Genomic DNA, 141,946 nt, shown 5'->3' on the forward strand with positions numbered 1-141,946 from the left:
TTCGAATTAAGTACATACAGTAATGGCTTGGTAATTTACCTGGGCATGCATGTAGCTTTTCCTTGACAGCAAATTCTCTCTGACATTGACATTGTTCCAGCGGCAGAGGCTTATTTAACACGCCATTAATCTCTAACGACAGAAGACCGCGCCGCAGCAGATGTTTGTTAACAAACTTCTGCTCGGTCCTCTGGTGTTGTTCTTCACCCTCATTGACATGTATTACTGCAACAAGAGGAGGGTCATGAGGCAAACAGTCGAGAACTGCGAGAGTTACCTGATATTTTTTGTGCGTTTTTGTGCGACGGGAAATTGATTTTGTCAAGATGCAGAATTGTTTGATCCAAAGCTAACCCTCGATATTTGCAGTAGACAGATTCATTTGTCAAATTATGCCAAAATCACTGATACTGCACCACGTCTGAGTGCATGGTCATCAGTATGCTAATGTTTAACTAAGCAGTGAAACAATCCAATAATTGAATGATGGCCACTGTACATCAGCTCTCTTTTTGACTATGTGTGCAATTAATGAGTGCAGAGCAACCACAACAATGAGTAAATGAACACTTTGGTAAACTTAGACAAAAACAGGATTGTCAACTGGACAACTGAAAAGATGAGCACATGTCAGAAGATTATTGTACTATATGTCTTATCATTTTTCTTTCTCTTCTAAAGCAGCAGGACAATGTGGAAAGACATAATACAGAACACTGCATGGCCTTAGCTATTGAAATAGAATAGCCTTTTGTACTTGATGCTGGTGAGTGGTGTGAGGGCAACAAACTGCAAAAATGAAAGTAAAGGGAGAAGAAACAGGCGGAGTTTAGCCTTAGGGCTCATAAGGTAAGGACACTTAACTTATCGCATGCATTGCCATAGTCAACATGATTTTTCAGCTCTATGCTTTAAAAACAAAATGAATAAATCATCTCTTTTTCACAAATATAAATATATTTTATGTTTAGTATATACAATAATGATTTGCCATCATCAACAACATTAGTATCGAAGGGAGAGAAAAAGCATGTCAGTAAACTCTTGCTAATGGATACAGACACTGCAAAGACAGCCATGATTGATTGGCGCGCTCAAGCACTCTCTCTGAAGACAAAGCGAGACAATAGTAGTTTTATTGAAGAAGGCTGGTGGTGTGGCTGCGCTGTGCCATGCCGCAGTCTGCTAGTCCTGAGAGCTACGAGATTCATTGTTCCCCTCCAGCTCCCATTCAAAGTTCTGGCCAGTCATTTGGTAGAACATCATGTTAAAGGGTTTGTAGAACTTGTGCAGCCGCCGAATCACGTCCGGGTCAATTTTAGGGTGAGTTCTCCCTTTAGACTTGCCGAGGCATCTGGGAGTGCTGCTGTCCTCTGGCTTCTTCAGACACGGAAATCCTTTAGTTTTATTGAAGTAAAAGTGTTTGTCTGTGACGATCCGTTTTAGTCCCAAGAAGTCCTGCACTTTGGCCATCTCGCCCGCGGGATCCACAATGAGCCTTTCCCCGCTGACAAAATGCATTTGGGAGAGAGGGAAATACTGCATCCAGCTCTCCAAGTGGAGCGCATATATTCCTATACGCAACGCACTCCATGAAGCGTCTATAAGACCCAGCGTCCGATTCTTAAAAGCCAGGATCTCAAAGGTGGGGATCTCAGGTTTCTTGGACAAAGTTTGCGTGTAGTCTGAAATGGCTCTAGTGACAGGATTACGCACCACTATAATAAGCTTAATGTCCCTGGCCATGGAGTGGATCCGCTTTGGGGCATGGTTGGTCACAAAGTAGCTGGGCGTCTTCTCCATGGTGATCTGCCCTTCCAGCGTTGAAGGCATCAGGTCTCTGGGAACACAAACAGGGGAAGAGAGAAAAAAAAAAGCAGCTTAGCACAGTATTATCCTCAACACCTCTTACAGTGCAAATAAAATACCCAAGGACACAGCGCGAGCAAATTTGTTAAGCAGTACATTATGTGAAATTACAAGTGAAAATAACTGTTATTATCACCGGACATTATCTTGTGAAGAGAAACATACAGCTAATTACATACATGGAGTAATATGCAAGAGATAAAAGAAAGAAGATGAAACGGCAGGCAAGCAAGTATGCTCATTGCTTAATTGACTCCATCTGTGTTACTCCAGGAGCTGTTTTGGAACTTTAATAATGAGTTTGCCGCATATCATTAATACTGGGGTGCCTGGGGTATTGTTTTGTCATACATTTATTATGCATGCAAGGCTCATGCTCTGTGCAGGCAGTTTTATTTCTTATGCACATGCACTTCCCCTGCAATGGGTGCAGGCTTTTCTTCTCTGTGCTACGTTTAAGGTTATGGGCTGTTCATTGAAGGCAGCAGTGATTAATTATCAGATTCAAGGTGATAATTTGTAGTACAATAGATTAGTCCCCGACTTAAGAAATGAACCTCCGGAACAATGGAAAGCCATTTGCCAACGCCGCAAATATTATGTTTAATTTTTGTTTGTTAGGATGAGTTTTAGGATACGACAGTGCAGAGTATATCATACACACAGGAGCAAGTCTTGTTTCTACCCTTTCTATTTTAGTATCAATAATAAAGCATAGCATTTGCCTCAAGCAATTCCTCATCAAATGTTTACGCTGATGTTCATTCCAATCCGTGCTCTTTTCTTTGTTTGTAGGCTATGTGATTCAGTGCTAATTTGGTACATTAAATCCTCTGTGAGACACACTGTTTATTTTACTACTAACAAACACAAGCACAGGAGCTCCACATTATAATATAAAGTGAAAGAAAATCTGAGCATGAACACAGTTTTTCCTTCCCCAAATTAAGTCATGTTTGCTTGGAAATTAATGTATAAAAAGCCTACCCCAAAATCCAAATGATTTCTAATCTGGAGATTAACAGAGTCAGTGCAGAAGAATTCTCTATAATTCTGGGATAAAAACTATTTCCTCCTCCCTGCAATATTTTCTCCATTAGGCTGCCCTGCACCACAAACCTACAGTTGTAACGATATACTCACATCAATCATTTGCATCTTGGACATATTCTAAATTAACTGTTCTCCAGCAAAGAATCCAATTTACTCTGCAAAACATAAGAGCTGTTATGCACATATCGACCACCCTCTCACACACACACACACACACACACACACACACACACACACACACACACACACACACACACACACACACACACTCTCACATGGATACTGGGCTGAAAGTATCACAAGTGGCCTGGTAATTGCATCTCAGTAAGAGTATTGCCTTCCTGATGGGTAATTTCCCTCAGGATTATGTTTGTCTCTTGACAGCACAGAACTGTGGTTACTTCTGGGCCTGTAATGGGATATTTAACATATCTATTGATAGCATAGTGACCAGAAAGAGTATTAGTTTTCATTATATTCCATCACTTTCCACACTTCCTCTCTTACAGTAATGAATGGCTAAAGATTTTTGTAACCTTTCAAGGACTTCAACTCTGTCTACCATCTAACTCAACTCCAGAGTAGACCAGGTGGTCCAAGGGTGCAACATGCCATGTATGGCAATAAAAAAAGCTCAGATATACCACAGCAAATCACCTTGAAACAACCGATATCCTACTGTATGGACCTGAGCTGCAGTGTCTCACACTGGTTATGTGCTTTGCATCTATGGAGCATATCCAATTGACAGGACGTATGTACAATGTTCAAGGTTACCTTTTTGAAGGCGTGCACATAACAAGCTATTGTCCTCATGGGCTTAACGCTAATCATCATGCATTTAATTATACAACAATGGAAACTGCTCAAGCCAAAACGTTACGTTATATGTTACAGAGGCTCCACTTTGATCGGGAATCAGTCATGGATCATGTACATCTAAAATGTCAGTGGGACCACGAGGCGGGACGGAAATCAAAATGCTGATAAACAAGCTAATTTCTCGGTGTGCATGGCAAATGACTCCTCTGGCCTTGCAGTCTAGTGGAACTGGAGTAAACAACAGCAAACTGTTAACTCCTGCTTCTTCTTTCTCCGCATCAGCTGCTCAGCTCAACACAGGTCATTCAGATAGGTAGGTAAATAAAATCCATAGCGCTATAGAGGCCCTGCGAACCATCTGCTGTTTACTGCCTTAGACCGATGACATACCACATAACATTTATTTTCCTGCATTTCAAAACAAGCCCATAGCTTTATTTACATAGGAAACATAAGTGTGAAGATAAAGGCGCCTCTACTTAGAGCATGGAGTAACTTTTAATGATCTCTACAGTGAGAGGCATGCAGGAGAATTACTTGGTTGTGTTGAGAGATAAAGTGGATGCAAGTAAATAATACAGACAGACTAATAGCAGCTCATGCAGAATATGACTCTGATACTACAAAATACAGAACATAGTTGAGAGTCATTCAATTTCCTTGGAAAACAGCTGAATGCAGTCTCATTACTGCATTCTCTAAAAAAAATAAAATAAAAATAATAATCCCTTGCAACCAGATCCATTAAATGTCACTAAAACATTATCCAAGTCAGACAAATAAATAATAAAGCAGAACATCAACCTTTAAAACTACACTTCTCTAGTTATTTTGAGATCCTGTACTATAGCTTCGGAAAGAAATCCGTTTTACACCCATTCCACATGAAATTCAGATCCGGAAGATGCCCAGTCGTCTCTCTCGTGCAGTTCATCAAATCACAGCAAATCTTTGTATTTGTTAGGACAGAAACTAATCTTCGCAGATAATCACAGCTCTTCATGCCTTAACGCCCACTGCAAAAGTGCTCTGGAACATGGCCCAGCATTTAACTCAATGTTTCATTATGTTTAGTCAAACTAGTGTACGGGGAATATTTCAATGCATGATGAGGTGAGGGATCACGCTAATTTAAATTCCCAGATACTAATAGGTCCAAGCTGTTTCTGGAGGACGAGAGTTTCTCCAGAGAAGCTGAGTTGTTTCTAATAAACTCTGGCAGAGAAATAAAAGCTCCCCCAGTCTCTCATTTGGATTGATCAGGGCTTTGCTGCAGAGTATCAATCCGCCAAGCTTTCTCCATGTCATGTCAAATACAATCAATTATTCTAAAGGAGTCCACTCATAATAAGCTCCTGAGTCTTTGGAGAGCACATTTTGGAGACGGTGCCAGTGATGTGGGCAGACTACTCTGATCCACTAAATAATTCCTACAAATAATTATATTGAGGTGTGAATTATACAGCAGAAATGTCTTTTTTTTGTTTTCTGTAAATATTGAGACAGAAAATAATCCCTCTGTTAGGACGGTAATTTGCCCTGTGCACAAGAAACATATTTTAATCACGTTTTATAAAAGAAATGATGAAAGATAAAAGCTAACAGTCTCTGTAGAAATATTTTCTCAGTGAACCAGCACCCTAACTGTCAGCGCAGGCAGACAATAAAAAAGGATAACAAAAGGCATTTGTACTGAGGTGTTACTCCGAGTCTGATTTCAAATATCAATCGAGGGTGTAAGCGGCTATTCATCAACGACAGTCAGTCAGGACATTTGCAGTGAGTGATACTGTGGTCAGTTTGCAATGAATAATACCATTATTACACCCTGAGTGACATGTTAGTGATTACAGCAATACAAAAAACAGAGACATTGGTTTAGTGAGAGGTGGAGAAAAAAAAAGAAAATGGTTGGTCGGTCAAATGAGTCATTCTTCACTCGGCTCTCGACAAGTGGATGCGTACATGTTTGGCACACATGAAAAATAAGCCTACAGGCCAGAGCAGAAGATCTTAGTGGGTCTGTTGGAGTGGGAGGCATTGTTTTGTCAAGGTTAAGGTGCAGTTTTAAGGAGGAAAACAAATACAGAGTATGCTGCCATTCTCTGTGATCAGATCAGGCTCAAGTAATGGTGGAGAGTTTGGTTTGTTTTTGTTTTTCTCAACCCAAATCTGACTTTTTCACCTGAGTGTAGTGGAAGGATCCTTTGCTTGCCTTAAAGCTATTCACTGGATCTAGTTATGTAATAATATACATACTGTAGATACTCCATGCATTTGCAGTACCATATGACTATAATCTTTATAGTAGATTCTTAACGGGGCAACATATTTCATCATATCTTTTCTTGTATTCACATTCTTTAATTTAAACATTGGATCTGAATGAAGCTCTGGTGGAAACTACAAATGCAGCCTCACCCCGACGCTCCTTATTCACGCCTATTACTTGTCCATATTCTTTAACCAATACTTCTTTTTATTCTTAACAAATGTTTTCCCAAACCAATCTGTTTCTTTGCTTTGCACTGTTGCTTCTGTGCACCGATCAGGATTTAGCATAATCTCAATCTAATGCCATGTTGGCGGGTTGTTTGATCACTCTCAATCAAATCAGATAAAACCATGTCAAAACAGTCCTAATGAAGCTGATTAGCTGAGTTTAATTCTTAATAAATAGTGTGTTTGCTTATTTAGTCAATACAATTGATTGTTATAAAGAAATACTTCAGATTTGAAACCAAATGTTTAGCTTTAATTGAATCAACACAGTTATTCATTTGCCACGGACAGGCTCTTCTAAAATCATTGAAGCAATCTCCCCTAACTGTTCAACACACGTGATTAAAGCCTACAGTATATGGTGATCACCACCTCAAGTGCCCGGGACCTTGATGGATCACAAACTACATGGATTTAAGGCAAATTATGTTGTCATAATTAAATAAATCTACATAATTGATGTTGCTGTCTATAAGTAAAGTTAGTTTAAGTGACAAGTAAACCATGTCTGTTGAATGACAAGAACAATAAAACAGGGTGACTTATTAAAACACAACACAACCTCCCCACTCTAAATAAGCCAATTATACTTGTACTTCTGCAGGACTGTGGGCTTCAACAGAATAGTTGAGGACAGAAGTGACAGCTGGTCCTGATCAAAACCTTATTCCCAGCTCTCTTCCTAAGATTCCCTAAAGACCGTCCCACTTCCAACAGTGGGCAAGCCAGGTACTTCTCTCCCCACATCACCAGACTGCAGCGCTGAGATCTGAAGCTGTGTTCAGATGCCCTTTGGACATAAAACATCATGAAATAAAGAGTGGCGACAAGGGAAAATATAGGGATGTTTGGGATGCTGTAGCACCCTGCATCATTTGTCCATAACAGTGTATATGAGCTGGAAAATTAGTTTATTTTTAACTGTCTTAAAGTCGTGGGAGAAAATGGAAGCAATCTTATCTCACATCACAAACTCAGAGGATATTGCTTTTTTTTCAACGTCCGTGTCTAGTTTTAACATTACTGGCTATAAAAAGGCACTGATGTCTCCTTAAAAGCCTAGAAATAAATGTATAGTACAAACCCTAAACCAAAAATAAAATTCTTACATAATGGCTCATCTGTGCTGGCTCAACAACAATCTGCCACTCGTCTGAAAGATGATTTTCTTTTTTGAATGTTCTTTGTTTGTTTATTTTTCTTTGGATGAGCTAATAAGAGCTCATTCAATTTGATCACAACTGCCCTCAATATTCAATGTTATTGATGTTGCCACTACAAAAACAAGCAGTCGTGATGTGCTGGTCCCCATTTTGCAGTGGCAGCAAACACACCCATGGAAGAAATGTCAGTGTCATTTATTGATTTACTCTATTTGGAACACAGAGAGAAAACTACTGCCTGAAACAGAACATATATACTAGTATGTTCAATATATGCACAGGTTAACAATATCAACAGGCCATTTAATAGAAAACAACAGTTACCTTTTCTTCAACTTTTTTTTAAAATTACAGTTAAGACTTTTTCTATATTAAATACATTATGTTTCATTCATCCCTACATCTTCCATACAGCATAAACCCTCTCAAAATGTGTATTAGCACAAAGAAAAGCATAAAACGGCCAACAGTAATTGGAAGTCACACCTGAATACGTCAGAGTCAAAGGCTAACATTTACATCCTGGAAATGTTGCAGATCCAGCTCAGTTAAGCAGAACCAATTAATATGACAGTTTGAATATGATAAATTTCCTTGTCTGAGAAAAATAGCTGGCACTTTAGGATGCAATCATTTCACTGAAGCTGACCGCAGAGAAAACTCTGCACTGCCTAGCCGCATAGTTTTTACATGTTTTTCCCTGAAATGGTCATTCTTGCTCATTCAGTACATGACATTCCCACGAGACTTTATAAAACACTATTGCGATGCCCGTTTGGAGCGTGTGCCTGTTCGGAGGCCAATGGCTTGGTTCCCAGTATTTTGTTTTCCACAGCTTTACTGTGTAAATTCTCACATACAACGTGTCACAAAATGCAGTTATAAAACCCTATTTCCCAGTATTGCTGCTTGCAGCGATGTCGGGTGGCGTGCCTGTTCAAAGCATTCTCGAGAACAGCTGATCCGATGGTAAATGGTAAATGGACTGGCAATGGAGATGGAATTTATATAGCACCTTTCTACCTTACCGGACAAAGCGCTTTACAGTTTGGCTCATATTCACCCAATTCCCATACACCGATGGTGGAGGAGCTGCCAAGCAATTGAGGCTGGCCCTCTACATGGCGTGCCCGTAGGCTCGTCACTTCTCCTCAGTCAGAAGTGAGTGACAGAGAGAGGTGAATGTTGCGGCTGCAAGGGCGAAATACCTTGCACCTACTGGCGTATCTCTTCTACAGAAAGCAGCTAGATTTGTCGCTAGTCGCTTTTTTTAAACCCGCCCCCGCTGCTGTACAGAGGCTCGTAGCCTCTCCGTTTGTAGCAGAGCCGCTGACCTGCAATCAGCCGCCTAGGGATGTAGCGCATGCCGGAGACACAGACACAGACACGCACACGCACACACACACACACACACACACACACACACACACACACACACACACACACACACACACACACACACACACAGAGAGGTTCCTCTATTTATGGTTAGATATTTGTATTAAGTGGGTTCATATGAGATGATTGTCCAACAGTATATGTAAAATTATGAAATGTACCTCGAAATGAGAGAATTTCTGGCTATTTCCGATCAACCCTGTGCACCAAGCTTTCAGTGATACTACATCTGATAAGATGACAAGATTGAAAGGGCATCAATAATTACTGTGGATAAACAAGTGACTACAGAAGATAAAAACAGTTTCCATCAGAGCTAGGCCATATGGCTGAAGCCATCATCAGAAACAAATGGAATAAAACCGGTTATTAAATACATCAAATTAAACAGCATCTGTGTCTGATTTCGTTTAATAGAGAGCACAAATGATTTCTGTTTGATTTTGAATACTGTTGGATACATGACTATAGCTGGATGTTGCCCTAAGGTATGTTGAACTTAGTGTAGAGAAATCTTAAAGGAAAGAGGGGTTGTCTGTCTTTCCTCCCCTCACCTTTTTTCATATCCAATAGGTTATTTTTTGGCAGCACTATCAGTTCAACACCTGGACATGAACTTTTCCAGGAAATTACCTATCACAGTCATTTCTTTCTCCATTTTTTCCAATTCATTATGGAGCTGTAGGTCAGTGTGACACCACGAAGGAGGAGGCTGCACAAACTCTTTCCATTCTCTGTGCGAGATATTAGAGCATATATCCAGTAATACAGACATAACTTGATTCTGAGAATTCTGCAGTTTTCTCCTTTTATAGAAATTTAAGGTAACTCACAAAATGTCAGGAGGAATATCAGGGAATAATTATGGCAGGCAAACTTGTTACTTTTGCCATTTCTGAAATTGCAAAAATTGGTACTGTGTGCCATAAAACAGGTTTTATGGCACACAGTACCAATTTTTGCACATTGGAGAATGTCAGCCTCAGTGTCTGCCCAGAGAACAGCAATACATGTATTACCGCTGGTCTACATATTTTATCAACCTTTAAAGGAACACGCCCACTTATTGGGACGTTGAATGGGTATTGATCCTAATATTTAAATGAGTAAAAAAATGTAATTTCTAAATGTATATGCAAAGTGTCAGCATTTTCCAGCTGCAACTGGTCAGCAACTATATGTGTTAAACGGAAATGACCTTCTCTTGAGGAGAGACTGTTCTAGTGGGTGAGTGTGGCAGCCTGCTGCTGTGTGTGATTTTAGATCACCATAATATTTATGATCCTATGCTGCTTTGTAAACACTGTATATCATTTTAAACATGGTGTGAATCGTGTGTGATAAGTTACTGTATAGCATGGTGATACTGGCAGTAAATTGTCAGACTGTTTTTCCTGTAATGGCATCCTCACTAATCACAGTAGGTGATTGTTAAGCCTTTCAAATCTAGGCTCCAGATACATATGTAATATATAGGTATATGTTTATACTCCCACATATGTGTGCTTGAGAATGTGTCCTACTTTAGTCTACACATGGAAAGCCTCTAAGATTTTGCTTCCAACAGACAAGAAGAGAGAGGAGCCATGAAGTACATCTATAACTTTAGTATGTGAGATTTACCAGGTCCCTGTCTGTATTTCTGTGTCCAAACCTATCTCACATAGTTTAATACACACAAAATGGACAGTGGTATGTTGTGTCCCGCAGTCACCTCTTAAATACCAATCAAACACTGTGGTACAAGTTAAATTCTTTCTAGCTGCTGTGGCAGGTTGGCCCACCTGGGTACTCGCTGTAAAATACTGATGTTGGCTGTAGCGATTATAGAAAGAATGGATGGGATGGAAATTGGTCATCAGTTGATATGGAGGAAGGCTAAATTGTGGTCAAGCTAACATTGGATGGTTATCAGTGCCAATTTTAAAATCCCTATGAGCTTCTTGAATTCAGGATTTGTTAGTTTGTAAACACCAGGACATAAACTGATCTTTCACTGCATGTATTTTCGCCTTGTTTTATATTCAAAAGATCTTTAAATGAAAGTCATCTGACAAGACACTTAACATTTCTCCTTCCCAAACAACGAGAACAACAAATCTGATCAGCTAAGTAGTTAGCATAGCTCCCACCTTTTAAAAACAACATAAATCTATGTTTTTTTGTTTCAAAAACTGCACAGAAACAACCACAGATTATTCCCATTAACTGGTGCAGGATAGCCCCAGTCTTCTGAGGACAAAAACCCTTTGGACAAAAAATCCTTTTGGATGTTGTGCATCCAAAAGCACAATATTTATCTTATTGCCTCCTGGATGTTCTGCATTCATAAAGCTGTGGGCAATCTGCTAGAAAAGTGTTGCTGCCTACACATGCCACTCATAAGATTTCACTTTAATTTTAAAGCACGGAACTCATAGTAAAAGTACTTTTACTGAGAACTCAATCCATAAAAGAAAGGTTTGTTGATGTATTGACTAATTTGAAGGATGGGGGCGTTAATGAAAATACTGTAATGCACAGTGAAGTGTTTGCATTGTAAATGATAAAGTAAAAGTAAAAAAAAACAAAGGTCCAAGGCACTCTTCTTGCAAAAAAGTTCAAAAGCCTTAATTTAGATGTCTATGTTATATTGAAATTGTTAGTACATTAAAAATAGAGCTGGGTAGCAACCCCCCGGTAACGGCACAAACAGCCTTCTTCAGGGTGTAATAAAGTAAAAGTCCTTAGATGTGTGATCAGAAGAACCTGCAAGCCAGACTGCACTTGAAAATGACTAAACCACCCAGCAGTTCACATACTGACAGACATTTACTAAAAAAACTATAGCTCTTTCTGGTAATCTCCGTTTCAACTACTTCCCATCATTAACCACCACTTATAAACCTTTTGTTGTGGCTGTTTCTCTATTGCGCTGAGAATCCTGAGCATCACTATGTATTATTATTAATAATATAATTAACAATATTAACACCCTTGAATCCTTGGTGTGGGTGAGTGCACTGAGCTTTACACACACACACACACACACACACACACACACACACACACACACACACACACAGACACTAGTAGGTGTGACATGAGTGATAATTCATTTTATTATCAGTGTTTCATCAGAACAGCTGGAACAGCTGTTGAAAATGAATTACAAGTGAAAGGTTTGAAAAATATAGTTTCTGAACAAGGATTTATGGCAATTTAGTTGTTTAGTGAACTGAGCTGCTAAATGTCAATTTACTGCAGTAGTGAAAAATGTTGCTAAAGCTGTCATAATGTTGCTTTGATTCAGCAAAGTCATGTCTGAGATGATAACGTGTACAATAAATGAAATGTGAATAAATGATTATTGCTTGAATTCTTTTACAGCTTCAACGTCTGATTTTAGACATTCATTAGAAAGTGCAGTGCAGTAACAATTAGGTCTCTTACCAAAACATATATAGATATTTTAAAAGTTATTTTATGTCACTGTGATCTAAATTTGTGTCAGGCTTAAAGGGAGGCAGAGCTGTTCATACTGTAACATCTGGATGCATGAAAATAGGCTGCTAAGAATGTTATAATCATGCAGACAAGGCCTAAGCTGCTCCATTACGGGCTAAGCTGACCTATCAGTGGGGCTTTTGCTAATCCAAATTGTGCTTTAGCTGGCAGAGATTGCTCAATTCAGACGGTCTGCTGGGAGAAAAAAAGAAGCTAAAATAGTTCACCTGCCATGTGAACTGCTATCATTTATAAGATCTTTATCTCTCAGTATCATATGTGCACAAACTCTCAGCTATTGAAAAGCTCATTTTCAATAGCTCCGGTGGATTTTCTATTTGCTTACCAAATAAATGCCAGCTATGACCAGTCCGGTATGCCTTAAGCGTGCTTTCATTCGACACAAGCTTAACAGCCCCAGCTGCCATACTTACATCATGCTCAAATGTCCTGAGTGACAGTTATATTTACAACTTGCAGACGGGGGCAAGCACAGAAAAAAAGATTTACTGTGTTTACTTGTAGAACAAGAGTGTTTTCTCTATCTGACGAAAAGCTCTTCATTTTTGGGAATGCACAGTTTGGCATCCTTGAATAATTTTGGTTTTATATTTTTACTGTGACTTTTGTACTGAGGCCAGACACTAGGTTAGCTGTTTTATTCAGAAGCTGGTATGACTACAGCTAATACCAGCAGCTCACAGTTGGCTCCATAGATACACTGTGTTAGCCAGGCTGACATGACACAGGGGAAATTAATTTGCTACAGCCATATAATGGTTGGTTATTTAATCACTGTAAGATTTAATTTAACACCTTAACGGCAACGGGCTGCTTCTCCGCCTGGAGTTTCTTACCTGCAAAAGACTTAAGGGATTAGAGACAGTATAAAAAGGACCGAACTGTCAGGAAAAATACATGAAAATAGTGACTAAACAACCACTCAATTAAGTGCTTCTCAGGATCAAAGCATAGAAAGCACCTTCCTACTTCCACTAACTCAAAGACTTGCGACCATAAGATTGGGCAAACGCCAACCATCTCAAATGACTGCACAGGAAGCCTCTGCAGGACCTCTAACCTGTTTATTACATCTGTTCCGCATTATTTCTGCTGGTTACAGCCTCAAACCAACAGAAAAGATATTATTTATCTTTGGGAAAATGGACAGACAAACACCTCGACTGTGAAATGGCTGTTGCAAGCCACTGAACATCACCCATGGTTTTCAATACTCGAGATGGAAGGAGACATGAGGATGTAATCCTTGAAAGAATCTCAGTGTAGTCCTCAGCCCTTTATTTGGGCACTTCCCGTAACACCGCCCCCCCCACCACCACCACCACCACCGTACAAACCCTTAATCTCCTAAACAGAGGTAGTTTAACACGTGAAGCAAATCTGCCATAAACACAATCACAAATGCAGGATAATGTTTTAGAGATACACAGATTAACTTGTGTAATCCAGGCTGCCAAAGGGAGAGTTTAAAGAGAAATGTGTCAAATGTTTATAGATAGAATATAACCAAATTGTAAACTTTAATCTCTAAAGACTTTTATCTATTGTTATCCTCACATGTTCTGCTATATTCTGGGAGTATAGGGATGATCAGTTACAATTCAATTACATAGCAATGAAGTAAGTAACCTGAATAAAATGTATTTTTACAAAATGAAACAATTTAATACTACTACTTTTTATTCATCTTTAAACTGCAGAAATGTAAATGGTTTTAAGTATATTATAGTTTCAATCAGCACAAAATACAAAATACTTATTTGAATAAATGTCAATGATAAAAGAAAATCCAGAAAGCTAAAACTAAATTCAGTAAATTAGGTCATCTTCATCCAAATGTTTTTTTCAAGCAATTTCATGTTAAAGCTTCATTGTCACACAGCAATTTGCAATTAATTCAAAAGACAAGTGTGTTAAACACAAAAATATGTCTGCTGCCCTAAAAACAGAAAATAGAAGTTATTCTGTTGGGAGTTGTGCAGCCACTTACATGCTGCTGTATTAAATGCAAAGTGATAAAAACTGCAGCTTCAATTATCATGTAGTCGGAGCACAGACTAACCTGTTGTTACAGACATTTTAAATATCCTCTGATGTTGGTTTCATTTTCTGTGCTATTTTTAAATGAAAAACAATGTCCATTATTTAAATGTTTAATGTGCGGCCGTGGGATTTACATAATGACATGGTTTTGTGAGTATGACAATTTATGTTTTGGTATTCTGCATAGAGCATTTGGGAGAGGGCATGGAGGGAGAAAAGAATGAATTTCAAAACATATCCAGTAATTAACTCCTTAGCTGGAGCAGTCACACTTGATTGCTCCGACAAACTGCTTTGAGCATCATGAGGTCACATTTTCTCTGACAGCAAGTGAGCAAAATAAAACTAAAACAACAGCTGTGTTTCTTGAGATGTTTTGTCTGAAGGCAGCACTGATAGATGAGACCAGACACAATTCTGGTCCAAATGATAGCCTGTTGTGCCACATGATACAATTTATTGGCTCATAAATGGCATGTGGGCCATCACCCTGTATGTTTCACCATTCCTTTATAGTCAGAGGCAGCCCAAATAAAACTAACGGCTACGGTTTGCTTATAGCATCATGGAAACCATTAGCTTTCCGTGTAACATATGTTTCATTCTTAGAAAAACCACGCAGCATGCTGCAGCTGCACCACATGTGGCAATCCATACTGCACCTCACCCTGCTCAACAATGCCACTGGTTGCCTCTAAGCACATACACCTAAACAGTATATCTTAGCAGTTTCCTCTGGTTGGAGGATGACATTTAATTCTGAAAAAAAAGGTATAAGCCATGTTAGTTATTCCCAACTTATGGTAATGGTATACATCATTCTTCACCAAATCTGTGCCATAGCTTGGCTTTTATTTTATCCCCCAAAGAAAACTTGCTGAATGGATAATGCAGTGAGAGACATACTGTGTTCCACACCATCCCCATACACATACTTTTACTGATAAATGCATATTTGTTGAGCCCAAGTTTCTGTTTCCCTTGTACCATGTTTGCCAGTATTTACTGTGTTAAAATGTAAATGAATACAGTAGTTTGTTCCTGCACAAACAAACAAATTCCTGTACATTTATTGCATCTGAGTCCTTACTGAAGAGGGGTATGGCTCTGATTTCATTTTCTGATGGAGTACATCTCAGAAGTCTACCTGATTAAAACCTGGTAAATTATAAAGCTATAATAAACTTCATTACTGCATAGTTTTATATGTTGACAGATGTGCATTCATTTTCTGCAAACATATTGCTGACCATGAAAATCCATTATCAATAACCAACACTCAAAGCAGGAATGCTTCCACTATCATTGGATAAATGAGTTAAAGCAAATTACCCATATGGGCGGAGTAGCATATTTAATTACTTGTGGAACCTGCTCTGCTATCTCTAGCTGTCTGCATTTCACATCAGTATTCAATTAAGCACAGTGATCAGATGATTTGGGAGAGCAAACTGCATTGCGGCTTTTTTAGTGCTTCTCCCGCTGTAACACGAGAATCTTACACTGCAGGTATGTTACTAAGACAAGCATTTTTTCGATTGAATGTGGTCCTATGGCTACTTGTACCCACGTGTAAAAATGGCATTTTCAATAGCACATGGCAATGTCAGTGTTATTGTGACTTTCTACAGAGGCAAACTTTAAACTGTTTTATCTTTGTCAGTGCCCACATTTCCTAGTGAGGCAGTGAGTTCTGTGGTACAATACATCATTAACCACTGTGAGCCCTTTACTGATTTAGCATCCACGAAAAACAAGTCTTTTGTGGGAACACCAGTGCAGCTGACCAATTCTTGAACTCTCCATGTTGCTCTGCAGTGGACCCTCTCCTCATATAAAAGAAATGCTCCGGTCATTTGAAGAATATAATTTCACTATCAATCCACTTTCATAAATTGAATCGGACAACGGGTGTGTTATACAATAAATTAATTGCCTAATGACTTTTGCACATACAAGCAATATATTCTCATGATAGCAGTGATAGAATAGAGGGCTTCTGAAAGGCTTATGTTTTACTCGAGAGCTTACAAAAGGAGTCAACAAGAGCACTTTGTAGCTCCCTGTTAACAGACGTGTCTTGTAATCTTGTAATGGAAGTTTAGATATAATTCACAAAACTGTGAATTTATATTTTCTACGATAAGGCTTTCTTTAGGCAATAAATGTGCAAGGACGTAGTGTAAATGGGGCTCTGGTGTGCAGGTGAGGGCAGGAAATACAGCTGCTATTTTATTTAGTGTGCATGTTTTCTCAGGAAACGGTTGCCTGTAAGATGGTTGTTTGTGTTATTTTCATAATTTTTAGAATCAGAATCAGAAAAAAATACCGGTATTTCCATCTTATTTCCTGAACCACAGGATATGACAATAATGTTTTCCAGTAAATGATGTGTGTTAGATTTTCTAAACATAAATACAGTTACAGTAAGTTGAGCAAAATCCAACCTATTCACACTGCCTGCACAGTTCAAGGCCAATACCTTCTGCTTAGGAAGTTTGGTATTTTATATACTATGTATATTGCTTCATGAAAATGTTGGACTTTACCCTCCACCCACTTCTAAAATCCTTTGGCAAAGTGTATCTGCACACTGTTATTTGTATTTGGTCTGGGGTGTTTTTTTTATGGTTTAGGCTTGGCTACTTAGTTCCAATTAAGAAAACATGTAATGGTACAGCATACAAATGTTCCATGAATAAATGATTTTTGGAGTTTTGGTGTGAAAGAACTTGACTGGCCCATTCAACACCTTTGGGATGAACTCAAACACCAACTGTGAGTCAGACCCATCACCCAACAACAGTGGTGGACCTGAAATCCCTGCAGCAGAACCTTGTAGAAAGATATCCAGAAGAGCAGGGGCTGTTGTAGCAGCAGATAAATGCCTGTGATTTTGGAATGAAAGGTTCAACAATCACATAGCCTACAGGTGTAATATTTTCATACTTTTGGCCTTGCATCTTTAAAATATAAAAAGCAACAGGCAGTATTTTGAAATATATTCCAATATGTTCTTCATGGCGCCCAGGGGCGTAGCACAATATTCTGGGACCTTAGAGAGTGGCCCCTCCCCGTATCCACAGCTATTCATTCTAGCATCTTTTAAGGCCCTCACATTAGGGCCCTGGGTACTCAGTCCCCTTCCCCCCCAGCCTGACACCCCTGATGGAAATATCAAACTGTTGGCCTCTCCCAGCACTTGTATCTTGAAGAAATGATGAAACTAAGAGTGGTTTAAACAGGGATAATCTCAGATGAGCTGGAATGGGTATAGAGTTATTAATGTTTTTAATGGACAGTTTTTATATGTGAGCATAACGGTTAAAAGCCTGATGGAAATAATTTTCTCCTCAATTAATCCTCTGCTTGGTTGTTCCCATGATCACATTTCAAATGTACGTTTTGAAGTCAACAGGCACTACTAATCTTTACAAACCCGGCTGAAAGTTGTGTGCAAAACCTTTCAGCGATTTGCATGATTCATGTTAACATTCACACACACACTCGGAAGTATGTCTAATGTGCTGTTGGTTTTTCCACTTGTAACAAGCTCAGGAAGCGTTGCTGCTGCTTGTCTGGGGGGGACATCTGTGAGCCAGGAGAATTTCAGGGCATATTATGAGAAACAATATTATCACGAGGTTCACCTGATGATTGCCTCATTATAAATGGTCTCCACATTGACTTTTACCTCAGCGAGACAGAAGGCTATTAAAAGATGCTTTATTCTCTGTCTGGATGTTCATTATTTCTCACAGCTAAGGATGCTGACATCTCAAACAAAAACCTTGAAGTGACCAGCCTCAGGCCTGTCAGGGGGAGTTAAGATAAGCCTCATATGCATTCATTTAAATGACTAAGAATCATGAGGTACCATCATGATAATGCCATTTTTCATAAAAATGTTTTTTACACATTGCGTCTGTTAAACTTCGTCCAACCTGATAGCAAAGAGGAAGAAACAAAGGTCTTTACAGCTGCTTCAGGCATTTCTGGGACAGAGTGATGGAGTCTGAGAAAAAAAAAATATATAATTTATATATAATAAATATATTATTGATAAAGATATGGTACCAGTCCCATTTGGACAGCTCCATATTCATGATGACTTCATGTGCAGCTTGTGACAAGCACAACCAATGTCATGACCACGTTGTTAGACATTCCCAATAAAGCCTGTAATTATTCATGTTGCTTAAGTGCTCCAAAGTAGAGAAAGTCTTTGGTTTGACTCACTTACTAAGAGAAGAAAGAAATTGAGCTTGCTTTCTTCTCAGTGCAGTTTGAATCCCTATTTAGCACTGGCAAACACAAAAGGTCTTTAAAGGGATGAGGTGTTAACGTGGGGAAAAGACTTCTTGCTTTATGACGTTCTGTAATTGCTTGTAGGTAATTAAAATGTTTAAGTAGTGTATTTGTATACCTTAAAGGTTAATTCTGTGATCCTGCTCTGTTTTGTTAATGTCCCTGACATGCTGGTAATCAAACTAGACACTTATGTTGATTTGATTAATATTTAGCAATATAGTGCACCCATGATATTTCACAGAGCAGATGTTCAGTGCACCACGGGCAAGTTAAAAAGAAGCTGTTAAAACAAATATGAAGGAGCTAATCTATATACACTGCATATTTACAGATTTAATATTCAGATACATTGGATATCATGAATTATCCACCTTTGAAGAAGTAATAGTCATAATAGCAGTTTCTACATGCAGTCTGTTAAACTACAGTATCATCCCAAAGAGGAGGGCAACAATATTAGTAAATAAAAAGCTCATATGCACTTGATGGTTACTGAGGAACTGAAGCGGCAGACGATGGCAGCTGAGCGGACAGTTGAGTAAGGTAAGGATACCACTGGCGACACCCATGCAGCTGGGAAGGGGACCTCTTTGGCGGGCACGAGTCTGCTGACTCAGTCCCCGAAGACGGTTCCCTTGCCGGCCCTCCCTCCTGCCCGTTGGGCGGACTGGAGCTCGTAACGGCGGAGAACTATGGAGCCCTGCTACGGCGATTGTCCAGTGGCTTTCTCCTCTTTCTCTCCTCCGCAGCGGGCGGGCTCCCTGCCCACCGCTAAGGTTCTTGTTCTCGACCTGTGTGAATGCCGAGGAGCATTCCCCTAACCCGGGAGATGGATGGCGCAGTTTTTATTCCCGTTACTTCTGTCTGAATGAGACCCTTCTCGACCTGTCTCAATTTGACCGGTGCATTATGAAGCTCCCATTCCACATGCTGACGATCAGACACGTGTTGGAATGTGTGCGCCACCACTAATGGTTCACTTCCGTGGATCTGAGTGACGCGTATTTTCCACCTTCTCCAAATGCGTGGAGACAGCGTTACAGCCGTTACGCACAAAAGGGATCAAAGTCCTTTTTTATTGGACGATTTAATCATTATGGCTCCTTCCCAGGAGAGGGCTGCGCTCCACACAATGGAGTTCGCGCAGTACCTACAGTCACTGAGCCTTGCCATAAACTGGCAAAAGAGCCCGCTGGTCCCCTCACAGACAACCACTATGGGAGCCAAACTGTCAGCGCCAAGGATGGACGCACTAAGCTCTCTGTTGTCACGCATCACGCCTCACACGACAGTGTCGGCACTGGCTGTGATGCGTCTCCCAGGCATGATGTCTGCGAGTCACGTGGTGGTTCCTCTGGGTCTCCTCCACATGGGAAAGATTCAGAGATGGTCCGGTTGAATGCACTTAGACCCGATACGGCACAAGCGGCTTATGCTGTCCATCCCTCTCTACAGTTGGACCTGGCATATTGGGGAAACCTCCGGACTCTGTCATCCGGTTTTCCCCTGGGGAGAGTGACGTCATACACATTACGGTGTACACAGACGCGTCTCTCACCGGCTAGAGAGGCATGTGCGAATCGCAGGTGGTAGGGGGGGAAATGACCAGTTTCCCCTCTTCCCCACATAAACTGCCTGGAGCTGTCCACGGTGCTGAAAGTGTTGCAACATTCGCCCAAGTGGTGGCAGAGAGGTGTGTAATTGTCAGAACAGACAACATGACTGAGACGATGTAGATAAACCGTCAAGGTGGCGTGCGCTCGGCTCGGCTGTTGCAGATAGCCATGAGCCTTCTATTGTGGGCAAACAGTCACCTGCTGTCACACAGGACGCTGTCACTGACAACAGCGCTCCTCCTCGGCTTCGACGTCGGCTAAGAGGGGGAAGGATTTATGCGCGCTGGCGGTTTCATCATCCTGCCTCTCCTTTCGAGGGGACGGGAGTGTGGCCACTTTACAGGCCAAATCCATCATTACACCAACATTTTTAACATGCCTTTTCGGGCGAGGGAGTTTTTCCCTCCGCTTCATAACAACGACGTGGAGGAGGCGTCTCACTGACTTGCCCGGTGCCCACATTATTCCAGAATGTTTTACGCACGGCAGACATCAGACGAACACAGCGGCTGTTAGCTCCCTACAGAGAATGCCCACAGGGTGCGGCTCTTTCAGAGCAGCGTCTGTCTCATTGACTGGGTGAAGCTATCACCCAGGTCTATAGCGCGGACAATTAGTCTATGTTCTGCTTGTGGACCTTGTGTCACGGGTGGCATTGACTACATCAGCTTTGCCCTAACCCAATAGCGACAGCCCTTAGAGGGCGAAGCCTATACGAAATAGAACGATTGTTACATATTGTAACTCCAGATTCTATGAGTATAGGCGTAGCCCTCTAAGGTTCGGGCCACTTGCCCCACTAACATTGGCTGAAGAAAAATGGTGAAGTTGGGAGCAGATCTCTGGTCGCGCCACTGTAATATACAGTATCTGCGGACGTAAGAGAGGCCCGTGCGGGGCACAGCGCGCGAAAGAAATCTTTTGCGCATGCGCGAAGGGATTAACCCAGTAGTGACAGCCCTTAGAGGGCAAAGCCTAAACTCAAATAATCTGCAGTTACAATACGTAACTATCGTTACAATGCATTTTAACCATAATCATTTTATTTTAACCTGGAAATAAGTGGTGTTTTCTTTTTTTAAGAATTCAGAAGAAGATGATATGGCTTTATTTATCCGGCAAGAGAAATTCACATTTTCACTATGTTGGTACAGTTTTTACACACATTACACATAGGCCTGAAATACACAAACATGCTCAGGACCTTTACATGCACTAACTGAGAGATGTCAGAGTAAGGGGGCTGCCCATGGATGAGCACCCAGAGCTGTTGGGGGTTCTGTGCTCAAGGCACCTTGGCAGTGCCCAGGAGGTGAATTGGCACCGTCCTTTGGTCCATATAAGGACTTGAACCGTCGACCCTCCAGTTCCCAACCCAACTCCTATAAGGACTGAGCTACTGCCACCCACAATGTGAAACATTTCGGCACCAGAGAAAAAAAAATCTGTGAGTAAAAGAGTAACGTTATTTCCTGTTGCTGGAATTCGATGGTTGAGATGACTGCAGAGACTGATTCTACATTTGCGAGATGGACATACTCCCATTATTTTCAGGAGTTATTACGCTGTGTTGAAGCGAGGTACTGTCCCGTCACTGTTCCCGTGGTGGGAGCCAGAACCAGAGACAGTACGTCAGCGGGACAGCGGTCTGTACAGCAATTGACAGATATTAACATGTTGAGAATTAACATTTAGGCTTGCTACACATAATAGCATTAGGCCTACATTGTATCAGCAGTGGAAAGTAACTTTACCGTACTTACTACTAAAAGTTGAATCCTTTCCTAGCACTTTTGCGCTTGCATTTTTACGTTTTGCAAAAAACAAAATCCATATCCCAAAAAATACAAAGCTTGACAGACCTGCCAAGCCTAGTTATGGTTGCTGAACTATGATTGGATGATCACTATTTGAGGGTGGGGTTTAGCAAATTATCAACTATTAGATAAGTTACTTTCTTATCCCTGATAACTTCATTATTTGACACATAGCATTGCCTTCCTCCCTTGTAACTAGACGTTTTAATTTCCCCACAAGGCTTATTTCACTTGCAGCGAGATGTTTTTGTGATGTTATGACACCTTTTCTTGCCGTGTTTTTGAGAGCGGGGTTCTTGGCTGCAGCAACCTCCACCTCGTGCTGCGAGCTGAGTGACAGAGTGTCCCGTCTGGCTGTCATTTGGCCTGACCATGACAGAGAAACATATGGCTGTGGGCTGCATACCCATTCCTCTGCGTATAATCTGCCTATGACATTGACAGTCTATCTCAGCTGGAATGAACCATGTTCAGACCCTGAAAGCCAACGCTACTGTGTGTAACAGAAGTAGCTTTAAGGTGGCTCTGAATACCTGTCAAAACACATCATTGTTTTTCCTTTTTGCAATTTTACCAAGCTACAGCACAAGAAACACAATGAAAGCCCCTGCCCACAATCCCAAACATCCCAAGATATAGTGATTGGGAAAACCTTCAAAGCATATCTAATTAAATAATGTGTCATTTTACAACGTTAAAGTTTATTATTTTACATTTGCATTAACTTTCATTAGACTTCATTGTGAGTGCAATAAACAGTTTGCTTTAGTGTTACCGAACCAGACTTTGCCAAGTGAATGTTACTATTAATTAAGTTGTTTTAGTGACCTCTAAATTTGATTTGAATTCAATACATCACTTGCCAAGACACTAACAGTTGTTGGCACGAAAGTAGCAACAAGCTAGTTGTCATTGTTTTGTTTCAATTAACATAAAGCAGTTCTAAATATGCTGAACGCTAGTCTTCTTCAATCCCACCCCAGGGGCAATGCCTTAGAGAACAAAATAATTAACAGCTGTGCTGACACTGAAATCTGTGGCGTTTTACTGTTTTCATTATCTGTGTCAAAATCATTTAGCTGTGTCATCTCCGCGGAGAACAAACAGTAAACATTTAACCATTTCGAAATGGCATACGTCATAGATGAATGCCTTGATTGAACAATGACATCACAGCATGAATATATGGTTGGACCATGTTTTGTCTCGGGTCACACCCATGAAGACACATGCATGATGCAGTTTTTCTGTCAAATCTGTCACAAATAATAAGTAAGATGGTGAAAAGATGAATTCCTTTTTTTTTAATTACACTTAATTTGCGTTCATGTCAGGAGTTAGATGAGAAGATTGGCCAATATCATGTCTGTATGGGAAGTAGCTTAGCATAGCATAACGATTGGAATCAAGGGGAAATGTTCTCCAGTTTGTTTTCCAGTCTTTATGCTAAGCTTCAGAATGATGCAAGACTGTAGCTTCACATTTACTGTGCAGACATGAGAGTGTTAATCCTCTGATTTAACATTTGACAAGGAAGCGTATTTCCCAAAACCTTAAATCATTCCTTTAAACGCTATTCATTTTTGGTTAAGGTTGAATTGAAGAAAACCATGGCTCACAAAACAAAAACTGTTAAAACCACTGGAAACGATTACAATCACTCTAATGGTTACACACACTGTACAGTATTTTAGTGTTAGAGCTACTGGCTGTGGCCTTCATCCTTTGTCAAATGTGCATCATTTGTCCATTTCACCACACAAACCACCTGCCAGACCAAGGCCATTGCTGTTCTATGAACAAACTGCCTCTCACAGAGTATAAGAGTATCTTCTCTCTTTAACAGCATAGGGGAAGCTTGCTGTGCCAAAGCTAAGAACTGTGCACAATATTTCCTTCTTATATCTAGTTATTCCAGTGGATTGACTGCACATTTTACAGAGTCTCATAGTCATTAGAGCAAGGGTCAGCAGAAACTGATCAACAATCTCAGGATTTCTATAGGGAATAGCACTCATTCACATTAAGAGATAAAATAGGTGTCTCGTTCTGCATAACAATCACACTCCAAGAGTATTTTTAAATCTGTCAAGACATGGTAAGAAAAAAAGACGCTTACGCTTTTGTTTTATAACCATGTTTTTAGCATATTGTCATTCTGCCTATCCTGTATATCCGAGGACCACAGAGGAAATAGGTCTGCCTTTGTTGTCTATATTTTGATGAAGATTATCATGTACTTCTGTTCTTCCTTAGACTCGCATGAACTACTTGTTGTACTTTAACATGAGAAAAAAAATTGTGTTTAAACGGCTGTCATTCCACCAGAGTAGAGTTATTTCAAAGGTTGCACAAAGGCTATTACCCGCATAGGCAGAAGTGTTTTGATAGCTGTCTTGATAGGATGGTCTTGTGCAATCTTGAGATTAAAAATATGAAGAAAATGTCAGTCAAAGCACTTAAATGCCATCTAATATATAGGACAGATCAAGGCTTAAAACTTCATTGCAGACAATTAAAGATAAAAATGCCACGGAGTGATACGAGAGACGTTAGGTTATCAGGTCACTTCCATTTCATAGCAATTAGTATGCTGTAGAGTCAAAGTTCTTGTAAAGGCTGAGCTGCTCAGCACAGTGTGAGGAGCTCCGCAGACCTGGCACACAACATCAGTTAGCTCGTATCAAAGCCTCTGACCTTTGCGGCCTCAAAGATTGTCGAGTTTTCTGTACAGTGCTCGCTACGTTTGTAGCATGTACATATCATAGAGAGGGCAGATCCTGCGACCTCGAGGCCACTTTTCACCCCTCGCTTGTTGATGCCCTTCATGTTTACAACACAGGGTCTTTATAAGGTTGAAAAATAAAGAAATACCTTTGATGACCTTTTGAGTGTTCTACCATTGCCATGAAAATCGACCTGTGGTTCCAGATATTTGCCTCCCTTGTCTTCCAGCACACAAACAACTGGAAAAATAAAGGGCATTAAACACAAGACAGTGTAGTGCAACTTCAGTTCACACAGATGAATTAGTTCACAGTCCCGTAAAATGAACTAGTTTGTGTTTATTTATGTTCATGTACATTTCTTCAGTTTTATTTTTAAATGAGCTGCTCCGAGCTGTTTGTTTTAATGTAGAACCTCCTACTACCCATACATCCCCAGCACCAATCATTGCTCATTTCCCAAACTAAATGAATTACGGATTCTGTACTAATTTGTTCATAAAACTTCTTCAAATATTCATTTGAACTGGCTTCAGCAGTACTGGTAGCTGTGTTGTCTGAATTTCCAGTTGCACTAGCCATGCCAGTGTTCCGGGTTAACGAGTGACTGTGTTAAGTAGAGACTCAGTCGAATTGCTTGTAGTGATGGTAGCTGTTGAAAACACGCACAGAACATGAAGGTGTCCTCATGAAAGCATTTAATTACTGTACTTTAATATTACTGTAGTCAACTATACATACTCATCTGTGTTTAATATTATCATTATTATTTTATTATCTACGCCAAGCATTTATGTAATTTACTACAACAAATGCATTCGGCTGAAAGTCACCAGCTAACAGGGTCCCTTGTTAAACCGAAACCGGGTGCCCTAAAGCCAGGTTGATCCTCAGTTAACCGATCAATGAAAACATGAGCACGTTCATGAATGTGCATGAATGCGCTTTTTTAACACGTTCATGCACAACTGTGCATGAACGGGGGATATTGTGTCAAATAATGCACAATAACAGCAGCAGCATGGTTGATCACTTGTAAAAATAAAACAACCTTTTCTTCAATATACCTATTTATTGGCCTTAGCAGAGATGAACCTTGTCATCAGGGATCAACATTCGAGTCATGCAGCACATTCAGTTTCACAATGTGCTTGTTCTTTCCTCTGCACTCGATTAACCTTTGCTCAGGTTTAAAATGTAATGCTAACATCGTTAATATAGACATAGCAAGGATGAATGAAATTTGTACAATTTGCACAGAGTGGAAAGGCCAATGTAATGTGAACCTTCTGTTCCTGTTCTGCACTGTTCTGAAATATTGAATGCCATAGAAGTGATCACATACAGTATTTACACTTCTGTGACATTATTAAATTACTGGTAAGGAGCATTTGCTAATTTCATCAGGAGAGACTAGTTGAAAAGGCTTTTTTGAATCAAACTATTCAAAACTTTGCAGAGACTGCACTTGAAGCGATTGCTGTTGGGGAGAAGAACGAAAAGCAACAACTGGAGTGGCAGCGACAAACAGATTAACAGCCATTAATTCCCCAACGATCATGAAAGAAGATAAGCTGACTGATGATGATTTAAACTGAGGGAATGCTGCCTTTTTGAGATTTGAACTGATTAGATATTAAGTAGCAAATGCATGGTGCATAAAATAAGTCAACCTTGATTGATTATATAGAAGGTGACATATTTAAATGAAACAATCTTATTGATTGAACCGGTGTTAGGATTCATTTGACATTTCTGCTGAATTGCACTGACCTACACATATTGAACACTGTTACTGCGCCTAAGTGCTTTACTCTCTGTGAGTACTAAAATCTAAACAATATTGTTGAATATTATGTTTGTCTTAACATGTTTCTTATGATTGTTTTTGCATTGGCTCCTGCAAAAAAAAAAAGCATACTTTTGGGGACCTTGATGCTCGAGGCTATTTTGTCAATAAACCTGAGGTCCCCAGTGCAATATCAGACTTTATGGACTGTAGTAGCTACAACTGATGATGCAACAATAATATCCAGCCTAGCATTCAGCACACCAGATGTTGAATTATTGATGCCTTTTGTCAGTTTTTGTGAGGCAGTCATCCCACTCTGCCTGGAGTTTAGCAGGTTAATCACTCAGCTACATTAAAGCCCAGATTTCAACAGGTGGACGCAATAGAAAAAAACCACATTTAAATTTGGATGATCTGATGCTAGACATACAGTACACCAGCCGGGATGGCCCTCTGGAGAAAAAGAGTTGGAAACAAACAATATCATTAAATATGGATGTTTGTCTTCTCTTCTAAAACCGCGTATTTGACCAAGTAATGGATTTTTCACATAGCGATTGAGACACAAAGGCTATTCAAGCAAAACAATACGGCCCGTTGAGAGGATATGATCACGGGGAAAAATAGTGCATATCTTAAACATTACTGCTCAGCAGTAGGGAGATAGTGTAGTGGACATGCTTGGGAAAACTGCACACACACTCACAGGATTATGGTAGTCTGACAATCTGTCCACAGTTGTTACATTTTAACTTGTAATTTCTTTGATGTTTAATTCTGACGTCCAATGTTCATCAAGTCTGCTATTTAAAATCATCTTTCACAGTCCTTGAGCTGTACTCTGTTAGATATGCGGTTGTCTGAAGGGCCTCTTCCATTTTCCTCTCCGTCAACTAATTGGCATAAGTGAATAATCCACTGCACCAATGACACTAATAGATGTGAATGTATCGATTTTTCACTTACTGTGATGACAGTAACATGTTTAAATATCTGAATATCGAAAATAAGGCGTATTTCAGGTGTAAAATGAAACTAACCATATTGAATATGTGCCTGTAACTAATAAGGTATCCTCTGCATCAGTGTCACAACTCAGCCTTTCTGCGGTTCACTTTAGGTGAGCTAGTGGAAGTATGACACCACCAGGGTCAAATGTCAGTGTTATCAATATTGATTTATCTGCTGTATCAGTATCAGTTAGTGCCTCTATCTTTCTTGATTATGAGGTGTGATATTTGTCTTCCATATTGCAATATAATATACATTAAAAATTCAACCATCAATACCATCTATAAATATCCCTCCTTTTATTGAATCTCTTAACATCAAGGTATAAAATCCTTTTTTGCATTTATGAATGTCATGGTCAACAATATAGTTTTATGCAACATCTCCGGTGGAAGATATAACCTCTTTTCAGTTTTACTTTGAGACTCTGTCTGAGCGGGGCTTACTCACGCCTGTCGTCCATCATCTACATGTCAAAAACACTTTTACTCGTATAACTTCATCTGAGGAGGGAGAAATGAAATGGCACGCCAAAATTAAATGTGGCTGATAATGACAGCCATGACAGCCACGATAAAATGCACGGAACGGACGCATTATACTGATGCAAACAAAGAAAAAAAGGTGTGGCTAATGTTTAAAAAAGAGCAATACTGTGTATGTACCATATCCTGTAAACATTTCATATCCAAACCTGGGTGAGAGATAAGTTTACACCTGCACTGTGTGGTTACCATGGTAACAATAAGACAGGATCATACCAGGGCCATCTGTTTATTGGAGAAAAAAATAACATGTAGAGAAAGATAGATAATAGATAATTTCTTTGAAAACTAAATGAGCATGTGTTAAAAAGATAATGAATAATTTAATTGTTAAATGTGTAAACTTAAAAATGTGCATATATATATTTAGCAATTCATTTTTTTATAGGAGTAGCACACTTCTACTGCATTAATATGTTAATGTTATGCGTACATATGAAAGACATATTTACAAAATAAATAACAATCTCTTAGTTTATTCTCTACTACTTTAAGCTCATGAGACTGTCAGCTGTTGCTCATTTTGGAGGTACTTTGCAATTGTTAAATTCTCAGTTCTGTGCTTTGCTGCTAATACTCAAAACAATGGAAATCAGAGAGAAAACAATTACTTCATTAATTATACAAATATACAACAAATTATATCAGTAAAATGAGAGAATATTACAGCTGTTTTGGGAAAACAACCGCTTTTTCATACGCTTTAATAAAGATGGCAGAAATGTCCCACTGGACCTGAGAAACAGCACACACTAATAACTCTCAAACTATAACATGTAGTACGAAACAATGCCTCCCCTTTGGTATAAAGTTATCTAAAGTCAACAGATGTTTTGAACCTGTTTGACACATTGCAATCACAATACAGTATCCAGTTATTTCTCTTAATGAGAAGCCCTGGGCAATATGAGAAATGATGTGTTCGTTTTTATAGGAACACAAACAGAATATGCATTGATTAAACTGAAGCCACATATCATAGCATTCATAGTCTCAAGCTAATTTCCAGTGCCTGTCCCGACATTGCCTTAATTGCTAACGGCTGCTTAAATGCTAACACTATGAATTTTTCAGCAACCGCTTAGAGAATGGATCACTGTTGAATTATAAACCTTCATGAGTTTATTTATGACTGTGGCTGTGAAGGATAATGCACATTTAGTTAATGAAATGTATTTACATTTTCTTAGGGAATGGTTTTATGTCATTGGCCAAGGGGGGAAACGCTATAATTTTCACCAAAGTTGAATTATTATGGAAACAATCTTGTCTCACTATAAAGGTAGTTACACACCAACCAGACAGCCGACCGTCGGCAGAAAAGGCAGTCGGACTGATCAGTCGGGTCCCCGAGGTCCAAAAAGTGCCTCAGAACATACCAAAGAGACGCCGACTTGAGCATACGCTCTGCGCGTGCGCGAAACATAATACGTTTCCATAGCAGCAGGCGGCGCTGCTCTGTATTGTTTCCCAGAAAATGAAAACCGGCAGCTGATTGGACAAACGCGTCACGTGGTTCTTTTTTCCCCGGAAATTCACAGCCAGACTGTCATGGCGGCTTGTTCAGAATACGATCTCGCATTGTACTAAAATAGTTCACCAGAACGTGTTTCTGGAAAACATTTTATTTTTGAAATAGGCCGTGCAGTTGCTGAATCTGTCTTCATTTCAGATCGACAAAGGTCAGTTTAAAAGATTTTCGTCAGATTTTGAGAGGCTCATCCGCTCGCCATTTCCGGGTGAGCCCCGACTGCCCTGTCTCCGACTGAACATGTCGGGTCGGCCCAAATGAAGGCCGACAGCTCCTCCAATGGACGATAGCACGGAACACACCGAACAAACTCGAGTCACCGACCTCGCCAGACGGTCCGACGGACGATAATTGGCTCTGTGTGTCAGCACCTTAAAAGAAATGAGTTTGTCATGCAGCTGAGTCATGAAATGAGGGCTTACCCTTTTCAGACAAAATCACCTATGTGTGAGTGTTTTATCAATCTTATATATATATATTTTTTGTAGACAGATTGCAAAAGAAATATTACAAAGATTAATTTCCCTTTTACAGGTAGATTTATTTGACAATCACATTTTATTTTCAGGGCACCGCTACACAGGTTTGGGATTGAGGGTTTGTCCCTGATGCATAACTTGTATGATTAACATAAATTAAAAAGCAGCTACAGATTTAAAAAGGCTGTAAATATCAACCATTACAAATAATTCAAAATCTGGAAATTGTAGAGCAGCACTGAGCTGTGTGCTCCCTGTTAATCCTTTAAAACCCAACAAATTCAGGGAATTTGGGAAACTAATGCCATGCTTGACCGCTCTGATATGCCTATGTTGCTTTAGCACAGCAGCGTAGTGAACAGATGCCTTTTTTACATCTAAATCACTGTTTGTCAGCCTGTGAGTGGGGAGACAGTCAGTTGTAAGGTGCAGCCACACAGTCTATTGGAATATATCCCACTTGATCATTGGTGTAAGGCATTATTTCATTCAAGAATGAAGCAGACAATGATCATTATTAAAATGAATGGCAGCAAAAACAGACCAACTCATTGAGCATGTTAAGTGTCCACAGACCAAATGAGGTATGACTAAATGCATCCTTGGGATATTAGGTTTTGGAATACAAAGAGGCATTGCATTCTTTACCAAATACCGCAGCATGCAGAGGCATGAGGTATATGGTTTCGTGCCAGAGACGTAAAATCAGCAATCAGCAGAAAACTGCGTGCCAAAGAACAACCCCATGATTTCTAAATGTGCTGTGACTATGATAGAAATCCTGAATAAGCTTTGTGCTGTCTTTGCCTGTCTTTTTCATTACACTGTGATGTGATGCCATTGAGCGTGCTGAAGGCAGTCAGACACAAGAAAATATAAATGAAAATTCTATCACTAATTTACAGAACTGATGTCAAACATCTGAGCATGAGATACACTTTTTCCTCCTCCCCAGATTTCCATACCGCAAAATACTGGTCGTTATATGTGTTCTATTCATTTTACTTCTTGGTGACAATGAAAGACTGTAAAAAAAAAAAATAGTCAGAGTGATCAAAGGCACATCTGGGACTGGTAAGAAGAAAAAGAATTAATCAGCAGTCAGAGGAAGTGGGTCTGCTGCTCACTTCTGTCTAAAAGCAAAGTAGAAACTACGGAGGCGCTCCGCGCACGTCTCCTCTGAGAGCCAGGTGCTCAAAATCACCCGAGGTCACCAACTCTCCTCCCACGTGGGCCTCCATGCCCTCTGCAGGCGCTATCAATGTTTAAAAGCTTTATAAGCAGGGAGAGACTGAGAGGCAGAGAAGGGGGGCTTGCATAATAAACTAAAAGCAAGAGAAAAAAAAACATTAGAGAGAGGATCAGGGAAAGGAAAAGCAGGGTTTGGGAATTAAAAGTGGATAGAGAAGAGGTGTTCACTTTCCCACCTAAAGTCTCTAAAACCTCTCATTTGCGGAACCTTAAATTAATCATTTTGGACAGTTTGTGGGACGCTGAATTTACAATTTGGATGAATCCCCTCCCTATTAAAAGTAGACTAGGACACAAAAACAAAAGGGATTGATGGGAAACATAAGATAGAAAAATAACAGTCTGCACAGTCTGCTAAACACCGGACAATAAGGTCTAATTTTATTTAAACATCAACACAGCCAGAAGGAGCAGTGCCTCGTAGTGTACAACTGATATAATTAAATACTCCGTCGCTACATAAGCAGCGGGTTTAATTACGCCCCAAAGCTGTTGATGATGAGAGCATCATTTTTTTTTTCTGGTGATGTAGCACTTTAGAGGATGACGCTCAGTTTTGGTATTAGGCCCAGTCACTGTGTAACACAGTGCAGTGTTATGTATTTGCTTCATACAGAGAGTTACTTTTAGGATTAACTGAGATCCAGAAACCTGCAGTGTAGATTACAACAACCACAGCCGTCAGCTAGAAGTTGGTTGGGTGAGAAAGCCATTGGAGATGTTACAAGTCATTACTAAGTGCGAGGGTATTCTTGGTAGTGAGCAGCACGTGTGTAAATAAGCGCTTCAGGTTTGAAAAAAGCAATATGGAGACATGCAATGAGAGGGCTGAAGCTTGCTGTATGTGTTCTTTGACGGAGTCTGAATCACACCCTTTGCCTTGACAAAATACCTTTCGCCTCTGGTGTCCATCCGTCAGATGAAAATATCATGGAAATATTTGACAATATTTTGATTCAGCATGAAGTTGGATTGTCAAACAGTCGGTGAGATTTGGAGCTGACTAACTTTTGTCCTGCCGTGTGATGTTACAATCCACTCCCCCGTACATATGACACAGCAGCCAGATCATTGAACGCTGTGTCAAGTGTGAATTTGAAATTATTCAAGGATCTCATGCCCTCCTGAAACCCGTGTTAGATTCAAAGGATTGATTCACCCAAAATATCCGTCTTTGAAATGTTTGCCTTCACCCAAATACAAGGCAAAGTACCTCAATGTGAATAGTCCTTCAGTAGAAAGTAGTTCAATTAAAAATGGACGTTGACCATGAGATCTGTGGATTGTTGACTCATTGCTCTTGAACGTCATTTTCTCAATGCTCTGAGAACCCTAAATGAAATTCCATTCACTTCCATTTTATTGTGTTGGCTATCTATTGATATTAGTGATGAACGCACCCTTTTTATCACCTATTTCATCACCTATTTCCATACCGGCTCTCTCCATATATCGTGTGAATGTATCTGTCGTCTGTATGCAGTTCTCATATTCAGTGGACGTTAAATAGCATGTGATCAAACTCTGCCTCATCAACAGCAGCATCATTAGGCTGAAATGGGAGCAATACTCAGCCATGTGACAACATTGTCAGAAATGTGAGGTGTCACTAAAAAAAAACACACTAAAAACAATTGCGTCTCATAACGAATCTTTCTCTACTGGGTGGGCTCATGCTGCGTTTTATGTACATTTCAAGTTGTCAGTGAAAGCAACCCACTGTGCTGTAAACGAGATGCAATGAGTCCTGTTGAGAGGTGGCAGCACAATCTGTCTCTTTGTGTGTGCCTCTGACCTTCTAATGATCGAGTCACGGGCCCAGGATGGCAACCTTGTCTAAAACTGCAACGCAAGCCAGACTCTGAGGAGGGAGACATGAACGGTTAAGACTATGGCGCACAGAGACTCATTTCATAGCACCTTGCAAAGTTGATAACAAAATCCCTCTGACATTAGGGAGGTAGCTGCCCTCCCATTTTAATTACCAGGGAAACTGCAAGCCAAACAGTATTACTATAGTCTCCAGATTCTTTGATGGAATTTGTCATTTTAGAGAGATAGGAAAAACTGTCAAGTAGGGCTAACCCCTGTCTAAACTGGCACATAGATTTCCAGCTAATCTGGGTGGGAGAGGCAGACAAAATGGATAAACACTGAATAGAACTGAGCAAGCAAACAATTTTAGCTGCTGTTCAAATCATGTTTAAAGTAAAGAACCCGACAACGAGATGTTCTTAAATTGTTATACCTCGAAACAGTGGTTTTACTTCAGACCAGGGAGTAAACTGCAAACCAGGATGTGCTTTTATTTATTTATTGTACTGCTTTAGTTGTTATAGGACATTTTTTACAGAGGACTCTTCCTCTCAGAATGGCTGAAAATATCCCATGAATAAGACAGGGACTTTAAAAAAAATACTGTGTTCTGCCATTGTAAGCAATAAGCCCGGGGTGAAAAGGCGCTAAAAGCTAAGGTCTGCTCAAAGCTCCACTCTGATCCACAGTATGTTTAATAGCATGGAAACACTTAAGGGCAGAACTGGTGTTTTGCTTTATGTTTGTGTTGGTAATGGTGGAGTATCTCTACCGGTTATGTATTTAAGTAATAATGAGGTCACAGGATCAAAGTGCTTTTTTAACTTTTAACTTCATTTTTAAAAAAAATGTAAGATCTCAAAATAAATGAACATTTGTGTCAGCTGAAACACACGTATTTTGGCTTTCATGTTAACAGGTTAGAGCTTACACACTGCCTGCGTGACACGCGCGTCTCAGGAAAACGCGTGCATGCTAGAAATAGAACCGACGCCTAATTTTCACACGATTGGAAGCGTTTCCAGGCAAAATAGAATAGGAAAATATGTTTATATGTCATTGTGACACGAATACATATTAATAAATGACATGTTGATGTTTGAAAGTCTCTAGGTTTTGATATAAATGCAGATATAAATGTAATTTCAAAAATAAAATAGATTTTTTAATATTGCACCTGTCAACGCTGTCGACGTTGTCTTTGCTGTAATCAACTAAATCAGCTGTTATGTTTAACATGGTATTTCATTTTATCAATGGGAAACATACATGTGTACAGACAAGGTAGAGACTGTTCCAACAATAGAGACTGGAGATGTTACATTGTAACAAACTCAAACCTTTCAAGCATCAGCGATGTAACTTTCAGAATTAATGCTTTTGTTTCCAAAAATAGCCAAATAGCTGTTAGCAAATGACATACTTTAGCATTGCTAGAGGACGCCACTGCAGGTGTATTGCTCGGGATGCAAGGAAGCAAAGTGTTGAGTGTGAAGTTGTTTGGATGAGCGCTTCTCCAGAAAGCTGCAAGCAGCAGCAGAGGCCAGGCAATCAGTCCGTTCCAAACACGTTTTGAACAGGCACTGCATTAGTTGATTTAAAGAAATAAAATGGTTTACTTTTTAAAAAATACTTCCTGTGTAGATATTAAGTCACATATTTTGAGCTTTCACGTTAGTTTGAGACTTCACAAAATGCCTAAACCTCGCTTTGATGTACATTGTACGCTCTGCATTGTGATACATCAGGACCATTCTCAACACAATTGTATCTCCGTTATTCTGGTTATTTTAGTGGCAGTAATGAAGAAATGAAAGCTATTTTAAGACAAACAGATCAATTAATTGTTCTGGTTTCATAGAGAAATCAGTATGTAATCTGTAATCAGTGTTACGTATCCTTTGGAGCTGGACTTTAGCACAGCGAGGTGATGATGACTGAGTCTGAATCAGGATCCTATTTTTCTTCTTGATCAATGTCATCTCTCCTTTTTCTGCTATGTTTTTTGCTCTTTGTTCTTGTCCACTTGCAGTAAGTCTCACTTGAGATAGTGTCAGCGGAAGGGTATGCTGAGCTCTTTAACATTCCCTCTGTTCTTGAGACACTCTTTGTCTTCCATTAAGTGTCCAACCAGACACGGAGAAGCACGCTGAAGGGTTATCGGTTGTCATCACGTACCACCATTAACGATCACAACCTGAGCACACTGCACAATTCAAACATTGGTAGCTGAGTGAGATGGTGGCATTTTTACAAAATAAAAAGCAAAATATAAACCAATTTAGTTTAAAAATTCAGTTTGTGTTTCATTACAAGGTTTCTCCCAAACAATGTTCTACTGCAGTAAACAACACTCTCAAACCCTGACTAAACTGTGTGATTTTCAGAAAACTGAAACAAAATATGTCTCAGGAGAGGAGTAAAAGAGAGGTGTGCTCATTTGATTTACTGCAGAGACTGCAAAAAAGAAAACTTGAAAGAAAGGTTTACTAGAGTGAAGCAAGGCTTCCCCCGGCACACAGTAAATTATCTTTTTCACTTTGAAAGTTAGAAGCAGAACTAGAAATAAGAAAACAGCCTTTGGGGGGTAGATGGACATCTGTTAAGAGTGATATAGCAACACGGTCTCACGGCAGTTCGTGAAATGGTCACGTTATTTTTAATCTATTGATTCGTGTACACGGACACATTTATGTTGTTTTTTTTGTGGTCGTCAGCACGTAATGGGAAGCATCTATATGAAGGTTGGATTTAGGAAAAGAAGAAAGGGGAAAGGACACGTCACACGCCGGGACACGATCCGCGATCTCTGGGGGACGCGGGACAACAACGGGACGGTTGGGTTTAGGAAAAGAACAACGGGGAAATGAAACGTCACACACGGGACATGATCCCCGGTCTCCGGGGTGAAAGTCCTGTGTTGTTTGACCCATCCACCACACAGATTTTTTTGGCATTTCATACTACTCGATACCGTAGTCGTGCTGTGATCACGAAAGATGCTTCCCATTGAAATACGTTGAAAAAACGTGCTGACCACCATGAAAAAAAAACGAGATAAACGTGTCCGTGTACACGAATCAATAGATTAAATAACGTGACCATTTCACGGACTGCCGTGAGACTAGGTTGGATATAGCTATGTCTTACATATATGTTTCCATGGGAAATTCTTCAGCACATCAAAAAGATCATTGCACTCTCACAGTTGTCATTGTTGACCTTATTTTTAATTCATCCAATTACTTTTTATCAATACGACTCTGTACCTTATGCTGCTACTCAAATATATTGTCAATATTTTTAAATACATTTTCCAAAGTGTGTTGCTTTACTTGATGTGACATTTAGTGAGTTTAAAAGCTCATTGCTACATCCCACAGGTATGTCATTAGATGCAGTGAGAAACCATTGAGACAGGGGTCAGGAACTATAAAGTGTGCACCCAGTTCCATTTGTGTGCGTGGGGTATTTAAATTGCCTGGTTTCTAATTAGGCCTGAACAGCACAAATGCAGGGGACAGTGAACAATGTCTGAGACTTTTTCTTGTCCAAGAATTATCTTAACATTAATGTAACATTTACTATATAAGAAAAGATTTATATTCTCCTTAAATTTCTTGTCATAAAGTACCAGTTCTGTAATATACCTTCAGCGGCTGATATAGAGGTAAAAAGGCCTTTGTGATAAATTAAGATTTCTCTCTCTGCTCCTGACATGTGGTGATGTGGCAAATGTTCTCTATATTTAACACTTTACATGGACTGTGGTTTCCAATACCTTGGCAAAGGGGTAAGGCATTTAAAAAGGGAAAACCAGCCATGCACATTTAATTGGTAGAGCAAATGTCTTTATCCCTTACGACAGCAGTGAATGTATGTATACAGCACTGCCGGTGTTTAGCCTGCTATATTAGGGTGGGCAGGTAGAAATAATAGGTGGGCAACTTGGCCGGTTGGTAGCTGGCACAACGATTTGGTCTAAATACAGCTGGCCTGGCAACCCAAAGGCATAGGTCTCAATTCAACATTCATGGGAACACATATGAAGTAATGGGTCTGGGGGTCCTCCCCCAAAACATAATTGTTCATAATGCAGTAAGGCTCTCAGACATTCTGTATTGCTTTCAAATATTAATTCTCCTGTAGATTAGTCTTTGCCAGACCCTCCTCCAAAGCTTGCTGAAGGAGAGTCTGGCTACTCCACATAGCATTCGGGGATGGGAGGAAAACGTGCTCTGGTTTATTGTGATTTTTTTTAAATCAATCACAACTGTCTTTGGCGGTGCTAAGCACTGGAAAAAAGCCACGGTGCCACTGCAAAATAGGCTTGGAAGAAACCTTTTTTGGTGGAACATGTACGTTTAAAGTTGTTTTAGTCGTGCAACAGAAAACTCAGATTGGACAGATAGACTAGCTAGCTGTCTGGATTTACCCTGCAGAGATCTGAGAAAGGTTAACCATAGTCCTCATAAATCGACCGGAGTTTAAAATACCAACACAAAGGAAGCCCAAGGCAACGGATATCTGGCCTAAATGAGTGAAATCCGGCATATTTTCCGCCGGCAACAGAGCAATCTCGGAAATGGAACGTCAAGGATATAGACTACCTGTAGATCAACTTCTCTCATTTAAAGTTATCTCTGCTGAGTCAACACGTGTACAGTAGGCATGATTTACCCTTCCTCCACTTTTGTGTATTTTGTTTGGGGAAGTAACTTCTTTGAATGTATAATGATACATACATTCATTCATTTTAATGAATTAATTAATACCAAACATATGGTAAGCTTTAGCCTTTATTCTCTAATTCATTATTTTTATTTTCATTTAATAATGCATCAATTTGTCTTTATTTAGTCTAAGAAAAAAACATGTTTTTATGCTCTTTTCCAGTGGTGGAATAATGTATAAGTACAGTAGGTGACTTTAAAGTTACCTGTACTTGTACTAAATGTTATATTTTATACGTCAACCTAATTTCAGAGAAAAATATTGTACTTTTTACTCAACTACATTTAAATGGTTATTTGACAGCTATACTTATAAGTTACTATTAAGATTAAGATTTTACATAAAAAAACTAGGGCTGTCAGCGTTAACGCGTTAATCGCGATGCGATTAAGGGCCGACGCAATGCGATTCATGTTTTTTAATCGCATTAATCGCATGCTGGCATGCGATTAATTTATTTTACACTTCACTCGGCTTTGCATCGTGCCTAACGGCTACTATTTTGACCATATTTTGGAGAGTGCTACTTGCCGACCTGTGGATGAAACCAAATCCAAAAAAATTACTACAGCTCTTGCAAAATGGGTGGCAACTAACTGCAGCCCTGTCAGCATCGTAGAGGACTCGGGTCTTAAAGAAGTGCTACGGTTGGCATGTTCTGACCCGTCTTATACACTGCCATCGAGGGGGGCAGTAGTTTCACCATACAAAGCCTGTATGACACGGAGAAAGCAGCTAAACTGGAACTGCTGCCAAGTGCAAACGCTGTCTCATTAACCGGTGATCACTGGACGTCAGTGAGTAATCACAATTATTTAGGAGTTACTAAACACTATATTGACTCTGGCTGGACTTTGCACTCGTTTGCCTTAACAGTTGATGTGTTACATCTCAGTCAATTGTTCTCAATCCTTGTTAAAAATGTAAAGGTTAAATGTCCTGCTGTGGCATCTGGTTTTTGGACCATTTTGTTTGTACTGTATAAGCAAAGTGTTAGTGTTACATCTCAGTTAGGTTAGGTACTTGTAGGAATTGTGCAATAATGACAGATTCACACATTTGTTTACAGTAAATAAATAATAGTCAAGTTCATAAAGTCACTTTCTTTGCATTCATTTAATTCCCAATCAAGATACACTGGTAAGAATTGCTTTCCATTGTTATTATGTACTTAAAAACAGTTCTGAAATGCAAAATAATAGAATTTTAATTGTGATAAAACATGCGATTAATCGCAATTAACTATAGAACTTTAACGATTAATCGCGATTAAAGAATTTTAATCGTTTGACAGCCCTAAAAAAACACACAGTAAATTGATAAAATATAACATATTGTTAAAGATTAAACCAGTGGTTTCCCATGTTTTTGACTTGTGACTTCTTACAATAAAACAATGTCTAGTCATGTTTCAGATGTTTATGAGTTAATAGCAGTTCCAACAATGAAAGACTTTAAACTTACATGTGCATATAATTAGTCTAATTGGTATGACATTTTGGAAAGATTTAATTGGATGCAATTCAATAGAAATATTCAGTAAATGTAAATTTACTGTAATAACTGCAGTGGGTTACTGTATATTAGGTACAAATTACGGTTCACTGCTGTTAAAATCCGGCACACACAGATGACGAACAAGGTTGCTAAACAGAGAATGAATGCTTGGGGTCCACTTTTATAGAGAATAAAGTAGTTTACTTTTGACCAGAAAGAAATCAAAGTATTAATTTCTGTTTGCAAGTAAATGGCTATCCTGAGCACCTGCCTACTTCACCATATTATTTGGGGGGAAAAGCAGGGATTAATTTTTAACATATCTCTTCATTTATTTATTTTGCTGCATGCGCTGTCCCTTTGTGTCGTCCATCCCAAGCTTGAAAGGAGCTTTCTTGTGCACTGCTATAGCGAGCCAGTCATGCAGTGTAATTGTTAGAGCATCCAGCAAGAGCATGTTCAGGCAAAAGAGACTGCACAGTATCCACGGTGAGACACAGGATTTCTGGCTTAACAAATTTAAACAATCTCTTTTATTTTTTCACCACACAACAGATGCCCACAACTATTAAACCATTAGTTGAAGTATGCTAAAAGGCAATACACAGCCATATTCCCTCCATAGTGTATGTTTGTGAAATGTACCTGGTTAGTTAATCATAATCCATTTAAATGACAGCAAAATGCATTTGAAGGCAGTCTGACAGGGATGGAAAAGGGTGGTAATTGTGATATGGCAACTTGTCACATAATAATGAAAAGATAATATTCCATAGATATAAATAAGCCACCAAATAATTGTGAGGTACAAAAATAACAGTCTCACCTTACACTGTGATTGCAACTTAATTATTTTTCTTGTCATCAGTCACCTTTACATTTGGCATTTTATCCAACTTGTTAAAATGTGACACCTGAAGAAATCATGTCATTCTAGGTTACAGTAATTGCAGCCGCATTACGGCCATTCAAAGTAGGAAATGTATCAAAACCAGCTCATCTTATGAAGCATTATACTAGACTGCATGTTGAGTAACAGTGTAATGAATTGTCACAGAATACCAACTTGTGTGCCTTCTACACAGGATGAGAACAAAAGACAAAGGGATAACAGAGGTAGTTGTCTCTGATATTGGATATTACACAGTATGCCCGCAGAATCGCTAATGAACTTCATCCACTTTCATGCTAATAGTTTTCAGGGTGCTTTCATTACCCCAGCCTTTGTGTGTAATAATCGATTGTCCCAAAAAAGGTGGGGTGTACAAAGCCCAGTAAACAGCAGATAATTAGTATTTTTGGACCTTTGGCAGGATAATGTCCTGTGCTGCTTTTGTTAGTATGCATGAAAGCAAAGTAAGAATTCTTTTCACACACAATGATAACTGGGACTTGACTCATAAGCTGCTACCTGTAGCTTCATTTTATCTTCCCTCTTAAACATGCTAAGAATTAGAAATTACAATAGGAAAATACTCAAGTTTTCAATTGAAGCCAGTAAGATACATAATCAGCTAAGATTCAGTTTTCCATGATAATGGGAGTAGATGCATTGAAGAAATCTTCGTTTAATTTTTGCCTGAAAGCCTGAAAAGGAATACTATAACATAGTATTCCAATATGCCAACATTATTCTCATTATCATGATTTATCTGAAGGTCTTGACGAGGACATGGAGAATGTGAAAAAAACAGCTTGGTGCTTCCTTGGCACCCCATTTTCTAAGAGTCATAACTCAGTCAAATGTGAAAACACAGACTGATACACATACTGCTGGAATCAGCCTACAATTTACAGACAAAGTGGTATAAATATCCATTAATCCACTTAGACACAGAAAAAAGACACTTCCTATAACTTCAGCTCTTGCCTTATAATCATCATGATTATATGTTTTCTTCAGTCTGGTGCTCTGCTGAAAATTTTTGTAATTGATCAGTCTGCCAGGGGATAAAAAGTAAAAAGAAGCCTACACGTCTTGTTTTGTTTGACCAAAAGTCCAATACCCAAAGATATTCCGTTGATTACTTGAAATCTGAAAAAGCAGCAAATCTTTAGGTTTGAGACATGACTGAAACTATTAAGCGATTATCAAAATAGTTGTTGATTGATTTTCTTTCACAGAATAAATTGATGGCACTAGTTGTCTGTGCAGCAATGGATACAGTTTAAACAGAAACTGCTAATAGCTAATGCAGCATGACTTTCCACAGTGCAAATTCGCCAAACTGTAAACAAATAGTCTTTTTAGCAAAGGTCCACATGTGGTCCTGGTGCTATTAAACCTGACACATGTAAAGGCCCATATATATTGTGCAGCTACAGCAATATTGCCATTCATTGTATGTCACATCTCATTTTGCCAAACACAACTTGCATTTGGAAAAAGGGGCCTTTTTTACAACTTTAAAATATTTCATTGCAGTCACAAATTGTTAGATTATATCCACATTAACTGTCCTTTTCTTTAGGGACAGAGAGAGCAGAATAACGTCTGGTTTAAACTCCATTTAATAGCTCCCCTTCCCCCAGTCCTAAGCACTGATTACCAAACACTCTGCAGGTGGGATACACAGTGTAGACTTTGCACCAGCAGAGCATTAATTCAGCATCATGACAATGTGAGACTATTACCATGTGTGTTGCTCATGGAAATGAAAGTATTACTTTCCATCATGGGAAGCCTCCACTTATCAACCGGAAACCATTTTTTAAAATATCGTTCATGCAGAGTGAAATGGAAAGCTCATTTGTGCAGCTTGGTGAAGCATCGCCTCTGCTGGCATGTCGGGGGTGACCTGTGTTGAGCTGGAAGAATACAACAGACTTGCATGAAACACAACACACCATTAATGGACATTTGTTGTGGATCACTCACTCCAAAATGTCAACATGGTTACAGGCTGCCACTTTTCTTCTCTTTGCAGTCCTGGGAGCGAGGCGACGCAGGGTCACTATTAGAAAGCCCCTGCAGCTCTACATGTGCATGCATCATTCATGGGCTGGCAACAACATCCACACACCAAATATGATTCTAGGAAAACAAGAACATCATTGAAGTTTGTGAAAAGATGACTGTATGTTTGAAATTTAAGGAGCTTCCTATCCTTTATTAGTTTTCTGAAAAATTAGTATTATTTTGTTTCCTTAGCCTTGTGTTACAGTCTGCCCTGGTTCCTAAATCCAAGAAAACTTTGGATGTCTAGTTTCAAAAGAACTATGTGCAAACACCCACATGAGTCAAACCTTTTTTTGTCAACACAGGTGGTCGAAATACATGCAGGATTCATACTTTAAAGGAATTTCTGACTTTCTCCATTAAAAACCTTAATACTTAATGCATGAGGATAAGCACTGGTATACATAATAATAATAATAATAATAATAATAATAATAATAATAATAATAATAATAATAAATGTATATATGAAGAAGAAGAAGAAGAAGAAGAAGAAGAAGAAGAAGAAATGTGAAATGTATTTTTGGCCATAAAATAAATGTTAAAACTCTGACTATTAATGGATTTTAGTTGTTTAGTTGTAAATCCGTGTATCTGAAGAAACAGACATAGCCAAAACAAATGAGAATATATGTAAATTCTAGTGTGTCCTTTCAGTTTTGGAAAGACAACATTTCTTGAATGTATTCCAATGTGTCAGGGATACAGAGTCTGATAGCATAAAAAAAACTGATATTTTTTATTGCCAGTGTTTACTTTCACAGCTGCATCTACAAGATGTATGTGTGTTTATTTTAATAACAGACAAAATCAAGAGGAAATTTTTATGCATTTAGTTGCATGGACTTGCTGTTGGGTAGGTTCATAACAAACACCACCTGCAATGGCATATGTTGCCTCCGTCCTCCTTCTAGAATAAATCAAGTGCAATGATTTCAAAATAAATCCAAAATGAGGACAGAACTTTTACTGCACATTCTATGCACTGTTAAATGTCTATGACAAAAATAAGTCAATTTAAAAATTGCTGGATAATTGTAGCTTTGTGGGACTTCAAATGACTAATCATTAGAAAGATTTTGTTATTATCTTCGAATTGTTTTGCTGAGTTTTATACTCAATATCCCCCTAGTGAGGCTCTTTAGCACCCCTACCAAGCAGAACCCCCTTTATAAACTGTGAACTACTACAACTGGTGTCTGCATGAGTTTCCTGTGAAGTAGGCTAAAAAAGCTTCAGAGTAAACTGTTAAATCTTTCAGCGATATTTGCAAATTCTCTGAGTGGGAACACAAAAACCTACTCTTCTCTGTGTACCTGATGCATTATTTAACCACCTTGTAATGACACTAAACCGTCTGAAAATTGAATAAACTTCAAGGAGGCACCAGCTAATTAAAACAACCTTTGTTTGGAGGCAGTGCAGGTATAGTTCTGTGGCCTGCAATGGCTGCCACGCTCCCTGATGGACAGACGGCCTGGGCTCGGCTGTCTCCCCCTGGCACCAGATGACCTGATTGATTACAGCTACTGCCAGTCTTCCTGAGAACTGCCAATGTCTTGCCAAAATAAAGGCATCAAGTGTTTATCTCCAACTACAAAGCTAAGACACTCTGCAACTGGACTGCAGACTCATCCCCATGTGATGCCTGAAATTTCATATGCTCCAGGCTGCATCTTTCGCTTGGATTTGGGCCTCATTTTTATGGAAGATTAAAGTCATTAACTGCTTGATGCTGCTTTTGGTAAAGTTAAAAGAGAGTAAGATAAGCTGAAAACTTGATGATAAGGAGCCATCCATAAAATGCAAAAAAGAAAAACATATTTTCAGCTTTACAAGGTATAGGATAATTACTCCAGTTTTTCTCCCCCTCCTTTCATCCACTGTGGTGTTAGATGTTGCCTTTGACAGGATATGGAGTCCAATACATCATAAAAGGGAAGTTATACCTGTGCCCCTAAAGAACTTTCTGAGTGTTATATAAAGACGAAAAACACACATTATTAAAAAAGACAAATGTGAGGAGTGGTGAGATGTGAACAAAGAACAGGGGTGTGTATCAAGACAACACACCTCTTTCTTTACTGTAATTAATTCTGTCCCACAGCTCTCACTATAGCATCTAAGATTACAGAAAGCAAATTGCTATGTAATTACATGCTAAAAGTAAGACAATTACAGTTATCCTCTATTTTCTACAGTAACAGCTGCATAATCACATGCAAATTAGTTTTGGGGGCCTTATATCACTTACCTATGTCAATGGCATGCTGAAATCACTGATGGGCAATTTAACTGTCAAATCACATATTCTGCTATTAGGAATAACAGAGACTTATGTACTGAGAATGATAAAGAGTTTGGTTTTTAATGCACCAAACACTTCTTAAGGTTAAAACACATCTAGGTTGTGATGGTTATATCCTGTTCTCTAAATAATGCAAATGTAATAATAACATTATTTTCGTTATTTGAGAAGTTTACTTCCCTATATGTTTTAGTGTTAAGAGTATGAAATGAGGCAGAGGTTCATATTCTTTAAGTGAAGGGAGACAGAGAGCTGCTCTAGCAAATGCAGGGAGGAATTCTTTTCAGTTTCTCCACTGCAGTGCCTCCTGGCGATCACTTATCAGCAGGCAAATCAGCCCAGTCATTGACCTTGTGCCCTCTGGTACTCATTAGTGCAGCGTGTGACAATGATGGAAGGGTGGGCTTGTCCTGGAGTACACTGCTCACATGGGAAATACATGGGTCACAGCTAGTGGGTGGCCAGATTAGTGTGTACCACAGAGAGCTCTCTGGTGTGCATTGCCACGGGCAAGCTTTTGCCTGTTTTCGCCCACCTGCCAAAAAACCCTCATTCCACCTATTATGTTCTTGTGGACCTGGATATCAGAAGAAACTAGAATTGGAGAGTGGCCGGGCTGAGTGATGTCATGTTGCTCATGCAAGCACTCAAGGCATTATGGGCCCAATGTGCTGAGTGAACCAAAATAAGAAAGGATCAGCTGCAGCTTTCTATAGCATCCTGGTCCATGCATAGTATGGCATCTTTGGAGAACCCCCTGGGGTGACTGTGGCACCAGTGCATATATGGTGTGGATGTTATTGACTAAGGCTGGCGAAAAGGACAGTGTACCTTTAAAAGTATTCAGGGGTGGACACAGTCACAGCAGTAGCTTTAAATATAACAATAGTTACGTTATTGTAACTCCAGATTCTATGAGTATATGCATAGCCCTCTAAGAGCTGTTGCTATTGCTACAGTCGTGAAGATTTCTTTCGCACCTTTGTGCCCTGCATGGGCCTCTCTTACATCCGCAGTTACTGTATATTACAGCTGCGAGACCAGAGATCTGCTCCCAACATCAGCATTTTTCTTCAGCCAACGTTGGTGAAGCAGGTGGCTTGAATCTTAGAGGGCTATGCCTATACTCATAGAATCTGGAGTTACAATAACGTAACTATATATTTCGTATAGGCTTCGCCCTTTAAGAGCTGTTGCTATTGGGTCAAGGGCGAAGCTGATGTAGTCAATGCCACCTGTGACACAAGGTCCACAAGTAGAACATGAACTAATTCCTCTTCCTATTCACACTGAGTAAAGTTTAAGTTAAAGTTTGAATGTATCAAACAACATATTATTTTGATAAAAAACCTGTCATGATCATGAATTGGCCTATTACTGATCGTAAGGCCCATGTCATATAGAGTGTGAAGTGCTTTGAAAAAATTAATATCACAATTAATAACTGCAAAAAACTGCATTCCTAACAGCCACTCAAGTGCAGGAGGATGGAGACAGCAGCAAACCAAATCCACCAGTGCATAATTTGCCGTCAAGTGTGGATAAGACCGAGTGAGTCATGGAGGACTCGGACACATCACGCAGATAAAAACGGATGAACGGGCATGGGGATGCCCAGGAAGCCACTGCACAGTTGTCAGCCACCGTCTGCCTCTGAGTAGGGCCACGGACACTGATATCGCTCTCGTGGAGTGTGCCCGGATGCCCTGAGGGGGTTCCACTCCCTCTGTGCTATAGGCTTGGGTGATAGCTTCACACAGCCAGTGAGACAGCCGCTGTTTCGAAAGAGCCGCACCCCCCGCACGTCCCCTCTAATAGAAAGGCAGGACGGTGAAACCGACAGCGCGCACAAATCACTCACCCTCTTAGCCGATGTCAAGGCGAGGAGGAGCGCTGTTTTCAGTGACAGCATCCTGAGAGAGACTTGTGCTAGAGGCTCGAAAGGAGGATTCCCCAGAGCTCGGAGCACCAGGGTTAAATCCCATTGAGGTGTGAGAGAACGAACAACAGGTTTCTGTCGTCTGACCCCCTTCAAAAAAATGCTTCACCAGGGGGTGCGCAAAACTGACCTCTCCCCATAGCCCTCATGGCAGGATGAAATGGCCGCCACATAGGCTTTAACTGTAGACGGAGCCAAATAATTATCAACCAATGTCTGGAGGTAGGTTAACACGAGGTGCAGAGGACACAATGTGGGTTCTGCACCTTTCTCCACACTCCAGCGCTGGAAAGCGGACCATCGTCCAGCATAACACGCCATAGTAGAGGGGGCTCTCGCGCCCTGGATTGTGCACAATGGCAGGGTGCAAACCTAGCCTCTCCAATCGTTCCCGCTCAGCGACCAGGCCCATAGCCGCTGGCTTATTACAGGGGGGGGGTGGTATGTCGCACCGTCCAGCTGCGACAGTGCGTCCCTGTGCCACGGCAGTTGCCATGGGGACCCCGCTAGTAGTTGAACCAGGGTTGGGAACCAGGATGCATGCGCTCCGGTGCCACCAGAATGACCGACAGGCTCTCCTCCTGAATGCGTGCCAGGAGGTGAGGAATCAGAGGAACAGGGGGAAAAATGTATAGAAGGGCTCTGGGCCATGGTCAGTGAGAAAAGGCATTGACCAAGAGAGGCGGATTGTCCCGTGTGTTCATAGAGAACCACAGATCCAGTGTCGCTCTCCCGAACCTGTTCCACAGGATCTGAATGATGCCCCCCACGACATCACATCTGCTGCGCAGTTCAAAACCCCCGGAATGTACACTGCTCTGATTGAACAGCAGGCTTCAGGTATTTCCAACAACCGGGCTGAGCGCACGCCACCTTGATGGTTGATGTACGCTGCTGCTGTCATGTTGTCTACATGTCTGCATGTCACCATCCATGCAAAGTGTTTCAGCACTTTCAGCACCGTGGACAGCTGCAGGCAATTTATGTGAGGAGGTGGAGAATCTGACCATCTACCTCCCACAACCTGCGATTCGTACATGCCCCCCCAGCCAATGAGACACTGTTATGTGTGACGTCACTCTCCCCAAGGGAACCCCAGATGACAGGGTCCGGGTTTTTTTCCAATAGGCCAGGTCCGACTGCAGGGAAGGAGGGACGATTACCATACACCTCTTGTGCCGTATTGCGTCGAGGTGCAAGTGGCCAAACCATCTCTGAATTTTCCATATGTGGAGGAGTCCCAGAGGGACCACCACATGACTCGCGGACATCATGCCCAGCAGACGCATCACTAACGTGATGCGCGATAGCAGAGAGCTTAGTGCGTCCAGCCTCGGCGCTGACAGTTTGGCTCTCATAATGGCTGAGTTTATGTCCACGCCCAGATAAACAACTGCCTGTGCAGGGACCAGCGAGCTCTTTTGCCAGTTTATGGCAAAACACAGTGTCTGTAGATGCTGCACAACCGCCACTGTGTGGAGTGCAGCCCTCTCCTGGGAGGGTGCCATAATGATCAAATCGTCCAAGTAAAACAGGACTTTGATCCCTTTCCTGCGTAGCGGCTGTAAGGCCGTCTCCATGCATTTGGAGAACGTGCAGGGGGCTATAGAGTAGCCGAATGGCAGCCGATTGTACTGGTATTGAGCTCCCTGGAGGGAGAAGCACAGGAATTTCCTGTGTTTGGGAATGATATAGATGTGGAAATATGCATCTCTCAAATCCACGGAGGTGAACCACTCGCGGGGACACATACATTCCAGCAAATGTCTGATAGTCAGCATGTGGAATGGACACTGCACCGGTTGAATTGAGACAGGTCCAGAATGGGTCCCATCCCGCCCGTCTTTTTAGGTGTGAGAGAATAACGGGGGTAAAAACTGTCGTTCTCCTCCCCTGTAGGGATGCGGGAAATAGCATCCTTTTCCAGCAGCTCTGCCAGCTCTGACGTCAGAGAAGCTATCTCCACCTGAGATGACATGGCTGTTTCCAACACGCCAGCAAAATGAGGTGGAGGGCTGGCAAACTGGAGCATAGAGCCCTTTGTGATCAGCTTTGACATCCATGCATTCATGGGTAACATGCTTTTCCACAGTGCTCCGAGAGCGGGCGCGCACATCTGTGTGTTGTCTGTTGACATAGCCAACAGTGAGCGCTGAGCCCTTCCCGCCGCTGTGTGAAGCGGGTGGTCGTTTCTCACAGCCCATGGTAGGGCATAGTCAAAAGCGTGGCTGCCGGACACCGCTATGCTGGGGAAGCATGATGGGGCAGTCACAGAGTCAGAGCTCTCCCCGTCCCCCTCACACGGCCAGGGGGTGAAGAGTGAGTGTGTGGTGCCGCGCCTTCTGAGTGGGTACTCGCTCCCGCTGTTTACACAGTGAGGGAGTGACCGGGCTCCGCCTGCAGCACCACTTGTGTGTGAGGCGGCGAGCCCGTGAATGTGTATTCGGATCAGAGTATCGATAACAAGGCCCGCTAAGGAGGGAGGGGCTCAGGACTCTCATCAATCCGCGTAATCAGCTGGAAGGTGGAGCATAACTGAGTAGGCTATCAACACGCACTTTGCATGGGTGTTTGCTCCTGTTAATTCTGACACAGTGTGGCTGGGCTTCGCCTGCATTACTGAATTTGAGCATGGCGGCGAGCCAGTCTGTGTGTGTGAGGGGAACGTGTGTCTCAGTGGCCGTAAATAAGAACCTGTAAAAATAAAGGTGAAAAAATAAAAAATAAATAAACAGCTGCAGTAATCCTCCATAATCCTCTTCTGTTTCGAGCTCCAGTTCTCCCAACAGGGAGGAGGGAGAGCCAGTGCCGGCTAGAGAACCATCTCTGGGGGCGATCCAAGTCAGCGGACTCTTGCCCGCCAAAGGATCCCCTTCCGGGATGTCTGGATGTCGCCGCTGGTGGTATCCTTACCTTGCCATTGCCTGCCACTTCAGTTCCTCCGTCGGTAAGCGGGCGCAGAACTGCTGCCGGCCGGCAAGGTGCCAGCCCGGCGAACGGGGCCGAGGCACGTCTCGCAGCTTGGGTGGAGATCTGGCGGCAGGATGTAGCCGGTCCGTCACTAGGTACACAGGTGGACATCGCTGTTCTTCGAAGTCTTCAAACTTCTTGTCGCTGAAGAAAAACAGGGAGCAGATCTCTGGTCTCGCAGCTGTAATATACAGTAACTGCGGACGTAAGAGAGGCCTGTGCAGGGCACAAGGGCACAAAAGAAATCTTCACGACTGCCCATGCGCGAACGGGCGAAGCCTATACGAAATAGAACATAAGTTTGACAGCAAAAGTTAAAAAAAATAGCATTCACTGCAGAATTATTGAGTTGTAGTACAAACAATCTAATAGCAAGTAAAAAGAGCTTTCATTCACTGCTATGATGCAATGTATTGGTTATAGAGCAGCCTTTTCATTTGCTTTAAATATCAAATAATAATAAAAAATCATTTTGTGACACATTGTAAAAGGCACATTGTAAAAGCCCTTCACATTTGTTCAGTCTGGTTTTTGTTTTTTTATTCATCGGGAGGTTTATTTTCAGATCCCTCTCCCACTTCCTGAGTTCCACCTGGAGACTGTATTTTCAGTGCTAATACTACATTATGTAGCAGCAAGCGTGGACACATTACAATTCTTGTAGCTTTAGGTGTCTGTTAGCTGCACTTCCTCAAATGACACAAACTACAATGTCAACACATTAAGCTTTCCAGAATTGATATAATTACTGTGTAGAAAAATACATACAGAAATTGCAGAGAAAGAAAAGACTTGAATGTGTGGGATGTGTGGCTAATTTCATTCTTTAGTATAGGCGGGTGTGAACACTATGGAATGGTGTTCACCCACATACTGTATTGTCCAGATTAAGCTGGTTGGACAGAAACTCCCATGGTATTTAATCAGCTTCTGCAGACCATTGCTCCACTATGGGGGAGTGCAAACACCCAGTATTGTCTTTTCTCTAATTCTATGCTATCTCTTATTAAACCAGCATAACAAGAGAAGACGTGGGAGTGGCGGTTGTGGTGGTGGTGTGTTAGTGAGTGAGTGTGTGTGTGCGTGCGTGCGTGCGTGCGTGCGTGCGTGCGTGTGCGTGTGCGTGTGTGTGTGCCCAGAGGTTTTTTCTTGCATGGCTTTAAGGACTGACAAGAGCAAAGAAGGTCCACAGAGAGAAGATAAATAAAGGAATATCTCAACCTCTAACAAGGATTTTAATTGGCTATTCAACGATATAATTATACATACTTTGAGTAACAATTACTCCAAATATATGACCTTCAATGCTTTAAACAGTAACCAAATTGGCATCGCAACTCCGTAGAAAGAAATCATCCATTAATTAAATTATACTTTATTTGAAATGATAGAGGAAAGTGTGAAGATGAGGGGAGATTAATTTTTCCCCATTCAATTTGCACCTCTTTGACTTTGCTTCTAATTGCTGGTACCCTACCTCGGTGGACTGGTTTACTCAGACAAAGCGTTTATGTTTTCTTTATTGTATCTTACCTTGAAATGAGGTAAACTTACAAATTCAAAAAAGACAGAAAAATATACAATATTATGTATATTATCCTTATAATATATGTTTGTGATGTTTTAGTACAGACTGACCTGCCTTTTTTGCAATGGAACTACTTGGCACAGTCTCTTACTGAAAAGGCATGAACATCATTACATGCCACTTTAGGAACAAATGTAAATTGAGACGCACAATTTTGTACAAAAGTTCAAGTGTTAGAATTGTAGTTTTAAGTACAGTTGAAAGTGACAACACAGCTGGAATGAAGTGTTCACCTCCAAATACCTCACACTATGAATCATTATTCAACTGAGCTAAATGTTTGTTTTTTACCTTCACTAATGAATCTAATAGATGTTAATCTAGGCATAACATGATTGAATGTACATCAGTTATAATAGTGATGAACATTAGCTGCTTTTCACAGTGGCAGTCTTTTTTGCGCTTTTTTAGTGCACTTGTTCCTTTCAAAACACATCTGAGCTGAGAACTCACAGATCAAAGTATGAGGCTTTGTCCAGTGGAAGATCAGCCTGTGGAAATGGAACAGGGGACTGGCCGACTCAGCTCTTTCCTTCAGTATTGGGTTAATGCAGTTGTGCCACTAAACCTGTCAGAGCAGGGCAGATGTACAGCTGCAAGCTCTAAAATGCTATTACTGGTGCTACAGTCAACAACCATATAGAGATAGCTACGGATGCAGAGTCATAAACCTGGTTGTTAAAAACAATCCAATTAACATTAAACAATTTTTCATTGTGGACCATTTCACCAGTTGACAGAAGGTTTTTATATCAGAACATTTTCAATTATGTCAATGTTTACTTCATAAGTTAATATAATCAATAAATGAATGTTAAAATTTTAAACCTTGTCGAGTTTCAAAACAATGGCGTGATAATCATGTGTGTAAAGTTTGGACAGAACAAGCTGCTGTTACCTATAAAGACCACAGACTGTAGACTTGTGTGTTGCAGTATGATGTGTCTTTGTTCTAAAGATAAGACGATTTAAAAGCTATATCCCGCTTTCATTTCAGACTGACTTGACTTCACAGGCTGGTCTCCACAAATACAGCTACAATTTAAAAGAAGTGTTTAGTGTGTGGATCCATCCCCAAGTCCAAAACAAGGACACACTAACATTATAATGCAGACAGAAGCTGGCCTACAGCAATAGGACACCATACCCAAGAGCATTTTCTTCCCTCCCAAATCATTTCTTTTTGTATCCATTATGTTTCTGATTCAGAGGCTCTCAGATGGGAAGACAAAGAAGATTTACTTTGTGCAGTGCAATGTAGGCCATAAGCCTTAAAGCAAGGGTCAAGCCCCACAGGATATTCTCTGACCAACTATGGAAGTGAATCAGAGAAAACCACCAAACCCAGACTTGTCTGGTGGTTTTTTTACTCTCTGCTCAGTTATTACATACAGTAGTAAAACAAACAAATCCATGCGTGAACACAAATAATTACATTTGATCTTATGTAAGTAAAGCTTTCCCTTTTTGGTGCCTCTCTCCACTATGATCTGGAATTAGTATTTCCCCTGAATAAAACTAACTACTTTCATTTTGCCTTCTTCTTGACAGTAGCCCTGGGCTGTAAAGAATTTAGAGTGTGCAACTTTATTGTAAAAAAAAAAAAGCTTGATTAAACCATCTTACGGTTTAATAATACATTATTAGAAGCTAATTATGCTCACAAAACCAGGATTTATACAGGATATCATGCCTTTTAAAGCACAAATAGTAATTCTAAAGACAGAAAAAGCTAATAATAAACAAATAAACAAAGTTGTACAATCACACAAGGTCATTGGGTTTTGGGTTTTGCTTTAAGATTGAAAGTAATACACTTTAAAACCACATGCTTTGATCAGTTGCTGTCTTTCTAATAACTATACTCTATGGTAACATGTTAATCCTACATGGATTAATGTATAATGACTAATTTTATCAGCCATTGTTTACTTAGATATTAGTGAAAACATTGTTTGAAACTTGCAAAAGAAAGCCTGTGAAAGCTGCATTAAATAAATTGAGCATGACCTGGAAATGAACTTAAGCACCAGTCAGTTACTGTTGAAAGATAACAGTCTTGCAGTCTTGATTCAATTTGTTATACTGTTGGTAAAGAGAAACATTTAGTTTTATGTTGCTATAAAACTAAAAAGTAAATGCAAGCCAATTGGTATGTCTCCGAGACGAGATTAGACAAACGTGACTTTATTGCTCACATTATCTCCAGGAAATGTTGACTTTCACAAGTGTGCTGTACATCTGTAAACATCTTGTCTACACATTTAGCAGCACTCACTGCCTAAACGAAAGAAGCTGTTACTATTGTATTACACGTGTTAGATGGAAGCAAATAAAAAAATGTGTTTAGTTTCTAGATTATTGTGCAATACATTTTAAAATAAAAATCTATTGGATCAGTTTGGGCATTGGTATTAGTTTTTCTCGATTGCTAAGACACATTTCTTGAAACCCTCACCCATTTTTTTCAAAGCTGTAAACACGAAACAAAATTCTCAAACTATGTTTACAAAACACCTGACTCTGCCTGCAAAAATCAAACAATGCTTTCAGATCATACACACAGCCAGTCAATACAGTTTTTCTCGATTGCTGAGACACACTTCTTGAAACCCTCACCCGTAAACACAAAACCAAATTCTCAAACTCTATTCACAAAACATCTGACTCTGCTGGCAAAATCAAACAATGCGTTCAGATCATATGCACAGCCAATCAATAACTAAACACTACGAAATTATCTCAACAATTCAAGAACACAGTGTACAGGGCATGTAATCACAGGTTTTCTTTTCTTTTTTTTCTTTTTGTTTTTACAGTATTTCATACAGTGAACACATTTTGCAATGACAACAAAAAGTATATCACACTTGTACAATGAATATCTTGTACACTGCAAGTAGCGCAAGTACTACAATGTTAAATGTCTGTATATTAGACACTTATAGAACAATACAGTAGTCCAACTGCAAAAGGCCAAAGAACAAAGAAAACAAGATAAATAACACATGACAGCACACTAAAAAATATAGTGAAACAGCAAAATCAGACATCAACATTCAATGCTCCTTTGCCACCTGTGCACTCTGAACTGTCTAGAAACGTGTACAATTTATACAAATACAATACAAAAAGTAATTGTGTGTAAACAATGATAGTTGTGTTTTTCTGCCTGTGTTAACCATTTTGCAACACAAGTGTATTACAGAAATGTGTTTTAACGAGTGAGAATGTGTTTAGAGTTGTGCTAGATGAGTGATTGATTTGACAAATGGGTTTAGGCCGCTGAGCATTTGGTTCAGAGAATGGGGTTTAGTACATACACAACTGTTCATGCTGATTCCTCTTCTTTTCACATCATGTCAGTACTCAGTTAAAGGAATACTTTATACTTTACCAAAATGATCATTTGTATATTGTCACCCTGTGTTCCCTGCCTCTACATGAACGAAGAATCCAAATCCTTAATGAATTGAATAGGGGGGCGCTTTAACAACTGCAAACTATATTAAAACATCTGTTTACAAACTCCCACACAACTTGTGCAGTATAATCCAAGTCTCATTTACCCAGTCATATGCTCAGTACTTTTCTTGCATTCTCCCTAAAACCTTACTAACGCCTCACGCTTGCCCAGACACACTACTCTTCCATGCGCATTTGTTTAGGAAGTGCTGAGCATAAGACTGATTGGTTTGGTTAGCTGGCACTACAGACACAAACACATTCCTCAAAGCCTGACAAGATTGATTTTTGTGTGATATGTGATCCTGCAATTCTTGAGTGATCTTGTAATATTGCGAGAATTCAGGTGACGTGAAAGGTAACACTGCTTCAATTAATCTTTTAAAATGTTTGGATTCTTGGTTGACCATGGAGACATGGGCCAAAAAAACAAAACATTTTTGTCAAGAAGTCAAGGTAACAGCGGGTGAGTAACTGATATACACCTCATCATTTTTGGGGTGAAGCATTCCTTTAAGAGATACACCAGAATAGATTCCTGGGATTTTCAACACATTTTGCATTCATATGCAGCCCTATTTACCCGCCATCACAGAGTGGCAAATTACATGAACGTTCTTCAGCTGAATAATGTCACAAGCTGCAAGACTCATTACTTTCCTTGATTCAAGGGTAGTTCTTTGGCTAATCTGTTGTGCAGTGTCAAGAGCTGATTTTGATTAGATAGCTAGCTGAGTGAAAAAGGTTTACTGTTGCCATGGAAAACTGTGTTTCACACATTGATCATCTCACCATTTCAAGAGCATTTTGCTCCAGTAAAGTTCAAACAATATTGCATCAAAGTAATCACAATGATCAAAACATTTATAACCCAGATACCCAGTGCAAATAGAAACACGTGTGCTAACACTTGCATTTGTTACTATTGGTGCTACTGTGTTCATTAAGATTTAAAAGACAAACAGTACATGATATTTCAGTATCATTTCATGAAGCACTGTGATCTAAGTGGTCTTCACACTCCAAAGTAATATTTTTAAAAATTAATCAGCAATTCTTCTTCATTTACAGCCAACTGTTAACATGAATATGAGGTTTGCTCTTTGCATTGCAAGTGTTACACAGAAAAGGGTTAAAATGAAGAAAATTAATACACTTTTGCATTTGGAAGTGAAGATGCACCTTAATTTCCTCTAATATTACAGATATACTGCCATAGATTACCATATAAGGGTACTTTGTGCTGGGTTGCGTTTAAGTGACTTATTGACTAGATAGTCCCATAATGAGTGAATGAATGATTGCACACAGATATGTGGTATTGCACTCTTACTTTAACAGGGAAGTGGAAGCCAATCAGGTCTGTGAAAGGGTTAGGTGCATCCCGTCTCTGGCTTTGCCCTGACAGCGCTACAGTTACCAGTGATCGGACATGCTGGCCTCTATCAGGAGGGATGCAGTGGGCATTACCATGGACAGGTATCACTACAGCCACGATGAATGAGGTCAAGAGTAAAGGTGGCTATTACATGTAAAATATCCTCTCATTACCATATTAACAGTTTGCATGAAAATGGGGCCCAAGCACTTACCTCAATTAAACCACAGTTGAATTCCAAGGTCACTGCTACATTAACTCTGATCCTTCAAAAAGTCTCAACAGTTTTTCAAAACACAATATATTCCCTCTAAAAAAGGAGGTTCAACAATGTGAGGATGTTATTTTTTCAGTTAAGTAAGGTAGTGTTTTTTTTTTGTGAGTGTGAGGGAGTTTGTTGATTTTCATAATTATTTGCTCATGCTTTTTGCTTGTGCAAAAGAGCAGAGATCACTAGATGGTGGGTATCTTATACTGAAACTCTTCTAAAGTATTCATCAAAATTCAACAATATCTTCAAAATGATGAAGGTGTGATTACATGATACATGTTGAGAGAGGATACCATATTAATAGGGATGTAACAATTAAGTTGACAGTTTTGTTTTGCTCCACACTCAGTGTCACAGACAGATTTGTCCCCTTCACTGTTTTGAACAGTGGAGTTTAACAGATGGGGAGGACTGAGCCGAGCGTAGGTTAACATACGCTAAGGCAGGATGGTAATTCCCATATCGGTACAGAGGCACACTGTTTACATAATATTCTAAGGGGAGTTGTGAACCACATACTGCATACTTCTGAATATCATACACTCCATAATTACTGGGCATGCAAACAGCTAATTTTAATCAGTGAGTCATACAGTGGCATTGTTAGGCCTAGAAGTCTGAGGCTACACCCCCGAATGTTTTATGAATAGCCCCGGAATCTAAATATATTATATATTATATACACACACACACACACACACACACACACACACACACACACACACGCACACACACACACACACACACACACACACACACACACACACACATTGGTGTGCACGCATATTGTATAAGAAATGCAGTCTGAAAATATGTCTTTAAACTAACCTGTGTGTGTGTGTGTGTGTGTGTGTGTGTGTGTGTGTGTGTGTGTGTGTGTGTGTGTGTGTGTGAGAGCCTTTTAATATTCGAATAAACACATGTTAACATGCAGGGGTGGAAGAAGTACTTATATGTATATTTTATTGTATACTACAAAAAACTGAAATATAGATCATTTTCTTGGCGTATCACATGAAAGTATTAAAGCTCAAATTGCAAGGATACATATATGTGTTACTGAGAAAGAGGGGAAGAAAGCAATCATAAGACTACCATTTTCATTGTTGTATACAGAAAAACCCTTGCAACGCATCTTATTTGTTTGAAATATTCTGTAAAATTGCACATTTGTCGACCTGTTGAAACGTCAGGCTGTCAGTTTTAGGAACGGCTTGTCATAGTCATGCCCATGGGCAGGGTGAATTGAGTTGCACAGCTGGAGTTATGTTCAATGTAAGGCTAAGTGACAGAAATGCTAATCAAGTATCAAAACTGACACCGCATTCCCATCGATGCACATCAGACCTTCACTGATTTATTAGTCAAAGTGAAAGCTTGTGTCACCATGTTGAGTGCTCATGAGTAAACACGGCTTCAGCCAAGGTGGACCACTTAGCAGCTCCCCCCTCCGCTTCCCCTTGAACATGAACAGCACTCTCCACAAGGGCCGCTTACAGCGCAGTTGAAGAGTAACTTTCAAAACAGGTAAGCCACACACAATATATCTAAGGAAGTCACTTAAGAGTGTACTAAAGGGCTATTATAAGAGCAGAAGGTAGAAGGGGGATGCGTGTCCCTACTTCAAATGGGTTCTTCTGCTGAGTAAGCCCTGGCGCCCCTGTCCCCAGATCAGAAAGAGGACAGAGAGCTGCAGCAGACCCCAATTATCAGACCGTCATTCACAATCCTTCCTTTACCTCCTGCTCACTACTGCATTAATTTTAGTCAGGATATTCCTGCCAGAGCCTTAGGGAACCGGGGGTAGAGAGGTTAAAGACTCCACAGTGCAACTGAGTTTTGGCATAAGAACCAAGGGGATGAGACATAAAAGAGAGCGGGCTCTGCTTTTTCCCATTTTGGATATTATTTGCATCATGGACAGAGGAAGAAAGTTGTCTGTTTGCTGTGTCTTCACTTTGGTGTTGCCAATTAATTCTGGATTTCTGTGTGAGTGGATCGCTGGAACAGGGCCTGGTTTTATGGATAAACAATGCTCCAGTGCATAATTTAGTGGAGCATGGGAGTGAAAACACAAGATCCATTCACTCTCACTCTCCCAGTTGTATTCTTGGCATCCACTTACGCTGACTGCAGGGTTGTAATGAGATTATTGTGATTGAACAACTGAAAAACTGATAATTGGACACTTTTCTTTTGTCACTAAAATGTTGCAACATCAGCTACGAATAATTGGGAAATTTAAATATATGACGTGTAATCACGCCTGCTTCTTCCTATGTGATAAAAATATCACATATAGTGATAAATATTGGAATAGCTGCTTTTTGCATAATTTATACTTCTTAACATCTGAGAGAATGCCTGCCCGCACCAACACATTTCATTGGCTTGAAAATCAAGACAAAGTTCCTGATGTCTATTTTTTATGCTATAGTGGGTTTGTTCATTTTTAATAGCAAAGGGAGAAAAAACAGAAAGGCATGTTGATCATTCAGTTGGGCAGACCAACATGTTTGTTTTCCTTGAGAAAAAATGGATTCATTACAGAATTATGGACTTATAGAAGATGCTGTCCTCGTGCCAGAACACACACACACACACACACACACACACACACACACAAACAAACACACCAGAAGAAAAGAGGTTGAAATTAATATCTACTCTAGGCAAAATGTATTTCTACAACAGCATAATTATGAATAATGAAATCTCTCCAACCATGAGCAGTGATGTCCTATGTATTTTTTTCTTCTCCTAGACTGATTCTTTTACTCTTGGGGAGCAGTTGTGTGAATATGCTTTCCTCTGTTACAGTATGGACAATATGAGCCGTTGTTGCATGACAGTAGCCCGGAGCAATTCATACTTTCATGTGAAAACTGAAGGGGAGACTGATGTGGGAGATTAATGGTACACAAACAATGTAGATGACTGTGTAAGCATAGAACCGGTGTCCTGTGCATGTTTTCTTTTTTTATCTTTATGCATTTATTTATTTAGTCTCATGCAATTCTGTAAAGCATAAGCCCAGATGGAAACATTGCCCAGAGGTTAAGATCTACAATGTAACTATAGGACTGAAATATGCAACATATCTCGCGCTTGCACATGTAGACCTTAACCTCAGTGATTAAACATTTGCTATAAATTTCGACCTAAAAAAAAAATGACTTCCAGGAGGAAGAGTTGGGTTTTTATAACCACAGCCAGCACTGGCTTTCTGGCTTAATATGAGTCACTCAGATGTAAGTTTGGAAAATGGTGAACATCTTGCATCATTAAGCCAATTCTCATTCAGTTGTGTGGTGGCCCATAATTAGTAATTTCAGTCATTTAAAGATACAGTGGAACACACATCTGTGCTACAAACAATCAGTTTGTTAAGGGCAACAAGACAAGATGTTTGGCATTATCCAAAGTCTAATCTCAAAAGAAACATGATGGTTTTGATAGCACATTTGCGTTTGAATAAAACGAAAAGTTGCTTGCTGGGTAACGTTAATTATGCAGGGCCTATTTGAGATAAACACATGCTGACAACAATAAAACTTCTTCTCTCTGTCTACATCCGTATCATTGAATGATGAAACAAAATCTGATATGTACACGTGCAGAAAACAGGTTGCTGCAAAGGTAAATCTCTGGCAACGTACTGCTCGCTGAGAAGGCTGACTCATTTAACCCTTTGTTTCATTTTAAGCAGGTTAGTTACAAATACTGGGCTCCAAATGAGCAAATTAACTTCATCACGTTAGTTTATGCTACAAACTATACATCAAAGCCTTGATATGATGTGTATGTTCATCTATTTTTTTCATGAAGTCACCTAAAACAAAGAAAAAGTGAGAATAATTTGTTGAAGATTTTACAGTGAGTGAACAATATATGGTGTTATGAATCTTCCACAAATACATGTGAGGCCCCCTGAGAGTTTCTAATGGAATGCAAATGTAAGCATCCCACAGGGAGTAGTACCTTTAATTAATTTGGACATGGACCACACGTTTTGGACTTGGGATTGAGGTGTAAACAGATCAGTGTTCTGCAATTTACCTCCTTGATGCAATAAAGATGTCCCCATAGCACTTACAAATAGCTTCAATATGCAAGTGAGGAAATTCACAATGTGCCCTGATTTATTTGCTGTTATTAATGGGGCGGTGTTGAAGGAAGTGGGCTGTGGCTGCCAGCACAATATCTGACCTCTGAGAATGCATTAAATCAAGGCATTAGGGAATGCAGTAATAAAGAGGCCAGCTAAGGCACTGAACCTGCTCTAAAACATACAAACCACAACACTAGCGGAAAGGAGGGTGAAATCACACCCAGAAGCTTCTCTCATACAGAGGAAGCCAACACATAAGCCCACCATGATATTTCAGTCAACGGTAACAGATGCTACCTGTGCATTCTCGATGTTAAAGGTTAGGCATCGTTTAACACAAAAAATCTTTTGTTTCCCTTCTGAGTGCTAAGATAAATTAAAACTGCCTTAATAACAAAACCGTAGCCATAACGTGAGATACAAGGTAATGGAGCCGTTTATACATTGTCGTGTTTCTTTAGAAATCAACAATGGACAAAGAGAGTCTTTAAACGTTTCAGATGTAAAGTTATTCGCTGTCAAAGTGACACCAAAATGAATGTCAGTCAATGGAATGCTAACGGTAGGTGATGGCTTATTAGCAACAAAATGGCTCCGTAGGAGGTACGCTTTGCAGAGGCTCGCTTACACCCTTGCGTAGTATAAGAGGACCAGAGTCTGCAGTAAGAGGAAGTTCGGGGTGGTATATGAGTCAAACAAACATAGAACTTTCACCAAGGAGACTGGTGTTTGTGTCCTGTGTGAAACTCAGAAAACTCAGATTTAACAGATACTCTAGCTAGCTGTGTGGATTTAGCCTGCAGAGATCTGAGGAGCAGTTAACCATAGTCCTCATAAATCCACCGGAGTTTAGAATGCCAACACGAAGAAAGCGGAAGGTGAGAATCAGAATCAGAATAAGAATTAGAAAAGCTTTATTGCCAAGTACGATTTTTACACATACAAGGAATTTGTTTTGGTGTTGTAGGTGCATGTCACACATTCTCTAAAATAAGTTAAACAAACAGGTTAAACAGAACAAACAATATAAGTATAAATATATGTATATATATATATACACACACAAAATGTATTAAAAAATAAGAGAGTAAGAATTAAAGGAGAATTCCGGCCAATTTTTACGTTAATCTTGATTGCTATAGCTACGCGAGTACTTTTGACAGGAAAAAACCCCGACCCAAATCAGTGCAGGTAACACGGAGAAGCTGCAGCTACGTACTACAAGCGTCCCCTGAGCTAAAACGGCAGTGGTCGGGGCAAGTTTTATAGTGCCTTTGTGCCTCTTAACAGACACAAAATGCAATTTACTATGTCTGTGCCACGTGAACAGGGCCCGTATGTGTCAACAAGATGCGTTTTCAACTCAGACATTGTTTAAATTCACCTACCCTGGTCCCTGTCTCGATCCTGTCGGTAGCTAGCTTGCCCTGCTAGCTGATAGCCGTTAGCCATTAGCTGCTAGCTGCCGTCCGGTGAGTGTATTCAGACAGGTGTTGAAAGAAAATTTAAAAAGACGTGATCGTTTGATTTCTGAGGACGAAGGAGAGGTTTTGTCCAATAAAAAGTTAAGCAAAAGGTTTAATAAACAAACATGATGAAAATGACATGACAAAAAGCAAATGTTACACTGCAGCTGACAGTGGACTGATCTACGTTTCTCCATGATGGAGTCACATAAAAACGTCTTGTGACATGACAGAACAATACACTGCAAGCAGCGGACATACTTCCTTGTGGGGTCACAGTCTTGCAGTCCTGAAATCACCTCAGTCACACAAATTTATTCCTTAGAAGTTGAGGGTGGTACCTCAAATGAAAACCTTTGTTATTGGTCAGATGTCTCTCAAAAGAAAAGGTGTTACCTCTGAATTGTCAGGTTACTCCAGGTCAAGACAAAGGTCATTTATCATGGTAGTGCCAATTCTATTCAAGTTTAAAGAGATATGCATTTCCTTTGTTCTAATCAAGTCTGGCCCAGCAGGGAGTGGCTCCCCAAAAGGCAGAGACAAAAGTTTCCTTTTCTGTGAGGACCAGTCTCCTCTAGTATGCAAATTGACAGTCATGACTTAATCATTTCTTTAGAAGCTAGGGTTGGGGTGAGGCAGTCAGAATGCTGATTAGTGTAGTTATTTGATTATATCTAGCTGCAGGCTACATAAAAACCACAAGTACATTGTTTTCATAACGTTAAGCATGGTTTTAACTTTTTTATCTTCAACACAGGCTTCTGTGATAATCATCCCAATTACAATCCACGGAGGGGCGTGGTGTGGATATGTCCTCCAGAGGACAGGTGATGTCACGTCTTGAAGTTTATTCCCCCCTAAAAAAAACAGTAGTGCGGTAGTAGCCATTAGCTGCTAGCTGCCCTCCGGTGAGTGTGTACAGACAGGCTTCTGTGATAATCATCCCAATAACAATCGACTGAGCGGCGGTGGTGTGGCTATGTCCTCCAGACAACAGGTCATGTCACGTCTTGAAGTGTATTCCCCCCTAAAAAAAAACAGTAGTGCAGTAGTAGCTGTTAGCTGCCCTCCAGTGAGTGTGTACAGCCAGATAGCCGTTAGCCGCTAGCTGCCATCCGGTGAGTGTATTTAGCCAGGCTTTTGTGCTAATCATCCCAATAACAATCCACGGAGCAGTGATGGTGTTGCTATGTCCTCCAGTTACTGAAGGCTAGCTTTAGCTTGCGCTTGGAGCAGCAAGTTCATCTGCTTGTTTCCCCTCTGTCTGTCTTGTTCTTTCCAACTCTTGTGAGGTTAGTTCTTCGTCTGTATACTCGGGTTCGAATAAATAAGGATGACCATCACACTCAAAAGGCTCTTCCATGTGTTGTACATCTGCTATATTCTCCATAGTTACGTTACTCCAAGCTTTTTCCCTTGTAAACAACTCCACTCTTCACTCTTCACACACTACGCTCCGATCTGCACACTACTGTTTACCTTTTCCTGCTACAACTGAATTCCCAGGAGACAGCGCGATGCTACAGCTAAGCTTCAGTAACGCTATTACTGTGCAAGTCACAGACATCGTTTATCCCGTTTCCATGTAGTTACATAGTCACTGATATGGTCATAACCACTACAGTGCTCAATTACCTATTTTGAGGGGGGAATAATCTAAACCTTTCGCTGCGAAGGCATGATCTGTCCTATGCAGGACATCCGCCAGACCACCGGGCGCTCCGTGGATTGGGATGATTATCACAGAATACTGGCTGATTACACTCACCGGACGGCAGCTAGCAGCTAACGGCTATCAGCTAGCAGAGCAAGCTAGCTACCTGCAGGATCGAGACAGGGACCAGGGTAGGTGAATTTAAACAATGTCTGAGTTGAAAACGCATCTTGTTGACACGTAAGGGCCTTGTTCATGTGGCACAGACATATTAATTGCATTTTGTGTCTGTTAAGAGGCACAAAGGCACTATAATCAAAAGTACTCACGTAACTATAGCGATCAAGATTAACGTAAAAATTGGCCGGAATTCTCCTTTAACATAAAAAGAGCAGATTAAGTACAGTGGCATGTAGAGCCAGATGTGGGGTGTGGAGAGAGTCAGGGTGGTTTCCAGGCCTTGTTAATAAGGCTAGTGGGAAGAGGGGAAAAAACTGTCCTTGTGACGTGAGGTTTTGGTCCTGATGGACCTCAGCCTCCTGCCAGAGGGGAGTGTCTCAAAGAGTTTGTTGCCGGGGTGGGAGGGATCCGCCACAATCTTTTCAGCACACTTCAGAGTCCTGGTGGCATAAAGGTTCGGGAGCGGTGGCAGATTGCAGCCAATCACCTTCTCAGCTGACCGAATGACGAGAAGAGCAGAGGAGAAAGAACACAGCCCTGAGGGTATCCGGTGCTGATGGTCTGTGAGTCGGAGATGTCTTTCCCCAGCTTCACATGCTGCTTCCTGTCAGACAGGAAGTCAGTGATCCACCTGCAGGTGGAGTCAGGCACACCAAGCTGGGAGAGTTTCTCCTGAAGCAGAGCTGGGATGATGGTGTTAAAGGCAGAGCTGAAGTCCACAAACAGGATCCTGGCGTAGGTTCCTGCGGATTCCAGGTGCCGGAGGATGAAGTGTAGGGCCAGGTTGACTGCATCGTCTACAGACCTATTGGCTCTGTAGGCAAACTGCAGGGGGTCCAGGAGGGGGTCAGTGATGGCTTTGAGGTGAGAAAGCACAAGGCGCTCAAAGGACTTCATAACCACAGAGGTCAGGGCGACGGGTCTGAAGTCATTAAGTCCTGTGACTTGGCTTCTTGGGAACAGGGATGATTGTTGAGGACTTGAAGCAGGCTGGCACGTGGCATGTCTCCAGTGAGGTGTTGAAAATGTCTGTGAACACTGGAGACAGCTGGTCAGCGCAGTGCTTCAAGCTGGATGGGGAGACAGCATCCGGTCCAGCAGCTTTCCTGGGGTTCTGTCTCCTGAACAGTCTGTTGACGTCTTCCTCATTGATGGAGAGAGTCGTCACTGAGGTGGGTGGGGAGGTGGAGGGGAGGACCTTTAAGGTGGGGGAGGTGGAGGTGATGCACTGTAGCTGGAGCTGTTGGGAGGTGTCGCAGGGGATGGTATCAGGGAAGACCCTTTGTTGGGAGGTTTTGAGGGGGATGGTTACAGGACTGACCCATTGTCCATCAAAGCGACAGTAGAACTCGTTAAGGTCGTTGGCTAGGCGTCGGTCGTTGGTGGAGTGGGAGACTTTGGGCTTAAAGCTGGTGATCTGTTTGAGCCCTCTCCAGACAGAAGCAGAGTTGTTCGCTGAGAACTGGTTTTGGAGTTTCTCAGAGTACCGTTGTTTAGCCTCTTTCACCGCCTTGCTAAACTTGTACTTTGCTTCTTTAAGTCTGTCTTTGTCCCCACTCCTGAACGCCTCTGCCTTATCCAACCTTAACCTTCTGAGTTTGGCTGTGAACCAGGGTTTGTCATTGTTGAAACTCACCCTGGTGCATGATGGAACACAGCAGTCCTCACAGAAGCTGATGTATGACGTCACAGCCTCTGTATACTCATCCAGACTGTTGGTAGCAGTCCTGAACACATCCCAGTCAGTAGAGTCCAAACACGTCTGGAGATGCTCCACAGCTACACTGGTCCACTTCCTTGATGTCCTCACTACAGGTTTGCAGAGCTTAAGTTTCTGCCTGTAGGCGGGGATCAGGTGGACCATGACGTGGTCAGATAGTCCCAGTGCAGCACGGGGGACGGCGTGATGAGCATCCCTGACTGTGGTGTAACAGTGATCCAGAATGTTCTCCTCTCTGGTCGGGCATTTAATATGCTGTCTATATTTAGGTAGTATATGAGTGAGGTTTCCTTTGTTAAAGTCTCCAAGGACAATAACTAGGGATTCCGGGTTGGTCCGCTCCACACACAGTATCTGGTTGGCGAGCATGCGCTGTGCGACCTGCACGTTGGCCTGCGGCGGGATGTAAACACCGACCAGAATGAATGAATGGAACTCACAGGGTAAATAAAAAGGCTTACAGTTTATGATGAAAGATTCCAGGTCAAGAGAACAATGCTGCTGGATCACTGTCACGTCGTTGCATCAACCGCTGTTGATGTAGAAACAGATTCCTCCACCCTTAGTTTTGCCGGAGAGGTCCATGTCTCTGTCCGCTCTGTAGAGTTGGAAGCCTGCCAGCTGCAGCGCAGAGTCCGGTATTAATCCACAGAGCCACGTCTCCGTGAAGCACAAAACAGTAGATGAAGAAAAGTCCCGGTTTCCCCCCAACAGCAGTTGGTTGTTCTTCCAGTTTGTTGGGCAGTGAACGCACGTTAGAGAGAAATATGCCCGATAACAGTGTGCGTAATCCTCGCTGGCGGAGACGCACCAGTGCACCAGCCCGTTTCCCTCTCCTCCGACGTTTCGCTGCGTGAGCAAAGGTGAGCGCACCTTTAAATAAATCCTCTGGCGTTGTTCCCCTGATGTTCAAGAGCTCTTCTCTGGAAAAAGAGATCCGGGTACCATCGCAAAAAACAAAGTTAAAACACAAAACAAAACAACGTGCACAGACACACCGAGTCGACCGTCTGCGGCGCCATCTTAGATCTTTAAGAGGGACATCCTGCAGATCTTCCAGCGGCACCGGAGCAATCCCGTAAATTAATCAACGTCAAAATAGACTATTCTAACTCTAAGCAAGTGGTTTTCTTGCCTAAACCTAACCAAGCAGTTCCATTTCAAACATTAACCATGTGTTTAAAACCGCGCATGCTTCACAATGTTAAGTAGAACGATAATATGTAGTTTTGGGAGTCATTGGCAAACAACCTAGTCTGTTGTTTAGGTATGAGGGCATGTTGATAGAATTCTGTGCCAGCCAGTCCATATATGTTGTGATATTTCATTGAAAAGGTGAACATTTTGAGATTATTTCAGCACTAGGTTAAGGCAAATTACGGATGAGATGTCTGTAGTGTAGGCTGGTTAATAGAAGAACGTCGGAATGTTCAACAAGTGCCTTTACTTCAACAGGAAGCATTTACATTATTACAACAGTTCTTAATAGCAAGCATGGTAGCAAAGCACTGTAGTTGCTATTCAGTAGTCGCCATCTTTTCTCTCTGTACTCAGGGTCTCAAATAATACCTGCTTTACAACAGTGCCGCCTAGACTGCAGCAGACATATAAAGATAGAACACAACGTCCTTTCCACTGAAGCGTTTCGTGAATTCGTCAGCTGCATGGGCGGAGTTAGCAACAGCTTTCAGCTGCACGGCTTCCTGGAAGGCTGCTCTCGCGTATCCTCGCTCATAGCTCCTTAGAGATCCCGCCCCGATCTTCTGAGCAGGAATAAGAGCATTGAGATGGCCTTCACAAAGGAGGGCCAAAACACCTTCCGGTTCAAGTGAGGAGTTATCAAATAAGAGACTTATTTTTTGCTCTGAATATAGAACTGAGCCATAGTGTAGAGGATCTCAGTCTAAAATTTCTCAGAGGTCAAATCGGCATTAACTAACAAGGAAGAAAACTCTTCAGAGTATCCTAACATTTTATTGAAAACATCATGATAACAGAGATCCACACATTTGTCAAAAACTGGCAAATCTATTGAGTTAAATATTGCCATTTCTCATCAAATTTCCCCAAAGATCACACAAATGCCCCAAAATTAATTATTCAGTTGTTAACACTTCACAGTGACGTTGTGATAACTTGGTCAAATGCCAGCAGTAGTGCGCACACACCTGGCAACCATCTGCTCCACAACTTCTTCCTCTCATAGATTTAATAGTCATTATCGCCAAGACCATGCGTCACCTCACTTAGTTCCCCAGGGCTGTCGCTATACACAAACAGCAGCGTTTAGATGGAGCCTCAACATAGCCAAACAGCTTCTTGACTTCTACTCATATCTATTCGATCTGTCTGTAAACTCACTCAATCAATGATTGCAGAAGCCTATATACTTTGATTGACTCACACACTCTGCCAGTAACTCTATAAAGCTCATGTATATATGCTCGGTATATTTGAGATTTCATCCAACAGTCATTGTCTAATATGCAAAATTCATTGCCACCGTGACACCCAATTGGCTTTTTGAATTTCCTTGGGTAAACGGGGAAATTGTGTTGCTCTACGGTTTGCCTGTCAACAATCTTCAAACTTCATCGGGGCCAAAAATGTACAAATCAAAACTGTGTGTAAGGCATGTTATAGGAAATTCATATTCATATTGTAAACTTCAGTGAAGATACATTTCTAGAATAATTAAATGCAACTGTATTGGCTTGAGGGAGGAGCTGCGGAACATGACAAAATGTGGTCTTAAGTACTTCACGGTCCATGCTAAATATGCACATGAAATTGTTCTACCATTTAGGAAGAAATTATACATTATATGTTTGAAGGATGTCCGACATTTGTAGTTAATGATGGTCGACTTTAGAAAAGGTGCGCTGTGTTTAACATTTCATAGAGATTCCATTATTTTGCTCGAAAAATGAAGAGAAACTAGTTTTGTGTAGATGCTAGATACAATTATTTATTTTTTATCACGTTTCCACATATACCACACTTTGTTCATAAAGATAAGAAAATGGCAAACTCTCACTCCTTTTAAATCAATTATTCCACAAACTCCCTCTAGTCACAGATATTCTACCACATACAGTAATTGGTGGTAAGGGATATTTTTCTGTTTTATATGCTCATACCTGCTCCAAGACCTGACATTCTTTTTCTTTTTTTGTAATTGCGTCAAAACAACAGGAAGCTGCATGATTACATTAATTTCCTCCGTAAGATTTCTCTGCCAACTATCAAAAATTGACAGAACATGCAGTGGACATTGTTGTGCTTTTCACATTTTGAGCTTTCACAAGTCACAGTCAACTTGGGAAACAAAAAGCAATGAAGTCATGGAGAAAAATAGGTATAGCTGACTCTGTGGGTTAGCACTTACACAGGGCAGGGGGCATTGCCTCTCAAAGTGTGCAACCCACTGTCTCATTATATGTCAGAATAATTTCCCAGCACACCTATGCAGATATTCCTCTGTGAACGAGAGTAGATTTTTTGTTGACATTGTTCTGGCTGCATTTATGAAGAAATGTAATCCTAAATGAGTTTTTTTTAAAGAAAACATTTTCTGAATTGCTGGAGAGCAATTAGAGTAGACAGGTTTGGAAGTAGACTAGTGTTTAAGGCACCAGTTCTCAATCCAAGCCCTTCTGGACCTAAAGGCCTGCTGGTTTTCACTCTGAGCATGTAATCAGGAAGTGGTTTACACCTGGGATGCCAGGTGAAGGCAATTACCTGCAATCAACTACCTGGCAGGTGCTCTGTGTCCTCAAGACCAGAGTAGCAAATAGGTTTGAAATTAAAATAATCGTGCATTGAACGTCTTGTTACAAGATGTTTGCTGTTAAGGTGGTTGAGAATGCCATACTGTATCTTCATATTTTAAGTTGTTTTTGAGGAATTCGCAGAAAGCATTAATGCTCTCTGGTTTACTGATGTTTTTTTGAAAATGTGTAAACCAAGGCATTTTTGCATTGAGTGACAAAAGAATACTCTACACTCTTCAAACAACATACAATTAAAGTATTAAAGTACAATCAGTGCAAACATCCTATACATACTATACTATGAGAAATTTATACAAACATGTTACAGGTTGACCATATCCTCACAAATAAAGATGTTTCGAAATAAGTAGCTGCCATTGTGCCAATATGTGATGATCCATCTGTTCAGATGTGACAATACAGCACCAGGACCAAGAAACATGCACATTACAACCGAGGCAAATTACACTGTATATATTATTAAAATCAAGGTGTGAAATTCCCTCTTGCATTGCTCCGTTGCTTAACTAATTGTCATGGCAATATTCATTTTCTAAACCCTGAGGCCTTTGTTGAGTTTACCCAATGTGCAGAGCGTACTTGTTGATTCCTGTAAAAATGAGGTGTATTACAAAACAAATTTAAGAGAAAGAAATTTGCTCTGAGCTGAGACAACAGAGCCAGCAGCTGCTGGGACACCTTCATTTGTATTCTACAGATTGCATCAGAAATTTAGAAAATGTTAATTGGAGACAATGTGTGAAGAGGCAGATATGGTCTGACATGTAGCCAACATAATAGTATTAAGGATGAATTAATTATTACAATATGCGGAGGGGGAAAAGAGAATGCCATCCTCAATCCATAGAAGTACATAATAGATGGTAAAGATAGCAGTGAATGCTAAACATTTGCTTGGAAAAATATGCCTTTCGGCTGACACATTGAAATCAAAAGACATCCAACAGTGGACATGTTGACAAAGCCCTCATTTATTACAGATTCACAGCCCGGCGAGCACAGCCACAGCGTGACGCTGATTAGAAGGCTTGTACGTAATAAGCTTGAGAGCACCATTTTACCACAAACCTATATTCATTTAGTTCTGCAGATTTATACATCCAACTATCTAGGCACGAAAATCCAGCATGACATGAGAGTGTATTCTGGCCTTTTGAAAAGAGGGTTAATCTCTCTTTCTTTCATGAACAAACCTCAATCTTACAGTGACCAGCATGTCTCATATGATGCAGCGGCTGAAGCAATAAATTGAATTAAATAAACCCATTAGTTACAGCAGCTACCTTCTCACCTTGGCCCAAATACATTTTCATGGTGAGTTGGTCCTATAAAGACCAGAGGACACAGCTTAACACTGTGATGGCAAAGTCACCTTGAGTCAAAAGACAGAAAGCATGTCCTTGTTCATTACTCAAATCAATTAAGATAGCCTGTTTGTGGCGCAGCACAGCCCCAGTTTGTTCTGCAGGTGTTTAAAAGTAAATGTATGCTCATTCAAAAATCAATTCATACTTAGGATTCTGCCTCCCCCTGTCTTGTAGACATGAAACAAACTAGAGGTCGATTATAACAGAGAGCGACTATTGGGAGATTCGCCATGGACGTACTTAAAATGCATGGAATGAATAACCAAGTGCAGTTCACATACCAAATGAAAAAATACCCAAAGAAGTCAAGGATCCTAATCCTGCAACAGCCTGAAAACAGACAGGTATGTTTTTTTTATTTTTTTTTTTTACAGTTTTGACACATCAAATAAAACATATACTGACATTTTGCCTATGTTTTTATGTATATAGAGATGTGTCTTTAAAGTAAATAATAAAAATGCTCTTCTGACTGGCTAGTTGAGTTGGGAGGCAGTTATAGACAGAAATTAATAAAATCTTGGTGATTTTGGTAATGTTACTTCATAGGTGCTAGCTACATATGTGGTTTTGGCATAATATTTTCAAACAGGTCAAATACATCAAGTGAAATGTCTGTTGGTATCCCTTAACTTCCAACAGAATAATATAAAATAAATAAAGGAACATATCAATAAAGCCCCCTGTGTATAGGATTTCCAACTTCTGCGACTTCTAGTGGTAGCACCAAAAGACTGAATGGGCTGAAAGCAACACGTGGACTACAATTTTCACATATCAACAAACACTTTGACAATCAGCATAATTAGAAATATGAAAAAACAATTGTACATATGGCACTTTCTAGTAGAAGTAGGCTAGTATCTTTGCTACTTGATATAGAAGTAGAATGCTATATTGGTGCAGTACCCTTTTTTAAGGTGTGGGGAAGTTTAAACTTGGTTAAGATTCGGAAAAGATCACCCTGAAGGTTGGGGTTAGAGTTACAGGTGTGATCCACACTGACCTTGGTCCCTTGTCTGCAAAATGTGAACATTTAAAGCATTTGAGAAAACAATGTTTCTCTGGTGAGTCATGGGGCTTTGGTCCCTTGACTCTTTGTTGTTCCGTTTTTCTTCATTTTGGGCTTATGGCATAGTCACTACATTTTGCCTCCTCGGCATGTCACTTACAGCTATCTTCAGAATAAGAAATGAGAAATGCCACTATGCCTAATGCCGCATAGTCAGCCAGTAAGCTGTGGGCTTCACCTGAGCCCTTTTTATTTATTTTTTTTACCTCCTAAACTTGTTTACATTTTGGTGAATCTGCAGTCTCTAACAGTCAACTACCAGTCACATTCTGATTCAGAAAAAAAGACGATATAAAATTTGATATTATATGGGTTTTAAACAGATTTCTAGACATATATCCTACATGAATATTGAATAACATGTATTAATGGAAAGAGAGAATATAGCAGTATGTTAACACTTAAAGGAAGGAGTTTGATTTCTGAAGCAAAATATGTCCATTGGGTGCATGCAAAAGGCCCTGTGTTGGCATCAAATAAAGATGCTAGCATGAAAAAAATACCATCAATGTTTAATATAAGAAGTTTCAATTTGTGATTTCTTTGTAAAACATTTCTTCACACTTCACAGTTACTACAAAGAATACTGCAGTGCAGGTCATATATATTAGCGACTGTTACTTTGGCCAACAAGGTTTGTGAATGTTGGTATTACAACAACAGAATGAAAAGAGGATGTGAAGGCAAACTAAACACTCTTCATTAGCCCTTGAGCAGCACTAACAACGTATTATGAGCACTATTTTGAAAATTGAATTGAATTGAATTTCAACTGTTGTGAAAGTGTTAATATTTTCTCTATTTGAATTACAATTCATTGCTGATTTTATTGTGTGTTTGTGTAGTGCATTATGCGTATAGGAGACATTACACATATCAAAGGCCTCACAAGGGAAGAGTTGGCTTCAGAATCAGAATCAGAATCAGAATAGCTATATTGCCAAGTAAGTTTTTTACACATGAAAGGAATTTGTTTTGGTGTTGTAGGTGCATGTCACACAATCTCTAAATATAAGCAGGTTAAGAAAATTGTATTAGAATATAAACAATATGAGTATAAATATATATACATTCATGTACATACATATTCATGGTCGAAAGCAGGTAACAATCTTATTGGAAAGGCAGAGCACATCAACTCTCTCCTTAATCTGTAATGCCAATATTCCAATTTGTCCAGGAAAAGCAATCACTTCCTCATACAGCCATTATTAATTAGGATAATCCCTAAAAGCATCCTTTTGCAATTCATTGTCTTAATCCAAGTCTCAGGGGAGTTTGGCAAATGCCACAGCCTGTGTTAATGACTTCCAACATACCCAACGCTCCGAGAGTCCTGGTGGCGAAGATGTTGGCAATGTGTTTCATCACAGAGTTATGGAATCAGGATTTTACTGATCGAAGTGTCTGTCAATGCATCTGTATGTACAAAAGTGTGTTGAGTGCAGTTTACAAATCTAATACTTAGCTCATACATTGTTTCACACTGTGCTAAAATTATTCAAACAGAATACCCCATGGTGATTTGAGGGAAAGAAAGAGCATGAATAAGTAAACAACATAAAGCGATGAGAAGCTTCAAAGGCGATGGGACAATCACAGCAAACAAGATCCTGGAAGCCAATGAATGTGTTTGTCTTTGTTTGTGACAGTGACTCAGGGGTGTAAACAGAGGAATTAGCTCACACCTCCAGAGTCTCAATACATCACACAGCCATAATTGAATTAAGTCTGTCAGGTTGTTGCTGAACTGTAGATGCGACGAATAGCGCAAGATGCATTTGGCCCCAAAGATCACCTTTATTAATGCTCCTAACTTTTCATTTTATCAAATCCTTAAATGGTAATTGCCTGAAAAATGGGCTGAAATGGCATTGATGTTTAGCGGCTAGCGTTAGATGCTAATTTCTGTGCTTTCTCAAAATGGCCATGGCTTTCTTGATGGAAAAAAGCCATATGCTGCATATATTGCTGCATATCTTGACTGCATAATGGTCATATGATAATGCTGCCTATTCATACTAGTGGGAAAAGCCAACATTTCCATTCCCCATCATCTCTCAGCATAACACACTATAGAGGCACCTATCAACTCGTGGACACACATTTGAAACACACTCCCAGCAGTCTCTGTATCTTGGCTCCATGACCATTCCTGTCAGGGTTTTCTCTTTGACTGAACAAATGCATCAGTTTGTGTCATGAGACCACATCCCTCGCAGCCAATAAGAAGCAGGAGCAGCGCAAGTGCTCCAGGAGATGTGTAAGGAAAATTGGAATCTTGACAAGTGTGATTGACATGCGTATTTGTCCCAAGGTAGTCTTATTTGCAGAGATTTAAAGACGTCTGTAAACCAGAATTCTGCCGAACAGAATCATTGTTCCTCCAGACTAGAAAGCACATCACAGCAATTCTGTTGCATGCAAATATTCTTTTGGGAGAGCTGAATCCCTTTGAGCATACAATTATTTAGCTTATACTTTATTTTGGGTCCAAAATAAATCATTTAACAGATGAAGCTATGTCTTTCATTTTCAGACAATCTGTCCATGTCATGGAGCAAAAACACAAGCTTAAGTCCTCCTTCTATGCCCTGCGACAATGGAGGAGAAGGCTGCTCTGAATCTATCTGGCTCTTTTGATAGACACAAAAATAAAGTGGATATGAGGCTTGATGGTGAACCATAACCCACGGCCACTTCATAGCAATGGAAGGGGAAAAAACTGTGAATTAAAATTCTAACCATAAGTAAAATAGACTTCCACTTGAAAGCATCGGAGTGTAGCTACAGCAGGGCAGGAGAAAGAGATGTGTGTGTGTGTGTGTGTGTGTGTGTGTGTGTGTGTGTGTGTGTGTGTGTGTGTGAGGAGGAATGCACATGAATTCTGAACAGGACCAAAGGCAGGATGAAATTGGCTATACCCATTAACTTCTCAAGAGGTTTTTTTCTCTCCATATGCAAAAAGGACGGAGCGGTATTACTTCTTCCATAATTCCCATGTTACAATACAGATCGCTATAATAAGATCAGACCAATCTGTAATCCTGGAATGGAATGAAAAAAAGGAGTGTCTATTCAGCCAAAACAAAACCACTGAAAGGAAAAACCTCCTGAAAGGTAATTCAGAACTGTGCTCTATGCTGATCCACCATATTAGGATATTTGCTGCAGAACATATGAAACCTGGAGAATAATCTTGTTGTACTAGGGCTGTACTAATTAGCTGTGCTGAAATTGATGTTGTTGTGATTTCACTTGTTTTTGTATGGATTAAAACAAGACACCCCTTATATAGCCCTTGGACGCAGACAGGCTAGCTGTTTCCCTCTGTTTCCAGTCTTTATGCTAAGCTAAGCTAACCAGCTGCTGGCTGTAGCTTTAAAATTACCTCACAGACATGACATTGTCATCAAACTCGGCAGAAAAGCGAATAAGCTTATTTCTTTAAATGTTGACCTATTTCTTTAATGCAGGCCTAAAGTGTAGCACACTGTCAAAAATAAAATTGTGTAAAATGTTTGGATCATTAAATGTGGTGGACAGCCATAAGACAGTCTGTACAGGAATGACAGAGACTGTCAGGGATGTTGAGCAGTCAAAGACACTCCTGCACAGACCTTGAGAAGTCAGGTTAATGTTTATCATATTGACAGGTTTCTTACATGTTACATTGAAACCAGGATAGACTTGTGTGTGCATGTAAATATACTTCTTGACAGACTATTGGTTAATGGCATTGCACTGACATTTAAAATAAAATATTCTAAAATGACCATCATTTAAAAAAATTAAATATAATATATATATATATATATATATATATATCCAAGAGAAATTGAAAGTCCAAAGAGAAAACAAAGTGAGATCAAATTAAAAATATTATTATTTTTTAAAATTTTCCATTTGGCTTTTCCATTTGGATTTAATATTTGGCTTTTCAATTTCAATTTAACATTGGCTTTTCCATTTTGATTTAATATTTGGCTTTTCAATTTCAATTTAACATTGGCTTTTCCATTTGGATTTAATATTTGGCTTTTCAATTTAAATTTAACATTGGCTTATAATTTGGATTTAATATTTGGCTTTTGATCGAAGGGGTGCAGAGGCACCTTATAAACAGCAGGGGGAGCTGACTGCTGGGGAGCACACTGTTGAGCATCTGTCTGCAGCTTCACCACCAGGCTGCCTTAGCCTCTTATTTCACATGATAGAAACTGATGATGTAGGCTAAACACAAACGTGAACAGTGAAGTTTTCATGTAGTTACTATAATTGGGCCCGTGTTAGTGAGGACTAGATTAGGACTGTATTTAAAGCTGATTCTGGATTCCAACTTTGCCCCAGGTGTGTCTGTTTAAAACACGGACGGAGACAACTTCTCTCTTTTGATGTTTTATTTAATTAAGCAACAGTACAAACATGGGTGTGGGTAGCTCTGCTACGTGTGTTTGTGTGTTGTCAGATCTCGAGGACACACACACACACACACACACACACACACACACACAATCTCAACTGGGTAGTCATCGTCCGAACTGCAACCCCTCCTTTTTCTTTCTCTCACTTTTTTCTCCGGGTGGTGCGCGCGGTGTGAGGTGCGTGTCCGCGCTATTCGCCGACATGTACTCACAACAATCACTCCTGATTGACGGCCTTTTGTACAGCCCATGTAGGCTACTTTTTCGTTCATTTGATTTCCAATTTTGAAACAATATCCAAATTTGATATCCAAACTTCACTGTTGTTGCATGAAATGTCGTTTGTGTTTAGCCTACATCATCAGTTTCTATTATGTGAAATAAGAGGCCAAGCCAGCCTGGTGGCGAAGATGCAGACAGATGCTCCTCAACAGTGTGCTCCCCAGCAGTCAGCTCCCCCTGCTGTTTATAAGGTGCCTCTGCACCCCTTTCATTTCAGATCCTCCCACCAGCCTTTGGGCCACGCCTCCTCATTTACATTGACATGTGTCAAGTCCAAATGAAAAGCCAATGTTAAATGGAAATTCAAAAGCAAAATATTAAATCCAAATGAAAATCCAATGTTAAATTTAAATTCAAAAGCCAAATATTAAATCCAAATGGAAAAGCCAAATGGAAAATTTTGTTTTCTCTTTGGACTTTCAATTTGAATTATGAATAAATATTTCCTCCATACCATACATGCAGTGCATACCAATAATGATTCACTTAACCCGATACAATCATATACAATTTTTTATATACAAAAGACCATTAACATTATAACTAGAATTACATCAAGAGTAAAATCTGTGGATATGCAGTTTTACCTTCGAGACTGAACAGGCACTCACTGCTGGTACTCCACCATTACCCTTAACAATCAGCTGCATGTTTGATAATCACTGAGGAGTACCTCTTTACAATAAGAAGTCACATATTTGCTCATGGAGAAGATGACTCCATCATATTGTTGATTCAACAGGGTGGACAGTAATAACATAAACGTATAGGCTTAAAACAACAAGAGGCTGATTATTCCACTGGTATGGTGTGTTTGGTTGTGATTTATATGGTGGCCTACTGTGTGTGAGGTAAAACAGGCTGCTCTTTCAGACTGAAAGAGTAGGATATTATGAGTAATTTTCTTCTGCTATGCTGCATCTAAAGGGATCCTCAAACAGAGAAACAAGAAATAAACATGATTGCTCCTGTGGTAACTGGAACCTCAAAGCTCCATGATGCTTGGGAGTTTAATCAAGTGGAAAGAGAGAAGCCAATGAGAAAGACTGTACTGAAGCAGTCCACTCTCTTGACAGTGCTGGGGTATGCTGCTAATTAAAAAGTTTAATTCCACAACTGCAGCACTGGCATCAGAGCACTCAGAGGTGCGTCCTTGTGAGTCTTGGCGACGTCTTATCAGGCGTAGGCAGATTCTGCCATGTTGGGAAGGCGCAGGACAGGGAGGCACTGCAGCAGCGCGCGGGCCCAGCTGGACTGGATGGCATCCTGCCTTCTCGGGGATCTGGCCCACCTTGCTCTTTCCCATCTCCCCACTGAACGGAGTCACAGGTTCCCAGTCATGTGGCAAGAGTCAGGGGCTAAGCTGCCCATGGAGCAGCTGAGAGAGGGAAAGAAGGGCTAAACAAAGGATAAACACTGGATTTAGACTTTCTGCTGCTGGCTCGGCAGTGGGTACATGTCTCCATTACACACCTCCTATCACCGGGTCCTTTCTTACGGTACACTAAAGCCTGCAGTACAAATTGTTCCTTCAAAGTCCCACAGCAGCTTAATCACACATGATACACTGACAATGTCTACATGAATAGACTATAATATTAAAAAAAGTAGGTGCATTTTTCACAGGACAAAGAAAGGATCAGTTTCTTTGCTGAGGTGAGGAGGGAATGCACTCTATTGTATGAACTTGAGCTGTGTAGGATCTATTGATGAGACCACATTACAACTCGCACAATGAGAAAAGTCCATTGAAGTGACAAGGCTAATTCTGTGACATGCATAAAAAAAATAAAAATAAAAAAAACGTCTTACGAAGCATCAAGAAAAAGATTATTAAAAAAAAGTCAGCAACAGAAGTAAAATAGTTGAGTATGCTGGAATAAAAACATAATCTACTGGGACTAATCACCACGGAGCTGGAAACTACTGCTGACTTGTTTCTCAGCACAGGGACGCAGTCCTGAAAGGAAAAGAACACTGCTCTAAAGATTTATAAGCCCATCCCCTCAGCTTTTATTGCATAGGGGGTTAAAGTGTCATTTTAATAACACAGAAATATTAGAGCTTGCAAACCTCAGTAAAGTGTTAGTTGTTGGGAATTGGTAGGGGTACAGATTAAATTATTTATCAAAGATGTTTTATCAATATTAATAAAGTTATGAATTTGAGTATTAATAACTTTACCAAATTGACAAACAATCAAAACGGGGCACCACCCTGGAATTAGGAACCAATAACTGAACTGTGAAACAGTCTCATAGGTGGTGTTCCCTTTAAAATACAGATCTTAATTAATTTGATTAATTTATCTGATATCTTTTAAAGGAACAAAAGAAGGGTGACATTTGAGCACAGACCTGTTCCACAAGCTGTTATTACCACAAATAATCACAACCAACTGCTATTTACAGTATAATAGAATTAATTTAACTTCCAAATTATTGTCAATCAATAGTACTTCAATCAATAAACCTATATACTTGTTACAAACTACAACAAAGCAAAACAAACAGACATGTAGCAGACATGTCTATGTGTGTGTGTGTGTGTGTGTGTGTGTGTGTGTGTGTGTGTGTGTGTGCGGGAGTGTGTGAGGAGGAGGGGGGAGGTGACAAGACCGCGGGGGTAGCTAAACCACATGATCAAGAGGGCGGATGAAGCACTGCTAGGTGTGAGACACTTTGTAGTTCAGTACAAAACATAAAAAATGGCTGCTCGTTTGAGCCAGCTGTTCAAATGGCACGTGTATGAGGCTTTGTTACACACCACGTGACTAGAGGTTAGCCATTAGCTCATGTGTACGGTTAGCTAACGTGTTACAGACAAAAAGAGATACACAAAACAGACTACTTAAACCCCAGATGGCGGGTCGTGGAGCTGGTTGCAGCCCCATGTGGCTATGGCTAGCTGTTTAGCTGTTCAACGAACGTGTATGCGTGTGTGTACATGTGTTCGGTTAGTGTGTAAGAAGAAACAAAGCACTTGGAGTCTTGATCTTCGAGATTCTGACAATAATCACTCCTCTCGTTTGGTACAGTAACTAACTTCTCCACGGCAGGAGATAGCAATTGTAGCATTTACAAAATGGAGCTATTTAAAGCAAATGTTTGCATGTGTGTCAACCTTTTAGCAACTCACGTTGCGGGGGAAGACTGGGAGGAGCGAGGGTTCAGCGTATTTATTCCGCAGAGCACCGGACATGGACTCATGCGGCGTTCAAAGTCCGCTGACCAATGGGAATTCAGGACTTCCTGCTCCCCGGACATTTTGTGAACTTTTCTCTTTCTAGTAGTTTGACGCACAGGCTGTCAGGATTACATGCTGATTTAACTTATGTATAAATACTTTGCAGAGAAGACAAAGGATACACAGGAAATGTTATGCAGACTAAACCTGTTTGAATCGTGACTCACTCGGATCTTTAACCCGACTCTTTAAATGAACTCACGAGTCGCGAGTCTGTAGTATCATTAACTCGGATCAGTTGAGTCCTACTACAATTCAATCTAAAATGATAACAGAGCCACACACAAACCTCTTGCAACATTAGCTAATACTTGTCCTAGCCATCTTAGCTGCCAAAAGCTTTATAACTTACAATTTCGTAGGCAACAACAACTCCACAAGTTAACTCAAGCGACTTCCGGAAACTTTGCAAACTCGAGAACTCACGAGCCCTCGATGACCCACGAGCCCTCGACGACCCACGAGTTCCCAATGAGTCAGTCAGTCGCGCGAATCAGCCGGCTACGTTGTCATGAGTGGATCATTCTGTAGCAGACGAGCAAGTGAAGTCTCCTTGAGCTCAGGGTAAAGCAAATCAACAACAAAAGTCATTCTTTCACTTCTGTAATAACATACAATGTTCTGCACATAGCCTAGCTAGGCCTACTGTAGGTTTGTAGTATGTTAAAATGCAATTAGGTCGAGCAGACAGTCCGAAACATTGCAAGCTTGCCTCGGCTCGCCTATAGATCAATACTGACTCAAGTGACTCAAGTGACTCGCACAACCCGGATCAGTTTAGTGAGTGACTCAGAATAACCCGAATCCTTAAAAGGAATTGAGTTTGCCAGGCCTAATGCAGACCTGTGCGGTGATTTTCTCACATGTTGACCAGAAATATAAATTTCAAGTAGCTACTGTATAATATTATGTATTAATACTGGTAAATCAGGTTCAGGACTTTGTGCAGTGCGATGAAAGTCATGAAACTACCTCAAACTAAAGTTCTTTAGATTATGACCTGCTGCTCCTTTGTCTTTTTCTCCCTAAAATATGCTCTTAATTTAGTGCTGCCAGCACCAATTGTGGGGCTATGATTTTGATAAATCATGTGTTCACCCCATAAACAGGTGAGCTTTGCAATAAATCTTTTACACTGGATCAAATCTATAGAGTCAGTGTGTTAGCAGCAGGTTGACAGAAGGATAAGCTATTTGTGGTCTGATGCAGGATCTACACTCCTGTTAAAGAAAGGAACAAATGTTACTTCATACATTCTGTGTTGTCTTTCTTCTGGCTGCTGTTATGCTCTTAGTGACAGTTATTTGATGAAGAACAGTTTGTAAATCAAGTTTGTGTCCTGTTAAGTCTTATACTGCAGAATTTTATGAGAGAAGTATAATTTATAGCTTTTGGACAATTATTGCGGTACATGAAGTGAGTGTAAAACTATAAACAGGCTTGTTCAGATTAAATGGACAACTCATTTCATTGTGATTCAAAAGGATCATATCAGGTAATTCTGAGCACCATATTATTCTATATTTTGACACCTTTTAAATTAGTGACAAAGTAAATTCCACTAGTATATTTTACATTATCGTGGCACATTTTGCACAACACAGTTGTGTAGTTGAGATTTCAGCGAGTTTGACTTTCTTCCATGTACAGTAGGACTGTTTTAAGGAAGTGGATGCTTTATAGTGGGTACTGTGTGTCACATGGGATTGTACTGTAGCACACACACACAAACACACACACACACACACACACACACACACATACACACATACACACACACACCAAAAGCACAAGGACACAGAGACAGTTACTTGAAATTTTAACATATTGATTTTTGATGAACTTCACGCAGAATTTGATTTGGATCTGTGGCTCTTTGTCAATGTAGTGGTGTCTCAGACTCTTGTAATGATTTTTTTGATAGGTATCAGTCCAACCTTTGCACATCTGGCAGATATAGATATTGATAAAGCCTAAAGTAAGAGTACTAATACATAGTGGGCCCTATTTTAACAATCTAAGCGCACGGCGTGAAGCGCATGGCGCAGGTGCGTTTAGGGCGTGTCCAAATCCACTTTTGCTAGTTTGACGGCGGAAAAAAGGGTCTATGCGCCGGGCGCATGGTTCAAAAGGGTTGTACTTAGTGTCTTCAATAATTCATAGGTGTGTTTTGGACGTAACATGCAATAAACCAATCAGACTGTCATCTCCCATTCCCTTTAAAAGCCAGGCGCTTTTGTACCTTGGTGCATTGCTATTATGATGGTGAATTTGCTCCGTAATATTTTTATTTGTAATCCTTTGCATGTTTGTGTGCTGCTGCGCTTCCCTGTGTGTGTGTGTAACAAGCATAGTGTGTGCGCGCGCTGTGGATAAGCCTAGGCGCATTTTACTAATTAGCTGTTAAAATAACAATGAAATTATGCGCTATTGACTTTAGACCAGGTTTTTGTTGGTCACTGGCGCAATCACGTCCCGCTGCCTCAAGATAGCAATACGCCAAGAATGCACCTGAACACACCTCCCTGTAAGACCAGCACGCCCATGGCCGCAAAGATGGTCGCAGGTGCATTTAAACAAGGTGGGCGCTGGATGGGAAATTGACAACTGCATCGGTCTTAAACTAGCAAAGACACTTGCGTCTGGCTTTGTGCTGCGCTGCACCGGGTGCAAGATAGGGCCCAGAGTGTAAAATGCACTTTTGAATCTTAGCTTTTGCTCATTAATCACTGAGATGTTTGATGACACATTCATACTTCAACATTCAATATTACTTAATTACATATTTATTTCAATAATTCCATTATTACACAGCATACTATTACACAATTGCTCCATACCAGGTTCTTTGAGTGTGAAGAAAGCCATTCTTGCTCCTTGTGAAAAGACTGATATAACTGCTCCTACTTTGCTGACTGTCCAGTTCACCCATCAATGCAGAGCAGAATTCCATTGAGCCTCATTAGATGGGAAACCTCATTCTCTCTGAATTATTTAATCTGGTCTCACAGACTTTTCAACTGGAATTAATCTAAATCTGACACTTTTCAAAATGGTGTTATTTTTTAACAATGTGGTATAGTGATATTACCAGTTAATCTGCCAGTTAAATCAAATGTTAAAATTAGGGCTGTCAAAATAACGCGTTAATTTCGATTAATTAATCTGAGAACAAATAACGCGTTAAAAAAAATAACGCAGATTAATCCATTCCATATTGACGTTTGACCCGGAGCCGTTCTAGCCACCATTGGACTGTAAAATGAAGGAGGGAGACGAGAATGTTCTGCCTGGATCATTAATTGGAACATTTACTTATAAAAATCTTCTTCCTGCCAACCCTGGCTACCGAAATCTGGTGCTACTGATATGTCTGCGCTTCTCTCTGATGCTCTGAAACACAAACACTGCTGCACATGACACTAGTTAACACTATACTCGACAGCAGCTAACGTTAGCCTACCGCTAGCTAGTAGCTGGATTACACACGGTTAAAATGCTGACAGCTAACGCTAAACGGTGTAAATTTTGACTGTGTTTTACTGTAGAGGATTCAACACCGGTATGTAACAATCTGCAGCTGCCGTCGGAGAAACAACACAGACAGTTCAATGAAACTGGTAAACTACAGCCTCGTGGTGCATTTGAAGTTATTGTAAATGTCCTTTTCCCATCTGATGGTTCAACAGCAATTTACTACTGAAATAAGTTATTGTTATTGTTATTGTTATACATTATTAGTAAATCATTTAATTTTGACCATATGGCCTTAGCAATAAACAAGCCGTTCTTTAATGCCACCAACTGTTGTTTAGTACCCTTTTTTTTTCTTTTCTTAAAAAGCATCGGTTCAGGCACCGTTAATTATGTATGCGATTAATTTCGATTAATCAATCACAGAGTATGTAATTAATTAGATTAAATTTTTTAATCGATTGACAGCCCTAGTTAAAATGCTTTAAAATATGTACTTTCTAATTTGGTAATGTAATTAAAAAAGTTTTGTTATTGGCCATGTTTTCCTACCTGTCTTAAATAATTATGGCAAAGGTTTACAGACAGCAGTTATTATTTTTTGTTCTTTATAACTTCTTGCTCTGGCAGTTGCTCCAATCAAACCCTATTTGTTAGCACTAATGTAAACACAATTTTTTGTAATTTTTCAAAAATGCCAAAAATACCAAGCAGTCAACCTAACTAACAAGCCCTCGTCCATTGCAGGCATTTCCTGCAGCAACGTGCTCAACTCCCCGTCTTTGATCCTGTTGTCATTGAGCTGCAACGCACACCACTTTCTTGCTTTGTACGTTTTTCTTGTTTATGTAATTGTGCTTAGTACAACAGACAAAGCAGCTCTTCGTCTTCTTTCAAGGATGTAGCCATTCTGATTTGATTTGCATGAAGAAACATCTTCCTGTAGATGGCGAACTACTGCGCATGTGTGGAACGCATCCTCCAAGTGGACTCTAGACACAGAACTAATTGCATCTGTGGTGTCCACAGCTGTCTCAGCTGTACGTGTACTGTACGTGGCCGTTTGGGAGTATAATTCAGGCTTCAGGCCGGTCCCTAACTATTGTGAAATCCTGGTGAGAATGCTTACCCACAGCAGGTATAAATCTTCATGTATGATCGATAATCAATGACATTCTTTAACACAATTTATGAGACACATTATCTTTCCACTAAAGTATTTAAATGCTGGCAAACATTTGTTGTATTGATCATCACGCATTAAACTTTTCCTATTCCAGGATGGGCGTTTGCACCAGGTTGAGCCATGCTCAGCAGAACAGATAAGTTAAATCTTTGCGGTGGTGGCCGATACTTGTTATTCAGAAATAGAGGCAACATTATAAACGCCAATTGGCTGATGAAAGTCCTCTGTGTATGATGATGATGGCACTACATTGCTAATTGCTTGTTCAAGTATGCCCAAAACACACTGGAGAAACTGTCCAACAGTTCTAAAAACAGGAAAGCAGCACCAATCACCAATTTGGGCTCGCCTCTGGAGGCTCATACCAGACCCACAATAAAGTTGGAATCCTGATGTGAATATAGATGTGTGCTGTATTTGTGCAGACATTTTTATGGACATGGAAGTCTGTGTTTTCACAGAAGGCTAAAATCATCACTGTAAGAAATACTTTACAGACTAAATTTAAATTTCAAAGCAAACTCTCCAAAAAAATACAAAAGTTCTGAAAGGATTGTTTTCCTCATTCTCTTCAGGAATGGGGTAACTTTAAAAGTGTACTCTGATATATATTATGGATTACCTACTTTGTATTTTATGCTGAATAGTTTGAGTTACTTTTGCTAATTTTCCTAAATCCCCCCCAGCTGCTGACAGAGTCAGTAGTGGGCCAGTTTTCCAGTATGGAATACAGCACAACAACACAACTGTAAAAACAAACGTGTGCTATTTTTTAAGCACAATCGTATGCAAATGAAGTCATGCAAAAGTATATATGTTCATTTCTTTTAAAGTGTAAGTAAAATTGTGATTTAGTCTGCGATTCACTGTGCATTGTCTCATAAAATAACAACAACACAGAGATTCTAACCTCCCGGAAAATGTTTCAGGTGCAGTTTTCTCAAAATTGAAGAGCAATTACCTTTCTTTTTTCTTTGTTCTCGAATAATTGAAACTTTATATAAGTGCAGTTATTAAGATTACTACTATATATAAAGCCGTATAAACTGCCTGTATTTACTTCAGCGAGAGCCTGGCATCTTCTTTACTCCCAACACAGCGGCTGTGGAATTAGAGGGGGTGTGTGCTGCTACCTACATAAAAGAGCACATATTTCCTTTTTTCCTGTTGTTTGATCCCTTCAGACATTTGCCAGGATAATCACAACATCTTTGGATGTGTCTTTGTCTAACCTATAGAAAAGTGACAACAAAAAGCATTTACTATACTACTCCTGGACAGAGGGTTGGCAACTAAATCTTCAAGTTTCAGCTGAAAAGTAGCATGTACACATGTATACAATCTGTTTTAGAGTATTATTCAAGTGCACTAACACTACTACCCATACTACCTCCACTGTACTACATACAGTACCTTCAGCGGCAAAGGATGCAGGCAAGCCTGAATGAATCCACGCTGTATATTTTCAATTAATGGCTTCAAGGTTCTTTAATTCAAAGCACAAAACTCAATGGAACTTTTCTTCATGTTGCGTTCTGTCCTCCGGAGCATAATACAAAGTAAGATAGTAACAGAAAATGAATAAGTAATAACAACAACAACACAAACACAGACACACAATCTCAATTATTTTTTGAAGTTCACTAACCTGAATATGTGAATGGACAAATATCATCAGTCAACACAAGCTTTGAGTGTGAAACACAGAGACATCATTGTATTCACTGTGTTGAGAACAGACTGAACGTATTTGAGTACATATGCGCTTACAAGTTGCCTTTGGGTTACATTCCCCATAGTATATCATATCCATCAAAATGTGGAGCAGGTGTTACTGCGACAAGCCCAAATTTATGAATCACATTTTGTGAGATTGCTGGTCTCATTCAACTACACCAATGTCAAATGGTTTCAAACATCTGTAACTGATCATAATTTCACTTCCATTAAGTCTACATTAGCCAGAGCCTCACAGAGGAGAGATATGCAGTATAATGCATCATTTAGAAGCAAACAAACAAACGTGGTCTGAATGGATTTTAATATCAGTGTCTGGTATCTGAAAAAGTGTCTCAACCCGTGATTAGTTTTAACAATTTCACCATCAAATTTGACAACATGTATGTTTCTTTCACCTGAGCGTATCATTCTGAGGTAAGTGGTCTACACAGGACAATGGCAGATATTAAAATGAAAGCTCCATTAGGGGTTTGTTTTGCCCAGGGGCCCTAAAACACACGAGCACACTTATTATTATTTATGTAAGCATGTCATCCTCCTGTCTAATGAGCCTTTCACCGTGAGCGTAATGAAACAGCTTGCAATAACACAGGCTAAATGAACAGCCGAGAGCTCCCATGTCTATGCAGCAAGATGAAAGCAGATGCTCTGCAACCCAAACACCAGCGTAACAGACCCACGGAGAAACAGAGGGGACTTTGAGTCAGCGTCATTCTCATCAGCTCATTGACTTCATTAAAAAAATCTTAAATTCCCCTTGGTCAAACATCATTATGTGAGAACGTCTAACTGAGCCATGACCAACTGACCATGAATAAACCCTCAAATTGATTTTTTTCCCCCCTCCCATAAACACAGCGATGATAAACAAGTTCTTTTCTGGCATATAAACCTGGACTCAAAATGAATGTCAACTATCACTAAACGGTAGTGTAAACAAATTCACGCTTATTTGAGAACCCGCTGCACAGCAAAGTTAAAAGGTCTTTCAGAAAATACAGCACTTATAACATGTTAGATTATATGCAATTTGGCCTAATAATTGATGGGTGAAATGTTCTGTTCAGATGAGAAGGAGAGAATACTGGCTGACTTGTAAGAACAAAACAGAGTAAACGCCAGAAAAAGACTTTGTATTTTGTACTTTGTAAAAATCTATATTTTTATCTATCTATATTATCTATATTTATCTATCTATATATCTATAATCTATATTTTTTTATCATATATATATATATATATATATATATATATATATATATATATATACTGTATATAAAAATATATATAGAAAGAGAGTTCTAAGGGAAACTAAAACCGAGGAATAATTAACTAAAACATAAGACAATTTCTCAGATAAATGGCATCTATAAAGGACCAACATTATATCCATTATTTAATATGGATATAACATTTTATATTAATGACATCATAAGATTATTCTCTGCGATTTGTGTTGTGTATTTTACTTTTACCGGTGGACACAGGAACCAACCTGAAGCACACAATGGCTCGGTTCAAAATACTCATGTACCATGTAAAACAAAATGTGATTTTGGTTTAGAGACTAAACAACTTAGAATCAGACATTTAAAAAAAGCTTAAAACAAACCATAAAACAATATATTGACACTCCTGTGTGTGTATTTGTGTCACTACGTGTGTGACAATATTGTGTAACACTCTAAACTTCAGCTAACTTGATATGTGATGGACAGACCTGTTCAGCATATTCAGTTTGGTATATAATAATACACCTTATGATTCATGAACGAGGTAAAAACTGAACTACTAGGTTCATATGCACATGTATTCTCTCAGACTCACACAATAATATAGAACTTACTTCAGTTACTGTGACAGTGCCTTAAAGGACTCATTTCTACAAATGATATGTGAATTACTAGCCACTTTCCAAAACTGCTGTTCAATATTTTTAATGGATTTTCCTACAATTCCAGGCAGCCATCATGCATGTCACTATATGCTAAATACAAATGAACTTGCAATAGTTGAAACTTCCTGGACTGAGTTAAACCATCATACATACTCCAGTTCACAGTGAACAAAAAAGAGTTGAGTTTATTTTTCATCAGAACCAAAAATTATCTTACAATAATGCAAAGCGGCTGAAAGTACAGAGAGTAAAAAGTTTGCATCACCACCCAACAATGTTAAGTTTGAGTTTTAACATTGTGATTACCTATCAAATTGATTTCCTTACCTCTAAGAAAATGCAGACCTGTGTCTATGTGCAAAGCATTAAAAAAGCATTTAGAAATATATAAACGCACAGGCATTCTTTGGAAAATGGTAAACACCAGCTTTAAGTATGCATTCATTTGTAATAAATCGGGCATAAACAAAACACTGGCGCTAGATAAGACTGAAATAGTAACTCACCGGTACCAGTCCAGCCCCTTCTCGTAGTTCCTGTCAAAGAAATGTGGCTCATTTCCAACGGCTCTGACGTCCGGGTGCACCCTGAGAGCCTCCAGCAGGGCTCTAGTCCCCCCTTTCTTCACCCCGATGATGATGGCTTGGGGAAGTTTCTTCTCTCCGTAATCCATGGTGCAGTTCACCCTGAGTTCGCTGTCCGTGGTGCTGAATTCCTGATGCTCCTTCTCCACCGCGGTGTTGTGATACCCCGCCGCCGATTTAGTTGGAGACGCCTGACTCCTAATCCATTCCACTGTCCTTTGTTCGGCCTCAGCATGATCCTTTACGGTGGAAACCGCGGTGGTTCTTTCGGCCTCGGTGAACTCTGTTAAGCCCTGGGAAGCGGAGTAAAGTTTTTCCCTCAATGTCACAAAAGTTGTCTCCTCCGTCACCAGCCTCCCTTGATACGCGTAGTTCTCTTGTAGGGGGAACTGCAGCGAGTTGTAGCAGCTCATCAAGCTATAGAACAAGTAGGTGACAGATAGGGAGAGGGTGAACATGAATAAGATTTTCCGGGGCACTTTAGAGGTGAAAATCGAAGTGCTGGACCAAAATGCCATCTCTGATAGCAGTGATCCTCTCAAAGTGGCCAGACATGTTTCCACCCCGAGTCTTGCATGGACAAAATCAACAGCAATAATCAGTCACTATCAGCGCTGCTCCAGCCAAAAAAGCGTGAAGCTGGACCAAACTAACCTAATCCAACCAAATCGCATATTTATAAGGATAGCGGGGAAATGGGTCGTTAAAATTCCGGAAGAATATCGAGCCGCTTTTCTTGAGTATTGGTTTTATAAATCCAAGGATGAAAGACAATGTCACAATTTATTGGACTGAACTTGCAGATTTGAGAGGCTGGAGGTCTGGCGTCCTTCCAAATGAGCAGCCTGGCTTGAACTGGACAGAGTATGATGGACGGAATCCTGACATTGTATAGAAGGGGGGAAAGAAAAAAGAAAATGAACAGCAGAGTGTTTAAGTGGGCTTCTTCTCCTCAGCCGCTCAGTCCGAAGTCCAGTCTAGTCTGCGATACAAGAGTGGTTCACATCCATCCAGGCAACCTTAAATCCATTGTATCTTTCCAAGAAGAGACGAATGCTTTCTCTGTTCTCTTACTTAGTGTAGCAGAAAGTCCGCAGCCTTTGCACAAAAGCATCCACTCTTTCCACTGACTACCAGGCTGCTGCTTGCGGTCCTTGCGTCTTCTCAGATTGGTAGAATCCTACGATGTGCGCATCGGCTGAGTGAGCTCATCTGAACTAAAGCACCGTGGAGCCACACAGCACAACTAGTGTGTACACCCACTTTTTCCTCTATCCGTGAACAAGTAGGGCTGTAAACGTCAGATTTCTTCATCTGAAATAGTTGCGTGGAAAGCGGCTTCTCCTCATTCATGTGACTGCTTGCAGTGATGGGAATCACAGTGCTGGGATATGCGAGATCTTATTACATTGTGAATTGTTTCATACTGTATAAAGTTCACTATAAAACTCAATCTCAGAAAGATTATTGTAATAGCTATTACATTTTACAGAAAGCTCATGTCTGCACCCTGCTGGTTTTCTGTGGAGCAATGCATAAGGTAATTTGCCAACAAAATACAGAAAAATAAGTTGATTCTGATAAATATAAAAGCATTTCATTAATCAAGATGGATAATAAACAACACTGCATTTTAAATTAAAAACAATGAGTCATGGGGGGCATAGTTCTGTACATATTTCTAAATGCAAGAGAGCACATGCAGAAAACATTATGCTGAGAATGGGTATGCTGCTTAGGCGTATTATACACTGAATTTATTATACATGGGTGCAGACTATAATTACTGATGAGAATGTTCACTAGACCTTAACTCGTACACTTTGTTGCTGCAATATGAGGATTTAAAATTGCATGCCACTGTCTCCCTGTATTAAAGAATCTCATTCATCACACACCTCCAACACACCAGGAGAGCCAACGTCACACTAAGAACTGGGTCTCAAATAATTTGCAATCCCTGCATCTCAGAACAGCACACTGTTATATTTTAAGGTCAGTGTTAGGAATGTAGAACATAATTAGATGTATATGTTGCTTGACCAAATTTGTCTATTCTAAATGTCTGCAGTCGGTTCGGCATGCAAACCAGGGGTGACACAAAGTCATTTGATTATGTGAGTGTTGCAGTCTTACTAAAGGACAACTCTTTTGCATTCAGCCAGTGCCTTTCCACCGAATCAGAAAATCTATGTCATCCAATGAGAGCTACCAGTGCAGAGAGAAAATATATATTCTCATTGCTGACTTAGCTAACATAAAGTACAGTCAACATTTTTTGCAGGTGTTGTCCAAACTTAAAGCGGCTATTTATATTTTTGAAAACAATGTGGTGACAATGTGAAAGGGGTCACTTAAACTGAATCTTCCCTCGGCATTACAGAGCTCTATGACAAATTTCAGCTCATTGTGTAGCTTTCTGGCCAGCAACTTAACGGTTTTCTGACTGCTCTCATAGTGTCGTTTACAGGTGCAGCACGCAGCTGTTTTTAGCGCAAAAACTCTAAAAACCAACTGGTGAACACAGTGGAGCATTTTGCAGCTAAAGATCCTCATATTTCCCTCACGAGTTGATAGAGACCAAAACAGAGCTAAAATAGAGTGAATATCAGTCACTTGCATTCATCAGGGGGCCAGAAACACGACTCCAAATGGATGATAATGTTGCTCCATAACTGCTGGATGTGTAAATAAACAACTAACAAGTTTGCCATTTCAACTCAGAAGGTGTTGATATGTCAACGGTATGTTTATAACTAGTTTTGCTGTCACATTCACATATTGCAGGTTAAAAGAAATACTGACATGTTTGTCAAATAATCCTGCATGATACTCTCATGGCTTTTAGCAGAAGAAGAACCTGACATACTTTATTAATCCCGAGGGGAAATTCAGTTTTTTCTGCTGCCCATGGAATTGGGGATTCGGTGCTTTGCTCAAGGGCACCTTGGCAGTGCCAAGAAGGTGAACTGGCACCTCTCATGCCAGTCCGTACGGGGACTTAAAGTGGCGTTCCCAAGCCAATTCCCTATGGACTGAGCTACTGCTGCCCCTAACATGAAGACACTTGTAGACAGTTATGGTTATTTGTAGACAGTTACTGTTATTTAAAAAGGTATAATCGTTTATAGTCTCTAAATTAACAAACACAAGTCAGTAATTTAGATTTTTATGGCCAAATATAATTGTTATTAGTGTGAGATGCAGATGTCTTATAAATAGGCCTGTCAGCATTAACACGTTAATCACGATGCGATTAAGGGCCGAGCATAACGCGTTCATTTTGTTTAATCGCATTAATCGCATGCCGCCATTTATTAATTTATTTTACACTTCACTCAGCTTCGCGTCGTGCCAACAACGCCCCTTAGCTGTTCTAAAATCACTAGATCTAGCTAGGCTACTATTTTGACCCTTTGCTGCACCTTTAATTATCATCAAGCTGCCATACTTCCTTGTAACACATCCTGCTGCTGCAGGCTGCAGGCATGATGGAGAAAGACAGCAGCAACACAATTCTGAATGGCACTTTTTTATTTTCCAAAACTCCTGGACGGCTCAGTAGACAAGTCGAAAGCCATATGCACATTGTGTAAAGCCGAATTAAAATATCACCAAAGCACATCAAGCTTGAGCTACCACCTACGAGCTAAGCATAGTAGTACAGTTAACGTGACTCAGGTTGATGCTAGCAGGCTCAGGCAGGGCACTATTTTGGCGAGTGCTACTTGCTGACCTGTGGATGAAACCAAATCCCAAAAAATTACTACAGCTCTCGCAAAATGGGTGGCAGCTAACTGCAGACCTGTCAACATTGTAGAAGACTCGGGTCTTAAAGACATACTACGGTTGGCATGTTCTGAATTGTGCAATAATGACAGATTCACACATTTTTCTTTTGTTTACAGTAAATACATAATAAACAAATACAAATCTTAAAGTCAAGTTCATAAAGTAACTTTATTTGCATTCATTTGATTCCCAATCAAGATACACTGGTAATAATTGCTTTCCATTGTTAATATGTACTTAAAAATAGTTCTGAAATGCAAAATAATAGAATTTTAATCATGTGATAAAACTTAAAAAATTAACTATAGAAATTCAGCGATTAATCGCAATTAAGAAAAAAATTATCCTTTGACAGCCCTACTTATAAATACTATTTTCTAGTGAAAACCTGATCCAGAACACTACTGCATGATTGAATTAATAATATTTTGTAAGGATTTGTCAATTCTGATAGTATTTCCAATGTTATGTCCCAACCAATATGTAATATAATGTTATTGGCAAACTCAACTTGTTTACAAGCAATGCAGGTGATTGGGTGAGGGGGAGAAAAGCATGGACAAGTGTTTGGAGCACAATGCTTACTGGGTGTTTGGCATTCAAGAGAGCGTAGGAGAGCTCAATGGGTTTGTTGAAATTGTTGTATTCGTAAAATGCCACTCAGAGAAGTGGAGAGCTCTCTAACAGTGAATTGCCACATTTGTAAATGCTCACTGTTATCAGACTTCCTACCTGTCTAAGAGTCACCCTGACAGTGATTTCTGAGCATGCTCAGACACTGGCTGTGGAGCAGTTGCAGAAGAACGTGTCAGTGTTAACAACACACAAAAGTGAAGTGGCATTAAGATGGCTGGCGCTATTTAGTGCTGATAATAAGTTATTATCAGAGCACAAGAGGAAATACATTGACCCGTTTTATCTTCCCTTTGTTGTGTTTGTTATCTGGCCCATTCATAAATCGCTCAGACATTGTCTGGTCCCGCAGAAACTAAGTGCTCAGATTGTGTCTATTTACATTTACAAACAAGAAGTCACTCAGCAAGAATTGAGTTAATTAAAGTTTAGTTTAAGTCATGGCAGCTGCTTTGTGAAGAAAATAATGTACTGGTTGTGTGAAAAGGCCCATAGCAAATTGAACAACAGGTTTAAAAGTTTTAACAGAATTTAAGATAAAGGAAGTTAGAAATGACTCTCCTATGTCATTGTTTCAGTAAACGTGACACAAGCTAACCACTGCAGTCACAATCTACCAGCACACACTCCGTGTTCAGGACGAAGCTGTGAGCCACACAAGCACAGGGGCCTCTTTGAATCCCGCATTAACATTCGCCTTGTGTCTAGATTGTATTCAGGTATGAATTATCCATATTACATTTATACCCAGAACTAAAAATGTGTCTCAGCTACACAACATTATCTGCAGTTCCACTTCAATTATGATTTTCAATCTTAACTCACAGTTAAGGCAATTATTCATCTAATTTGTAAAAAATATCATCTCACAAGCCTTAGAGTAGACTGCAGCACTGAGTCTACTTTATCTTGGTAACTTATAATTACCGTCACTAATGAATGGTAAATTGATAGTTAATTAAACGTAATAGTTTATTTACTGTTAACAAACAATACAATTGTAATTAAGTTGTTGACTTATTAGCAATGCTATCATTTTTATTATTATATGTTAATGATTACCAAATGATTTGTAAACCTTTAAGAAATAGTAATAATGACTAAATTATAATACCTTGTTAATGGTTAATGCATATTTTCAAAAGCATCTATAACCATTATTTAGATAGCTATTATCAGTGCACAAATAATCAAATAATCATCTCTTTTATAGTTCACAAATTAAAGATTTAATGTGGCCCATTTAATGTTCCATGATGCTTTATAAACAAATAATTATTAACTAATTATTATAAACATTAGTTGCAACTTTATAATAGTCATCCAAATAATGTTTATGAATAGTTTACAAAACAATTATTAACCATTGACATATATAATAATAAAACAACTTGTTTTTAATATAGAAATCATAGGTATCTTACATAACTTGCACTCCTTTTGGGGGGCTGTGGTAGGGATGCAGCCTGGACGCAGTTAGCACAGATGAGGCTAATGACTAAACTGCATCTCATGCAACACCTGCCATTGCTTCTGTGGTAAACTAATGCGGTGACAGAACACCTTCAGTATCTGATTCATCATCACAATGTTTAACACACCCTAGAGGACTGTTTTACGCTTAAAAAAAAAACAACCTAAAGACTTTAAAGCAATTCCTGTCCACATTTCGAAGAACGCACCACACATGAAGTTCCTGTACTGTCAATGCAAAATACATCAGGCCCCTGGCACTTTCTCAATATAGTTACAGCTCAGTAGTTGCTGCACCACCTTGAGATTAGGGTTGTCTAATATTGTCCTGATTGTGAACACTGCCACATTCTGAGCCTTTCTGGTGGAGCTGAGATGAACAGGCCAATGTGGGGAGATTTTGGCAGGTGCAGCCGTCTGGACTGTTACAGTGCTCAGAGTAATTTAAGTCAGTGCACTTCCCTGTCGTTCCCCTGGGGTTGACAGCAGAGATGGTTTACCAGACTACAATTAGACAGAGGATGTGACTGTCCCTCTATCAGTTAAATTCCACTACTGAGGGACCCCAAACAACGACGAAAGGGACAGTACAAAAACTCAGGAAAGGAGCAAATTTGAAATGTAGTTAAATCTAAACACTAAGTAATACTGAATTAATATTTACATGACCTGATAATTTATTGCACAAATGTCAACCTCTGAAAGAGTCATGTACTATAAAGTTACAATAATTTTACATTCTTATGAAGAATTATATAAAGTAGTAAAGAAGCATGCATGAACCTGGGCTCTCAACACTGTTTAGTGTTGGATAAGGTTCAGTAAGAGCCTACAGTCTTGTTGTCTGCATTTAATGAAGATAACAAAATTCATGAGGAAAATGCCTCGAGTGATACTTGAAGGCATTTTCCTCATGAATGTCTTTGAAGAATTTCTCAGCAGGAAGATTGGATAAACAAAGATTTCTTATACAGTATTGGGCTATTAGTATGATTGTTAAGATATGTTGTTGTTTTAGTTACATATTTTAATGTAGAACAACAGTGTATACAATACAATACTTTATGCTTTGTGTGGACAAATTATCTAGAGCAAAAGATAATACAATTCATGTAACTTTTCAGACTCCAACAGGTGTGTCTTCTCTTGATAGATTTTTAACAGATGTCTAGTAAAGGTTTCACTATGATGGTCAGGTCAGTTTTGAATTGATTTTATTAGGATCCCCATTAGCTAATGCAGAACATCAGCTCTTCCTGGGGTCCACACAAAACATAAAACATTACAACAGATAAGACATTTTCAGACAAAACAGCCAAAATAGCCAGATGATATAAAAATAAGAGCAGTATAACTAGTATTATTCTTTCTTGCAAATATAAATATACATATTCCTCTTCATGTACTCTTATAACTATTACAGTAAATACATAAGCACTGAATATTGAAAAGTGAAATCTTACAATCATACATCTTAACATCTTTGTATACATATAAATATTCCTATACATAAAAAGTACAAAAGTAGTTACAAAATATGGTTACAGTCTAAGGGCCCTTAGATGTTGCTTTACTAGTTTTTTAAAGCTTTATTTATTGTCCGCTTTGGCAATCTCAGCAGGAAGTGAGTTCCATGCAACCATAGCTCGATCCAATACTGTATGTTGCATTGATTGTGTTCGGGCTGTAGGAACTTTGAAAAGACCTCTGGTGGCATGTCTGGTGGGGTATTTATGTGTGTTAGAGCTAAATTTAAGTTGACTATACAAACAATTAGGAATTTTCAATTCATTAATGTTTCTAACAAAAGCCAGGAGTGATGCTGATAGTCTCTCCTCAACTTTCAACCAGGAGAGATTGACATGCATGTTGTGTACATTCGACCTAATTGGACATTGAAGGGCAAGACGAGCTGCTCTGTCAGTTGCAGTTTTCTCTTTCGTTGCAGCATCTAACCATATCATTGGGCAATATTCTAGATGTGATAAAACTAGAGTCTGCAGGACTTGTTTGTGTGGTGTTAGAAAAGCAGAGCATATTTTTTATAACAGATATATCCCTCCCCATCTTTACAACAAGATTATCTATATGCCTTGTCCACAACAGTTTACAATCTAAAATAACACCAAGAAGCTTTGTTTCCTCTACTTGTTCAACAGCTACATTATTCAGCATCAGATTCAGCTGAGGTCTAGAGATCAACAAATGATTTGTACCAAATACAATGCTTTTAGTCTTTGACATGTTTAAGAATAAGTTATTGCTAGTAACCCATTCTAGTGCTATCTGCAACTCTTTGTTGAGGGTTGCAGTTATTTAATTAATAGTAGGTGCATACATGTATATTGTTGTATCATCTGCATACATGGACATGGATTTTTGTAAAAGCAAGTGGATGATCATTAAAGGGATATTTCACCGTTGGAAAGATGAATATATCTTTAAATTGAGTCACTTATGTAGTAGAAATGTGAATCTTTTTTAGAAATTGGTGGCTTCTAGGGTGAGAAAAGCCAAAAAATGTGTTTTTGGCTCATGTGGATGAAAGACACCAAATCCCAGAATGCACTTGCTTCACTGCTTTAGAGTCCACTCCCAAGCCACGCCTACTGTTTACAGACAGACAGACAGACAGTGAGACAATCAACTCAAGTGTGTTTTATTGTCATTTCAACCATATACCTGAAACAATGGTTCACCATGGCTCAAGTGGTGTTACACATTTAAAATATATAAAAACGACGTTATATAAAAACGACATACGGAACAGGCTACATTTAGTGCAAGCACATTATAGGCTCCGTAAAGTGCAGCTAACGCATACTAGCATTAGAGCTTGGTGGGCTGTAAACACCGAGTATAAACACAGCCCACCTCCACTAGTGTTACTCGGCAACAGAGCAGCAGGCCTGGTAGCTGGATAGTTTGGTACACTGTTGTTCAGCCATGTTTCCACAACAACAAAAACACAGCAGTCTTTGAACTCGCGTTGGGAGTTTCGTTGAAGTTGGATGTAGTCCAGTTTGTTGTCTAATGAGCGGACACTTGCAAGCAGGATTGATGGAACAGGTGGCCGGCTAGCGTTAGCTTTCCACTTAGCTGCTTTCCACTCCTGCACACCGCTGACGAGGTCCCTTTCCCCGGCTGGCGGCATCAGGTGACACCGCAGGTTGAGGTGCTGGTCTCCGTAGCAGGCGAAGCTTGCGTAGTGTGTCGAGTATTCCGTCTGTAATAAAGTGACCTGCATATTCTCCGATCTGTACCAATGTATCCCTGGTGGTACACATGTGCAATAGTTTGAATGCACATAATTGTTGTAAAAGTTTTCTGCTGAAAAGACGGAGCACCCTGTTAGCGAAGCTTCAAGATGGCTGACACTCGTTTTGCTTCGGCAACCTTCGGGTAAAGACGACAGTCCAACCCCCTATGGGCGGGTTGAAAACATGCGGAAGTAGCTCCTAATACAGGCTGTAGTCTATTGCATCTGGGCAAAAAATCTTCTGATGACGCAAAAATCGCCGTTTTCTGTCATTGGAAGATTTTTTCCGGACCCACAATACAGAGATCTCTCGTCTCAGGGGGGCATGAGGGAGGGAAGCACGGTCATTCGAAAATACTACTGTGTTTCTACTGATACAAAGCTTAATGCGAAATCGGTGAAGAATCCCTTTAATAAAAATAAAAAATAGTAAAGGGCCAAGCGAACTTCCTTGTGGAATCCCACACACTAAATGTTTTGTATCAGAAAAGCTTCCATTAAAGAAAACTCCTTGTGTTCTATAGGATAGATAATTGTCTATCCATGATAAAGCAGATGGACCATAACATACAAGTTTTTTCAATAATAATTTGTGATCAATGACATGAAAGGCAGCACTGAAGTCTAGCAGTACTGCTCCCACAATATTCCTCTGATCAATTTCTTTCAACCAATCATCCGTCATTTATGTAAGTGCAGTGCATGTTGAGTGACCTACCCTATCAGCATGCTGATACTCGCTTGTCAAGTAGAAGTAGCACTGTATCTGGTCAAATACAATTTTTTCCAAGAGTTTGCTAAGAACGGGTGACAGACTAATTGGTCGGCTGTTAGTGCCGGTGAAGGCAGCCCTAGCTTGCTTGGGTAGAAGAAAAACGTTAGCTTCTTTCTAAATTTGAAGAAAACGTTACTTGCAAGGCTTAAATTGAAAATGTGGCAAATAGGAGTGGCAGTTTGGTCAGCAACCATGCTCAGTAGCTTTCCATCCGAGTTGTCAATACCAGGTGGTTTCTCATTATTGATGGACAATATTTTTTTCACCTTTTCTATACTCCTTTACACAATTAAAAAGTACAGTTCTTGTCTTTCATTGTTTGGTCTTCTATACATAAATATGATGGATTAAAACTTGTTGGCATTCCCTGCCTTAGTTTACACACTTCAATAAAATGATCATTAAAATGATTAGCAATTTCCATGGGTTTAGTAATGAAAGACCCGTCTGACTCAATGAAAGATGGAGTTGAGGTACTCTTTCTGCCCATGATATCATTTAAGGTACTCCAGAGTTTTGTTTCCATCATACGTTATTTATTTTACTTTCATAATACAATTTATTCTTCATTTTGTTCATTTTAGTCACATAGTTCCGTATTTTACAGTATGTCTGCCAATCAGATGTATATCCAGACCTTTTTGTCACTCGTTTGGCTTCATTATTGTTATTGTTATTGTTCCAAACCATGTAGTGAGCAGTGAGTAATGGCAGTGAGGGAATGGGAATAAAATGGAGGCAGACTAGAGTCACTGTACATTCAGTGTTTTGAGCCCATAACTCCAGGCTACAACCTTGGATTTAGCAGTATGCTTGGGTCATCACCTAGTCTGGCCATCACCAGACCAAGCTCAATCTTTTAAGATTGAACATTAGTCTGGGGAGTCTGCTCTGTATTTTCTACTGCACAAGAGGTGTGATCAACGGGCATAGTTGAAATGACTCTGTACGCAATTGGATAGTCCTTCAACCAATCAGACCAACGATCCGTTTTCAGAGACAAGTTGCCTTTGAAATCTTTTAAACAGCAGCGACAGCGGCATCAACGGGTTGCTGCGCTTCGGTGGCCGCCATGTTGAATGTAAACAAAAAGCTGCTTGCCGTCATCAGCGTGTTAAAGCCACCAATAGCGCGCCAGGTAGATAAGCCAGTTTGTGATTGGTCCATGCAAATTTGTAACAGAAGCAGGATAGAACAGGTACAGGTTTCCAGCCTGAGCTGCAGGGCGAAATCAAATCACCGGCAGGTCGGGCTGGGTTTAACCAGTCAAGTCATCACCCTGTTGGAACCCGAAATGACGGCCCGATCTAAAGGTTTCTGACACATGAAGATATCTTTTTTTTCATCTGTCATGTCCCATAGGACATTAGGAAATTGGATGCACCTTAATTCAATCAAGAGAGTCAAGTGCTATTGACTGATTTTTGGTGCGGTCACCAAAAAAGAAATTAGTACAAAAATCAAGGGAGATGAGTAACACAAATCTCCCAAATGAGTAATACATTTTGACCAATTGGCTTTAGAGTTGTAACATTTGTTACTGCACTGAAATAACTTATAAGTAAAAAGATGCAATGCCTGCTTTGGTACTCTTAAACAATGGCAGAGTTTGGTAGGAAAGTGGATTCAGACATAATGCTGATTTTTTAAATTTTTTTTTATTATTGTCTTGATTTAACAGATTTAATATTGCAGCTTTTGACAAAAATACTTTGCCTTGACAAATTTGAGACATATTTGAGCAAATTAATATGTTAAAAAAAAATCTCTTTTGTGAGGATCCAAATCTAACCCATTTATGATATGCTGTTGAATGCGGATGCAGTGGAATCCGGTTACAGAGAAACGGAGAGCCAAACAGGGAGAAAGAGAGGCATTTGAAGTAATAACAAATTATGGCTAATTGTTGGAGCAGACAGCTATTGATTTAATAAGCGATTAAGCTTGTTGCTGTGCAATGTACAATTTCACATTATTGTGATTTATAGTGATGGTCATTTGCATTGATGAGATCATTTTGTAAATGAAAAAAAGTGTGTGAATGTTTGCCCCTGATGTGCGAACTGGTCTTTATTGGTCATTCTTCACAAACACTCTTACCCTGATGAATGCTCTGATCATGCAATAGATAAACCTGTTTGGGAGCACAGTTTTGCAGAACATGCACATACCATACCTCCAACACTCACACTGAATAGTTACACTGTACACTGTCCTCTTGTTGTAATTGTTGCATAGCTGCAATAACTCCTGAATTACTAAGTGGGCTGTTTGAACCTAGATAAGTTATCTGTCACTTTAGCCTATTATTATTGCTAGAATGCTGTTTTTGAATTGCTGAATTTGCTAGCGTGGCTCAGCAGGGTCAACTGTCTGGGTGACTAATTGATGCTGGGATTGACTGTATTGATTTGTTTGTTCTAACATTACAGATCTCAGTGGAGATGGTTGTAGCCGTGTCCCAATTAGGAGCTGCCTCCATCAAGATTCGCATTTGCAAAACCAAATACATCAAAACAGGTCTACAAAGCCTGTCCCATTTCAAAGGCTACTCCAAATGTGGTTAAGAATGGCAGCCTTTTTTGGCTGAATTTGGAGGACACATCATTTGTGCCCTTCGGCATGTATCAATCCTTTGCACCTCCGCCAATTATTTACTAGATAGAGGAGGTCAAGTTAGGATATAGCACACAGACAGATCATATTCATCAGGCATTTCTGTGGCCATTGTGTCGACATATGAGAACTACCAAATGCTAGGTATAATATTGTTAGTGTCTGTGATGCTGAACCATCTTATTTGTAAAAGAGATGCAGTTTCAGCCACAAACCTTAAGTCCTCTAAATACCTGTTGGACCTTTGAATTGGTTGGCAGCTTTGCATGTCACGCCCTCTATAGAGAAAGCAGTTATGGAATTTTCTGTCTATTGTTAAGGAGGAAGCATTGTTACAATGCACGGCAGCTGGATTTTCGCGATATCACAAAATTACGCGATTGGCCTTCTTCTTTAGGAAAATATTGACAGCTGCAGATTGACTTTAACTGACCTTTAGTTCAGTCTTTGGTTCCCTCAAATTAAAAACTGATGAGTAGTGAAAGATAAAATCTACTATCTAAAAACTTCTTCAAGGGTTTTTTCCAGATGTTACACTTAGACTGTGTAAATAATTAATTACAAATATCAACAGGCCTTTCAATGTTATATGATCTGTATGTCAATTGTGAGTTGGCCCATAAAGGAATCCATAAATTGATATATTTCTAGTACTTACAGTGCACTCCAGCTTTCAGACATCCTGTAATTATCAAAAACTACAGTATTATATTTCACATTATTAAATGCAGATTGCTTATATTCCTCCAGTTGTGGTGTTTATTATCCCAGTAGTCACAATGCAAGATCACCACGTCTACTAAGAAAACAAACAAATGGCCTCTGTTTCGAATGGCAATCATGATTTCATCTCACTTTGATGCGGCTATATTGTCTTATCTGTGTTCAAATGGCTGGAGTGTCAATGCTGAGGTGAAATGATAGATACTATCCTTTACATGATCAATAATTCTGCTTCCCTGCAATGTTGACCAGGCTGCCACACAAAGGACTAATTAGATGATGAAAAGTGATGGATGGAATGTGTATTAAATTCAGCTGGCCCTTAAGAGAACTCCTTTGGGCTTTGTCCCATTTCCAGCTGACCTTTTGGATCCCAACTTTATTGTAGGTGAATGCAGTTATATCCATTTGTTGGATGTTCCTGATGCAGCAATTGTTGCATTGATTCACTGAACAAAAAACAACAAAATATATATATATATATATAAGAATTTTGAAAAAAGGCACAATGAGTCAATTTTCACATCCCACCTATATGAATAAAACAAAGCATAAATACCTATTGATCCTTACTTCAAAGCACAAGAGAAAGAGATTTCACAAATTTGCTCCCAGATAAGTCACAGTGGCTTTGCTACAAGAAAAGGGAGAAAGTATCCCTACTGCAGATTGTTGTGCCAGATAATCCAATAACCTCTATGAACAGGTCTAGTATGTCCAATAGCATCCAATGAGGACGTGAGGACCAGTTGACCATTACTGGAGGGAAAACAAAAAAGGCATAAATCAAGGTGGCTTGGAGTTGACATGGATCATCTATTCCCAGCACGATCAGTGAGAGGCCACTACAGTAGAATGCCCTTACACATTAACTCTAGACTATTTTAATATGGCCTATTTTACCATCAAAGTACGGTACATTTAGAATATTTTAAGCATATTTAGTAGATTTAAAAATGAATGCCTTGAAGCAAAATACTTAATATCTCCCAGGGGGAAAAAGCAAGATTTTTTTCCAACAGCACGAAATGACCAATACTCTGTTTTGGAGCAAAAACCCATTTCAAGACTCACCCAATCTCATCTACTCCCCACACTTTCTCAGCTGCTCAGTGACAACAATTTAACCACCTTGTTCTCAAGCCAAAAAGGCAAACGTGAAACAAGTTTGTTATCAGTGTATTTTGAAAAAAATATCCAAAATGTAATGCACTCTATCAGTGGCTTTTGCCTTTTAAATATAAAGATACCAACTGATTTGATATGACTTTGAATGCTCCCTAAAAGATGATGCATTTTTGTCATTGTTTTGGAGGATGGTGTTTCTCTGCGTAACGTCTGATCAAACAGTTTGCAGAGGATTTAGTGCTTTCTTTTTCCACATATTGTTTACTCATGCATTTTGACTCCATGTTCTGTTTTTACTCATCCTTCCATTGTGCCAGTGTGCTATCTCTAGGGTGTTAATGTTAGAATGATGCAACACTTTGCCTGCTCTGATTTCTTTTTCTTTACACATGTCAGAGCACAGCCAAGTAATGGGGTACAATTAGAACAGTGGTGAAATTGTTCTGTTTGAAGCATCATCACAGAAAAAAACAGCATCTTGAATTAGTTTCTTTTGGAGCTAAAAATCCCTTTCCTCTAATGACCTATTAGTGGAAAATGTCTTGAATTGATGATATCCATTTGCCCTTTCCATAACTTGCTTTGGAAGTCAGGCCCAGTAATAATTTCCTCCACGGAGTTACTGTAAAGGCTTACTTTTCCCAAGGCGTTACAGTGGCACTGAGACTGGAGCAAACTGCCTGTGGACTGCAGGCCATCTCCTGGGTCGTTGTTCCTGAGTTAGCAAGACGTCCCCCAGTGCCTCCCAGGTGTGGCTCCCTCAGCATAATTAAGGTGGGATCTGCCAGGGCTTCTGGGCCAGGGTCATTCATCAACTGGATCACCCGCAAGATTAATGTGCACTTGCTGCAGCGCTCCAATGGATTGCTGCCACTTGCTGAGATCATTAGCGTTGGCCTCCGTATGACTGCAGAGGGCTCCGCTCAGTGGATGGGGAGATTTGCAGCTTTGCATACTAAATGAATAGTCCATCATTGCCTAATTAAGGGATTATTGGAGACACTTGTGTCCAGTCCCCCGGACAGTAAACCATAACTGAAGGGCAAACTAGATAGATTAGCTCCACCTGCTTATTAGCAAAGTGCAAACTACTGAAACTGCTGACAAAAGTAAGCTCAAAGGAGAACGAGGGGGGAGTGCGTCATTACACAGCATGTAAATCCCAAAGGGACTCATATACACTGTTTGATAAGTCACTGTTTGATAAGTCACAGTTTTTACAGCGTAAGGAGTCAAGATTGCAACATTTCACCATCCAAGCAGTTTGGCTAACATTGATTCTGTTGATAATCATGCACTTACACTTTAAAGAAGACAGAGTTTGAAATGTGTTTCATGTGAGTGTTATCTAATCAGTGTTACCTAATTAATCACACAGTAGTACTCTTTGTAGAGTGTTAATATATCTACTAATCTGATGATTGCAAAGCAAAAACATTGTGGCCACTTTATTACCTGACAGACCATTCAGACTGCTAACAGATAACAGCAAGCAGTTGATAAATGTCTGATATTTACTCTCTTTTAGCTCTGTTTTTTGGTCTCCACCAAGTCCTGAGTGAATTATCTGGCTCTCTAGCTGCTAAAAGTTCCACATTGTTCACCAGCTAGTGTCTGAACTGTGTTTGTCTGCTGATTGGTGCAGAGCAGGTCGTGTACAGTGGGTTTTTAAGAGCTTTTTCATTGAAAACAGCTTTAGCCGAAAAGGATGCTATGAGAGTGGTGAAAGTGAACTAAAACAGTTGTGGGCCAGACAGCTAAACAATGAGCTGAAACTCCCTATAAAGCTATGTTAAGCTGAGGGGAACTGCAGATTTTAGTGATAACGCTACTGTATGTAGCGTTATCACTAAAAGTGACCCCTTTCACATTGTCATACATTGTTTTTATATTGTCATTTGATAAATTAAATTTTAATACATTTGTTACATAATATTAAGCCTTACCCTCACTGAAATAATTGCAGGTGGCGAGTGACCACACTGCGGTGTGAATGGCCTTTTAGCTATGATTTGATCTTGCTTGCTGGAAATAGCTGCCCATGGCTTTATTTTGAGGGGGGTAAAGAGAGTGTGGAGACTAAATCATACTATCTTTATGCAGCTTGGGACACCAACACATAAAACAGCTACAGCCCATATAGTGCTGCAGAGTTGGGTTTATATTGCTTGAAGGGTTAAATTGCATTACATGCATTATTTATTTAGCTAGATGCTTTTATTCAAAGACACTTCAACGTTTATAGCACAACAGCTAGATGTCATCAAAAATATTGATTATTATTTTCTGCATGCAAAACAATACTGTCATACAAAATCCAACGCAAATTTCAAAATGACCAAAAACGAGAGGAACCTCCACTTGTTGTGTATACCAAGTTTCACACCGAGAGGAGAGGGGAGGCTGAGCACGGCTTTCCTGGCTGTAAGCCTCCCTGTATATGAGGCTTGTTTTTCATTGACTGTGTCAGGAATCAAGAGGGCTAATCCCTCAGAGACTTCAGATGAAAGTTTCAAAAGAAATAATGAAAGGCATACTGCCTGAGGGTGCATATCAGGGTGAACATACAGCAAGCTGGAGAGAACAGCAGCGGCGCACGACAAGCAGCAAAGGAAGAACATAACAGCTTCCCTTGCTGCCACCCCCACCAGTCTAACTATAAATCACATATTCTGTCTCCAAGACATAAACAAATACGCAGCAGAGCACATCAGAAACTTGGCACAGCATGAATACTTATAAAACGTAACATTTTGCAGCTTGTACTTTTAAAATATCTGAATGATCCATACAAATGAATATAGACTTTATAAAAGGGAACAAGAGGCCATGGATTTTTTTTTTTCTATTGGCTTTTTATCAAAATGTCTTCCAGTATTGAGAAATCTTCCAATATGAAGCATTTGCATATTTTGTAACTAAGATATGTGTAATTACATGAATGTGCTCTATATGATACAAAGTGTGTGTGTGTGTGTGTGTGTGTGTGTGTGTGTGTGTGTGTGTGTGTGTGTGTGTGTGTGTGTGTGTGTGTGTGTGTGTGTGTGTGTGTGTGTGTGTGTGTGTGTGTGTGTGTGTGTGTGTGTGCGTGCCTGTGTGGGTGCATGGGTGAGTGCCATTGTTAGGTAGGTAGGTAGGTAGGTAGATATGAAATGTTGGCTTCACACTCTGGGAAAAATAGAACAATGTACAAAAATGTAACATGATATACGTTTCTAATAAAACAACAATCTTTCTGTTGAGTCAATGATATTTTCAAAAGCCGGGTAAATATGTAGATTTGGTGTACACATCTCCTTTTCCTCCTTTCACACCTCCCCAACAGTATGGCTGTGTCACTGCGTTTAGCTGACTCTTTCTTAATGCACACCATCTGCAGACTTGCAGCAGGCCACAGAGTTGTTTAGGCTGCTGGACAACTTCATGTGATTCTTTACTAAACTGACCCTCACTTCATTTTTAGGTTGACATTCCTGCAATTTGGAATGACAACATATGTTCTTAGCATTTCTTTTGAATTGAAAGACATGAGTCAGTGTCAAACGTTTCACCATGCCGTTACCTCCAGTTGGCTTCATAATGTGTTTCACAAACAAATCATTCACCCTGAACTCCTTCAGTAGATGAGACATAGACATAGACTCTGACTCGGGGGCTTGAGCTACATAGAGTGTGCACCATACCTCTTAAATTACCAAATTGGAATGCCATACTGTTCACGAACCATGTGCAGTGAATGGAGAACACCCCTAATAGTGCTGGCAGAGAAATGCATCTGCATTCTGCTGGTCATGCATATGTAAATCTATTTTTTCCCCTTCACATAGTGATGATTTGTAGGTAGGGCCAGGCAACTTGGCCAATAACCCTTGCAATAGTATTAATGTGCAAAGAAGATTTTTTTGAAAGATGCAGTTTAGTTAAATTTCTTTATATAGTGAGGTCTGCTTGGCTTGTTCATAATGGTTGGTATTACTGCTGCCAGCCCCAGGCAGAGCAGACAAGCCATAGTTTCATAGAAGCTTAAAGCATTGCTCATAATGTAACTTCTAACAGTATAAAACATGCATTCAGCTTGGATTAAATTACTGTGTGCACAATAATTGTTAAATAATTAAATGATACTGTTGTTTCTCTCAACCAATTTCAACTTATATTCCTTGTATTATTATTTATTTACTTCCTTTCTCTTTCCTTTTTTATGGCAACTTAGATGGACACTGTGCATTCTGCTCACTCCACACAATTTACCCTGTAGCCCAGTATTCAGCACACAGCCAGTTTGTAAAGTACAATGGTAATATGCTTTCTGCTGGGAACAGGTGCAGTTTGACTCATCAAATCAGCGGCTTCAAGGTCCTAATAAAAATCAGCGGCTTCCAATCAAATGCTTCTATAATAGCTTCTACAGTATATTAGCATGGTGCATTACTTTATTAATTTCCTAAAATGGCTTTGGTATTAGGACTCTTAACCTTAACATCATTTAATTAAACACCTAGCAAACTACTGTCACAGTTTAGCACCCAGCAGGTTAGAATCCACATTATGTATATAAAAAGGTGATTTTACATAGTGTGCATGTTTTGCTGGCACCTATAATGCAACAAGCTAAATGCTCAAAGATAGTTTGATAGTCTGCTGGTTTTTCCATCTGTTAGTTGATCCACCATTTCAGTTAAATTCGCTGCAAATATCCATGGTGCCCAGAGGATAACTCCTCATCACTATGGTGATCCCCTTGACTTTTCCACTTTACCGCCGCCAGAAGGTCAACGTTTTTACATCTCTACATCTATTTGATGGATTGGCATCAAATTGACTTTGGTGATCTACTTCTTCTCTAGCGCCACCATAAGGTTGACATTTGGCAGTCCATCCAAAAACTGGATCCAACTATTGGATGGAATTACAAAAAATGTAATTTATGTTCCCCACAGGATGAGTTGTAATTACTTTGGTCATCCCGTGAAAAGCAGCAAAACTAATGACATTTCCATCCTCAGCTGTATTTTGTGTTAAGTGCTACAGTAATTAGCAAATGTTAGCATGCCAACACACTTAAATAAGATGAACATGGTGAACTTTATACTTGCTATCAGCAGGTTAGCAGCAACAGCCTCAGTCTTCTGTCTGTGTCTACACAGGACACCTTGAGACATAATATGGAGTGTAGGTCAGCCATGTTTTGCCAGCACTCAGAACCCAATAATAAAAAAATACAATTGGAGAGTAAAAATGTGCTTTGGATTGATTTACACATGTTATATTCGCAATGATTAAAATAGGAGTATACCTGTTTCGTCAAACATGTGAGACGGACACAGAAAAATGTGCCTCAAATGTTGTCTGTGCAGACACGCTGTCTTATGTTACCATGGTTAGTTGTCCCATTTACTTTACTTTTTCAGATAAAGTGTTGGTAAACAAAAAACAAGCATAATAAATAAGTAATAATAATATACTCATAATCTGTCTGTTTACATAGATCAATGGAAAAATCTCTTGCAAAAAAATTACATATCTCCTGACTGAATCTGTCTAAAAGTCGGCATGACAGTGTTTTCTGAAGGATGGCGGCACAGAGGAGCGCTGCACATTTTCATGCAAAGAAAGAATAGTGGAGGCAGCTGTCTCTGATTCTCCACCTGATTTACCAATAACTGACATGCAGAGCGGGTTTCCACAATTGTTCTGCTCTGCTGGGCTGGGATTTAGTTTCACAAATTGCATCAGATGTCAGAAAAACAAGAGGGTCAGTGTTTATTGCAGGCATCAGAAAGAATTCAGATTCAAGTCTCCCCTTGGGTGCCTTCATACCCAACCTGAATCTCTTCTTCCTCAACACCCCCTCCTTCTTTTCACAGCAATTCCTCAATGTATTGCAGTGTTACTGAAAATGAAAGACACAAAGTTAAAATATACTTTCTCTGTGACTCTCCTGTATGTTCACATCTGGAAACTACATCTTAATTAGGGTTGAAAGTGCAAATCTCTGTGCTCGGTTTTCTTTCAACATACTGGTTAAGACTGATGGGTGATGAGGCTGTATCCCTTATATTGTGTTAGGGTCAATTTTTACTCGTTTTCATGCTCAGATGTGTAAAAACTACCATTTACTGTTTTTCATTGGAACAAGGCCTCTAAAAGAAAAGTAACACATGTGGTGTTATGGGTCAAATATGACCCGGCAGAGAATATTTGCTGTTGTGGCCTGCTTTGAAGATGAAATTTAGCTCAAAGGTCCCCAACCACAACACACACAGACCCACACATAGGTTACACGCAACCTACCCCAAAATCCTGGGAACACAGGCTTTCTCGCAGGATATCGATACATTTTGACTCAAAATGAACTTAAATGTTAACACCCCCCCCACCACACACACACACACACACACATCTTTAAAACCCCTCACACAGAAGCACTTTTTTTCCCCTCACAAGTTAGTATCATCTTTAGGGGGGTGGCATGAACGATATACAAATCAAAATGGTCATCGATCCCTTATAACACCCAAGGCGGAGCACCAACTGAGACATCAGAATGACCCCGGGGCCTACCAGATATGCTGTGTCACATGTCCAAGACATAAAGACAGCATTTGAGTTGTTGATACTGCCATCTGTTGAGAAGATCCAACAACAAACATGGAAGGGTGTTTGTTAAATGGAGATCAACAAAACACACCTGGATGCTTACATGGGGCTGTTGCATCTTGATGGGGTTTACAGATCCTCGAATGAGGATATATGTATGGCAAATGATCCACCTATTTGTCCCAAATATCCCTAATAGGAGCAAGTTTGTCATTCACACAGTGAGCAACTCTAGTCTCCTGAATGTGAAAGCAGATAACTCTTGACACAGAGGATGACACATAAAAGTCTGAAATGACATGGTAGCATGCAATATACTCTGGCATGACTAAGCACCCCATAAGCTGTAGCCTCATTCCAGGATCTGTACACCCCAGAAAGAAGCAACAGCCCCATGTTAGCATCCAGGTGTGTTTTTTCAATCCCCATCCAGCAAACACCCTACTATGTTGGGTTGATGTTCTCACCTGGTGCTCTGCCTTGGGTGTGATAAGGGATTGATGACCATTAAATGTCAGTTATTTTTAATTTAAAGAACTATTTTTTAAGGATCTGGGTCATTTGGACACTCTCCATTAGATGTGTATTCTTGTTCAAAGACTTACCTTCTCCTAATCAAAATCTATAAGGTTCAATTTTGACCCGTAACACCACAGATGTCACTACAGTTAATAATATTAAGTTGAAAAAGCCCACATGAAAAAATGTTTGGAGGTGTGTTCTAATATTAGTCTATTATAGTGAGATAACATAATTACCCATTGTCTTCATTATTGGAAATATTGTGAGTAAATTTAAAAACAAATGTAGGTTAAAAACGGGTGGTATATTTTAAGATAAAAAAATAACATTTAAAAGACTGTTTACATGTAAATGAATACATAATAAGTTAACTATGAGGTGAAAAACAATACTGGATGATAATCATTGTTTTATGAATATTTGGGGCTGAGTTAAATCACATGTCAGATTTGACCCGCTAACACATAACATGTGTGCAGCTTTCTAACACATTACAAGGGTTAACTGCGGCAGCCCTGAGACTGTGTAATAGAAAGCCATCCCCAAAGCATCAGATCAGCCAATGGTTAAACTGTTCTAAAACCCTATTCTAATTAATTAGCTTTTCACTGTCCCTGACATGTTCTTTTTTTTCCTGATGTACCTTTTAAAGCTTTCGACCATAGGAGTTTTAACCCTTATGTCTTCAATATACTGACAATTGAAATGTCCTTTCTTTCACATAGTATAGTGACTTTAAAGTAGACATTTCTTCTCTTCTCTTTTCGCCTCATTAGAAGATCAGACTTTTTGAGTGAAAATGCACATTGCTATTTTGGTTGTATGTTTGCACCACAGTTTGTTCCATATAGGTCATATATCTTTACTGTTTGTTGACAGAACTGTGAGCAAGACTGCCATGTTTTCTCCCTGTGAACAAGCATGCAGTAATTTGAAGATTTTATCATAGGCAAGACATGTTGGGTGCAAAGGAAACATTTGTCCAGATGTGAAACTCAGGATATACAGTACCTTTCCATTCAGAGAAGACCAGAGGGCAAATGTTCACATGGACAAGAAATACGGTCCTGCTCACTAGAGTTTGATAACACCCAGACAGAGGTTAAGTTTATCCACTATGTCGAGAGATAAAAAATTGGGTTTGGTTTTTCTATTTCTTCCAGGACTGAGTTCTTATCACTAAAGTGTGACATGGTGGAAAAACAGAAAGCCTAAGATTGTCGGAACATCACTCTAAAGACAGAGTGGTTGTGATTTTTTGGTTATTATTAGACTAGAGTCACATTGAGTTAGTATTTTTAAGCATAACAAATGCAGATGCATACTATTTAAATTGTTGCCAAAATCGGATAAGTGCTATTTTCCATGGTCACCTTAGGCAACGTTTTTTATTTAATTATCCCATTTATTGCAATATCAATGTGTCTCCTTTTGATGACAACAGTACGATAATTGATTCGTTGACTTATTTACTAAACTATGCAATCTTTGTTAAGTGTGCACTAACTGAAGGTGATGACAAATTCTTTTCTTTCTTTCTTTCTTTCTTTCTTCTTTTTTTCGTTTAAATGTAAAGAAACATTTTCAAAAATGTTTTGCTCATGGATTTTTTCACAAATTGTTTGTAGGTGTTAGGAATTAGGATTATAATTAGGAAATCTGTTGTTTTTCAATCATAAACAAAATAGAATAAAAATGCACTCTTATGCAGCTGTAATTGATAAATGCAGTATCCCCACATTAAAATGATTGTTTCAGGCATAATATCAATATTGGTCCCAATATTGAAACAGTGTTTCGATATATTATCTGAAAATAATAAGCAGAATGATGAATTATACATTTCAGTAAAGTCTAACCAAAAACTGAATACTGAATTTCTCTCTATAAAAACAGCCACAATCACCACATTGAAGTAGTGATAGGATGTGATTCCATGTTATTGTTTAATTTATAATATTGTTGTAGAAAATGAAATCTTCAAACCATTCTAACCACAATTTAACCTTGCATGTGTGAGTGAAGTGTATGGAGCGTAGCTGAATGGCCCACAAATGAAAAGGAACTCAAAGAAGCAAACAAAAAACAGCTCAGTGAAGGTCACATGGAACTTGCACATGCTGCGCAGGCACCTTTATCAATTCATGCCACGTTTTGAATGAAAAGCAACTCAAGCCATACCATCACTTTCAACTGTCCAATTAGTCTTATCTGTGCTTTGCAAGAACACAAATGTGTCATTCAATAGAAAAATGTGATAGAAATGTGTGAATGTAACTGTCCAAAGAATCAAGAACAGAATATTTCACCAATTTATTACCTAATTATAAAATAATTTAAAAACTCTGCTTGTGTCACTGTCTGTTTTATGGGGTGCTATGGGCGATTGTACCCAATATGACAAACGAAGATTCCAATTAAAGATGGCTTTCAAGAGGGAAAATTATCCTGGTCTTTCTTATAGACCCAGTGTTATACAGCCAGTAGGTGTGTTATTCAATCCTTAGAGGCGCATTAAACTGCTGGAGAAAGTGATATGAGTGAAATGCTGAGATGAATCAACCTCCTAATGGGCAGCACAGCAATTTAGAGAGGAGAATTTATAAGGAGGGTTTTGTAGTTTGACCAATTTTCTTTTAGTTTAGCCATAGCGGAAACTTCCAAGATTGTGCCCATATATTCTACACGTCATCATAGCTATATCAAGGTCCATCTGAACTATTACAAATATTTAGTTTGCTGTCAAGGTAAATGTTTTCATGGGAGTGATGGCACTGCAACTGTAATAAAAAGTGACTGGCATGCACATCTTCTTTATCAGATGATCGACATGTCTGAAACGAGTCCCCGGCAAATGTTTGCACAGTATTACAGTGCATGCATTTCAGACATCAAACAGTGTCATTATGTCTGCTGGCATCAAGGATACCTCTTGCATGAAACAATTCTACACTCCTCCGCTGGCAAGTTGTTAGTTCTCGGCAGGTGGATTGGAAGTGTATAAATCATAGAGCAGGAAGGCTGTCAGCCGTGATGACACTCCTCATAAACACCGCTGACCGCTGGCCATGGCATTGTACTTCTTCATCAGTTCTCCCCATCACAGACGAGTGCTGAAGGCGCCATCCGCATCCTCACTAGGGAAGCACTGGACTCTCTGGCTGACAGGAAAACAGCTCTATACTCTGGCGTGCAAAGCTTTGAATTGTAGTGATGTTTCCTTCACAAAATTTAGGCCCAAGTGCCCACGGCGATGATATAGAAAAAAACAAAATTTTATTGCAAGGAGTTTACATCACACTGTAATGCGGCACAGGCTTTTATCAACACAAGCAAGCTGGGCCACTATGATTGGATGTTTGCTTCATATTAATATTTCTCTCAAGGCTATTATATTAATGAATATGGAAGAAGAACACAGACTGTATGTAGTTCTAAACAGCTAATGCAGTGTGATGATAATTCAGCAAGATGGCAGCAATTTGATTTAATGGTTTTCAGATGGTTTGCTGCACTCTATGACGCAGTTATGGTTTACTCACATGCTTTGGGTTGTGTATTTAGATCAAGTACAGTAATAACAGCAACAGTAAAAAACTATTGAAAACAGCACCAGTTCTCAAGAGGGATTTTCTCAGCACCTGTATCATCAGAAGCAGAAGCTGCTTTGAGTGAAGGAGAATGAGGTTACCTGCTATATCACGTTTTTATTCAAGTTTAATTTCATTTGCCCGCTGTTAATCCACGCTAGTCTTGGGGCTCCAGAGATGTCAGTCCACCACTTTAGTCCAAACTGAAATATCTCAACACATACGGGATGGATTGCCATTACATGTTGTACAGGCATTCATGGTCCCCAGAGATTAAAGCCTTTTGACTTTATTGGTTCCCTCACATGTCCTGTAGTGCCACCGTTTTAATCTTTTAGTGAAATATCTCAACACCCATTATATAGATTGATATGTAGGGTATTTGGTACATACATTCATGGTAAAGACTTTAGTGATCCTCTGACTTTTCATCTGGAATCATGTCTAGAAATTATATCTCGATAGGCTACTACTAATTTGTTTTGCTGATTATGTTTTTTAAGAAACGTAAAAAGGTTTCATCATGCAAAGTCAATCAGTTAATGAAAAATGTGCTGATACCTTCAGTATCACATTAACAAAATGTCCTAATTACATGTAAAAACATAAACATAATGATGATGGCACCATGTTTCTCTCAAAATGCATTTGCATTTGCAAATGAGTGGTATATAAACTTAGTTTATTGGAGACAGGGTTTACATGTAGCATTACCAGCAGGTTGATTATCCAGTGGAAGATCTCAACTTATACTGGATGAACTGGCACAGAGTTTGTTTCAAATCCTAATAACTCTGGTGATACCCTGACTTTTGCTCTAGCACCAATAGGTGACGTTTGGCTCACAGTGAAATGTCTTGACAACTTTTGCATGGATTGCATTCAAATTTGGATCTAAAATCCATGTCGGTCCGTGTACGTTTTGATAGTTTGTTTATTCGTTTGAACCACAAAACAAAATAACGAGAAACCACCTGTTTTTCGTTTGTCGTTTCAAACCAAAAACAAAGAAACGGTAAAAAAAGAGCCGTTCTCCCGTTTTTGGTTTCTGAATCCAAAAACGAAAAACGAGCACTAACGTTATACCAGGGTACCGTTAGAAGAAAAAAAATCGATCAATAAATAGGCTTAAATAAACCTGGACCGAAAGAAATATGTTAGCAACGGTAGTTTTTATTACAGTGATTTAATATCGTGCCTATCCACGTACACATCACATACACATTTAATGAGCGCATTGTGCAGAATGATTTACCAGTGTGCTATGTGAATCTTTCTTCTCTATACACATTCCAGTGTGTATAACATACAACACTCCCATTGTGTCATGCAAGTGAAGAGAATCCATACAAGTCTTAAACATTTATTCAACATATATAGCACATACATGCTTTCAAAGGCATTGCATGTACAATCTATGGCTGCAGAACATTTACTGTGAAGCCCTAAGGTAAGTACATTTTACAAGGTCCTCAAAAGAAAGTCCAAAAACATAATTACATTACTAAAAACAGGCTGTCAACGCTGAGTACATCAGCAATAACTGCAACAAAACGTTTCCAGTAACTTTTGAACAGTCCTGCTTATTGACTTGGACGAATCTTTGCCCATTCCTCTGTACAGAACAGCTTCAACTCTTGGATGTTGGTGGGTTTCCTCACATGAGCTGCTTGCTTCCTCATCCTTCCACAACATTTCAGTCATTTTAAGGTCAGAACTTTTGACTTGGCCTTTCCAAAACATTCACTTTAGTCTTCTTTAAGGTAGGTGGGTAGATTTATTTTGTCACAATATAACTTGATAAATTGAGTTTGTAACTCCCTTCTGCTACATAGCAGACAAGATACATTAATATAGAAGCAATTATAAAAATGGTAAACAGAAATAAACTATAATCAGTGGAGCAGTGCTGAGGATGAACTAGAGTTTAAGAGTCTGATAGCTTGGGGGAAAAAGCTGCTCTGCAGTCTGGTGGTGCGGCAGCAGAAACTTCTATATCTCTTCCCAGAAGACAGCAGGGTGAACACGCTGTGGCTGGGTGGGTACTGTCCAGTATCCTTTGGGCTCTGCGTAGGCACCTCACCTCACCGACATCACTGATGCTCGGGAGATGGGTACCAATGATCTTCTGAGCAGTTTTAATCTCCCTGGGCCGTGCACATCCCATGCCAGTTTTGCGTGTGTAGACCTACTACAACAGCTAAATCCTGACTGGGTTTCCCAGTGAATGCGGAATGTTGTTAAAACCCAACTTTTTTTCAATGTTTAACACCAACACTTAAAAAAAGAGTAAAACCCTAAAACTTAAGTGGCTTGGGTCTCTAAGGGAGAGTCTGGTCCTCTGTAGTGCAACCATCAGATATTTTGTCATGGTCTCCATTACTCTCGGGACCACCTCAGTCGTAAGAAGTTGTGGGTCTCTCGCATCAGATATGGTGCTCCGTGTATGATGATAGTACCTGCAGAGCAGGAGTGAGAATATGGGGGGAAAATGGATAATGATGTGGAATTGAAAACAGGGGGAAAATGTTGTCATATTTCAGACCTGTGAATGAAATGTATGAGTGCATTTTATCATCACCTACCTCTTCTGCGTGGTTGGCTGTCTTCTCTGGTCCAGTAGACTTTCCTCCTTCACATCTGCATACACACATCGCCCAAACATTACAATTAAAATTGTATAATGTAAGGAAGCTAATACAAAAGGGTGTTTTTGCTTGCACTAACTGCTCTCACAAATAACACACGCTGTACCTTAATAGCCAAGTCTGAGAGTCCTGATCTGTAAAGAAGGACTTGCTATTTATGTTCGGGGTAACGGGGATCAGCCAATCAGCGCCTTTGTTTTGGGGTCACAGAGAGGACACCTGTTTGCGCTGACTGATAAGTTTCGTTTTGAGTTAGTAGTGAGAGTTGCCGGAAAAGCACATCGTAGATATTTCTAGTTGGGAATAAGTGACCACTGTGGTGCATCGGTAAGAATGCAATCGAATGCTCTAATGCTCTTCAATGGATTTTATTGGCAGCCAGCAGATGGTTGTCTGTCTTCTTGAGTGTACAGTATGTGTGGTTATGTCTCTGGACGCACACATGCACAGGTAGCGACACAGACGACAACTATGCACTTCAGAAATATCTACGATGTGCTTTTCCGGCAACTCTCACTACTAACTCAAAAACGAAACGCATCAGTCAGCGCAAGCAGGTGCCCTCTCTGTGACCCCAAAACAAAGGCGCTGATTGGCTGATCCCCGTTACCCCAAACATAAATAGCAAGTCCTTCTTTACAGATCAGGACTCTCAGACTTGGCTATTAAGGTACAACGTGTGTTATTTGTGAAAGCAGTTAGTGCCAGCAAAAACACCCTTTTGTATTAGCTTCCTTACATTATACAATTTCAATTAATGTTTGGGCGATGTGTGTATGCAGATGTGAAGGAGGAAAGTCTACTGGACCAGAGAAGACAGCCAACCATGCAGAAGAGGTAGGTGATGATACAATGCACTCATACATTTCATTCACAGGTCTGAAATATGACAACATTTTCCCCCCTGTTTTCAATTCCACATAATTATCCATTTCCCCCCATATTCTCACTCCTGCTCTGCAGGTACTATCATCATACACGGAGCACCATATCTGATGCGAGAGACCCACAACTTCTCACGACTGAGGTGGTCCTGAGAGTAAAGTTGGGTTTTAACAACATTCCGCATTCACTGGGAAACCCAGTTAGGATTTAGCTGTTGTAGTAGGTCTACACACACAAAACTGGCATGGGATGTGCACGGCCCAGGGAGATTAAAACTGCTCAGAAGATCATTGGTACCCATCTCCCGAGCATCAGTGATGTCGGTGAGGTGAGGTGCCTACGCAGAGCCCAAAGGATACTAAAGGACAGTACCCACCCAGCCACAGCGTGTTCACCCTGCTGTCTTCTGGGAAGAGATATAGAAGTTTCTGCTGCCGCACCACCAGACTGCAGAGCAGCTTTTTCCCCCAAGCTATCAAACTCTTAAACTCTAGTTCATCCTCAGCACTGCTCCACTGATTATAGTTTATTTCTGTTTACCATTTTTATAATTGCTTCTATATTAATGTATCTTGTCTGCTATGTAGCAGAAGGGAGTTACAAACTCAATTTATCAAGTTATATTGTGACAAAATAAATCTACCCACCTACCTTAAAGAAGACTAAAGTGAATGTTTTGGAAAGGCCAAGTCAAAAGTTCTGACCTTAAAATGACTGAAATGTTGTGGAAGGATGAGGAAGCAAGCAGCTCATGTGAGGAAACCCACCAACATCCAAGAGTTGAAGCTGTTCTGTACAGAGGAATGGGCAAAGATTCGTCCAAGTCAATAAGCAGGACTGTTCAAAAGTTACTGGAAACGTTTTGTTGCAGTTATTGCTGATGTACTCAGCGTTGACAGCCTGTTTTTTAGTAATGTAATTATGTTTTTTGGACTTTCTTTTGAGGACCTTGTAAAATGTACTTACCTTAGGGCTTCACAGTAAATGTTCTGCAGTCATAGATTGTACATGCAATGCCTTTGAAAGCATGTATGTGCTATATATGTTGAATAAATGTTTAAGACTTGTATGGATTCTCTTCACTTGCATGACACAATGGGAGTGTTGTATGTTATACACACTGGAATGTGTATAGAGAAGAAAGATTCACACAGTATATAGCACACTGGTAAATCATTCTTTTGGCCAGATGGCCTACATTAGGACATTTCTGATGTGAGTTTGTTGTCTGAGCTACTAAGAAGCTGATAGCAGTGTTAGAATCAGGTTAAAACAGAAGGGCATGCAGGTTTAACTCTGGGCTGGGGGTGAATGATGATGATGATAACTAGGTTGCAAATACAATCAAAATCAAAAACCAAATGAAATGAACAACAATAAATACATCTGTATCAGTAATCTTGATTTAAAACAGTTACCAAAGAAACAATACAGTCAGTCATTTAAATACTGCCACCTGCTGGTAGAAAGGGGGAACAGTTTGGTCCATTACGGTGGAAACCACATTAAATATTAATTTAATTATATAATATAGTGCTAACAGTAACAACTCTGCACACACAATAAGTTCTTAGGTTAACTATTACCAACTGTATTGAACCAAACAACTCGCTCATTAAACGTGACTGGTGATGTGTACGTGGATAGGCACGATATTAAATCACTGTAATAAACTACCGTTGCTAACATATTTCTTTCGGTCCAGGTTTATATAAGCCTATTTATTGATTGATTTTTTTTCTTCTAACGTTACTCTGGTATAATGTTAGTGCTGCATATTATGACCGTTCTAAAAGCTTGGCTTTTATTTTTATAGGCTATATTTACTATTACTTCAGGTGCAAGATTATGGAGGATATATTTATTCATAATTCAATGAAAACATTTTCAAATTATCATTTTACATTTCAACTTTGCTTTTTCAGTTTCCTTTTTTTTTATTCAATTATGGCATGATTTTTCCTAGTAGCCTAGTAAAATAATATTTTTAATTTGATCTCTCTTCGTTTTCTCTTTGGACTTTCAATTTGAATTATGAATAAATATACCCTCCATACAAGATAGGGTCCTGAGTGTTCCATATTGGCATCTGTGACAATAGATTCAGATAGAGGTTTGCGTTCTATGTTTGCCTCTGTTGCCTGTGGTATATTTTAAAAAAATGACCAAATGTCATCATATGAACTTACTGTATGGATGAGTTCTGAGTAAAATAGGTAAACAAATATTTTTCTTAATTTTGGCCATAGCTTAGCAGTTAATCTTTGTTTTCTGATTGAATGCGATATTCTCTGATACCGGGGTTATGATATTCATTATTTTTATCTTTACCTCCCTGCACCAACAGTTTGATTTTAAGTATATACTGTAGTAACTTTCCATAAAATAAATGAGATGTGGATGTGCTAGCAGTAGCCACATTTTCCTTAGGGTATCAGGGACAAAATGCTCATCATTAATAATTCATGTGATCTGTTTGATCCCCATCATCATATAAATAGTTTCCTCTAGCTTAATCCACCTCAGTCTAAAATTAAATAATTTTATAAATCAAATAACTGCTGTCTCTGGCGGACAGTACACCTCTCCTCTAATGTCTCTATTGCTCACTACTGTACTTTGATTTGTGCTGCATTTATAAGACCATGTGGTGTTAGGTGGAGGAGGGAATATCATTTCAGAGCAGATCTCAAGTAGCTGGGTTAGATTTCAGCTGGCAGGGTTGTTAACAGAAGTACCCTTCTTATGTTGGAGGCACAGAAGGGAACTGACTGCAAAATGAACGCAGGCCTAACCAGGTTTCTGCACGACATTTATTCACTCTGGGGGAACATTTCTTTGAACGCGCCTCAAGGAACCGGGACATACTGTAGTAAAGGGGTGAAAATGAAATGGAATGAAAAGTAAAGTTTCATTATGAGGTGTGAGCATCATATTGCAGCCCGCCTTTATGCCAGATACTGTTGTTCCTTTGAAATATTCAATCTTTCATTCCTGTCTCTGTGCTTCTGTAGGAGAATCAATCTCTTTAGCTTGCTGGAAAGATAGCTTAATTCTTTTAGGTTAATCAATTCAGAACCAACCATGTATTTATGGCCGTATGTAAAGGCATGACATGTCTTTTCTTGCAATCTTAATGTTCATGTTTCTCAGGCCTAATGGAAAAACATTAGCCTACACAAAGGCAGCGATAGAGGATTAAAACAAATAGGTGCATTTATAAAACAGTCCAAATAAGAGCCGCAGCATATTGGTCATCAGGCATTAATTCCAGGCATTTAAGATCTATAAACAATAGAGGAAATTATGTGTCAGATTGGGTGATCTAAATTTTTTAAACAGCAAAGCGTGACAATATCGATTATTGTTCCATGCACTTAATCAAAGCACAAAGACATTTAAACTGTCTGGCAACGTGTTTTATAGCAGTTTTATGTATATATATATATATATATATATATATATATTCATAACACAGTTACACAATCATACCTGGAAGCTGCCCAGTACAACCACAGTCTGATCTGCTGGCCACTGAGCAGCTCCACTGGAGCAGTTGGGGTTCAGGGCCTTGCTCAAGGGCACCTGGTGATAATGAGGGAGGGACAAGCGCTGCTCTTTCACTTTCCCCACACAAATTTTATCCTGTCGGTCTGATGACCTCACGGTCACAAGCTCGCTTCTCTAACCTTTAGGCCACCACTGCCCACATGTGCGTCTTTAAGGAGGTCTGGTAAGTAGGAAGCTATGTCTTGTGGCTGAATAATATTCATCTGTTATGAATTTCAGTAGATCATGACCCTTTTATGGGTTTAATTCAGCTCCAAATATGTTTTTTTTGGTTATAGTCAGTCACAAATATATTTTTACTGCAAATGTTTGTGTGTTTGTTTGCACAGTGAAGAATCTCCAGACATAAGCTCCGGGATACACTTACAAAATGGTTAAGTGAAGTAGACAAGGGAATTGGATTCCAGATTCTTGGACCCTTTGTATCCCACACAAAATCAAATTGTAAGAAATCTCTTCTGTAATTAGTAGATACATATTTTTGTAATATTATATTGTCTGCACTCACCGAAGCTATATTATAGTAACATATAAAAGGGTAAATAATGGATTAGTATGAATATATTTTCTTAGTTTATTCCCAAATAAAATGAAATGCCTTTCATCAAGCCATGTATACGATTTAATAATTAATTAAGATGGCAGTTGGATCAGAAAGGTTATGGTTAAGGTTAAACAGTTTAAGGTTGAAATAAAAGCTATCCAGAACTACCAATCAAATGAATACCTGAAATGCAACACAACATCCAAAGTAAATCAAATCTTTCATTTTGGACACAAAAATACATGGAATATTGTGAATAAAATGTCAAAGAATCTATTGAGTATAAAGAATAACATTGTGAGTTGTAGTATTTGTAGTAAAACATAAAACAGCTAGCTATGAAGGTTCCACTACTGAACAAGGTTTTTATTTATATATAAAAACCTTATATATTTATATATATATATATATATATATATATATATATATATATATATATATATATATATATAAGGTTTTTATCACTCACTGCTAAACATTCAAAACACCCTGAACTCTCTGATTAATGTCAAGAACTTTACAAATGAGAAAGCATGTGTAGTGGTGTGTGCAGTAAGCTTTGCACCCTGTTGGTTCTTGAACGCACCTTAACTAGACAAATTGACCACTGTTTTTAAACTTGTCATTAATGTAATCTTCTGTCTGAATTGTAGGTGGCCAGCTGCTGTTTTGCCTTGGTTTAGTTGTTTTTGGATTTTAATCATTTTAGTACATCTTTGTTAGTGCCCCAGGGCACTCTCCCTGTTTGGGTTGCTTGTATTTTAGGTTATCAACTGGTTTATTTTCTTTATTTTGCTTTGCAGTGGAGCTAGTAGCCAGCTTGTGGTGGAGACTAGGCACGTTAGTGTGGTTTCCTTCACAGATTGTAGTGATAATGGCACGGTGATACGATTTGTGGTGACACGATTTGCAGTGAACTGGTTTGCAGTGACTATCGATTGCAGTGGGCACATGCGGTGGGTACGTTGGTGTACCCCCGGCACATACCCTTAGTAGACTGCCTCTGAGAGAGAGAGAGAGAGAGAGAGAGAGAGAGAGAGAGAGAGACCGACCGACCCCCCTTTAGCCTTTTGTATAACTGGGGTGCTTTTTGAGGTAGACATAAACATAACTTGGGGTGAGAGTCCCCAGGTGGCGTTGTTGGTTAGTTAGACTCGGGTGGTGGCTCCTCCCCTAGCACAACCTGCCTTGCCACACAAGGTGTACGCATAGTTTTCTTACAGGGCTTTTTTACAGACATCAGTGAATACCCTGAAATCTCTGACTGACCTAATGTTTGTTTAGTAACTCACCGTCTGTAAAAGTTGTCCTCTCAGTCACGACTGTAGTGGACACCAGGGCAGTTTGTGTTAGGAAAACATAACAGGCTTTTGTGTTTTATCTTGTAACTTAAAAAAAGAAGATGAATGCTGCTTCAATGCAACAAGCAGATATGTATCCCTTATGTTGCAAGTGATAGGGATTCATCATGTGTGTGCTGCACATGGTAAATCAAATTATCTAGGTAAAAAGGAATTATCACATAGATTACTGATTTATTGAAGGGCATGTTTTTGCAAGATTATACACATTTGATGGGTTGTTGAAAAGGGGTTACTCAGTCTTTCAAAGAATCAAGATGTGATTTTCCTTTACTTAATGTGTAAATGAAACTCTGATACTGAAACATAGTGTGATTTAATGGCTCATCCTTCATAAAATGACTCAACCTTACAGCCACCTACACATCCGATCAAGAGCAAACACAAGTCTGTGTCACTAATGGGGGGGGAATTATCCCCTGATGTTATAATCTAGGTCAATAGAAATGACTTCCAAGTGGCTGCCTGAATGAAGTTATTGTTCTGGTTTTAATGCCATAAGAACACCACAGAGTGAGACAGTTTCTGTCTATTTCAGGCCAGATTAATACCAGAGTCCCCTGAGCAGTCAAGCTGACTGGGGATTGTCTATACTTTAAACTATGGCATATATAATCTATCGTAAAATAAAGATTCCTGAGTTACACAGCACTATAAAGTCTGCAGGAACTTTAAGGTATTTAGAGTTAAAATCCCATGTATTTGAAGCAGTACCCTTCCACATATACATTACATTAGCAGGCAGGCAGCAATGTAGGTATTGCTATGGCTACAGTGTCAAACTATAAAGGCACATGATCCTCTGTGTGGATTCTGCAGGGACTGGATACAGTTGAGCAGCAGAGAGGAGCTGACATGCACCTTTATCACATGGCTTAAGGAGACTGGGGCTGAGCAGAAGACAGGGCTGGTGATGAATGGGCTGCAGGCCTTGCCTGCCGTCTTCCTTTGACAGAGCTGCTGTAATCTGTTACAGAGCTACCGTTGCCTCTATTAACTTCTGACACATGCACACCTGCACACTCACTAAAGCTGACCTTCTACTCCTCTGCATTCATTCTAATGCCGAGGCGAGGGAATGAGACGGAGTGAAGATAAATATTTGAATGTGTTTATCCTGGGTGCTCTTTTCAGGCCGTGCAGAACCAGATTTTTTTCTCAAACAAAATTGTTCCATTGTTTTTTTTCAGAACTATTTAGAATGCACTTTAACTACACAGTAACATTTACTTGAAAACTCCGAAACTTGAACAACACCTTCAGTCACTGTGCTAATTAAAACGCAGGGTTAAGGACTCGATCCATCCGAACAATGCAAGATATCTATTCCTACAATCAAGGCGACACACTGACTTTACACTCAAGGGAGCCTGCATTTGATTTTTTTCAAGATTCTGGTGTCAATGAAACTGATTTTGTCAACATCTCCATCAGCAAATGCATCACTATACATATAAGGTAAAACCAAAGCATGACTGTAATGGCATGCAGCTTAAGTGATGACAAAAGAGAAATGAACAACCTCAAAGCAACATGAATAATTGACCTGCTAATGGAAATGTATTAGATTTAACAAAGTAGTAACATTGTTGAGGATGTTTGTGAATCACAGTGTGTATTTTCCTTTTGAGTCTATGTTGAAGGTTGTTTATCAGTGCTTCCAACTTCCCTTCCCAAAACAGTGTTTTTTCTTCTTTATTTTAGCATCAGTAAGGCATTTTTCTGACCTCACACACTGAGGCCAAAACACAGTCTCTTTGTGAATCATCTATTCCTCAATCTAAACTCCCATAATGATACAGTATATGAAAGACACAATAATTTGTTTAGTTATAAATGTATTTTAATGTAAACAAATAAACTTCATTTAAGGATGGTAAAACAAAACTAAAAACATTTTGTGGTAAAAAAAAAAAAACATTAGATATTCTGTATTCTGAAGTACTTCTACTACTAATACGGTCTCGTTCGACTCTTTTAATCGTTTCTCTGCTGTTAGTAAGCCATGGAGCTACCTTACAAAAAGCAGAGAAGAGGATTAAAATCTGATAGCAGTCAACACTCAGTGGCCTTTAAGTATCTTATCTACCATTTTAATAGGATAAGAGAGCATATCCATTAGTCATATAGAATTGTGAAAGGGTTGAGGAGACAACTATGAGAAATATCTATGTAATGAATCTACAAAAAAACACAAACTGATTCTTTTACTCAAAAATTCACCTTCACTGTATTCACTGTGAAATACAAAGTAATGCTGATTTATTGTGAAGCCAGTTTAGGTTATGCTGTATCTACTTTGACCGATTTCTAAGTAAAGAACTATACGCTTGCTGTAAACACATGCAATACATTCACCCTTCTGAATGGTTTTATACAAAATATTTAACCTAAACATAACCACTGTCATGGATGACATATACATGTGTATAGTATTATATTGACACAACATTTTATGGCTTGTAATGACTAGGAATTATAAGACGACGGTTGCGGTTGGAGGGTAGAAAATGGCGATGACATTGTAATTTGGTAGCACAAAATAGGATTTGACTGTCAGGCTGCTGGAGAGAAAAGAAGTCACGCCTTTAAATCGCTGCATAAAATTATGACAGCATTGAGGTTTTCAATAAATTGAGCTGCGATGTGCCCCCCTCCGTAATTACACCACTGAAGTAAACAGAAACTGCTGGTGTACTCAGCTACCAGGTCACCCTAATCTCCAAAGCCTACAGAGGGAGTCAATCATGGTGAGTAGGTGTAGCAGCTGCAGGTTACAGAGGCTACTATCTGCATTTATTTACAGACGCAGATATAATTAACCTGTGTATGAAGTGGGGTTATTGAACTCATTCAGCTTCAGACATTACTGAGACAAGCTCAGGCTTCTCAGTGATCTGACTTGCTGATTGAAATATGTCACGGAATTTAATCTAAAATCTGGATGGAAATATTGACTAACTTAGCCCCGCATTTACCTTTCATTGACTTCAAAATGGTTGACCATATCAAAGTCATGCATTACAAGCTGACAACAGATCAGTGCAGAAGCATAATGTAGCTCCGCAGTCTTGAAGGAAAATTCTGGTTTATTACAACTTGGCTGTTATATTTCATAGGTTTTACCAGCAATCACTTTGGTGAGTACAATAATATCAGGAGTGACGGAAACGATGACCCTGGTTACGGTAATAAGACCCAAGTTGTAATAAACTGGAATTATCTTTTAAAAGCTTTTGTAGCATTAGTAATGCTTTGTTATCATGTACTGTATGCTGGAAATTGATTTAGAGCAATTCAACCACAGTATATTGATTCCACTATATTGTACTGCCGCTGGTGGTCACGAAGAGAAAGCTTTTCTAAATCACTGTTGTAAATGAGGAAAACACAAGCAGAAATAACACATTTTTACTCAGTTGACCGAAATAGATAGATGAGGCTCTGACACTCATTTTTTCTCTTGGGCACCGTAAATGCACACATAAAGATGACAGACATGTCTATCCCACAGTGTTTCGGCCACCGGCCACATAGAAACACTGATAAAGGCCCTGAAATCAATAGGCCGCCCAGTGCTTTATGATCTTTGTGCAGCAGGAGTGCTTATGCAGCATCTGGCCTCTGACCCTTAAGTGAATTTCCAACACTTGCTTTCTGTTACTGTCTTTTATGTAGTCCACAAACCCTGCAGGCATCAGAGATCACTAAATATCATTCATGTTTTTTTATTTAACCAATTTAATTTTTTTCGGCCAATTTTCGTGGAATCCAATCACGAGTGTACATAAGTCTGGATCCACCCCTAAGGGAGCAGTGCTTAAGAACCCATAACAACCGTGGTATCCTTGTTGCTTCAACAACAATGCTGTGTGCTTCCTGGCTGTAGCAACAAAGGTGAGAGTTCATTTGTTTTCATGAGGTGTGTCCAGAGGAGGACGAAGACAAATTGCAGTGCTGTGTGTGCTGCTATTTGGCTGAATGCCTCATCCTGGTGAAGCCTCCCCAGAGTGCCCTGCTGCTGGCGTCAGGTTCCACGAGGGGAGGGCAGAGGGGGTATCAGCTCCTGCCCACACAATCAAAATATAACATGCAGCATGCCTTTCAGTGGCTGGCTCAAGTAACTTGGTAATCCAACACTCAATGTTGCACAGATCATTAAGGTCATGCACAGATCTTTCGAGACGCAACAAACAATTGGTCTTGGCAGTACGATATGGCTGCGTTTCATTATGACAGATTTAGCTGTGCTGGATCTGACAGGATTGACCAACTTTGAGTCAAGACAGGACTGTAAATCTTAGTCTCGGCCCCTCGTGTAAATCTTTCATGCTCTGTCTTCCCCAACGCTTTTGAGAACGTGTCTTTTTATTTAGGTTGACCCCTCATTTGTGGCCAGCATTGAGTCGGCTGACTCGGCTCCTCATTTCTTTCTTAGAAATACACAGGTAATTGGCTTTGCTTTGCAGTGCAGCCGCACAGTGATTTACTGCACGTGGTCATGTGCATGTTTTATGGAACAGCACATTAATACGTGAATGGATATGTCATGTGTAACCACATAGAGTGTCTGCAGGATAAGAGCATGATGCAATTTTCTTCATGCTTTCTGTTCTCTTGAAACAGCAGCAAGTGTTTTTTTTTCTTCCTCTTGTCAGATGAAGGCCTAGACTTTTATGGAAATGAGGAAGCCAGCCGCAGGGTGGACATGTTGAATGAGGCACTAGATAGAGTCAATCTGTATTGGCTGTTCATCATCTCTGCCCTGTTTTAAGTTCCAATATGAACTTTCTTCAGCTCTGCCTTTCATCTCTCATGGAGTTGCTGCAATTTACACTTTGTCGTTCAATTCATTCCTCTCTGATGTAGTGCTTGGTTATCAGTTCACCTCATACCTTCCTTCAGTCAGACTTGTAAAATGTTGCTGGATGAATCGCACAGGGCATACACTTTGGTAAATATGAGGCAAACCCTATTTTTTCTATCACCCACCAAAACACCCCCCTCTTTATTTAATGTCTGTGCACACATTCCATTTCAACTCAGACAAGAAGCAAGGGAGAATTTTCCCTCTGTTGACATCATAAATCTGAACTAGATTAAAAGCTCTATGTCATCATCTGTCACCTGTGGAGGAGTTAAAATTCGAGACAAAAAAGCAGAACACGGCTTACCTGCGTATGCCTGTTCAACTACTGCCATCTGCAGCACGTTGTGGTCACAGCCGGCTTTCTGCTTCTCCCTTTCACTATTCAATAACAGCTGCAGGAAATGTGCAGTGGCTCAGTGATCAGCTTTTATTGTATGCAGAACCAACAAGCATGAAATATAGAACAGAGTAATTACCGCCCAAACTAAGCAGACCTCAGGCATAGTCTGCAGAGAAATACCTTATAGCTACAACAAATATTTAGCAGCCATGACTTTGTCTCGAAGAGGTCGCTGAAAATCAAACAGCCCTTATTATGTCTATTTACTGTGTCAGGCCAGTGCAATTTGTTAGTGTGAACAGAATGAGGAGAGACGTGACCTGTAATGGTATAAGCAGGGCAACTCATTGGGCATCGACTTTGCCGCCTTGCACCTGCTAAAATCCTTGAACAAATGCTGAGCAGTGAGGACTAAAGATGTTTATTCAAGGGGAAAGATTCAAAAACTCGTATGGCAAATGACACCAGCACGTCCTCTTTTTTTTTCTTTTTTCCAAGAGTCTCAAAAAGTGTCTCTTTTCACAAATCAAGATCTAAAGCAGAAGACAATATAAATTTTCAATTTATATTCTGTCTATCAGAGAAATTGGACCACAGTGGCAATTCTGTGAGGACACATGAATCAGAATATCTGGCTGTGTGAAACCAAAAGTGTCTAAAAATATTCATTGTATTAGTCTGTGTCTCTCCCTCTAAATGGAACACTAACTCGCTAACTAATGGGCAAACACTCTGCTTTGCCAAATCTCCCACTTAAAATGCCAACTAGTTAGTGACCTTGATGCCTCAGCTTGACCTTGTTAATACAATAGTAAAACATTTAACTTTGTTGCACTTAGAATATGAATGAATAAATAGGACAGTAGCTTTTTTCAGGAGCATTTGGGGTCATTCAAGTATTTAATAGTTGTGTGTGTCTTTGAGTATTTTATTAAATCAGTGAAAAAAACCTACTGTACAGTATGTAAGCCTCTGGATTTAATCTTTGTATGTGTACACGTCAGCATTACCACAGTCCCATCTAATCTGTGGTGTAGCTCGCTGTGTGACTCCAACGCAGCCTTTCTGGCACCTCTCTTTGTTGGGATTTAAACCCTCTAGCCTGGATGTGCTCCCTTATCCTCTATTCCCTGACTGCACACACAGCTTACTGACCTTTGACCTGCCATACTCGCTGTACATGCACTTTCTGACATCGCTCACATTTTACACTTGTTTAAATCTGAAAAATAAAATGCCACTTGTATCCTCAAGGTGAACAGTCAGATGTGACTGGTGGATAAGATTTATGTTATTCATTGGCTGTGGAGGCCTGTCAACACTGAACTAACCTAAATATTTCTGGCATCTGCACGAATTGAGAGGAAGAGGAGGCGCAGATGGGAATGAATAAAGAAAAAAGAAAAATGAATTGTGAGTGTGTCTTTCGCTTTCCCTCTTGCCTGAAACAAACATTAACCTCAAATATGCCCAGGCTTAAACGCTACAACTTTTATCACAAATATCTACACATGCAATATAACTTATGCAGTGCATCAGTGGAACCACAATACTGATTACACAGTACTGGTGCAGATAGGCATCACTTTGAACTTTGGCCCTTGCCAGGTTTTTCTGGCATCCAGATATAATCAAATTCCCAGACTCATGCCAGCCCCTACAGATTGAATGAACAAGCACCTGCTGTGCCAGTCTGGGAAAGAGACAGAGCTGGCAGCTTGTAGATTAAATAAAGCTGTCTAGTCTGTGCCAAGGTAATGGCTTCTCAAACCAGAGTTAAATGTAATGCTGATTCCGTGTCAGTGTTGCTTTGTTGGATAACTCTGTCTGGGGTGTTGAAGGAGGAGACTGTTGCACACGTTGCTCCAGCTGAGATTGCCTCCATTCTGGGCCCAAATAGGCCCTAAAACACACTAGCAACTATAAGGTGTAGATCATGTGAATTGGAATAATAATTAAAGAAAAAAACATTACAATGCAGGAATCTGAATTCTATATTGACCAGGGCATGTTTTAGCATTTTGTACATGTTTTTAATAAATTGTGCTTCACACAAACACAAAGTCAGTACTTTACATCACAGTATTTAATGTATTTTGGTTTATTCATACCCATTACTATACATACAGTAATGTATAGCCATAATGTAGTCATGCTAACTATTGCTTAATGTTAGGGATCCTGTAACGCCATTCATACGTGATACATGACTTTCTGAGACCTCCACATCATCAACAAGATCAAAAATTACCTGAAAAATCTATTGTATACAATCAGGCATATGTTAACTGCTGTTTTATGTACATTAGTAAAGTGGGATAGTGATAGATATAATAGCATATAATAGAAAATATCTTATATGCTGGAGTCAAATACACTATAATACAATAACAATAATAAATAGATAAACATACAATACATGTATGTGTGTATCACTGAGGAAGTTGAATGTATTGTGTATTTTTAACATTTTTTTAAATGTAATTTTTCTTATAATTATTTCATGTGTCATGTGTCAAGACAATAGTATAGCAATGCTCAATTCCAGTCACATTAACATAATGTATAAATTTAGATGCAAAACAAAAAATACATTCAGATGGAATGTTGTTTATATTTAGACTTTGCAGGGATTAGGTTTGTGACATCTTGTTATAAGTACAGTAACACCTCATCTCCAGTATCCTCTTTGATGGTTTGGAAAGGTTTTGTCTTTGGAAATGCTGGGGAACAACCCAGTACATCCCACGCATCCTCTCTAAAAGCAGCACTCACCCTTATTACTACAATTTAACATGGATTTAGGCTCCTCGTATTTGGTCTGTTCCAGTAAGATGGCAATTGGGCTGGGAACATCTGTTTTTTGTTACAGCTTCCATGAAAACATCAAACACTTTATGCATATTTATGTATTTACAGCTGCAGTAGGTTCTGCATGTATTCATGTATGAATTATTATGATATGAGAACTATTTTAATCCGACACCAATGTCTCTGTGCCATTGCAAAGTGTTTATTTTCAGCAGATTGCAATCAGGTTTAATTCACTTTGTCTAAAAATAAAAACATCCACTGCATTGTAACATACACCAGGTAACAATACCATATTCTTAAATCATTATCATAGGCTATTAAAAAATATTCCTGTCACTTGGCAACTGTGGAGAAAATAAATAGCTGATTTGTAGTCTTTAAAACAATCCATACTATTTTACTGAGTTTATTCTGCCTTTACAGAAATACTTTTCCTTACATTTCATTAAGCATTTTTGCAGGAATCTCAGACTTTACTATCAGAAGAAGCACAAGCACTGGGTTTAATTTATTCGGTATGCATGGGTAGAAAACCACCTAAGAAAATAGCTTGTTTTGACCCATGTGTTAGTGTTATATATACGGGTGATATCATGGTATGCTTGTGGACTGTTATAATCTACTGTAGATCTTTTTAAACTTATAGGTGACCCTTCTTTATTGATTGTTAATAAGATGTGTATCTTTTGAAGTTTTGAACACCCTATGCACATCCTTTTGTGCAACTACAATAGATTTGTGTGTCAAAATAATCATATTTCAATTTGGGGGAATAACCAAACAGTAATATAAAAGACAACACAAATGCTGTGTTTAAAACAACCTATTGGTACTGAATAAAGTTAATTCAGCAGTGTGTCTGAGGGCCAAATAAAACAGTAGCATCTGATTGAGCAACTTGTGCTTTTGCAACTTTTGGGAATAGTGAACATATTTTTGATTAGGGAGAATACAATATGTGGTAGAAGAAGGGAAATAACTGGGAATGAAGGGCAGATCCAGAACAGATGATGGACCCTTTAAAATGCACTGAGCAATAATGTCAACATTTTCTCAGTATTTGACACACACCTTCATGTATTCTGGGTCACCACCTGATCTTGACGAGGTCATTCTTTCTGTCATTTTCTTTTTTCTTACATGAATCAATTTTGGTTGAGATAATGCAATTTCTTATTTCATGACCATACTCTGGTGGTTGCCATGACAAAGAATCAATCCTAAACTGTAACAAATGGCTTCAATTCATAGAGGGAAATGGTTCCCATTTGTCCCCAGCTGGTCAATACACATTTGAGGTCCAGTCGAGAGCTCTTTAATGAATGTGTGTGCTGGCTTGTTTACCCTGGGAGACAGAGACATAATTTCTGACTGCATGTCTCTGGCCACATTTCCACATTTCGAGCTTCATGCCATGATTGCTGCAAAGCTGGTTTTCTACAAAATGTTCTGGGCTCATTGGGCCTTTCTCTTTGGCACGCTGAATCACATTCACCAGGGTAAAGGATGGAGATAATCACTGCAGCTTTGTATGCTTTACTCGCCTCGTCATTTTTAAAGGGCAGCGCTTAAGGTGTGAGGACATGCACGCAATCTGCAATCTACCGAAAATAGATGGAACGCCAAAGAGCCTGACCTATACTGTACGTTTATTGGGTTGTGATAAAAGGACATAAAGCTCTCTTAGCATATAAACCTTTTAGGTGCTGTGAGGGAGTTCAAGGGCAGGGGCAAATTCATAATCAATAACTGCTAAAGGTCCTAATTTAGCACATTATTCATGTTGACTACTTTGCTCCGTGGTTATTGATCGATGGACAATGTTGCTGAGATGACAAAGACAAAGGTGAAGTAAGAGTATTAAGCAAGGTAACAGAACAAGTACTGGTGAATAGAGATGGAAGATCACCCTATAACTCTATGAAATCATATCTCATATTACATGTTTGTTCATATTTTCTATTGTTTATTCACATAGACTTGTTGCAGGGACGTCTCAGTTAATATTATTGATCTATGATGTCGAGGGTTGGTCATCTTGTCCTCCACAGTGCGGTTGTCAATAATCCATTTACTGGGGCATCCAACAAATGGGGAAGGAATTCAATTTGCCAGCATTCGTTCAAAACTATTTTGTTCTATGGTCTTGCTGACAACTACCATCCAGCAAAACCAATGTGGTGGAACCCACAGACAGGCTGCAGGCTGACAGTGAGTGCTCCCCCCATTACAGCAGGAACAGATCAATCCAAAGCCATTATGCAAGGAGTGCAAACAATTGACTATAAATATGTATGTTTTTGTGAAACTATACTGCTTGCTGGACATTTGTTTAGGCATGTATGTCCAACACAATGCATGGTAAAGAGACACTATCCTCTGACTTAACACGATGTGTCTGGGAATATGCCTCTCCTGAGAAATCTTTGCATGACAGGAAGTAGAAATTGCTGAAGCTTTTACTGTAATATGACACCATTTTATTCTCTAGTATTCAACAGGCATGACCAATCAATAACTAAGGATTTGCCTGACACAGTTGGGCTCAATGGATGCTCCGACATTTTGGGAATTTAGCTAATTTGCTATGCCCGAGATAGGTAGCTGAGAACATTTCTCTCTGTTTAGATTTGTTTGTTCTTTCAGAGCATATACAGCATAGTGAATGCTTCGGAACAGATACTAGTTTAAATTGAATGCAACATTCAACATCACAACATTTCACAAATGAAAATGTTAGCACTTTACTCCTATTTTGTTTGTTGAAAATAAATCACAAGATGTCACTAAACAGCAGCATTCACAATAAATTAAACAATCTAAATAGTTTGGCCTCTGTTTACCATTGCATTTCTCATGCTAATGCTTTTCAGCAAACATGCCTCTATCATTACCCTTGATGGTTTGCTTTCACACAAGTGACAGTGTAATGTGAGCATACTATTTCAAACACTTACGTAACACATTTATTGACTCAATGCTTGGAGCATTCTGCTTACTTTTAATTTTGAGTTATTTCTATACCGGTATAGAGCATTACCACTCCCTCTTAGCCCTTGTGTCAATTAAATGCATTGGATTTGTTTTGCATTGTTCTTCTGCTATTTTCTCAGTCTGGTATACATGTGATTGCCATCTCCACTCACACAGACTGAAGATGAAGATGTAATATATTGACCTGTCCATGGGTGGCACTACATCAACAGCAGAGGAAAAGTCCTGCCTGCACAAACAGGTGACCACACACACACACACACACACACACACACACACACACACACACACACACACACACACACACACACACACACACACACACACACACACTGCAGTATTTATGCACAGTACCTTCTTTTCTACCACCATATCTGTTTGCAAGAAGTGTGTTGGTGAAGTGTGTTTAAAAAATTGATGTTAGTGTTTAGTGTGCTATAGATTTCCATTAGGAACTAACTTTTTGGGGGGAGCAGGGACATGCCCTTTCTTGTGTTAAAGCCCCAGTGTGCAAGGATCTCACAAAGTTATGGCACGCTAAATCTTAGTGAGCATTTATTTCTATTGGCATATATTACACTGGCCTGGGATGTGGTTGCAGGGGTTATTCTGAGCTCAGCTTGTTCTGATCGGTGAATTGATTAGACGTGAATGAACCCCTGCAGAGGTCACTGAAATCAACACGAGGACAATTGAGCTTGTACTTCCAGCCCATCAGTCTCTTGCCCACATTTCTAACAATAGACCTCACTCAGTATATGGGAACCTCCTTCCATTAACATGAAACATTGTTGTTTGGCTGTAATTAAACACAATATGTATGTATAAATCACATGTTGAGGCACAATTTTTCCCAAATATTTCAAATCTAACACATTCTAATAATTTTAATAATCCCATTATTGCCTGATTTAAATGTGTATTTTGAATGTGCACATTTAAAAAGGCAGCTAATAAACAAAATCAGCCTGTAATTAACAGTTTGATAGGATTCATGGTTTATATGAAGAAAAAGCTCCAGTAATAGAAACATTGATAATGGTCCATCATCACAAAGTGCCGCAAATGTAACGTTCTATGTGTGTAGAACTAGCTAATGATGACTAGCTAAAGGATGACTATTCCATTTAATGTGTGTAGGTGTGTGTGATTGTACACGGTAAAAAATGGCCTCAGAGGGAAAATGCAGGAACTCGACAGATTTGGATGCTAAATTAAATGCTAAAATGGATGGCAGAAATATACTGTTGTTTTTTATTTTACTAAAACAAGTTTTATAATTTTTTAAAAATATTTTATAATAAAGACCCCCAAAAAATGTAATTCAGTAAACTATTTTTGACTCTTTTGAAATGAAGCCATATGTTTTTAATTTCCAAAAATACACAGCACAATCAATTTTGCAAAGATGTTTTCTATGTAGAGCAGCTGATTGACCCCTCGTCCACTGTATTAATCTTTCATCTCTCAGCTGCAAAGTTTAGTACACTGAGAGGTGATCAAACATTTAAGTTTAATTTCATACAAAGTCAGATTAACCTGATGATCTGATTCAATTGACTCTCAACAAGTAGTTTTCTGTTTATAATGCAACATACTCGCTATTTAATAATATGATTCTTTCAAACTTGTCTTGGTGGCAAACTGACAAAATATCTGGGACCAATAGATTCACCCTTTTTATTCAAATTAAATTCTGTGCTTGGCAGTGGACACCTCTCCGCCCACAGGAACTGATGAATCAAAATGTAACAGTCTCTGTTGATACACTACGTGTGTGCTCCACTAACAGAGAGCTGCACTTGCCAACAAAATGTATTTTCAAAAGAGAGAAATATAACATAGCTGCCAGCGACAAATCTACGGGTCGAGCCTGAATATTCACTGATGAAAGTTTGTCAATAGTGGTGGAGTATTCATTCAGGCTCACTTACAGCGCAGGCAGCCGACCCTGTGATAACATTGAAGGGAATTAAATGTTAGGAGGCTACAATGCCTGGGCCAGGAATCAAATTCAGACTTGTGTAGTGGGTGGAAAAAATATGAATCAGTGAGCTACAGTATTACGCTGCCCTCTAAACTTATTTTTGTAACCAGTGTTTGTGCCTAAAGTATGTGGAACTGATCTGATTAAACTTGAATCCAAAAAATGTAAATGTGTGACATATATTTTTGGCATTTGTGGCACATCCTGCTGCTCAGTTTGGAAACACTGTACATGTGGAGCTGCTCAGTGGCCAGCAGATCTGACTGTGGTTGTACTGGGCAGCTTCCAGGTATGAATGTGTAACTGTGTGAATGTGATCAGGGTGTTCCTGCAAAAGAGCGGCTTCCTCTTAGTGAACCTTCCCTGAATAAATAAAGTTTTTTTTTCTTTTTTTATGTTTGTACATGTTTAAAAAGGACGTCATAATAGTTTTTTTAGTGTATACGTTGTTTAGAATCATGACATGCACACAGCACCTAAAATGGGACATGAGGTTATATTACTAGCCTATTTGCTATTTGCTATATTAAGGTTGCGTTTTTTGCCACAATACCAAGAATTGGAAAAATTGGCCTCCAGATCTGAAATTTGATTGAGTTTCTGCTGGTAGTAAGACGTCATTCGGTGCTGTGTCAGTTGTGAAGTGAGAACATCTGAATATTTCTTTTAACTGGAATACACCATCATTTTGTCATTGAAAGTTTGTACTATCTGACAGTCATCATAAAGATAAAAGAGGATGCCATTAATGCCCATTTATAGTGCTGTTCATTTTATATTACAGGAGAAATTCTGAGTTTGCCCACCAAGGGGCTCCCTTCTCAAACACTGAAATGACTATGTAAAACATGTGCAACCATTTAGAGCTGTTAAGTCACAGTGTGCTGTTTGTTCACATGTAGGTCTGACAGATGGGTTATGTTGTACTGTATACTATTAATGCCAAAAATTGCTTTACTGATTTATTACATCAAAAGAATAGTACAATTTGTTGAGTGTAAGTTATGTGTTTTTCAAAGTTGGCAAGATATTAGTATAACAGCAATGTTTCATTTGTTCATTTAATTTTTTTTTATTAAGTAATATCAAACTTAAATAAACACTTAATGTTGTCTGTATAAGTAGTTTTCTGTCTATCAGAGGGACAATAGCTCTTTAAAAAAGCTAAAAAGCTGTTATTTATATCAAAATCATATTTATTATTTGTGGATTCTATGAAACCAAACATGAACACTTCAGATGAATTACAATCAGCACTTTATTTCTGCAGAGCTTTCAAAAAGCTAAACAAAGTTAAAGTTAAACACTTGCTCTAAAAGACTTCAACATGTTACAGTACAACACATGTTAAATATTGAAGTCATATCAGTGTATGCAAACAGCAAATCCAATACAAAGTCCATGTTTTTGTTTCAGTGATGAAATCCAATTGTACAAACAGCCAACACACTAAGATAAAAAAAAATAGTTTTTGCATGTGACCCACGTCCACCACTGACCTTTCTTGATTGAGTGTAATAGCATACAGAGCAAATGCAAAAAGGTCACTGGTAGAGACAGCTTTAATATTATAATTGGCACTTATTTCACGGAGACAGCTCTGTTGCAAGAAGCTACACACACTTGCTCCAGAAAGAAATATATTACATATTCATGGTATGTTTGCAGGCCTGTCATATCCATGCAAGATGCACTACCTGGTTGATCATGCAGACACAATGCTGTGATGTGACTAACAGAATGAGCTGTTGCAATGCAGATGTAGTGTAACTTGTTTTTTTGCCCGTTAGCATTCTGAGAGGTGCCTTTGTGTCTTTGCCAAGTCGACTCTTTCTGTATAATATTCAAGTGTTTTCAGCTAAACGTGAATTCACTTTAGGGGGAATAAGTAACAGGGGGAATAGTGCTAAAAGCGTGAAATCACCATGCCTAGCCCAACATTTATAGAGCCACCACAACTACAACATGTATCTTCTGTCATCTTCAGGAATAATCATCACCTGTGCTCCTCTGCTCTATATAAGCTAATCAGCAGAGAAAAATTTTGTGTTCTGTGACTTAAGCACCTTCAAGTATTCTCTAACTGCCCTCTCCTTGTGCCATAATGATGAGCAAGCTGTCTGCCGAATTTAATCACTGTTATTCAGGCAGGTTAGCTTTGTACGTGGGCTATGCTGTTAAAGGCCAAATCTGAAAATATAGAGTGAAGCGCACAGTGGTAACATCTTTGTGCATTGTGTGCTTGCTTTGTTTACATTGTTTTTGACTAGATCAAAGTCTGTCACATCGGAGCGTCTGAGTTTTTTATTGAAGGACCGACAATTCTGCAAGGTTTTTGTGATGTTTTTAAGAAGTGTGAAAGAGTCTTAGTAAAGTAAAAAAGAGCTGAAGGACACATACTATAGTTCTGTCTACAGTATGTTCCTTTACTCAACGTATTTTACCTGCAGAATTAATTTTATAGTAAATACCAGTGTTGACGCTAAGTACATTTAATCAAGTACTGTACTGAATTACACATTTAAGGTACTTAAACCACATAGCATTACTACATTATTACACACTACATACTTTTCCTATTAAGATTTTACATTAAAACAACATGATGATCTTATAAAACACACAACAATGCCAAGTTGTTGGCCCTTTAAAGAAAGTACATAGCCAAACTTTCCTACCATGAACCCCCCCAGATTTAACTTGTGACCTTTTGAGGAGGTCTGAACCCTAGGTTATACACTGGACTAAACTACCTACCTGTATATACTAGTATATATATATATATAATAGTTAAAACTATGTCCACCTTGACCGGCTACAACAGTAGGCTATAATGCCAAAATTTCAACATTTTTTATATTCTGTGTATGTGTAAAAGGATTTTGGCTGCAGGAGTTTTACTTGTAATGGAAGATTTTTAGATACAGTAGTTCTATTGATACTTTTATTTTAGTAAAAGATCTGAATACTTGTCCATCACTGAAAAATGCCATGCTTTCATTACCGGTTTATTTGAGGTTTTGCCACATTAAGCTTTAATCATGACAGTATATCTTTTAACATACATTTTTATGTCAATAGGTAGGCTTGTCTTTGACAGTTTGTTTCTGAATGTAGGTAGTAACAATGGCAACAGTAGGTGGAGTAATTCTTTTCAAAGAAGCTTAATAATAGGTTTAGCTCAATGGCTTACTTGTTCTGGGTTATGTAAATACAGTGCATTCTAATTAATGTAATTGGGTAAACAGGAAGACATAATTGGGAAACATCACATGGAGCGGTTGCATGCTTTGGTTAATGAAAAAGTCACATTAATGGAATGCAAACTTGAATGCAGCGTAATCATGAGCGAGGTACCTGAAATGTTTATATTGTGTGACCCAAATATATGCATGTACATTCTGTACACTTAGAAAATAATATGGAAATTAAGAGATAGTCATTGCTGCAATAACTGTTGCACTTGTGATACAGACCGCAGTGGCATGCAGCACGCTTTAGACAGATGGCATCATGACACCATTTGAAAGATAGGATTCAGTCTGCGGATGATTTGCTAATGATTGATAGGTCCACACTGACTTCCCATCATTTCCCATGCAGTGTTGCCATTGTTCTGCTGCTGTGCAGAAGTCTTTAATACAGTATACATCTTGTCCAGTCAATTATTACTTTTATTGAGTTCTTATTTCCTAAAAATAATGGTGTCAGTGTTATTTCACATGATTGTTGCGCAGGAAAAGTATTTTCCTTCTTACAGTCATTTCTACAAAAGTTGATTTTTCTTGAAAACAGATGAAATAATCTCACAACATTGGCAGATTTATTTTCAGATTTTGTCTGTCTGAAATATCTCAAACACTGTTGATTGAATTGGCTTGATATTTTGTACTGATGTGCATGGTCCCAAGAGGATGAATCCTACAGTTTTTGATCCCCTGACCTCTCTTCCAGAGCCACCAGAAGGTCAAAGATTTCACTTATCCTGCGAAATATCTACTGGATCATTTTGTACACTCATGGTTTTCCGAGGGTGAATGTTAGCATGCTAATACACTAAACTAACATTGTGAACATTATAAACATTACGTAATATCAGCATGTTAGCATTGTCATTATGAGTATGTTAGCACAGTGACATGATAATATACAAAAATGACTGAAGAGTTTTTCGCAGTGTACACCTAACAGGGTATGCATATAGGGCTAAACAATCAGTGAACAACACTGTATAAACTCAACATTATAGGATGAATATAAAGAATGGAGAAATAAATATTATATTCCAACACAGTCATCATCAAACACATCTTAAATCGTCACATGCAAATGAACACTAAAGCCAAAAGACTGATGATCAGTCTGTCAGAATGATAGATGCAGTAATGTCTCCATACACTGATTTATTCCACTGAAGGAGTCAGGATCTACACTGTATGTGACAAATATGTGTCTGTATGCACCCTCTCCCCCATGCTTTCATGATTATAACATTTAATGGCTCCCTCTCAGTAACACATTGACATTGTCCACCCGAGATCCTCTCCAAGATGGCTTGATTTACCAAACCCCTTGAAAGGGAAAGAAAATCTCATTGAGGAGATGGATTGCTGAGAGGGCTCTCCAGCAGGCCTATAAATCATTCTTTAATCAGAGTGCACTGAGAGTGAGGTTACACACTAGCACCACTGACTCCCAGCTGTCTATGGATCTGCTCCTGCACTCTGCCTTCCAAACTTCTTCTTTGCTCCTTTGCCCTCCATCTTACCTCGTCCTCTACACCCTGCAATACAAAGCAGCATGTCATTTACCTGAGAGAAATGTTGTTCAGTCAACAAAAGATTTGGGACCCTTACAGTAATCACTGACGAAAGTTGTCTGACAGCTTTAATTTAAGGGTATTGTTAGCTATAAAACTGAGCAGTCTAACAGCTATTTTAAGATGTGACTATGTTTGTTCATGTCAATGTTTCATTCAGAAGCTGTGGCCATAGAAGAAGGAATCTCATCAGCAAAAATGGCTGGAAATAATTCTCAAAGGAATCTCAAAGTATAAGTTTTTGATGTCAAAAGATCAAAAACAGTTCAAGATTTTTTTTCAACAGATTTTAGCATGAGTCAGTATCCAAGGTTAATGCCTCTGTGGTGGTCTGGAACCCCAGTGACATGCTTTGTTTACTGAAACCAGCGTGTTTAAATATGAACGACTGTTTGGCCTTCCTGCAGTCAAGGACAGTCCAGTTAATATTTGTGAGCATGAACAACTTTTTACAAAGATCGAGATCACAGATGGAAGATGGAAGATGGAAGATGGAAGATGGAGGTGGAAGGATTGTATGTGAACTAAAATCTGCTCTGAATGTGAAAAACAATGAACTGCTTGAATGATATGCTGAAAAACACAAAATTAGCAATGTGATGTGATTTGATGAGGAGCAGGCCTGCTTTTTGTCTCCTCAGGCAGAGTGGTGTTACAGTACTGCTCTTTTATTCACTCTGAATGTGACGTGTGCTCAACGATGAAGCAACAGATTGAAGATTATTTAAACACGTAAATGTAGCCCATGTGAACCTTTGTCCATCCTGCTTGAAAAGTTGAAGTGTCACAATGCATCCTTCCACTCATGTGCAATACACTGCTGTCGATAAAGGCCGATACCAGGTTAAATTACACAGAGCTTTGAAAAGTCTTATTTACCTGCCACTCAGATGCTACAGATACACTAAAAGTTAAGAATTTCCCTTGTGGAAGAACAGAAAATGCGTTATAAAATGCTGCATTTGAGTGTCGGATATGCATTTGATGCATTTACAGTATCCATCACTTGGTGGCTATAGACCAAGGGGAATTTAAAAAGAACCCAATATGGAGTGTGGTGAATGAAAATAAATTCTCAGAATATTACATTTTCTCTTCTCGCAGTTAAGATCGACCCTGTTCATTGAATAATAGTCATGATAAAAACATAATCATTATCTGTCTGAAGGCTGTTTTAGAGGAAAAATAAAAGCATCGTCATTAGGTTTTCTGTGTATCCACACTCACTCACAGTTTGGTAATAAGGAAGTGCACCCAGTCGTCTTTGGATTTTAGTTCTTTCAACTCACTTCAAAAGCAGTCTTACACTGATAGTGAGGCAAAAAATTCAAGCTTCAAGCTTCAGTACGGCTACATCACAGCCTGCACTCTCTGGAAGTGTCAGCTTCATCATTTGGAGTCTCTTAGTTGTCATCTTTTTTAAATAGAATGTGTTCAGGTTGACTA

General features: G+C 39.5%; 1 protein-coding gene across 1 annotated transcript; it reads right to left on the minus strand.

Annotated features, from left to right (window-relative positions):
• Nucleotides 1–1,185: 1,185 nt before the first annotated feature.
• On the minus strand, nt 1,186–89,075 carry hs3st4 (heparan sulfate (glucosamine) 3-O-sulfotransferase 4). Its single transcript, XM_078269625.1, has 2 exons — nt 88,480–89,075; nt 1,186–1,840 (listed from the first exon to the last, which is right to left on the minus strand). Exons 1-2 carry the CDS (start codon nt 89,073–89,075, stop codon nt 1,186–1,188), a joined length of 1,251 nt encoding a protein of 416 aa, XP_078125751.1.
• Nucleotides 89,076–141,946: the final 52,871 nt, after the last annotated feature.

The sequence above is a fragment of the Sander vitreus genome, chromosome 15 (assembly GCF_031162955.1).
Source record: "Sander vitreus isolate 19-12246 chromosome 15, sanVit1, whole genome shotgun sequence".
NCBI classification, from domain to species: domain Eukaryota; kingdom Metazoa; phylum Chordata; class Actinopteri; order Perciformes; family Percidae; genus Sander; species Sander vitreus.

Excerpts from the sequence above, each read along its gene's own strand:
- hs3st4 (XM_078269625.1), bottom strand. The coding sequence starts at position 89,075 with ATGGCATTTTGGTCCAGCACTTCGATTTTCACCTCTAAAGTGCCCCGG. Across the intron at positions 1,841-88,479 it reads AAGGGGCTGGACTGGTACCG|AGACCTGATGCCTTCAACGC; the intron begins GTGAGTTACTAT and ends TTGTGTTCCCAG.